The 144,179-nt window shown below is 42.2% G+C and overlaps 1 protein-coding gene across 3 annotated transcripts; it reads left to right on the top strand.

Moving 5' to 3' along the window:
• Nucleotides 1-46,788: 46,788 nt before the first annotated feature.
• Rfx8 (regulatory factor X8) lies at nucleotides 46,789-137,393 on the top strand. 3 transcript variants are annotated; one of them, XM_069988419.1, is made up of 15 exons: nucleotides 46,789-46,863; nucleotides 59,534-59,657; nucleotides 72,270-72,331; nucleotides 74,604-74,690; nucleotides 101,097-101,160; nucleotides 106,410-106,517; nucleotides 107,995-108,076; nucleotides 110,259-110,368; nucleotides 111,830-111,980; nucleotides 114,742-114,800; nucleotides 115,933-116,089; nucleotides 118,597-118,691; nucleotides 126,554-126,668; nucleotides 129,992-130,317; nucleotides 137,090-137,393. In XM_069988419.1, exons 1-15 carry the CDS (start codon nucleotides 46,790-46,792, stop codon nucleotides 137,282-137,284), a joined length of 1,809 nt encoding a protein of 602 aa, XP_069844520.1. In that variant the 5' UTR covers nucleotide 46,789; the 3' UTR covers nucleotides 137,285-137,393. The 3 variants fall into 3 exon arrangements, with proteins under 3 accessions (XP_069844520.1, XP_069844521.1, XP_069844519.1); XM_069988420.1 differs by having other exon boundaries at nucleotides 106,410-106,520; nucleotides 130,166-130,317; XM_069988418.1 differs by having other exon boundaries at nucleotides 106,410-106,520.
• Nucleotides 137,394-144,179: the final 6,786 nt, after the last annotated feature.

The raw sequence follows: 144,179 nt of genomic DNA, 5'->3' as shown, positions 1-144,179 counted from the left end.
TGGCCAAGACTTGGGTAGGATCTGGCTTTGAATAAGGACAGATTTGCAGGTACAAAAGCAGAATGTCCTTAGGAGACATAACAGCTGATTGAGAGGGACTATGTGGGACTCATGCACACAGATAGAGCTGCCAGGACCTCCCAGGGTTCCATTAACAGTGAGGCTTTCTCTCCATGCCCTGTCTGCTCATTCATGCCTTGTCCTGGAACCCAAGCTATATCTGGATCCCCTAAATCCCACTGCAGTACTCAACCTGGCTCAGCCTCTATTGGCCATGCTCCCTGATCAGAAATAGTTTAAATGAATATATAAAGAAAGGACATGTGAATTTATCATATGCTGACTCTATTGGAGCCTGGCAGTAGTGAGTTTCAAAGCCTTAGAAGTGAGCAAGCAGAGGAGGCAGCCATAATTCAGAAGCCAGGCAGCCCCTTTGTGGCAAATTGATGGGGAAGATTGGAGCCGGGTTAAGAGAACCTGCAATTCATTGTTAGGGCAGTGTTTGGTTCCCTAATTTGCTTCTGCACCTGGTGGAAGGGAGCTAAAAGGAGGAGATAATTAATACTCCTACCCGTTTTTTAGACAAGGAAAGCATTGTTTGCATGCTACTGACCTCAAGAAGTTCATTCTCTTCTCAGGCATTGAAAACATTTGGGGACCTGCCCACTTTGCTACACGACAGAAGTTTGACACTGGCAGAGACTTTCTGAAAATTAGGAATCTGGCTTAGGGAGAACTTTGGGAATTTGGAAAACAAACAAGACCTATGTATTAAGCCAGATAGGTTCACAGTAAATTTCCTTTTCTCTTTTATTTGGATTCCCACTAATATTTTTTTGTGTGTGTGAAGTTCTTTACAAGTTCCTTTGGAGATTTCGGGGGGGGGGGGAATGAATAAATAACGCCATTTCTCTGAACTTAAAGGGCATTTCCCAACTCATGATGCTTGTTCCTAAATTCATCTTATTTTTGTCTTTGGTGGCTATGACAACTTGACTGAAGGCTTTTGGTCCATACATCGCTGGCCTGTGGTTTCTTCATTTGCAGATTTGACCGATGGTGGGTAAAATTTATTTATTTATTAAATCTCACCAGCACTATACTAAAAAAAAAAAAAAATCACCATTTTCCCCTCTTGCTATTGTTATACCGTCTTGTCATTGTATTGTTTGATGTGGTATAACAAGGTTAAGGAGGGACATTGGTTCAGGGCACTTAAAATAGAGTTGAGAAACATGCTCTGAGTGTGTGTGTGTGTGTGTGTGTGTGTGTGTGTGTGTGTGTGTGTGTGTGTGTGTACTGGGGTTGAACTCAGGGCCTTGCACATACGTCCAGCTATGGTTTTTTACTAGTTATTTTCTATATAGGATCCTGGGAACTTTTCTGATCAGGCTGCCCTCTAATCCTTCTGCTCTCAGCCTCCAGAGTAACTAGAATTACAGGCAAGAGCCCTGTTGCCCACTAGGAGGCCATTGTTAAATCAAGTATGAGAAAACAAGACTATAACTTAACCTTTGAACTGGAGGGCAATGTGTGTTATGAGCTGACAGTCCAAAGGTTTCTTAAAACATTGTTTGTTGACCTTCTATACAAAGGTTCCTTTTCCCTAAGCTACCCCAAAACAAACCAAATTCAATCCCATTCGCAGAAGACATCTTGACTTTTGCCAGCACCAATCATAATTCCGGACCAGCAAATGGTATAATTGTAAACTACAAATACAATACCATCTTGTGAAACCTTAGTGCACATTTTCAGGACTGCTTGAGTATGTCTTTTCCCAGATTGCAATTCTAATTAGCCCCTAATCAATGTAATTTTGTTGGTTCTCAACTAGTTTAATTTGATTCTCTATGTGCAATGACTTACATGGCCTGAAATATTGTCAGTAATCTAGAAAGGATTTAAAGTGAAAAATGTAGCAGAGAAATAAAAATATTCTTGTCATATCCCTCTAGGTGAGTCAGGAGGCCAGGACAAAAGGCTAGATCCCAGTGATTATTTCAGAAATGCCTCACCAGACCATACAGAAAACTGTCCCCTTCCCCTATTCCCATCTACAAGACTATTTTCCCCCTAGCCACTGGCCACAAAACTGCCAACCACAAACTGAAGGCTAGGTTTACATAGTAACCACCAGGCCTGCTAGTCAGAGCTTGCTAGATCCCCCACACCAATAAGAAACAGGAGCAACTTTAGGGCTCGGGATAATATTCAAGTGGAAGAGAGTCTGCCTAACAAACACAAATCCATGAGTTCAAACTCCTGTACAGCCAAAAGGAGGAACTTTATTTTTTATTTCATTATTATTATTCTTAATCTTTAAGTAGTTGTACAAAGGGGTTTCCATTCCACATATCAATTTATGAGTGAATACTCTTAATGTCACTCCAAAAAGAGCAACCCTACTTTCTTTGTTCTCATAAATTCCCCTTTCCTTGCTTCTCCAGGCATACCAGAGTCCACTCCAGCTGATGCATGTGTCCCATATTGCAATTCCATTCTTTATTTCCAAGTAAAAGTTCCATTACTGGAGATTCTTCTCTACGTTTTTACTTGACTTTGGCAAAGCGTGCAGGAGGTGTTCATAGGTTATACGCAAAGACTGCATCGTTTTACATAAGTAACTTGAGCATCTTCAAATTTTGGATACTGAAATTGGGAGTGAGTAACCAACCAGTCCTCCAAAATTGTCTGTAATTCCGAACATATGCTGCCAGAGTTCCGGACTCTTATTGCCATGTGTGAGTGGTCATTGTTTTGGTTGGTTTGGTTTGACACAGATGGACACGTTTGTTTGGGGTATCCATATATAAACAGCAGTAGAGGGGACAAGACAGGGTGGGACCTTTGTCCTTCCAAAAGCCAAATGTACATTAATAACAGGCCAGTATCAGACTCAACATCATTTCTGGACTTAGAAGTGGATTGAATACCTACCCTGAAATCCTTCCTTGCTCTTGTAACAAGAGGAGCAACAAAGCTTTAGAAGCAAGAAAGCCAAATTTGGTCACATAGGCCAGGTGCCAGTGGCTTGTGCCTGTAACCCTAGCTACTCAGGAGGCTAAGATCTGATCATGATTCCAAGCGAGCCCAGGCAGGAAAGTCCATGAGACTCTTTCCTCCAGCTAACTCCTTCCCCCCTCTCCTCCCCAAAAAAGCCAGAAGTGGAGTTGTAGCTCAGGTGGGAGAACGCTAGTCTTGAGTGAGAAAAGCTCAGGAACAGCGTCCAAGCCCTGAGTTCAAGCCCCAGGACTGGCAAGAGAAAAGGAAAAAAGAAAAAAAGTAACACAGAAATCTGAATTTCAAAGCAATTTGTATCACAGCAACCCAAAAGGATCAGGAAATGTTGCCCTGGCACCTCTGGGAGTGAGGATACTGGAGAGGACCTGAAAAGTGCTGAAGAGGCAGTTGTCTGTCTTGCCCAACACTCTCAGGAGACTGGAGATTCAATCTGTGGAGAAGCAAATGTGGTGTAAGGGCTGAGACCACAAGTCACAGCCCTCCTGAAACAGGGAGAGTGAAACACACTATGCTCTGAGGGTAGGGTCTGAAAGTCTGTTCGTTCATCTCCTACAGTGTAGGAAGGCAGATCATCACCCTCTAGGCTAGATGCTGGAAGCTTCTCAGGATAAACAGATGGCAAGGGAAGTGATCTAAGGGCACCGTGTCAGGGTTACCCCAACATATGCCTAGCCAGATCACCCTGCTAAGAAGCTTATAATCAAGAACTCCCAGCCTCCCCCCTTCCCCCTCTGCAGAATGTTCAGCTTTCTCCTCCTTCACTACTTTGGCAAGCCAAGAGCTCAGACAGGTACTCCCTCTAGGCGACATACCCATCCCCTTTTGGTTCTCCCAGGATGGTGATCTTGAACCTGCTCTTGTTAAGTAGTATATCTTTCTCACTAGCAAAGAAACCCTATCTCTTCCACTTTTAGGATTCATCCCTCAATTCCACACACTGCCACCAGTCCCACACCTCACTTTTTTTCACCATCACCTTCCACTTACTTCCCAACACACTGCATACTGTCTTCTGCCCCACAACACCACAAAATCTGTCTTAGTCATGGAAGAACATGAAAATTTGCTTAAAAAAATAGAATCAGCCAGGTGCTGGTGGCTCCAACCTATAATCCTAGCTACTCAGGAAGCTGAGATCTGAGGATCACGGTTCAAAGCCAGCTGGGACAGGAAAGTCTGTGAGACCCTTATCTCCAATAAACCACCAGAAAATCAGAAGTGGTACTATGGCTCAAGTGGTAGAGCACTTGCCTTGCTTGAGCTGAAGAGCTGAGGGACAGCACCCAGGCCCAGAGTTCAAGCCCCACAACTGACCAAAAAGAAAAGGGCTGGGATGTAGCTCATTGGCAAAGTGCTTGCCTAGCAAGTGCAACATCCTGGGTTCGATCCCCAGTACCAAAAATAAAAGACACACACACACAAAATCATCTCAATCCTTCTCTCCTGACCTTCTTGTAACACTCCTGTTATGATTTGGATCTCAAATGTCATTTAAAAAAACACATGCTAAAGGCTACTCTGAGGTAGTGGAGCCTTTAAGAGGTAGGGCTGAGCGGAAGGAAGTTAGGTCATTGGACGCATGGCCTTGAAGTAAATACTGGGACTCTGATCTCTCTCTCTCTCTCTCTCTCTCTCTCTCTCTCTCTCTCTCTCTCTCTCTCTCTCTCTCTCTCTCTCTCTCTCTGTCTGTCTGTCTCTGTTCTGTCTCTGTTTCTGTCTCTCTCTTTCTCTTCCAGCCACCATGAGGTCAGCAGCGTTGATCTGTCTTGCACTTTCCACCATGATTTTCTGCCTTGCCACAGACCCAAAGCCAACAGAGCCAGGCAGCCACAGACTGGAACCTTGAAAGTCTTATTTCTTACAAGTTGTTGATCTCAGGTTACTTTGCCATAGCAAAGGAAGCTGACCAACACAGCTCTCGTCACCATTCTCCACAGTATCCTATTCTACTTCACCAGCCACTTCTCAGGTCCCATTTACTGCACCATCTTTTCCTTCTCAACCCAATACCAGCATTCTTCAGAATTCCCCAGTTGACATTCTCTTCCAGGCAGATCCTATTCCCTTGCTTCTCATATGTGAACCTTCATTTTAGACCTCTCCTCTTTGACCAATGTCATCTTTAGCCATCACAGAGGTACCTCCCACTGAACACATCCAAAACTGAACCTACCATTCTTCCGCCAAAACATATGCCCCTCCACCAAAGCCTTCCCAGTAAATGGCCAACAGCTGAAGCCCCTCAAGTGAAACACTGAAAGTAAAACACCTTCTTCTTTACTTTCCATGCCCAAGACTTCCATGCCTAAGCCTTGTTGAGTCTAAATTCAAAACATATCACAGGTCAGTAGCATTCTCTAGCTCCACAACTACCATCTGCGGTATAAACCCCTTTTATCCCCTGCCTCCTATTTGCCCTCATTTATTCTTGTCCCTACCTGGGTCACTTCCCCACTTCAGATCCTCTAGTGATTTTTCATTACTTCTAGCATAGAGTAAAATCCTTAACTTGGCCTCCAAAATCTCTCTCTCCAGCTTCTATTCTTACCATTCAATTGGGTGTTTCCTCAGTCCTGCCCCTGGACCTTTGTACTTGTTGCCTCTTCTTTTTACCTACCCTCTTCTCAGTACACCACCCATACACATTCAGATGGCCACTTTTGATCCTTCAGGCCTTCCTGCAAATCGCAGTTATATCTGCATCAATAACTTCTGATTCCTCAGTCCCACACCACATTCCTATTTGGATGTTCAAGCTATACTCTCCTTCCTAGCTGTTATCACAACAACATGAATTGTACACGTGTGGGTCTTTACCACTAGGCTATGCAGAATGAAAATGGATGATTAATGATGTTACCTATAATTAGTGCCAGCCTATGGTTGAGGAATGGTTTGAGTGTGTCCCTGAAAGCTTTGCATGCTGGGAAATTTGGTCACCTGTCTTAGTAGACAGGGCCTAGTGGGAGGGAAACTGGGAAAATCCCTCTTTGTGAGACCTGAGCATCTAGTTAAATGCTCCCTGATCACATGACTTGTTTCCTTTGGTCACTAGACCATCCCTTAAATGGGTTCAACTCAATAGGAGGTTGTAATTTATAGAAAAGATGGCACAACATATAATAGTGGGGTGGTTTCATTTTAAATTGAAATGCTAGGTCTGAGCTGACAGTGTATGATTGACTGTTAGTGATGCAATCTGAGTAGATGGTAATTTAGATGTGCATGTGTGGGCCAGCCGCTAAGTGCCTAGTCTTCTCCATCAAATGGAGACTACACCCAGGTGGGAAAGCAGCTCTTTCTTGGCCTTTATCCTGACTTAAGCTATTTTTATGCACTGCCCCACATCTGTTGTTGGCAATGTCCCCTTGAGTGCTTGCATTGCCCCCTCTACTTGTATGTTGAAACCTTAATCCTTAATGAGATAGTGTCTTAGTCTGTTTTGTGCTGCTGTAGCGGAATACCTGAGACTATATCGTTGATCAAAGCAGAGATTCCTTACCCAGGTGCAGTGGCTCATACCTATCATTCGAGCTATTCAGAAGGCTGAAATTGGAAGGATCAAGGTTGAAGGCCAACCCTAGCAAAAAGTTTATGATACTTCATATCAACCAATTAAAAAAAAAACTAGAAACAGTGGCATCTGTCTGTCAATCTTTCTTTGTGCGAAGTATAAATTTGATGATTGTGATTTAGGCCAACCAGAGGGGAAAAAATGACACCCTATTGAAAAATAACAAAAGCTAAACAATAATAATAAAAAATAAAGTAGTGGGGGTGTGAACTAATTCACTCTGAGCACACAGCCCTTGTGACCTTGGCACTTCTTTATAGGTCCCTTAGGTCACATTGGGGATGACGTTTCCACTATATGACTTTTCTAATCATAGCAGATGATTATAAAGGGCTTTGGGGAAAACAATTAGGTTTGGATGAAGTCATGAGGGTACAGTGAAGTCTATGAAAGAGAAAAAGAGATTAGAACCCATCCCGCCCCTTCACCACAAGAGAACACATTGAGATGCCTGTCTAGATGCGCGGATAAAATCTTCACCAGGAATCAAATTGACCAGAACCTTGAACATTCTCAGCGTTAAGAATTGTGAGAGAGAAAATTTCTCTTATCCAAGCTACCCCATGTATAATATTTTGCCCCAGCAACCCAAGCAGACTAAGATATCCCTCTCGGATCTCCTCCCAACAAATCTGCACTGTATTTGCCCTGGCCTAGCCTCTGTCCACTTCCTCCGTGGGGATTAGTGGAAGGCAGATAGTGAATTTACATGTAACTGCTCTCTACTGACTCTTTATTGTCGTTTAGGAACTCACTTGGACAAAAATAACCTGCTCTTAACCTCAACCTCAGGTAGCAAATTAGTGTTTAACCAGACATAGCATCCATTTCATGTGATTTCCTGTGTCCAGATACACACGGTGTCCATCATTTCTAATGCCCCCATTTATACCAATGTGCTAAATCCTTCCCCTATAGTCACTGGGTTCTTGAAGTTTTTTCCAAGTTTCCATGATTACATGTGGTACCAGTGAGTGTTTTATCACTGATTGCTTTTTCTTGCTTTTAGAATTTTCTTCAGTTTCTTGGTTAACAAGTGTGAGTTACTTTATAGCTTTTATAAGGAAAGCCACAATACTTTGCAAAAACTATACACAGGGCCATGCCATGCTTGCTGCCAGCCATGTACCAATGAGCTTGCTCTTTTTCAGGACTTATCAGTTCTCCTTATTTAAACTGCTTTAATAGATACATGGTAGGCCCTTAGATTAATTCTTTCTACATTGCTGTTTATGCAATAATGAGCAAAATGCCACTCCTCAGATTCTGCCATTGATAGAAATGATTCTGCCATTGATAGAAATCTCTGCCTGAAGGCCACAATTTCAATACTGACATAGGATCTTTTCCATTCTTTCCTGGGACTGTTTTGAATGTCAATGATACTTTAAGGGACTTCCAGGGATGAATGGTGAAGGAGAAACAAACAGTAGAAGAAACAGCAAGGGAGCATTCCCTTTTCCAACAAGCATCCTGGAAGTCACTGTGTTCGTCGCAGGCCATCTAGTGGGCCCACATGGGAAAAGGGCCTGTTCCCAGGCACATACAGATGGACAGGCTTTCAGAAGTCCAGTGTCTCTATTGGAAGAAGAGCTGCAGATTCTCCAACTCCTAGGTGTGCTATCAAGTCACATTTCCTGGAAATGCAGACTTAGTTAAAGCCACAGAAGGTTACTTCAACTCCTGTATCTCCTGTAAGTTGACATGTCAATATTAGAGGCTGTTTTTTTATTCACCAACTATTAGCTGACTCTGTAGTTGTAGGAGACATACAAGCAACTATATGCTTACTCCACAGATGATTCTTCTACATACTATAGTTAGGACCCAGAGTCCAAAGGAAGGGAAAGACTGAGCTAGGAAGAGTTTGTTATGGTAGCAGTTGAAAGACTTGAGAAGTATGTCACTGCACGACAGAGAATCAGAGAAGGCTTAATGGAAGAGGTGGAATTTGTTGTTCCTCATGGGCTTATTTTTTGTCTTATTTAAATAAGATAATACGTGCTTATAAAAACAGAAAGAACAAAAAGTGCATAGTCTGCTCACGATCACCACCCCTTGGACTCCTATGGCTGACAGGTTACCATTGTGTTGAATTTGCTTGGTAGTAATTCCAGGAGATGAGTATCAATTAGGCCTTCAAGGGTGGGCAGATTGAGCCAATGGAAGATTGGGTAAGATCCTTTAGAAAGGTAAGAGTTGACTTCAGATGGTCACCAGCACCATTATCACTGTAAAATGCTGACATCCTCATACAGCCTTCCCTCAGGACCTAGAGGAAAGCAGTCCAGAATTCACCCCCCAGATACAGGATCCATGATATGCAAATATGCTATTTTATGTATATTCTCTTAAATGCTTTAAGTCATCTCTATGAATATCTCATACAATGTAAATACCCTGTAAGTATTAATTATTCTGCATAGGGTCAAGAAAAAAAATCTTTACATGTTCAATACAGATATTAGCAAATATTTTTTATTTTTTGTCATGGGGCTTGAAATCAAGGCCTGGACACTGTCCCTGAGCTTTTCTCCTCAAGACTAGTACTCTACCACTTTGAGCCTTGCTCCACTTCTGGTTTTCTAGTGGTTAATTGGTGACAAGAGTCTCACAGACTTTCCTGCCTGGGATGGTTTCAAACCATGATCCTCAGATCTCAGCCTCCTGAATAGCTAGGATTACGGGCACTTAGTTTTTGTTTTTTTGTTTTGTTTTTTGTTTTTTTTTGGGTCTGGTCGTGGGGCCTGAACTCTGGGCCTGGGCACTGTCCCTCAGCTCTTCAGTTCAAGGCTAGCGCTCTACCACTTGAGCCACAGCGCCACTTCCAGTTTTTCTTTTTGCTTATGTGGTGCTGAGGAATCGAACCCAGGGCCTCGAGCATGCAAGGCAAGTGCTCTACCACTGAGCCACCTTCCCAGCCCCGGCACTTAGTTTTTTTTAAACATCTTTTATCCCTACGTGGTTGAATCTATGGAAGTAGATTCTACACATATGAAGGGCTGATTACATTCTCTTGATTTCTAGTCCTCATAATTCAAAACAAAAGGAAAAGGAGGGGGTAGGAGTTAGTTAATTCATTCCAGATACCTGGCTTCTTCTTAACACCCCCCCCAACTTTGGTTTGACCACAAAATGAACTCAAAACTATGAATCATAAGGCTCAATTTCACAAACATTCTATTCCAAGACTTTTAACTTTCAGAACTTTTTATATTGAATTCAGATCCTTGAGAAATTTTATATTGCCCTGCACTTGTTGGCCCTTGTCAGGAAGGGTGGTGTTTATCTGTAATTGTGGGGGATGTCTGCCATACAGAAGCAAATACTTAAATCCCAATTCAGTTACAATCAGACCCATTCTCTGCAGACCTCATGGGCTAGTTTGTATGCCCTTCTCCTGGACAACCTGTACTTATATGTGTCAGCAAACATAATAATCCAGATTGTAAATGGCTATTAATGATTTTGTTATGTGCGGCCATATGTTCAGGAAACTCTCCTACGTACTATGATAGGCTCAGGGCCTAGGATCTCAAATATTTGTAGAATGAATGCATGAATAGTCATCGCTATCCTGACTGAAACTCTGTGGTAGCAATGGCTTGGGAGCCAGTGCCTAGATCTCAAGACAGGAATGATCAGAGGATAGCTCACTGACAGCACAGTCCCTCTCCTCTCACAGGAAATCTGTTGGAGGGATAACTCATACATCCGGGAGGTGAGTTAGCACTCTCTGGGGTCAAACTGCCCCCAGTGAATGACACACATCCTTTCTGATCCTTTTCCTGTTACCTTTCTGTCTGCCAGACATGAGTGACAGCATATGCCACAAAATCATCTTTAGCTTAGAGTCACTCAAAGTCTGTGATTGCCACCATTTGTCCTGGGCACTCAGAGGAGCGAGCCTGGTCTGCTGTAATGTGGCAGATCCAAGCACACCTCCCCCTTCCCACCTGACCTTTTGCTTCATGTTTTCTATCTAACTCTCCAGCTTCCTTAAATCTATGATAGGAGAGGCTAAGTGCTGCAACAGTAACACACAACCCCCAAATGAGTGTCTTATCATAGGAAGAGGTTATGTCTTAGTTGTTCAATATAGGTTGGTACAGGAATTTCTACAAACATTGAGGAACTCAGATCGATAGAATTTCCTTCTCTACCCATAACTGCATGATCACTGAGACAGAGAAAGCAACATGGAAAATTGCATCCCAATTCCCAAAGCTTTGGCTCATATCCCATTGGCCAAAGCAAGTTACGCAGCCATTTCAGTGGGTACAGAGAAATACAATCCATTTCAATGGTACAGAGAAATACAATCCATCATGTCCTAAAAGGAAAGGATAACTAAAATATTCAGGGATGCCTTTCATGGCTACCAGCCCCTCCTTCAATGGACAACACATTTAGACCTGTTAGTCAGCCAAGCTGACCTTGGCTGTCCTTTCTGACTCCCTACTTTGCTTCCCACTTCCTTGTTAATCCGCCCACAGTTGCAGGAGAAAAGATTCTCTCTGGCTGAGGAAACCGACCACTACTTCCTGCCAGAGGAAGGAACTGATCATCATTCATGGGACATCAGAGGCATATTGTTAAACAAGAGGCCCAGAGAATTCCCAAACACTCTCTTAAGCCAGCAATTTCCATATAGCAAGCCAGGTAAGTTCCACAAACATTTCTTCAACTTACATCATGTGCCAGTGACCCTGAGAGATGCTGTTTACAATAACTATACATAGTCCATGCTGGGAAAGAATTCTGGTGGGAGCCTTAGGCCTGCATATTTAAAAACATTCAAAGCAAGTTTTGCCTACTCTATAATCCCAGTCCCTCTGGGCTATGGATGCTCCAGGGAAAAGGCAGTCATAGGGAGATAGTAAGGAAACTGAACATCCATCTGAACATCCATAGATCAGCCTTAACTTTGGAACAGAGCTTCCAATAAGGACAAAGTGTCTGTGCATTGTTGTCATTGGCTGAAGAGTTGTATCTGGGACTCTTGACACTGCTTGCCCTGGGACAGGACCAATAGAAAAAAAATTACATTGCAAACATGGCCTTTCTATGAGATACTGATTCATGATGTGGCTAATGGTTTTGTGAGGATGAAATGAGACAATGTCTAGGAAGTACCAAACATAGTCCCTTGAGTTATTCCTCTCGATTCCATTTAGATAAAAGTATTGTCTTTTGTAAACATTGTAATAGTCCCTCCTTATCCATGAGGATTATGTCCCAATATACTAGGAGGAGGCCTAAAACTACAGGTAATATTAAACTCTATATCTAAGCACTAAAGTACTGCAACAATTCTGAGCATTGATGACTACTAAGGGACTAACAGGAAGGTGCTATATACAGTGCAGATATGGTGGACAACATGCTGGTCACATCCTAGGGGGGATGGAGCAGCAACTTGACAGATTTCTTCATGCTCATTAGAACAGCAGACAATTTGAAATTCATTGGATGTTGACTTCTTGAATTGTCCATTAATTTTTTTTACTGTGGGTGATCATGGGTACTAGACCACAGGGAACAAAACCATGAATGAGGACAGACTATATATCCAAATTATGGTTGATGCCTAGTATATTTGGTATCCAGAATGGACCCACTATTGGGGTCCACTATTGACTCTCACCCCATGTAAACAAGAAGTTTTTCAGTTCCTGAAACAAATGATGATGATAGCCCAAAAATATAGTGAAATTTCCTTTTATTAAACATGGTATAATCATAACAGGAAAGCATAAAATATAAAATAAATACCTAGTACAGTAAAAGAAATAAATTTCCAGTACAACAGAGGAAAAAGGTGCTCTGTGTGTGTGTGTGTGTGTGTGTGTGTGTGTGTGTGTGTGTGTGTGTGTGTGTTACAGTACTAGGGCTTGAACTTAGACATCCTGAGAACTCTCACTTGGCTTTCTTGCTCAGGTTGGTACTCTAGGGAAGATCAAGCAGATGAAAGGAGAGAAAGGAGACAGAGACCTCATTGAGTGGGTGGCCTTTTATTAGAGTCAGTCTGCAAGTGTGCAGGGAAAAATCGTGTCAAATCTTCTACAAGGTTTCTGGTAAAACTTAGGCAACCAGCAAGAAACCAATCCTCAGCAAAGGCTGCCAAGTCTTGTCTGAATCAATCATCTAATTGACCTAATAGCACTTCTACCAAAACAGCTGCCTAAGTTGCCACGTGCCTGAATCTGCTCTCACATAATTACACAGACCAAATGTCTAAGCTTTTGTTTTACAGTTTTAGAGGCTGGAAGTCCAAGATCAAGGTGCTGCTGATTTGGTTCCTATGAAGTTTCTCTTCCTGCCTCTGAGACAGATGTCTTCCTACTGTGTCCTACCTGGAGGAGAAAGTGAGTCTCTTCCTCTTCTACTGAGGACACTGACCCCATGGCCTAATAATACCATGCAGTTGGGGACTAGGGCTTCAACGTGTGAGCTGTAGGTTGTGGAGGAACATTAAACCATAGCGCCTTCCCATGGGAAGACTGTTGACCTTTTGAAGGATGTGCCATTTTAGTTAGTACTGTGCATCTGGAGAGGACTTTGGCAATCTCATACTACATGTTTCCAGTTCTGAGTTCATTCTTCCTTGACGGGTTTCCCTTTAAGTAAATCACCAGCCATACTGTCATACTTGCTTCAGGGGCCACAGACAAACTCCAGAGTGACATAAGGGTCTGGAGCCAGCTGGTCAAGCCTCACACAGCACATGGCCACAGTGATAGTGACCACATTAGGGGTCACTCTTCAGGTTACAATTCATGACCACGTTATGGGTCACTCTTCATGTCACAATTCATCTTCAAGGGACTGTAGTGGGTTTTTTTTGTCCTTTTTAAAAAAATTTTATTTTATTTTATTTGTGATACTGTAGTGGTTTGTTAGTTGTATGTAACTTAAGAGATAACCAATTCAGTATACAACTGTATTTCTCAGATCTATAAACCTGTGAGTCTGTGAGACTTGTGAGGAAAAACTGTCTTTTCTATCTGTGTGTATTGCTTAAAAGTTCCTGCTTTGGTTGGCTGGCAGTGCGGCTCTTGTTAAGGAAAAGAGGAACTACTTTGATATAAGAAAGGATTTGTAAAATGGAAGGTTGTCTTAAACTGGTTTCTTTTCAAGATGCCCCAGACTGTTCAAGAAGTAGTAGAGTATATGGATATATTTTGAAATTTCTTATGAACTGTTCATCTTATTTCAAAAATCACCTTATACAAATACATTTTACCCTATTCAAACTAGCCAATCACTAGCAGATTGTGAACCTGAGTCCAACCAATCAGAGCAGAGAAGTAGGGACTGCTGCATTAGGAATAAATACTGAAGCAGCCTGCTTACTCTGTGTGTTTGCTTGCCAGACTTTTGGCTGATGGGGCACCCTTCTGCTCAGAAGTTAATTTTACCTTGCTGGGACAGTCCAGTGGTTCTTGGAGAGCATATTTATAAAACCAATTATATTCTAGGACTTCTATTTTGAAAAAAAAAACTTTGTTAAAATTTAACTGATAGGGGCTGGGAAGGTAGCTCAGTGGTAGAGTGCTTGTCTTGCATGCATGAGGCTCTGGGTTCGATTCCTCAGTACCACATAAGCAGAAAAAACCAAAAGTGGTGCTGTGACTCAAAAGGTAGAGCACTAGCCCTGAGCTGAAGAGCTGAGGGACAATGCCCAGGCCCAGAATTCAGACCCCACAACTGACAAAAAATTTAATAGTCAATGTGTTTGTGTATATATGTATATTACCCTGTATATGATGCTAGATCTATGAAAGGAAACACATGCTCTTTGTCTCTGAGCCTTTGAACAACAGACTTGTAGTTTAACAAAATGAAAATTAAGAAGCTGGAATGTGTGTTGATGAGGAGGACAAATGCATAGAGAGAAAAAAGGCAGATGAATACAGTCATAAATAATACTTGATGTACACATGTTAAAATGGAAACATTAACTTGAGGGAATGAGTAGGGTTGGGAAAGACACGAGAGAATGAAGGAAGGAGTGACATAAACTGACATGCTGAATTGAAACCTCTTTGGATGTAAAGATAATTTTTTAAATTATACACCTTTTAAAAAGACAAATTTAAGTAATAGGCTAGGTGCCAGTGGCTTCTCTCTGTAATCCCAGAGACTTAGAAGGTAGAAATGGGAGGAATGAGATTTGAGGCCAGCCTGGGGCGGAGTGGGGGTAGGGCAGAGATGTACATAAGATCCCATCTCAATTGAAGAAGCTGGGCATGGTAGCACATGCCTTTCATTTCTGCTATGTTGGGAAGCAAAAAGTGAGAGAGGATCGGTCTAGTCCAGCCCAGGCAAAAAGTGAGAGCCCAACCTCAAAATAACTAGAGCAATAAGGACTGGAGGTATCACAGAAGTCAGAGAGCACCTATCTAGCAAGCAGGGAGCCCTGAGTTCAAACCTCAATACTGCTCAAAAACAAAACAAAAAGCGCGGTGCTGGTGGCTCATACCTGTAATCCTAGCTACTCAGGAGGCTGAGATCTGAGGATCGTGATTCAAAGCCAGCCCAGGGAAGGAAAGCCTGTGAGACTCCTATCTCCAATAAACCACCAGAAAACCGGAAGTGGCACTGTAGCTCAAGTGGTAGAGCGCTCGCCTTGAGCTGAAGATGGGACAGCGCCCAGGCCCAGAGTTCAAGCCCCATGACCAACCAAAAAAACAACAACGAAACAACAAAACAAAAGAGTTAAGTTCTAGGTCTTCTAGAAACAATGGTAGCAACCTGTTCTAGTAACATATAAAAATGTGAATGGTAACTGAAACCTTTGCTTTTCCAGGATAAGCATAGTTTTCTCTGGGATCAATGTTCTAATACCAGTAGGAATCCAATCAGTTCATTGTGTTCACAAGCTCCACCTGTGCAAAGTCAACCAAACAAACATAAAGAAGAATGTGGAAAAACTGCATTAGTACTGAACATGTACAGACATCTTCTTCGTCTTTAGTCCATAAGAAGTACAATATAACTTACCTAGCATTTACATTGTACAGTAAGATAAATATATTCTAGAGATGTGTTAATGTATAAGAGAGAATGACACAGATTATTTGTGATTAATACACCATTTTATATAAAGATTTGCACCTTTTGATATCCTTGGGCATCCTGGAACCTGTATACCTCCAAATGCTATCATCTGAATCTATAATGATCGAAAGGCCAATCTGTTAAAGGCCTGGTCCCCAGCTTGGTGTTATTAGGAGATGGTAGAAACCTGAAGAGGTGGGGTCTAATGAGAGGTCTTCTGGTCATTGGGGGCCAGGGGACTCTAGCACCTCTCCTTGTCTTTCACTCCCTGGCTATGAAGGAAGTAGTTTTGCTCTTCTACATCCTTCCGCCATGACATGCTGCCACAGGCTGAAAGCAATGTGCTCAGCCCAGTCATGGACTAAAACCTATGAAGCTATGAGCCAAAATAACAACTTCCTCTTCATTAGTTGGTTATCTCAATAATGGCAGAAAATGCTCAGAAAAAAATGGCAGTAATAATAATAAATAATACTATATCTACGCTCCCTCTCCCCAGCCACACACATTTTGGAGTTTGAAGTTCCCATGGCTGATCCCAAAGAATTAAGAATTCATTTGGCCTAGTTTTTATGTGGATCATTCAAAATGTATGAAAAAGTTATGAACCCGTTTGGTCATGATCCCTATTGATATTTTTGTACATTCTACCTATTGCTATTTCGTCCTTTAGAACTGAGGATTTTTAAAAATTATCTTTGCTAATTCGTGTTAATACTAAATCTATCCATTGAGATTAGGGACATGCTTTTATGAGTTGAGGGCCGGGGAAAGCTGTATTAAAAAGACAATTGGAATTGTAGAATTGTTTTACACATTGGCAAATCTGTTCAGGGCCTGGCTTAATGGAAGACAGCTGGATTCTCATAGCTGCTTCTGTGCTGAGCCAGAGTCACAGAACCCATTTCATGGCTTTCAGAGCACTTCACCAGACAGACAGCTGGGAGGGAATGAAGGTGAGAGACATAGGGACCAGCTCCACATTTCTGTGAAAATACTTGGGCTCTCAGAGACATTCACACCCCAACACAGCCGCTGGCCAACACACTCTCTCTTCACATGACTTCTATCCGCTCTGATTCCCTCCCATCCCAAATCTGCTCTGGGATTTTTCACTGTGAGACCCATCAAGCTTCCACCACCAACACCATCAGACAGCTTGGTGGTGTTTCTGGGTCTCTTTGCTCTCCACACCCCTCTATCATTTTTTAAGGGGTAGTGGTAATGCTTTCCTCACTCAATGGCCACCCATAAAGGGAATCCTGCGTCTTCCCCATTTTCTCCCTTACCTGTCTTCTCACTTGTGCTGCAGAAATCCTGGACACTGGCAGGAAAAGGTTAGTCCTCTCCTTAAAGCAGAAGGGACAAACACTCCTTTCCCAAAGCACTCCTGCCATGGTTACTCCATCCTTACATCCACCTAAGCTTCTTGTCTCCTGTTCCCACTCCACCAGGGCTGTGGATCACACAGTGCCTGTGGTCTCTTGTGAACATGGCCTAAGTCCTGAATAATGAATAAATCATAAACAAAGGTGAGGCCAATGGAGGTTCTTTTCTATAATTCTTACTCTCTTTCCTTCCTTATTTAGACCTCACTCTCAATAATGATCCACGTCCCTAGTACATGGTGGGTAATTGAAAGATTTATCCCATGGCTAATGATTGTAATCCTAGCTACTACAGAGTCTGCAATCTGAGGATCACATTCAAAGCCAGCCCAGGCAGAAAAGTCTGTGAGATTCTCATCTCCAATTAACCAGCAGAAAGATGGAAATAGAACTGTGGGTCAAGTGGTAGAACACTAGTCTTGAGTGATAAAAGCTAAAGGGCAGGGCCAGGCCCCAAGTTCAACCCCTGGTACCAGCATTCAAAAACAGTTTGATTTTTCCATAAAGTGTGTACATTTTCATTTCATCACTTGCAGGTGCATGGGAATGGTTTGCAGCAATCTGGCACCCATAGATCACAAAATGCCTGTAAGCAGGAGTGGTTTTTGGTTTGGTAATAAATTGTGGTCTCTGTGGCCTGCTCGTTTACAGAGGCTAATTCAAGACTGAAGAGACATACTTTAGCATTTCATAGGCTGTTAAACAACAGCTGCAAAAAGCTCCATGAATCTTGGGCTAGAGAAGCATCATCATAAAAATGGGAGCAACGGAATTTTTGAAGATTAAGGAACAGCAATAATAAAATAGAAGCCAGACTAATTTCTGCTATACACTGGCCTGCCTGAGTTTCAGTTCAACTCCAGAAAATGTGACAATCTATTATGTGCCAGTGATGGAAACAGACTAATAAATATAAATCGGAGTCCTACGCTTACACCATGGAAAACACTTTTCTATGAGAATCATAGTCCAAGGAACAGCTGGTTTTCACCAAGGGTTGAGAAAGGCCTTCAGAAAAAAAGATCATCTCTCCATCGTTTGGATACAAGACAAAGAAAGATGAGAAATCCAAGATAACTCCAAGTTTTCTAGCTTGAATTTCTGAGCTGGAAAGGATGGAAAGGAGTTGGAGACAGCACTAGAAGCCTTGTCATCTGAGATGCCAGCAGCTCTTGGAAAATATGACAATGTTAATGACTGTGTGGGGTTTTTTTTAAATATCTTCTGTTTTTTTTAATTTTAATTTGTTTCATGCAGGTATTGGGGCTTGAACTCAGGGAAAGAGAATTCTCCCTTAGCTGTTTCACTCCAGGCTGACACTCTTACTTGAATCACAGCTCCATTTCCAGCTTTTCAGTAGTTAATTGGATATAAGAATCTCACAGACTTTTCTGCCTAGGCTGGTTTTGAACGTCAGTCCTCAGATTTCAGCCTTGTGACTTAGCTAGGATTATAGATGTGAGCCACTGGTAACCGGCTTGAATTTCTTTTTAATGAGACTACCAACTAACCTCCATTTCACACTCTTTTTAGAGCTGGATTGCTAAACTTTAACAGCTGAAGTATCTCTTCAATTATTCTTGGCTATAAAGTTGGATTTACGTGAACTCAGAGATGGCCTTTGTCTCTCCATCTCATGCTAAAGGAGCTCATATCCTTTCTGGTCACAGCTGCAGACCTATGGTTGTAAGTGATCTCTTGGAAAATAGTGGATAAGTTGCTGAAATGATCCCTTGAAAGTCTTTATTTCTCTTCCTGACAAAATATTTTAGCTTTCTTCTTCTGGTTGGATCTCACGTCCTGGAATTCCCCCAAGCATGCCACATTAGCAAAGAGCTTCATGCATTTTTTAAACAAAATTAACCTACTTTCTAAAACCTTTCTTTTTCCAAGAACTTCTTCCTCATCTCCCCCACACCCCCCCTCCCCCACCTCCTCCTCCTTCTTCTCCTCTGTTCTGTGGCTTGAACTCAGTGGCTGGGTGCTGTCCTTGAGCCTTTTTGTTCAAGGCTAGTACCTTACCACTTGAGCCACATCTCCACTTCTGCCTTTTTGGTAATTAATTAGAGATAAGAGTCTCATGGACTTTCCTTCCTGGGCTGGCTTTGAACTGCAATCCTCAAATCTCAGTCTCTTGAGAAGCTAGAGTTTTAAGCATATGCCACTGACACCCAGCAGAATTTTTTTTTAAAGATTAGTAACATTTGCAGAAAATTCTACAATGAACTAAGGTTACTTTCATTAACCACTGCATCATATAGAGATTTTTTTTTTTTGCCAGTCCTAGGGTCTAGGCACTGTCCCTGAGCTTCTTTTGCTCAAGGTTAGCACTCTACCACTTGAGCCAAAGCGCCACTTCTGGCCTTTTCTGTTTATGTAGTACTGAGGAGTCGAACCCAGGGCTTCATGCTTGGCATGCAATCACTCTATCACTAAGCCACATTCCCAGCCCAAGAGATTTTTTTTTTTAAACTTTTCCTTGAAGTATCTCTTTGGAAATTATTCAGTCTTTTGTTTCTCTGCTAAAAAAAATTCTTACTAGACATTATTACTATGTAACTGATTTTCTTTAATACACCTAAATTTATTACTGTTGAATAATTGTTCAACTTCCAGAATATAAATAAGGATGAAACATTGGTTCCTATTTTATACTTATTTTAAAATAATTTAGCCTGATTTTAGGATCAGAAAGTTTATGTGAAATGATAACTGTATATAAAATATGAGACTTGTATGTAGCAAAAATTCAGCCAAATAATAAAGTAAAACAATCAATCAAAAATAAAGCAAGGGGAAATAGCTATAAAATATCTAACTGAAATGGCTAATGTACAAATTATAGTCTATACTATAGAAAGAGCTGTTATGAATGAATAAGGGAAAAACATGTTAATGGAAAATGATAAAAAAAAATAACTAACAAAAAGAAAATTTGAAAGCCATGAAGCATGTAAAAAAGATCACTTTACTTGGAATCCTAAAAATAAAAGCTGAAACAGAAAGAAAATGTCACTGATTAGCAACATCCAATATGTTTTTTAAGAACAAACTCAAGTCAGACTCTGGAAGCTCACACCTATAATCCTAGCTACTCTGGAGAGATCTGAGGGTTACAGTTTGAAGCCAGCTCTGGCAGATAAATATTTGAGACTGTGGTCTCCAATCGACCAGCAAAAAGCTGGAAGGGAAGGGGAGGATAAAATGGTAGAGCACTAGTCTTAAACAAAAAAACCAAGTGAGCAAATGAGGCCCTGAGTTCAAGTCCCAATACCTGTATAAACACAGGCACGCACACATACATACAGAAAACAAAAAAACTCAAATGACCTAATGTTGTGGGCAGACATTTGAAAACTATGCTGCAGAGAAAGTTGGAATAGCCTTTGAATGGAACAATTTGACAATATCTGTTAAAAATTGAAATGTGCGAGAATGGCTCCAGGCTGGGCGCTGTGAGCTTTATCACAAAATAGCCCCAGGGAAAAGCTACTGTTTGTTGAAAGGCCTCAACTCTACCCAGAACCTAGCCCCATCACCACATCCCCCTCTTTTGTGACTCTCAAAGCAGATCACCCTCCCAGAAAACTAACCTGGGAGGGGGATCTCAAAATCTTGGGTAAAGCAGAGCATTTTTCTGCCTCTTCCAACCAACCGACTTAAGAAACCAATCAAGCCACAGGACCTCAAGCTGACCAGAGACTCCAACAAGAGACTGGTTAGAGACAAAAGGGAGATACAGGATTCTTCCCACTCCTCCCCCCCCCCAAAAAAAATCAAAAGACTTTTTTTTTCTTTTTTCTTTTTTTTTTCTCTTCTTCTTCTTTTCTTTTTTTGCTTGTTTTTTGTTTTTTGCTACCTTATTTTTTTTCCTTCTAAAACTTTTATTAATCTTTAATTTTTGCCTCTTCTGAAAAAATAATTGTTTTCCAGTAACTTTTTTTTTTTCTCTCATCTTATAATTTTTTAGGAATATGTGAATGAGCGTTTTCCTTTCTTTTCTTGTCTTCTTTCTCTTTTTCTTTCTTTCTTAATTATCTTTTTGTTTTTTGTCTAGCTCTACTGACCTTCTGATCTTTTCTTCTCCCTTTCCCATCCTTAAAGTTTTTCACATCTCCTCTATGTCCCTCCCCTTCTCGGAACATATTCACATTCCTCTCTAAATAGACGGTCTTTTAACTTCTATAATAACATTAATTTTTACGTTTCTATTTTTTTTCTGGTCTCTCTCTCTCTCTACTTGCATCCTACTCAACCCATTTCCTGCAATGTGATTAGGACATAGTTAACTCTCCCTGTGCCTCCCCACACCAATCTATTCCTATTTTTTACCCACATCTCTCCCTAATCCTAATAATTTCTGGTTTTCCAAATTCTTTTCTGCGGTTCGAAGTACTTTAACATATAGTTGTTTGATGTTGAATAGATGTATCTGTTGAACTAGATTGTGTCTGTAGACTATTGACTGTACAAACGCAAACTTTGGTTGATGGTTGCCTTAAGATAGTGTTCTAGCATAAAACTGGTGCAATCTTCATCTCAAATGGGCCGAGTAAGCCGGAAAAGCACAAGAAAAATGGCAAATTCGGGTATCTCAATTCCCAATCTTGATAATCAGGGATTAGAACAGATAAAGAATAATCCAGAGGAGAGTTCCCAAATAGCTCTACAAACACTAATAGCAAACATGATAAATGAGAAGTTTGACAATGTACAAAGGACTCTGTATGAGCGTGATAGGGAGAGAGAGGAGGCATCCCAGAAGTTTATACAGGAATATCATAAGCGTGAGGAAGCTACTCAAAAACTGATACAGGATTTGCGTGAACAACTTGAGAATGCTCAAAGAGAAAGGGAGGAATGGCGTGAGCAGGCAGAGAACACTCAAAGAGAACTGCAGGATTCCCACGAACGGGAAGAAAGAGAATTGCAGGAATCCCACAGACGGGAGGAAGCTAATCAAAGAGTAATTCAGGAATTGAGAGACCAAGTAGAGAATACACAAAGATCACTAAAGGCATTCATGGAATCCATTAACAAAGAGCTGAAGGAAGTCAGGGAGACCACAAAGGGAATGCTGAATGGAACCCAACAGAAGGAATGGGAGTCCAAAGAAACCATAACCAATCAACTAAGTGATTTGAGAACAAACACTGAACACCAAATTAAGGAAGTAAAGAAATTCATACAAGACCTAAAACAGAGCTTCAACAAAGAACTTGAAGCCATCAAAGCTGACCAATTAGAAGGAAAAGAGATAAAAAACAAAGTAGAGAGTCTTGACAGCAGGTTAGACCATGCAGAAGATCGAATCTCAGGGATTGGAGAGAGCCTAGATATTATAGAGAAAGAACATACAACCATCCAAGACAAGTCCAAGAAATATGATAGGTCTATCCAACACCTGGAAGACACCATCAGAAGGCCCAATCTAAGGATAATGGGTGTAGAGGAGCACCTAGAAACAGAAGTTAATGGTCTAGGAAATTTGTTTAACAGGATCCTAGCAGAGAACTTCCCAAACATACAAAAAGATAGGCCTATTCAGATACAAGAAGCTTTTAGAACCCCAAATAGACCAGACCAGAATAGGACATCCCACCGTCACATTATAATCCACACAGGATCAACCCAGACCAAGGAAAAGATCCTTAAAGCTGTCAGGGAGAAAAGGGTAATCACCTACAAAGGGAAACCAATTAGAATTACCTCAGATTTCTCAGCAGAGACAATCAAAGCAAGAAGAGCCTGGAATGACGTATGCCATGCCCTAAAAACAAATAATTATCAACCAAGAATACTGTACCCAGCTAAACTCTCCTTCATAACTGAAGGCCAAATAAAAACCTTCTATAGCAAAGAAAAATTGAAACAATACATCTCCACCAAACCAGCCCTACAAAAGATTCTTAAAGATGTCCTACACATAGAAAACCAACAAGACCGCAACAAAGGCCAAGAAACTGCACCCAAACTGAGAATCCAAGAACCTTAGGAAGAACCCAGTTTTCGCAGCCCCCAAGAAGGTGGATAACATGGCAGGAACTCCCAAATACCTCTCAGTACTATCTCTTAACGTTAACGGACTGAACTCTCCAATTAAGCGACATAGACTGTCTAGTTGGATTAAAAAACAAGACCCTTCTATCTGCTGCCTGCAGGAGTCACATCTTGCCCGTAAAAACAAACACATTTTCAATGTTAAAGGCTGGAACAAAATCTACCAAGCAAACGGCCCTCATAAACAGGCGGGAGTTGCAATCCTAATATCAGATAAAATAGACTTCAAACTAAAATTCGTGAGAAGAGATAAAGAAGGTCGCTACATACTAATTAAAGGATCTCTCCTTCAGGAGGATATTACAATTCTAAATATCTATTCGCCAAACAATGGAGCACCCAAATTTATCAAAGAAACACTACTTTCCCTCAAATCCCATATAGATCCAAAGACATTAATTGTTGGGGATTTTAACACACCACTCTCCCCACTAGATAGATCAACTCGGCAAAAACTCAACAGAGAAACCGCAGATCTAAACAGCTGCATAGATCAACTAGACTTAACAGACATTTACCGAACATTTCACCCAGCAGCATCAGAATACACATTCTTCTCAGCAGCACATGGAACGTTTTCTAAAATAGACCACATTTTAGGCCACAAAGCAAACTTGTCTAAATTCAGAAACATTGAAGTTATACCTTGCATTCTCTCTGACCACAAGGGAATAAAATTAGAACTCAACACCAAAAGCCACCAAAGAAAGTCCGGTATCACATGGAGGCTGAACAACACACTGCTGAATCATGAGTGGGTCATGGAAGAGATTAGAAAGGAAATTCAAATGTTCATGCTATTCAACAAAAATGAACACACAAATTACCAGCTCCTCTGGGACACAGCAAAGGCAGTACTCAGAGGCAAGTTTATAGCTCTGAGCTCCTACATCAATAAATTGGAGAGATCGGAAACTAACAATTTAATGACACATCTAAACCTCCTTGAAAAAGAGCAGCAAGATAAACCCCAATCCAGTAGACGGAAAGAAATAATCAAAATTAAATCAGAATTAAATGAATTAGAATCCAAAAAAACTATAGAAAAAATCAACAAAACAAAGAGTTGGTTCTTCGAAAAACTTAACAAAATTGACAGACCCTTAGCAAATCTAATCAGAAAAAGGAGAGAACACACCCAAATTAATAAACTCAGAGATGAGAATGGAAACATCACCACAGAAACAACCAAGATTCAGAACATTATAAGGGAATACTTCTCAAAACTTTATGCTAATGAGTTTGAGATCTTGACAGAAATGGACCTTTTCCTAGCAAATATTGGCATGCCAAAACTAAACCAAGATGAGTTAAACCAGCTTAACAGGCCCATATCAAGCATTGAAATAGAAACAGCAATAAGAGACCTCCCAGCTAAGAAAAGTCCAGGACCAGATGGTTTTACAGCGGAATTTTACAAGGCCTTCAAAGCAGAGCTCACACCAATACTCCTCCAACTCTTCAATGAAATTGAAAGAGAAACCTCACTACCGAACACATTCTATGACGCCATCATAACCCTCATCCCAAAACCAGGCAAGGACTCATCAAAGAAAGAGAACTATAGACCCATTTCTTTGATGAACATTGATGCAAAACTTCTCAACAAAATTTTGGCCAATCGACTTCAACAATTCATCCAAAAAATCATACACCATGATCAAACAGGATTCATTTCAGGGATGCAAAGCTGGTTCAATATACGCAAATCAATTAATATTATTCATCACATCAACAGGAGCAAGAATAAGAACCACATGGTTATCTCAATAGATGCAGAAAAAGCATTTGACAAGATCCAACACCCCTTTATGATGAAGGTTCTGGAAAAATTAGGAATCCATGGAACATTCCTCAATACAATAATGGCTGTATATGACAAACCTACAGCCAGCATTATACTCAATGGTGAAAAACTAAAGCCATTTCCTCTTAACTCAGGAATGAGACAAGGATGCCCACTCTCTCCACTTCTCTTCAATCTAGTATTAGAGTGCCTAGCTACAGCAATAAGACAAGATGCAGACATAAAGGGGATCCAAATAGGGAAAGAAGAAATAAAACTCTCCCTCTTTGCAGATGACATGATCTTGTATTTAAAGAATCCCATGGACTCCACTCCCAAATTACTCAAGCTGATTCAAAACTTTGGCAAAGTAGCAGGTTATAAAATTAACCCCCAAAAATCAATGGCTTTTCTATATGCCAACAATGAGAAAAGTGTGGCTGAAATTAGGAAAGCAACTCCATTTGTAATAGCCCCACAAAAAATAAAATACCTAGGAATTAACTTAACCAAAGAAGTGAAGGACCTCTATGATGAAAACTTTAAAATCTTGAAAAAGGAAATCAACACAGAACTTAAAAAATGGCAAAACCTCCCATGCTCCTGGATTGGCAAGATTAACATCGTGAAAATGGCAATACTTCCCAAGGCTATCTACAAATTCAACACAATACCTATCAAAATTCCACCCTCATTCTTCAAGGAAATAGAGGAGGCAATCCAAAAATTCATATGGAACAATAAAAGACCCCGAATAGCAAAAACGCGCCTCAACGGAAAGAACACTGCTGGAGGAATATCAATACCAAATTTCAAACTCTACTATAAAGCCATAGTAATCAAAACAGCTTGGTATTGGCATAAGAACAGACCTCAGGACCAATGGAATAGAATTGAAAACCCAGAAATGGACCTACAGACCTATAGCCATCTAATCTTCGATAAGGAAGCTAAAACAATAGAATGGAAGAAAGACAGCCTCTTCAGTAAATGGTGCTGGCAAAATTGGTTAACTACATGTAGAAAACTAAAGCTAGATCCTTATATATCACCCTGCACCACAATCAACTCCAAATGGATCAAAGACCTTGAAGTCAAAGCAGACACTCTGAAAACATTACAGGATGGAATAGGAGAAACCTTAGGTCTCCTTGGCTCAGGCCGAAATTTTCTGAATAGAGACCCGGAAGCACAACAAATCAAAGAAAGGTTGGACAAATGGGATTGCATACGGTTGCAGAGCTTCTGCAGGGCAAATGACATAGCTAGCAAGATCAATAGAAAGCCCACCGATTGGGAGAAGATCTTTACTAGCCATACAATGGACAAGGGTCTCATATCTAAAATATACTTGGAACTCAAAAAATTAAACCACCTGGATTGCATAAGATTGCAGAGCTTCTGCAGGGCAAATGACATAGCTGGCAAGATCAATAGAAAGCCCACCGATTGGGAGAAGATCTTTACTAGCCATACAACGGACAAGGGTCTCATATCTAAAATATACTTGGAACTCAAAAAATTAAACCACCCAACAACAAATCCTCAAAGAAACAACTGCCCAATAAATAAGTGGGCGAAAGACTTAAAGAGAAGCTTCTCTGAAGAAGAAAGAAGGATGGCCAATAGACACATGAAGAAATGTTCAACATCCCTAGCCATAAAAGAAATGCAAATCAAAACAACATTGAGATATCACCTCACTCCAGTTAGAACAGCAAAAATCAAGAACTCTAACAACAACAGATGCTGGAGGGGATGTGGACAGAAAGGAACCTTACTTCATTGTTGGTGGGAATGTAAACTTGTTCAACCACTTTGGAAAGCAGTATGGAGGTTCCTCAGAAGACTTCACATAGATCTCCCCTATGATCCAGCAATCCCACTTTTGGGCATTTACCCAAATGTTTACAAACAAGACCACACTAAAGCTACCAGCACAACTATGTTTATTGCAGCATTATTTACCATAGCTAAGACATGGAACCAACCCAGATGCCCCTCAGTAGATGAATGGATCAAGAAAATGTGGTATATATACACAATGGAATTCTATGCCTCCATCAGAAAGAATGACATTTCCCCATTTGTTACGAAATGGAAAGGCTTGGAAAAAATTATATTAAGTGAAGTAAGCCAGGCCCAAAGAAGCATAGGTCCCATGGTTTCCCTTATTTGCAATATCTAGTATAGGTATGAGTCAAGCAGAAAAGGTCAGATAATGTGATGTTAGGAAAATGAACCCTTAAATATGTATTTTAATGTTTTCGTTTCTTTCATGCATGTGTTTCTAACGCATTTATAAGATTATTTCTTTGTTGCTTTGTATGTCCCTCCCCTACAGTGTAACCCCCGCTTTCACTATATTTGATGTCAGTATAACATGTGGAGGAGATGGGGGCAAACAAGTCGTTCAAGGATTCAGGTGGACCTGTTGCAACAATGAGAAGTACAAAATGTCATGTCAAAACCAGCTTTACAATGTCGGTGTGGGGGGGGGAGGGGGGTATAATTGGGTGGGGGGAAGGGGGTAAAATTGGGTGGGGGGAGGGGGGAGGCGGGGAAGGGAAGTGAAGGGTAAACAAAGGAGGAGGCTGCAATGCTTGGTAAGAAATGTATGCATTATCCTGCCCATGTAATTGTAGCCCCCCTGTACAGTATGTTCTTAAATAAAATAAAATACAATTAAAAAAAAATTAAACCACCCAACAACAAATCCTCAAAGAAACAACTGCCCAATAAATAAGTGGGCGAAAGACTTAAAGAGAAGCTTCTCTGAAGAAGAAAGAAGGATGGCCAATAGACACATGAAGAAATGTTCAACATCCCTAGCCATAAAAGAAATGCAAATCAAAACAACATTGAGATATCACCTCACTCCAGTTAGAACAGCAAAAATCAAGAACTCTAACAACAACAGATGCTGGAGGGGATGTGGACAGAAAGGAACCTTACTTCATTGTTGGTGGGAATGTAAACTTGTTCAACCACTTTGGAAAGCAGTATGGAGGTTCCTCAAAAGACTTCACATAGATCTCCCCTATGATCCAGCAATCCCACTTTTGGGCATTTACCCAAATGTTTACAAACAAGACCACACTAAAGCTACCAGCACAACTATGTTTATTGCAGCATTATTTACCATAGCTAAGACATGGAACCAACCCAGATGCCCCTCAGTAGATGAATGGATCAAGAAAATGTGGTATATATACACAATGGAATTCTATGCCTCCATCAGAAAGAATGACATTTCCCCATTTGTTACGAAATGGAAAGGCTTGGAAAAAATTATATTAAGTGAAGTAAGCCAGGCCCAAAGAAGCATAGGTCCCATGGTTTCCCTTATTTGCAATATCTAGTATAGGTATGAGTCAAGCAGAAAAGGTCAGATAATGTGATGTTAGGAAAATGAACCCTTAAATATGTATTTTAATGTTTTCGTTTCTTTCATGCATGTGTTTCTAACGCATTTATAAGATTATTTCTTTGTTGCTTTGTATGTCCCTCCCCTACAGTGTAACCCCCGCTTTCACTATATTTGATGTCAGTATAACATGTGGAGGAGATGGGGGCAAACAAGTCGTTCAAGGATTCAGGTGGACCTGTTGCAACAATGAGAAGTACAAAATGTCATGTCAAAACCAGCTTTACAATGTCGGTGGGGGGGGGGGAGGGGGTATAATTGGGTGGGGGGAGGGGGAAGGCTGGGAAGGGAGGTGAAAGGTAAACAAAGGAGGAGGCTGCAATGCTTGGTAAGAAATGTATGCATTATCCTGCCCATGTAATTGTAGCCCCTCTGTACAGTATGTTCTCAAATAAAATAAAATAATATTAAAAAAAAATTGAAATGTGCTCTTTAACTCAGTGATTTCACTTCTAGCAAATCATACTCAGAAAACTCATGTAGTGAACTTTGTAGAATTTTATTTATTGTTCTCTGGTAGAATATTTTCCCTTTACATAGAAGGGATGAACTTGCTCAAAGTACATGTTATACATTTTTTCTTTTTGTTTTTGTTGGTTATGGGATTTGAACTCTGGGCTTGGGTGCTGTCCCTGCACTCTTCAGCTCAAGGCGAGCACTCTACCGCTTGCGCCACAGCGCCACTTCTGGTTTTCTAGTGGTTTATTGGAGATAAGAGTCTCAAGGACTTTCCTGCCTGGGCTGGCTTTGAACCTCGATCCTCAGATCTCAGCCTCCTGAGTAGCTAAGATTACAGGTGTGAGCCACCAGCGCCCGGCTTACATGGTACACTTCTATAGAATTATTGCAATGAAACAAACCCCTTGTACTATTCCTGTAAGCTATTTTTTAAAAAGAATATTTTCCTTTTGTATACCACCAAGAAAAGTAAGAATACTTCATGCATTTGACATAATTGGCTGAGCTCTGGAGGACTTCTGCCAAACTTTCAGGTCACATGAAAATGATTTTAAAAGGTAAAGACGAACTGTTTGTATTATACCTATGACCCTTACATATCTGAATACAACATCACACATCCCATCAAATGCTGTTTGAAAAGAGATGGAGGAGGAAAGAAGGGAGAAATGGTAGAGGGAATGAATTTGTTCAAAGTACACTATGTGCATGTGTAGAAATAGCACAATGAAATCCTCTCATATTAGAAATGAATGTTAACGAAAAATAATTTTTTAAGAAGACCAAAATAAGCCAGCACAATGTTAGTAGCTAAGAAAGTGGTAAGGAGCCAGGTTGAGCTGAATCTACTGGCATAAAAGATAGAATTATTTATAATAAATGTGTTCATTTTTGCATGAAAAGAGCTCTTGTTAAGGTAAATGTATCTACCTATGGAGACCATTATTAGTAGTTCTCAAATCCACTTTTATACAATTTGAACCTGTGATTCTTTATAATTTGTTGGGAGAGGTGTGTGTGTGAGTGTGTGTGTGTGTGTGTGTGTGTGTGTGTGTGTGTGTGTGTGTGTGTGTGTGTGTGTGTGTGTGGTATACTCTTACCTTGTTCTTGTGCTGACTCAGCTTGCTTACTTAGCTGGCACTCTACTACTTAAATCACACCTTCAGCCAGCTTTTGTCTAGTTGTTTTGGAGATAGAATCTCTTGGACTTTTCTGCCTGTGTGGGCTTCAAACCTTGATCCTCCGTTATCAGTCTCCTGAGTAGTTAGTATTAATAGGTGTGAACTACTGACACCCAATTGACTAAATACATTCTCTTTTTTTTCCAGTGCTAGTTTTAACCCATGTTCTCACACATGCTACTTCCAGCACACCAGAAATGGAGGCAGAAAGATTACCAGTTGGAAGCCAGCCTGGCTACATAGTGAGACTCTGTCTCCAATAAGCAAAAACACAGCTCAAACAATCCAAATAAAAACACCCAATGAGCTTATCTCCCTAAGTCTTTCCTGTTTGATACATATGACACTTGAAAGCTAATTTCCAAATGTTCTATTGTTAATTCTTTTGTTATCTGGGATTATCCATGAAAAGGGTTGTGAGTCAATATTTTTATCATTACCTTTGATTCCCTTTTATTTTTTAATCTTGATGCCAGTTAGAGTGCCCTATGGCACCTGGTCCACACAGGTAAGTCTCCTTTCTTCTTGGTGTGTTATCTTAGATCAAAGGGAGATACGAGATTTCTACCACTGAGAGGCCAAATGCTGGCAGGCTTTTCAGACTAAATGGGGATAGACAGCAGAAGAAACAGAGGTGCTTCTAGGCTGATGAAGCTTTTGGAGAGGAGCTAGTCTGCCATACCACTGGGGGAGGCTTGGCAGGAAAGTGTGACATTGAATATTCTGGATAAGCATCATTCAATGTTGTTAGCAAACTGAAACTAGCATAACCTCTTTGCAATGCATCTGCAAACACATCTTAATCTCACCACTGAGAATCTCACACTTCTTCCCAGCAAGGCTGGGCCTACTCGTGGTAATGAAACAACTATTCAGTTCCAGAAATTACTATTTACTTTCTTTAATTTCCAAGAGGAAAACAGCAATAAGTACAAGGCGGACCCTGGTAGTCACACCTGTAATCACAGCTGTAATCCCAGACACTCAGAGGCTGAGATCTGAGGATCGTGGTTCAAAGATGACCCAAGCAGGAAAGTCCATGAGATTCTTTCTCTCCAATTAGCTAGCAAAAAGTTATAACTGGAGGTGTGGCTCAAATGATAGAACATCAGCCTTGAGTGAAAAAGCCAAGAAAAGTGGGAGGTTTGAGTTCAAGCTGCAGTACTAGCATACATTTAAAAAAAATTAGGGGCTGGGAAGGTGGCCTAGTGGTAGAGTGCTTGCCTAGCATGCATGAAACCCTGGGTTCTATTTCTCAGTACCACATAAACAGAAAAATGCAGAAGTGGAGTTGTAGCCCAAGTGGTAGAGTGCTATCCTTGAGCAAATGAAGCTCAGGGACAGTGCCCAGGCCCTGAGTTCAAGCCCTAGGACCAGTTTAAGAAAAAAGCTAAAAAAAAAATTAAGCTGGGCTACTACTCAAGAAGCTGAGAGCTGAGGAACACCATTTAAAGCCAGCTCAGGCAGGAAAGCCTGTGAGACTTTTGTCTCCAATTAACCATCAAAAGAGTCAGAAGTTAATCTGTTGGTCAAATAGTAAGAGCATGAGCCTTGAGCAAAAAAGTTCAGGGACAGCATCCAGACCTGAGCTCAAGGCCCAGGACACTCAATCTCTCTCTCTCTCTCTCTCTCTCTCTCTCTCTCTCTCTCTCTCTCTCTCTCTCTCTCTCTCTCTCTCTCTCTCTCTCTCTCTCTCTCTCTCTCTCTCTCTGTCTCTGTCTCTGTCTCTCTGTCTCTCTCTCTCTCTCTCTCTCTCTCTCTCTCTCTCTCTGGGCTATCTGCTATCTGAGACAGGTGGAGCCTGCTACTTTGTATTTGAACTTATTGCTTTGGACCTCATGCATTGAGCACCTGTGTATGATAGATATCTATTACTACCTCATTGCGTGTCACCTATACACTGCCCAGATGAGGGGCTGTCCTCATTTCCTCCATAAGGGAGGCTATGAAACTCACAGTTAAGAACTGTGCCCAACTTGAATTTATAGGCACAGGAAGGAACTTCCTGAACAGAGTCCCAGGGTCACAACAAATTGGAGAGAGACTCGACAAATGGGACTACCTTAAAATAAAAAGCTTCTGCACAGCTAAAGACATAGCAACCAAACCAAAAGACATAGCCAACTAACTGGGAAAAAATATTTACCAGCAATATATCAGACAAGGGGTTAATATCTAGTATATACAGGGAACTCAATAAACGAATCCCTCCCAAACCCAACAAACCAATTACTAAATGGGCAAGGGAACTAAAGAGAGACTTCTCAGAAGAAGAGATAAAAATGGCAAAGAAACACATGAGGAAGTGTTCACCCTCCCTGGTTGTGAAGGAAATGCAAATAAAGATAACCCTGAGATATCACCTTACCTCAGTCAGAATGGCCCACATCCTAAAGTCAGCCAATGACAAATGCTGGAGGGGATGCGGAGAAAAAGGAACCCTATTACACTGCTGGTGGGAATGTACACTTATACAACCACTCTGGAAGGTCCTCAGAAAGCTAAATATAGACCTCCCCTATGACCCAGCCATACCACTCCTAGGCATCTATCCTGAACAACAGGAACCAGGATACAAGAACACATGCACCTCCATGTTTATTGCAGCACTGTTCACAATAGTGAGGAAATGGAAACAACCCAGATGCCCCACTACAGATGAATGGATCCAAAAATTGGGGTACCCATATACAATAGAATATTATGCATCCATTAGAAAGGACAAAATAATGGCACTCACAGGGAAATGGATGGAACTAGAAGAAATCATGTTGAGTGAGGTAAGCCAAGGGCAAAGAGACAAATGGCACATGGTCTCCCTGATAAGTGGATGTTAAATCCAAAATGTAAGGAGATAAGACAAAGTAAACAAGACTGGAGAAACAAAGGACCTCCACTCATCTGGTCATATCATTACTAAATGACCCTATACTGGTGACCACATATATAGTATATATGTGCACATTGGAGGGAAACTAGGAGGAGGACACAGACACAGAGGGAAACAGGGGAAAACATACAACAGTGGGACCCATCAGCTGCACTGGTCATTGATCAAAACAAACTAAGCAACTCAATGGCAGCGCTGGGAGGGAGGGAATGAGCAGGAAAGAGGGAACAGCTGACACTAAGCAAAAGGAAAGAAATGTACATATCACCCAATATGGAAGAAATAACTATTGTCAAAGCTCATAGAACTTATAAACTTTATAGACCATGATAAAAACAATTTGCCCCATGGAGGTTAGAATGTGTTTGTGACTTTAACTATCACTATCCCACAATACTGTGAAATTTCTAAAATTTATGTAATCACTTAATCACAATAAAAAAATTGCTATTAAAAAAAGAACTGTGTCCACCATCACCTTGTGACCAAGTGCCAAATTCTGACCTCTGTTCTCAATTATTTCTGAAGGCCAATACCTTTATGAATGTAATATAGTTCATCCAGTGACTATTACATCACCTGGAATCAATAGTATTTTTTCTGAACTCTTATTTATCTCACAAGTAATATTGTAATGATGATTATAACAATGATTACATAACACTTGTAAAAGAAAAATAAATAGCAAAATCCCGTTTACTGACATTTGAAGTATAAACTGCTATTACTACCTTCTTTCCTATTTGCTTGTTTTTTTTTTTCATTTGCCTGCCATTTGTTTTAATAAATAAAGTTTTATTAGAACACAACTACATTCATTTGTTTACATAGCATCTACTATGGCTTCCTTTATATTACTGTGACAGAGTTCTTTTTTTTTTTTGTCGGTCATGGGGCTTGAACTCTGGGTCTGGGCGCTGGCGAGCACTCTACCACTTGAGCTACAGCGCCACTTCTGGTTTTCTGGTGGTTTATTGGAGATAGGAGGCTCACGGTCTTTCCTACCCAGGCTGGCTTTGAACCGCGATCCTCAGATCTCAGCCTCCTGAGTAGCTAGGATTACAGGCGTTAGCCACCAGCGCCCGGCTTGTGACAGAATTCTTTAGAATACCAGAGACTGGATAGTCACAAAGCCTGTAACAGTTACCGTGCTTTAGAAAAAGTTTGCCAACTCTTGTTTTACACTCATTTGTTAAAAATCTATATTTTATGTGCAACGTACCTTTTGGAGCTGCATAATATTTCATAGGAAAACAAAAAGTGATTAGAAAAGAATGTCTTAAGTCCAATGATGGCACATGCCTTGCTTTGACTAGCTTTGGTGGCACTATGGGCAGCTCTTGGGGACCATGTATGCAGGACTTGGAAGTGCACATAGGAAAGGCTGGCATCATCAGGAAATACTCTGTGACAGTTGATATGTCTGAATGTATGTTCCTGTGTAAGTAAGAATCTGCTTTGGAAAATGAAAGAGTCACTTCAATTTCTGGTAATACAGCAGGTGATGTTACTCAAATGGCACTCTTGATGAAAAATAATGTAGTATATATTTTTTCAAAATGTATTAAAAGTATCACAGAAATGACAAAACAATAAAGAACTAGCAAGCTAAAATTCTACATAGAAACCTAAATAGTGGAGTTCTGATTCTTGTATCCTGGAGGCATCTGTCAATGAGTCCAAGATTAAGCTTTGCATTATTCTTTTCTCATGGAAAATGGCAAAAACATCAACCTGGTCATAATCCTAGATTATGACCAGAGTGGAGTTGGTTTTATGGGAAACTCTCCCTCCCTAAGATGGGACCAAAGAAAGGCTAGTCCTGAACTAAATTTTCATCAAAAAGACCTTAAGGAAAATTGAATCAATGCTGAGTGGTACATGGGAAATTAAATCTCCCACACAGGACCACAAGCATAAGTCATCATTTATGTGGATTTTCATACTAAAACCAGATCTCTTGAGTGGTCAAAAAAGCCCTCAAGCCTAAAAATTAGTTCAAACTTCCCTAAAATTAATAATATTTTAAGGCTGCTGGAGAAAATAAGCACAAATTCCTCCTAGCAGAAAATATCTTTATTGTAAGATAAATGTAACTCCAAAGATAATTTTTTAAGGACAATGGCCACCAAAATAGACATTCAAAGGTAACTAGACACCTTTCAAGATCCAGTGAAATGGTAGATTAGGGAAACTGGACTATAATCACTTTAGGTAATTAGTTAAATGATACAGAATATAAAACAACAATAGTTTGTATGTTTTAATAAAAAGGAAAAACCCAAGATGGTATAAAACTCTTGTCTGTAGGAAATAAAGAATAAACAATAAAATGTGACATAGCAGATATGAATAATAACCAAGTAGAACTTGTAGAAATGAAAAAATAGAATGACTAAAATGGATTAAACAGAAGAAAAAATACATGGAGAGAAATTTCAAAACTTGAAAGGTAGAGTGACAATCTAATATCTATGTAATAACATTTCTAAAAGTTGAGTAGAGAGAAGATGAGATATTTGATAATAATGGCTGAGAATTTTTAATAAGAGATGTAAGATTGTAAACTCTGTGTTCAAGAAATCATGGCTCAAGTGGTAGAACATCTGCCTAGCAAGCCCAAGAGATTATCTTTAAAGGAACAACTGGCTTGACAACTGACTATTCAGTAGCAACAATGGAAAACAGAAGACAGTGGTATAAGGTTGTCAATGTGCTGAAGGCAACAAATGCCGCTAAGAATTTTTAAACTCACATCCAGATATTTCAAGAAAATGGACAAACTAAAGCCACGCTTAGAAACAAAAAGTGAGTTTTTTGAGAGCAGATTGTCAAGCAGAAAATTCTAATTTTCAGGCCAAAGAATTATGTGACATGGAATATGATAAAAGAACAATAACAAAAATTGAAAGCAAATGGAGAATTTATGTCAAATGTAATATGGATTTTGTTGACACTGGAACTGGAATAAAAAGATGGATCAAAGCTGGGCACTGATGTCTCATGACTATAATCTTAGCTACTCAGGAGGTTAAGATATGAAAATCGCAGTTTGAAGCCAGCCTAGGAAGAAAAGTCCATGAGACTCTTATCTTCAGTTAACTACCAGAAAACCAGAAGTGGAGCTATGGTTCAAAGTGGGAGAGCAGTATTCTTGAGCAAAAGAGCTCAGGGACAATGTCCAGGCCCTGAGTTCAAACTCCAGAACCAAGCAAAATGATGGGATCAAAATAAATGACACAGGGCTGGCAATGTGGCTTAGTAGTAGAGTACTTGCCTAACATGTATGAAGCCCTGAGTTCAATTCCTCAGAACCACATAAACAGAAAAAGCCAGAAGTGGTGCTGTGGCTCAAGAGGTAGCCTTGAGCAAAAGAAGCTCAGTGACAGTGCCCAATCCCTGAGTTCAAGCCTCAGGACTGGCAAAAAAAAAAAAAAAAAAAAAAAATCAAATAAAAAACCAAATGTGAATAAATGACATATATAAATGAGTAGAAAGGTAAGTTGAATGCAGCATTTCTAAGGGTCTTGACTGTCTAAGAATAAGCTAAATAAACTGATTAAGTTAGACTTTGAGACAATAAACATTTATAATCTCTAGAATAATTCTTACCATAGAAGCATGGATATTGCTTCCATACTACTAAGGGATTTTTTTAATTGAATGAAATAATATTCATATAAAAGCAGGCAAAAGAGAGAGCCAAGCTTTCCAAGTCTCTCATGAGTCAGAGGCTAGCCAAGAACTACTATGACTAGCAGACAGCATGGAGGTGGTTGCTGTAAATGGAGTTAAGGCAGGAGCTCCATACTGGCAGTTATCAGAGGAAGGCAAGAGATGAAAATGGGGCACATGTTCCATTTGATGGTCTGTGGGACTCACACTCCCAGCTTCCTCCAAAACATGGGATGACTTCACAGTGTGTTTTCAAATAGATGTATTGTTTCAACAATGCTGTGAGTCACAGTTATTGTCTCATCCCGTGTCCCAAAAGCAATGGATTCACCCTCTCAGTGGGACCCTCCCAGTCCTTTTTCCCCTGGTGAGCCTGTGGGTCCACAAAAGCCAACTCCACTTGACTTAGTGGAGATACTCATTCCTTTACTACTGACAAAGCTGATCTCTTCAGCATGAAGAAAGGCTTTTGTTGGATTTGAGGAACTGTCCTCCTCATGTAAAACAAATAGTTTTTAGCAACAGGAGAGCTGAGTTTGGGAGCCATTGTTTAAGTTTTCCTGTGCTGGGTATTGTGATAAATTGAGGCTTTTGTTTTGTTTTGTTTTTCTTCCTTACACAGGAAATCAAGTGCCACTGGCCTCTTTATAAGGGGCTGGACAGAGTCAACAAAGTCAGGAAGTTCAAGCAATGGTTCCTAAGTGGATCCAAACACCATCCCCACCCCCGTCTCTCAAAACAGAACCAATATGCTAAAGCAAAAGGTACAAGAAATTACCCCTTTGAAAAACACAATACTCCAGTTTCTGTTACCCCTTTATCCATGAGTTTTCTAATTTTTTTCAGTCATTCAACAAACCTTAATTGATGCATTTATTTATTTATTTAGGCAGCACTATGCTAGGTATTGTCACCAGTGATGAACTCACTTTGTGGAGGAAGGATGATCAAGTACAAGCTTGAGCAATGCTGTGGCAGATGTGAGCCCCAGGTTGGGGAAGGAAGAGCACTGGGAACCTCCACTAACACAGGCTGAGAAAGAGAGAGCTCAGGGATACAGAGTGGTTAGAATAATGTAGGCTGGACAGCAGTTGTCCAGGACAAGATGAAAAGCCTGGAAGATTCCAGACAGAAAGGAAAGCTGTGTGTTTTGAGGTCAGAGAAGAGGAAGCAGAGGCTAGAGAAGCAGTTGTTGAGACCTAAATAATTTCTGTATGAATTCTTGAAATTATAAACCCATACCTGAGAGAAAAGAACCTTTCAGGCCCATGGGGTGGCCACGTCCATTTTTATTTTTGGTAAACTAAACATCTAAATGTATGGAAAATGCCAGAAATTGAAATGGGCAGTCACATATTTAGTTGCAATAAAATGCAATTACAGAATCTTCAGAGAAATGCTAAAATGTGTGTGTGTGTGTGCGTGCGTGTGTGTGTGTGTGTGCATGTGTGTGTGTGCGTGTGTGTGTGCGTGTGTGTGTGTGTGTGTGTGTGTGAGTGTGTGTACAATTATGGGGCTTGAACTCAGGTCCTTGCGCTCTTGCTTAACTTTTTTGCTCAAAGCTGGTGCTCTACCACTTGAGTCATAATTCCATTCCCAGCTTTTTGCTAGTTCATTGGAATCTTTTGAATGTTTCTACCCAGACTGGATTTGAACTAGGGTCTTCAGATCTTGGTCTCCTGAGTAGTTAGGATTACAGATGTGAGCCACTGGCACCCAGCCATGCTGAAATTCTGCAGGATTCTGTTTATAAAACAAGATATTTCAAGTCAGATATGGTAGTGCACAATCCCAGCAGGAGAAATAAAACCAGCTAGAGCTACATAGTAAAACTCTGTCTCAAAACCACCAACATCAACAAAATATATCTACTTCATGGAGTAGTAGACATGAAACTGTTGGATTGGCTCCTGTTGGTTTGTCTGTCTGCTTGAGTTTTTTGTTGTTTTTTTGGGTTGGTGTGTACTGGGAATGGAACCCAGGGCCTCACACCTGCTGAGTGACCATGGTTGATGGGTTTTATGAGTAAAGCTGATATAATGGTAAAGAAACACCAGTGTTTGCATTAACATCCTACTTATTCTCATCATTATCCCAAAGCTTAAGAAGTTCCTTCCAACCTCTGAATGATGAAGGATAGAAGCAAAGATTAGACGAGTAGAGAAAAATGAAAGTAAGGCAGGGGAAAGAGGACTCCAGAATCTCAGTGCCTCTGGGGACCACTGGCCCAGGAAAGCTGTCCTGAGAGGTGAGGAGGAAGATGAGATCTTTTGCTGAGCTTCACAAGGGTCAAGAGACAGGAGCAGCTGGTTGTGTAATGGGTGGCTAAATAAAAACAGGAGTCTGTGAGCCAACATTTTATGACTCAGTATGTTTCCTGAGCAGTTTCATTCATCTTTATTGCAAGGTTATCATCATGCTTTTGATTCTTTGTTTAAAAAAGAAATAAAAACTCGCGGAGCAAGGAAATCCTGCATAGCCAATCATGTACCAACTTCACTACATTTTTCAGTGCCCTGACCATCCAAGGAAAACCATCATGTCAGAATTCCCCATGTGTAAACCCATCGACAAATAATGTGTTTTTAACTTTATACATGACCCCTCCCTGGAGAGTACCAATCTGTATCTGATAATTGTGGAAAAGGAGGTTGGGCCAAGTGCCACAATGTTTCTGCAGTCATAGCCAGAGACAGGACGACTCCTGTGGGGGAGTGGCAAATGGGGTGACATGGAGGGATAGAGAAATAGACAAGGGGAAAGATAAGTAGCCAAAGGAAGCATGAGACAACTAAGTCTACTATTGCTGCTATAACAAATGACCCAAGATTGGGTAAGTTATAAACAATATCTATTTGTTTCTCAAAGTTCTGAGGCTGGTAAATCCAACATCAAGGCATTAGTTAGCAGGCTTTGTGTCTGGGGAGAGCCTGGTCTCTGCTTCTAGTATAGCAGCTTGAAGGCAGAAGGGACAGAAGGTGGCATAGTGTTAAAAGCTTTATTGAGGAGCTGGGAAGGTGGCTCAGTGGTAGAGCGCTTGCCTTACGTGCACGAGGCCCTGGGTTCGATTCCTCAACACTACATAAGCCGGAAAGAAAAAGGAAAAAAGCCGGAAGTGGTGCTGTGGCTCATGTGGTAGAGTGCTAGCCTTGAGCTGAAGAGTTGAGGGACAGCGCCCAGGCCTAGAGTTCAGGCCCAACAACTGGACTCCCCCCCCCAAAAAAAAAGCTTTATTGACTCTCTTTTCACCCTCAGAGCTAGGAGCCACAGGTAGAAGGGGCCTCTTAGTTTCTCCGGTCCTTTATAAGATACTAATTTACATTCAGGTGTCTTTCCCTCTTCCCCAAAGGCCTCATTTCTTAATACAACCACAGTAGGGGCATGTTGGAGTGGATACCTTTAAGCCATATCAGGCACTAAGTGTCCTTCTTCTTTAATGACAACCTACATGCCCAAGACAGCCCACAAAATCTGATTTTTCCTGTGATACAGCTCATACCAATGGATCCTAAACTAGGATCCACGGAATTGCAGTACCCTTCAGCATACTTATAAGTGATCATTAGTGCTATGCAAAAATACATGGTGAGGGATCCTAGAGACAATTAAACTTGGAAACACTAAGCAAAATAAACAGACTTCTCAGATCCTTTAAGGTAATTATGCATTGTGAATCACCAAGCCAGAGATAAAATATTTGGGAATTTCTGAGGGTATGTAGAAGGCAGAACACCGAATTGCCATAGTCCTAAAAGTGTTACGTTGTAAAACACTGGTGGTAATTATACTGTTTGTTACATGCCATTTGGGATATTCTACATGTTTAAGAGGGAGGTCTTTGCTCATGTAACTGTAACCCCTATGTACAGTATGTTTACAATAAAAAATATATAAAAAATAAAAAAGAGGGAGGTCTTAGGCCAGCCTGAGACGATAGTGAACTAGTATAGTGAGCACACGGGTGTGCCCTGCCTCTTAGGCAATATGACTTCTTACAAAATCTCTTCAAGTGTCTTCCATTCTCCTGAAGTCTCCTTGTCCTCCCTGTAAAATGAGTCTAATTTAGTGGATTCACAAACTCACAGGAGATATTTTAGGCGGTGCTGGTTTGTTATGTGTCTGCACATGTGCTGTGTTCTGGGGTGGGGGTGGGGGTAAGAAGAGCTAAATTTAATTCTGATCTACTCATTAGCCCAATACCATGATCCACTCAGTCCTCTGGAGCATGCCCAGCCTGCTTGGTAAGCAAGCTCTATCAGTTTGATTTCCCTCCATGGGCTAGATGGCCCCAGAGTGTATGAGAGAGTAGAGAGGCTTCCTATTCAGGAAGACAATTCCAGGAACCCTGTATACACCATCATCCACAGATGCCCATGACCATTTACATAGAACCTCTTTATGTACTTCATATCATCTCAGCCTGAATTATCTTTCTTAATACAATGTAAATGCTACATGAATAGTAGTTTTTCTGTATTTTTGGCTGATTTTATTTGGTTTATTGTTTCATTCATTTGTCTGTTTATTCATTCATTTGTTTACTTATTTATTGTTTTTATTTATCAGATCCTGGGGCCTGAACTCAGGGCCTGAGTTCACTCTCCCTGAGCTTTATCACTCAAGACTAGTGCTCGACCACTTGAACCAGAGCTCCACTTCTGGCTTTGAATTGAAGAGAGAACTTTCCTGCTCTCTCTGGCTTCAAACCATGATCCTCAGATCTCAGCCTCCTGAGTAGCTAGGATTACAGCTATGAGCCACCGGAGACCAACTTGTTTTATTATTATTTTGATACAAGTAGTTTTCAATGTGAAGTTGATGGAATCTATAGTAGCTGGAGATTCCTTAGATATAGCTGATTAATGTGTAACTTGTGGTTAAGCCAGAGACTGTTAGGGTGGGAAAGAGATCTAGCGAGAATAGCAGGAGAGTATAAGCATACCTTGCACTGTTCTAGACAATTCCCCAACCCTGTATGACTTCTTTTTCAGGTCTTGTCCTCTCTTCCTACCAAAGATATCCCCTTGTTCTTGTGAGTGCTGTTTACTCTAGTGGCAGGGCGTGATTGGACCTCAGTCCTCTTCAGACCCACTGCAGGACTTATTTCTGCTTACTCCTGTGGCTTCATGGACCCCTGGGGTCTGTCTATATACTCTCATCTGGTCCTCAGTCATGAGACCCCTTTAACCCGTAGCTATTATTGGATGTGTCTATTCTTCAGGAGCTTTGGAGATAGACCTATTTTCATTCTTGTGTCTTTGTGACAGACGATTAGCATGGATATGAGGAGAGGGACCATAGCAACATGTCTGTACTGAGGTCGCCCCCCCCACCCCGGGCATGTATTTTGGTAAGTGATTTCTGCTCCCCACCACACTGCTTAGCCATGATACACCAAGTGTCCTTCAACAGGGTCAGCTCCAAGTCAGCCTGGAAGCAGCCTCCTTCTCCCAGAATCCCCACTGAGAAGAGAAACCAAAAGCATTGGAAATGTAAGCGTCTGTGATAAGGAAAGGTCAGTTGCTCAAATGGCCCGGATGAAAAACAAAAGTAGTTTGTCAGTAGGTAAAGATCCCATTGACCTCAACTCAGGAGGAACAGCAGAGCCCCTCCTGGGCTCTCAGGCACCCATCCTTCCCATTCTCCCCATCTGGGTTCCTCATGGCTTCTCACCAGCTTTTCTGGGTTCTGCTTCTTGTACAAGGTTCAGAGATCTGTGCCCAACCTGTTTCCACCAGAGGCTGGTGAAGAGAAAGAATCCAGCTGCCCAGCTGTATGTGTGTTAGAAATGCCCTGGGCACAGCCAGAAAACTGCAAAAACAATCTTGGCAATATATGTCAAGATTCTTAATACAAAATTCTGAAATCTCAATCACCTCAAAATCCAAACTTGCTAGGTGCTGGTGACTCTCGCCTATAATCCTACCTACTCTCCGGATCACTGCTTGAAGCTAGCCCAAGCAGGAAAGTCCCTGTGACTCTTATCTCCAAATAACCACCAGGAAACTAGAAGTGGAGCTGTGGCTCAAAGTGGTAAAGTCCTAGCCTGAAGCAAAAAGCATAGGGACAGCACCCAGGCCCTGAGCTCAAGCCTCACAACCAAAAAATAAAAATAAAAAAATTTTAAATTAAAAAAAAAATCCAAACTTTTAGTAGATTTTTGTGACACTGAGCCACAAAATTTCACACCTTGACATCTTGCTCCATTCATAAAATATGTATTGTATAAATTAACTTCAAGTTGTGTGAATTCATTTATGTATTTGAAACATGAATGAATTTTGTGTTTAGATTTACTCCTAGCCCCAAGATATTTCATAATATCTTTGAAATTTCCCAAATCTCAAGCATGGTTCTAAGCATTTAAGTTAATGGATGCTCAACCTGTATTTTCATCTTTGACTGGCTTTGTTGGGTCTTCATGTTTGGGGGCTTAACTGGGGCTTCTTTTTTTTTTTTTTTTCTGTCGGTCATGGGGCTTGAACTCTGGACCTAGGCGCTGTCCCTGAACTCTTTAGCTCAAGGTGGGCGCTCTGCCGCATGAGCCACAGCGTCACTTCCAGTTTTCTAGTGGTTTATTGGAGATAAGAGTCTCACAGATGTTCCTGCCCCGGCTGGCTTTGAACTGGGATCCTCAGATCTCAGCCTCCTGAGTAGCTAGGATTACAGGCGTGAGCCACGGGCGCCGGGCAACTAGGGCTTCTTATAAAGCAAGCTTTGTCTTTAGACATTGGGTTGTGTTTGTTTAGATATTGGATTGTGTTTATGTTTTATCTCCAGCAAAACTCACAGGCAGACAACTTCCTGCTTGTTTTTCTCAGCTGGGGAATTCCAACTGCAATTAGCAATAGAGTCACATGACTGTTGGAAAGACAGAAAGGTGGGCTATTGTCCTTTAGATGCTAGTGGCTCTTGCCTGTAATCCTAGCTACTCAGGAGGCTGGAATCCAGCCAGACAGGAAAGTCCGTGAGACTTGTACATCCAATTATCCACTAAAACACAGAAGTGGAGCTGTGGCTCAAGTAGTAGAGCACCAGTCTTGAGCAAATAAGCTCAGGGAGAGTGTCCAGGTCATGAGCTTCAACCCTAGTACTGGTACAAAACACTAATTAAAAAGCCCTGTACTTTAGTGAAACACATTTCATGGTGGGTAGGCTATCAGAAAGTAATTCCATGCAGAACTGCAGGAAATAGCAGCTGTTTGACTATGTTTTTAGCCAAAAAATAATATAAAGCATAAAGAATGAGGACGATTCGTCATACCCAAAAGGCAGTTAATGCTACCATTTAAAAACTACGTAAAAAATTCCTTCCTTCATGTAAGAAGCTTTCAAATAACATTTCTACAAACCCAAAGATGTCACGTTAGTGTGTCTTTTTCTATTCTTTTGAAAAATTGTTTAATGAGGTTGAGAAAGATGTGTGATTTTGCATGTAATTATGATTTGGAAATGTGCCCAATAGTCTGCCTTCTGAGCACGACAGCTAACTTGCTACTAACCCAATGTTGGGGGGGAAAACACTTCCCTTTGTTTTTGCTTAGTTTTCTATCTGACTTCCAGAAAAAAAATCTCACTACTAACAATAGAGTCCAAATGTCTGTCTGCATTGTAATTTGCAAGTACTTTGTAACCAGAGAAGTCTGTTCCTTTCATTCCACACATTCTCCCAGTTCCTCTGAAAATAATGCTGTTACTGCAGTGTGAACAGCTTCCCATGTGACCTCTGCAGACTGGAAGTGGGAGGGGATAGCTGGGGCAGGGAAACAGGTGCTACTGCAGGGCAGTATCTCTGTGGTGCCCAAATCATAGATGTCAGATCTAGAAGTCTGAGATGGGAAGATCACTTCAGTCCAAAAGTTCAAGACCAACCTAGGCAACCTAAGCAAACCTCTGAGTCCAAAAGGGAAAGAAGAAGAAAGAGGAGAAAGGGAGAGGGGAAGAAAATAGGGGAGGGACGGAGGAAGGAAAAAAAGAAAATAAATGACAGAAAGATGCTTTATATGCAGTTAGGATTTCCTATTGCATACCTTCCATAAATGCTGTGTTCCTATTGATTTCAACTAGGGCATGACTGAGATACTCCAAGTTGAATGCAAACCAAAGCAAACTACAACACAGAGTAGGGATTTACAATCTCTTCATTGAGATTATTTTGCTTGAAAATAATTTGAAAGTCTCCACAGCTTGGCGGTGTAGAGCTGAAGTCTCTTCCTGGGTCAGGTGGATCCCACAGTTGATTGATCTTTGCCCAGCCCTGCCTGAGCACCTGCCAGCTATGCATTTCTGACCTAATGCATTGCCTATGCTCATTAGCTTTATTTAAAAACACAATGATTGCCTGAAGACACCTGGGTCCATCCACAGAATATGAATAACTGTAAGAATTGAGTGAAATTAAGCTGCTCAGATCATCATGCAATGGTTTTGTGCAATGATAAGACACAGCTGGTGCCCTCTTAGAAGGTGAATTGAGACTAATTGGATAATCTAGAAACCAATTAGATAGAGGAAGGCAAAAGAAGTCACTGTTTAGCTAAAAGAGAAGATTTTTCAGCTGAGAGAAAAAAGGCTTTGTGTGCATGCATAAGACATAAAATAAGGTACTGGAATTCTATTTGATATAAATATTAAGGTTTATTGTCTTTGTAATGGTATTTAATATTAGAGTAAGGACTCTCAACCTGGAATTAGATGGAAACTGGTCTTTTTCAGGTACCCATACACATAGGTCAGGATGCTTAATACTTCAAAGTTTGGTTGTGAGCGGTGATTACACATCTTTTGAAATAAAAAAAATGGATTTTATACTTGATTCTACTTATGATCTGTGTGCTTCTATGCTCACCTCAAATGAAAGCTATAATTATGATGCCATTAAAAGAGTCACGTGCAGAGGTAAATGTCCTTTGTACAGCTAGCAAATTAGGAAGGCAGAAGCTGCAGATAAATCTGCTATGAGTGTCATTGTATTAGCACTTAACTACTCAGAGTCTGAATTGATAAAATAGCCGGTTAAATTAGGGACATCAGCAGCACCTGCAGCAGATGGAATTAACAGGTCCTTCAGTGGAAGGTGTGAAATCCACACATGGCCTTGATTTTTTAGAGCCCTCTAACCAGCAGGCCAAAGTATAGTGATGTTTGTTTCTAACATTTAATGCAGGAACTAGCAAAGCTACTAGTGAAGGAGAGGGTCACGTTGTCCCAGGGTAAATGCCACCAAACATGGTTAAAATGCCAACACATTCTGCCCGTGGTGAGACATGAGTGGGGTATTCTCTGGGTGGAAGGGAGCAGGACCAGAGCCCTAAGAAATGGGGAGAAGCCACATCTGGCTCCCACAGATCCCTGAGCAGGACTCCGCTACCCACTTTAGGAGGCTCAGAACAGCACTGCGGGCAAAAGCACACACCCAGCGCCTATTAGCGCTTGCAGATACAGCCAGAGAAGAAGCAGGCTTGGTGAGGCCTTCCTGGCCCTTCATCTCCTCTTTCTTCTCCCTTCGGGCTGGTTCTTCCTTGCAGCTGTGGTTCAGCGGACTGCAATCCAGCAACCTCCCCGCTCTGCTTGAGACCAGCTCCCCAACTTGGTGCTTACCCACATCCTTGGCCTCCTGTCCCAGAGGGAGTCGGGGGAAGACTCTCCTGGAGGTCTCTGTCAACCCCTGGTCTCTGAGTAGATGAGGTGAGATCACTTAGGATGCGCCATATGACTTGTTTAAGGCAGAGAGGCCTGAATACTCTGCTGAGAAGACAAGAAAAGAGCAGCAGAGCAGAGGCTGCTGGCCCTGAGTGGTGTGCCATTTTCCTTTCTGTTCGTTTTAGACTAGAGCTTGAACCCTCAAAGCCTGCGTTCTGCCACTTGAACCAAGCTCCACTACGGGTTGTTTGGTGATGAACGGAAGAGTCTCATGGATGTTGCTGCCCAGGGTTGGCTTCGACCCTTGATCCACAGCTCTCAGTCTCTTGAGTAGATAGCATGACAGGCATGAGCCACCAGCTCCAGCTTCTTTCCGTCTTCGGTGCAGGGGTATACTCTAACCCGTGCCCAGGGTCCAGGGTGCAGGCGTCCCCCCAAGGCTTGGGGCTGGCGGGCTGCAGGGCAGCCCTGGCTTCCCGCGCCCCCGCGCCCCATCCGCACGTGCCCACCCTCCCCGCGAGTCCCACTCTAAAGTAAACACGGAGGAGCGGCTGCGGGAGGACGGGTGCGGCCCCCGCCCGCGCTGCCCGCTGCCCAGTGCTGCGGGCCGGGTCCCTGCCATGGCCGAGGGGGTGTCGGCCTCCCCATCAGGCGGTGGTGGCAGCCAGGGCGTGCACAGAGACATCATCCAGTGGTGAGTGGCCGGGTGGGGCAGGGGCAGGGGTGGGAGGCGGGGCACCTGCAGCTGCTGACCCCAGCAGCTCTCAGGCTCCAGCCCAGGGCGAGGAAGGACCAGCTGGTTTCCACGGAGACAGGAGTCAAAGAAAACAGCTCCCCATACCGCCATCGCCCCAAGACTAGGGCCTTTAATGCTGGTCTGACTTATTGGGATGGGAACACACACACACACACACACACACACACACACACTGTTGAAGGGTACATCTATGGTTTTCTTGTGGATCACACTTCCCACAGGAAACCATCAGGGCAATCAGGACTTGCTCCACCAGGCCTTGGAGATGGGGCTGCAGCTTCTGTCCACATCCCAACTCCCCTGGGCCATGACCAGGCAAGGGAACGTTTTCTCTTAGTATGAGATACAGAATGAGATGTTTAATTGAAAGCAAAGTGATTTTTAGCTTCCACCATGCAGTTCCAAGTTGTTTGTGAACTTCATGTCTGGCTACTTAGAGACAGGAAAGGAAGAAAGGAAGCAAGGAAGGAAGAAGGAAGGAAGGAAGGAAGGAAGGAAGGAAGGAAGGAAGGAAGGAAGGAAGGAAGGAAGGAAGGAAGGAAGGAAGGAAAAGGAAAGGAAGGAAGAGGAATGGGAACAGAAGAGAGAAAAGTACAGCAAAGCAAAGAACTGGAAAGACAAATACTCCTATGAGATGAGGCTAGGGAACTCATGTACTTGCAGTTGTTCATAAAGAGGAAAATAATTGAAGCCAGCCCTAGGACCTGGATTCTATAAGATGAATAGCTAGGATATACCACATGATGTTTTTCCAGGAATATTTCTCAGGGAAGGGTTTCTAAAAAAGTCATCCAAAGGAATCGAAAAAGGGGGTAAGGTATGTTTGTGATTATCACCCAGAAAGATGTAATGGCAACCACTTTCTAAAGGAAAACTTTTGGTGTGTCTTATCTTGCATGAAAAAAACGCAATCGAAGTTGTTAGGCTTTTAAAGAAGAGATACCGAGTAAGACCCACACCATGCACGTGGTATTTAGGTAAGGGGTAGGTTTATTCATGGTTCTGGCTGGCACCAGGCCATATTGACACTCCACGTGGCTGGGAGAGAGAGTGTCTGGCCCTGGGCTAGGCCTTATCACGGGTAGGGGCGGGGAAAGGTGTGGCCACATCGAATCTAGCTGTGACCTCACTGGATGCAGATGTGACCTCTTGGTGTGCCAGTTGCCTAGGTAACACAGGTACTGGGTGGAGACTTGGCTGTGAGGAGGGTGGAGCCTGCATGCCATCCAGGAGCAGACCTTACAGAAGTGGTATGGAAACTCTATGGTTTTCAGTGATAGACAACATCAGGGGCTTGTTGCACTCAATGAGCCAGACCTTGCACATGGTCCTTCTTAAGAGAAAGGACACGGACTATACATTCCTCATCTATTTCACATCACTACTTGATAAATTCAAATTTCTGAGGTTAGAATTCTACTTTATAGAGACTGAGAAGAAAGATTAGAGAGTAAAAAAATACCTCGACAAGCTGGGTACCCGTGGCTTATGCTTGTAATCCTAGCTAGTCAGGAGGCTGAGATCTGCAGGAGGTTCAAAGTCAGCCTGAGCAGAAAATTCTGAGAGACAACAACTCTAAAGTAACCAGTAAGAAGTAAGGCCAGTGTTTGGCTCAAGTGGTAGAGTGCCAGCTGAGCAAGTGTTGAGATGAGCAGTTGTTCAAAACCTAGTACCAGCAATAGAAAGGGTGGCGGGGAGAGAAGAAGGGAAGTAGGGGAACAGGAAGAAGAGGAAAAAAATACAACTGAACATCCTCCTCAGGTGGCTTCTGAACTATAAGGCAGTTATCCTAACTTCCTGAGGTGATTCAGCACGTGGGCCTTGTTAGTAATAAGCTTAATTCAGGTCCCAGGATGTGAATTCCTAACCCAACAGGACTCTGAGCCCTGGATTCCTGGCAGATAGGTAGAGGGTGATGGGAGGAGGGAGGGGCTCCCTTTAGTCTGTGAGATGGGTATTTCACAGATCATTAGCACTGGTAGTGTTAACACTGGCATTCAAAACACAGTTCCTATGCTTTGTAGCCCAGAACATTGTAATCCTGAGGGATATTACAGGATGTCTGTTAAGACCAGCTGCCCTGAGGGAGGAAGAATAGTGGACAAAGTAAATTGAGGCCTCAGGACCCATGGAGACAGCTCAGGAGTATACCTGGGGCCTCCCACAGAGGGCTCTCATCAGTTGCCATGTGGATGTGGACAGAGTACCCGTTAGTTAGTGTTACTTCATTGTTTTGTCTTCTGTCAATGATCTATTAGGTCTCCACCTGTCTAGACACATCAGTGCCATTGTCATGCATACACATGATAGATTCTCCCAGGAGAGCCTTCTGGGGAGCTGGCCAGGGTAGGAATGGAATTGATAGAAAGCTCTCACAGGCCGGAAATTCTGCAGAGCTGGGAGGGAAGCAGCTAGACCTCAGGAAACAGAACATTGGAAAACAACAATCCGAGGGCAGACTCCATAGGCCCACTGCGGGAGGCTTGGCTTCCAATCTTGGGTGAAATCCTAATGGCATTGTATAAAAGCCTTAACCAATATCACCTGCAGCAGCTCTCCCTGCACACTTCCCACTCAACTCTTCCTGGGAGCCCCATGAAGTGGATGCCAAACTCACGTACAGTGCATGCTCAGAGAGGTCACCCTGCCAACATCTACAACATGCTGGCTTCTGGCTTCCATGTTGGTGGGAGACATAAAACCTATAGTACTAATAAGAGCTTCTATGTGCCAGCTAGGGGATTAGCTGGGCGTTTCCTATTGCGTTCTGATCTCACTACTCCAGGGAAGCACAGAGGCAGAATTTATACCTTTCTCAGGACTGATTTCTCCAGCTTATAGACACTAATGCCTGAAGCATTGTTTAGGCTAAAGTCAAAGCAGGACCCCTAGTGGGATCCTCTTATAGGAAAATCTTGGATACACACACACACACACACACACACACACACACACACACACACACACACACACACACACACACACACACACACACACACACACACACACACACACACACACACACACACACACACACACACACACACACACACACACACACACACACACACACCCCACTCTGGCTGCTGACTACAAGCCAGTCTTTGAGATTTGGCTGAGACCTTTAGGGAAATGAAGTATAATATCCTGGATCCAAAAGAGACTCCAAGACACCCAATTAAAGGAGCTAGGAACTTTATTACCACCACAAGGGGACCACTGTCTACCACTGAGAAAGTAGGAGAATGGCATTGAGCTTACGGTAGGATGGGTTTTTATAGGGGTAGGTTAGATAGAGTTACATAGAATGAGCTATGCAAGGCAGGTTTGGTACATTTTCATTGGTTATAGTTATATGGCCTTTAAATTCATTTGTCCATTATGGTAAATATCATATGTAATAATTTTCAATAGGCCGCCCATAGTGAGACCACTTGGTGGTGGTCTTTAATTGGTGGGCTTAAGGCCTTGTTACTGAGGCAAGACAGCAAGGTTACAGAAGCAAAACATGGCAGAAACATAGCCTTGAGTCACAGGAGCATAGGCAAAACAATCTTGACTTGGTGAGCATGACCGGTACTATCAATGCTATTGACACTATTACAGAAATGATTTTTATTATAAGCTCCTTATTAACACAGCAATTCAGTGCAGCTGGTGATAAGCCTCAAGGTTGTCTGTAGCCTTCCGCAAAGCTGCCAGCTTAGTAAACTTGAGTGAGGGAGAGATGTTCTTTTGCTTTTTAGTAAGGATGGAGAAGGGACAAAGGCTGACTACAGCCTTTGTCTGGGGTTTTCTTTACCAAGAGGTTTTGATTTTTATCAATAACCTTGTTCTGTTTTCTGATTTCACTTTTTTGTTCCCATGAATATTCTTTTCCTAGGGAAAAGGGGGTTCAGGGAGAGAGTACATTTCCAACAGCAGGAGGGACTGAGGCCAGAAATAGGAGGAACTTTCTGCCAGTGAATAGCAACTCAGATATTACATGAACCAAAGGGACTTGGGTATAGTAGGGATAACTTGGAGCAGCCAGGTTCCAAGCAGCAACACAGGACTTGGGAAAAAATAATAAAGACTGATTGTCTTTCCTGTGCACTCACATTAAAAGCAGAGATTTTTTTTCTTCTCTCATGCCAGATAGGACCTTTATTCTCTGTGTGTGGGGGGCGAGGTGGGGGTGGGGGTGCACAAAAGAGTTTATCATACCTATAATCCTAGCTACACAGGAGGCTGAGATGTGAGGATTGCAGTTCAAAGCCAGCCTGGGTAGAAAGTCCATGAGACTCTTATCTCTAATTAACCACCATAAAACTGGAAGTAGAGCTGTTACTCAAAGTGGTAGAGTGCTACCCTTGAGCACAAAAGCTCAGAGACAGCACCCAGGCCCTGAGTTCAAGCCCCACAACCTACAGAAAGGAAGAAAGGAAAAAACGGGGCCTGGGAAGGTGGCTCAGTGGTAGAGCACTTGCCTTGTATGCATGAGGCCCTGGGTTCGATTCCTCAGCACCACATAAGCAAAAAGAAAAAAGCCGGAAGTGGTGCTGTGGCTCAAGTGGTAGAGCGTTATCCTTGAGCTGAAGAGCTGAGGGACAGCGCCCAGGCCCAGAGTTCAGGCCCCACGACCGGACCCCACTCACTCCCCAAAAAAAAGGAAGGAAGGAAGGAAGGAGGGAAGCAAGGAAAGGAAAGAGAAAAGATACTTGGTCACAGACTTTTGTTTTGTTTTCCTTTTGAGGTGCTGGAAATGGAAGCCAGGGTAGGCCATAGAACCCTGGCCAGCTTGAGATTTCTATAGGTTAATACAAGTCAGATTTCCCTTATTCAGAAATGTACCAGAAGTGCTTTAGAATTTGAATTTTTTAAAATTTTTGCATAAAAAGGCTGTATATGATAACCCTACAGCCAGCATTATACTTAATGGTAAAAAGTTAAAAACATTTCCTCTAGAATCAGGAATGAGAAAAGGAGGTCTACTCTCTCCACTCCTCTTCAATATAGTATTAGAATTCTTAGCTAGAGCAATAAGGCAAGAGACAAACATAAAGGGGATCTAAATAGGGAAAGAAGAAACTTCTCCCTCTTTGCAGATGACATAATCCTGTGTTTAAAGAACCCCCATAGACTTCTCCCCCAAGTTACTTGCATGATCCTAAACTTTGGCAAAGTAGCAGGGTATAAAATTAACCCACAAAAATCACTAGCTTTTTTGTATGCCAACCATGATAAGAGTGAGGCTGAAATTAGGGAAGCAACTCCTTCTGGATTAGGCTCAGAAAAACAAGCTAGGAATTAACCAAAGATGTGAAGGACCTCTATAATGAAAACTTTTAAAGCCTGAAAAAATTTTAAAGCAGACTTAAGAAAGTGGGGGAAAAAAATCCCATGCTCCTGGATTGAGAGGATTAACATCGTGAAAATGGCAACACTGCCGAAAGCTATCTACAAATTCAATGCAATACCCATCAAAATCCCAACATCATTCTGTAATGAAATAGAAGAAGCAATTCAAAAATTCAGATGAAATAATAGAAGACCCCAAATAGCAAAAACAGTCCTTAGCAGGAGGAACAGTACTGGAGGAATATCAATACCAAACTTCAAACTCTATTATATAGCCATAGTTATAAAAACAGCTTAGTATAGGCACAAGAACAGGCCTGAGGACCAATTGAATAGAACTGAAGACCTATAAATGAACCCACAGACCTATAGTTATATAATATTGGATAAGGGAGCCAAATTACAGGATAGAAGGAAGACAGCCTGTTCAACAAATGCTGGCAGAATATACATGTGTAGAAAACTGAAGTTAGATCCTTATATATCACCCTTCATCAGAATCAATTCAAAATGGATCAAAGACCTCAATGTAAGATCAGATACCTAAAAATATTACAGAAGGCATAGGGGAAACACTAGGGCTCCTTGGCACAGGTTGAAACTTCCTAAATTAAGATCCAGAAACACAACAAATCCAAGAAAGTCTGGATGCATGTAATTGCATTAAACTGCAGAGTTTCTGCATGGCAAAAGACATAGCTAGCAAGATCAATAGAAAGTCCATGGATTGGGAGAAGATCTTCACCAGCCACACAAGGGTCTCATATCTAAAATATACTTAGAGCTCAAAAAAATAAATCCCCCAACAACAAATCCCAAAGAAAGAACTGCCGGATTAGTAAGTAGGCTAAAGACTTAAAACTTCTCTGAAGAGGAAATAAGAATGGCTAATAGACACATGAAGAAATACTCAACTTCTCTAGCCATAAAAGAAATGCAAATCAATACAACATTGAGATTCCACCTCACCCCAGTTAGAATGGCTATAATCAAAAACTCTAATAACAACAGATGCTGGAGGGGATGTGGCCAGAAGGGAACCCTACTGCATTGTTGGTGGGAGTGTAAACTTGTTCAACCACTTTGGAAAGCATTTTGGAGGTTCCTCAAAAGACTCCACATAGAGCTCCCCCATGACCCAGCAATCCCACTTTTGGGCATTTACCCAAACCATCACAAACAAGGCTCTACTAAAGCTACCAGCACAGCTATGTTTATCTCAACATTATTTACCATAGCTAAGATATGGAACCAACCCAGATGCCCCTCAGTAGATGAATGGATCAAGAAAATGTGGTATATATACATAGTGGAATTCTATGCCTCCATCAGAAAGAATGGCATTGCCCCATTTGTTAGGAAATGGAAAGACTTGGAAAAAATTATATTAAGTAAGCCAGGCCCAAAGAAACATAGGTCCCATGGTTTCCCTTATTTGCAATAACTAGTATGTGTCTAGGACAAGCAGAAAAGGTCAAAAGTTATGTACATATGACCATATAAGATGATGCTAAGTGACATGAACCCCAAGATAGGGACACAAGTGGTTTTTTCTTTCTTGCTGTGTTTTAAATGTATTTATAATGTTCTGTATGATTTTTTGTTTCTTTGTATGTTCTTCCCCCACAGTATAACCCCTGTTTTGACTGCATTTGATTAGGGTCCTGCTTCTTGTATATACATTTTTCTAATTTGGGGAGGGGAAGGGAAATAACAAAAATCTGAAATAAGGATACAGGTTGATCCATTGTAACAATGAGATGTACAAGACACTATGTTGAAAATGAACTTTACAACGTTGGGGGGGGGGAAGGGAGGAGTTGGGGAGGTCTGGAAATGGATGGTAGGAGAAAAACAAAGGAGGAGGTAACAATGCTCTGTAGGAAATGTATTCATTACCTTACTCATGTAACTGTAACCCCTCTGTACAGTATTTTTATCAAAAAATTTACATAAATAAATAAAAATTAAGAAAAGTAAATTCAGGGCTGGAAAGTTGGCTCAGTGGTAGAGTGCTTGCCTTGCATGCCTGAGGCCCTGGGTTCAATTCCTCAGCACCACATAAGCAAAAAGAAAAAAGCCGGAAGTGGCGCTGTGGCTCAAGTGGTAGAGCGCTAGCCTTGAGCTGAAGAGCTGAGGGACAGTGCTCAGGCCCAGAGTTCAGGCCCCACAACCGGACCAAAAAAAAAAGTAAATTCAAAATCTGTATTTGTTAAATCACAAAAAAGGAAGTCCACAGATTGGAAAAAGATATTTACTAGCTGTACAACAGACAAGGGCTTTATATCTAAAATATACTTAGAGCTCAAAAAATTAAACCCTCAAACACAAATCCTCAAAGAAACAACTACCCCATTAATAAGTGGGCTAAAGACTTAAAGAGAGACTTCTTCAAAAAAGAAATAAGTAGGGCCAACAGATACCTGAAGAAATGTTGAACATCTCTGCAAATCAAGCCGGGCACCAGTGGCTCATTGCCTATAATTCTAGCTACTAAGGAGGCTGAGACCTGAGGATCATGGTTCAAAGCCAGCCCAGGCAGGAAAGACCTTGAGACTCTTATCTCCAATTAACTACCAGAAAACCAAAAGTGGTACTATGGCTCAAGTGGTAGAGCACTAGCCTTGAGCTGAAGAGCTGAGGGAAAGCGCCTAGGCCTAGAGTTCAGGCCCAGGGTTCAAGCACCATGTCTGACAAGAAAGAAAAAGAAAGAAATACAAATCAAAACAACATTGAGATTCCACCTTATCCCAGTTAGAATGGCCGTTATAAAAAAAACTAACAATAACAGATGCTGGTAGGGATATGGCCAAAAGGGAACAAGACCACACTGTTGGTGGGAGTGTAAACTTGTTTATCCACTCTGGAAAGCAGTATGAAGGTTCCTCAAAAGACTAAACACAGAGCTTCCTTATGACCCAGCAATCCCACTCCTGGGCAGTTACCCAAAAGACTACAAACAAAACCACACTACAGCTACTAGCACAACCATGTTCATTGCAGCATTACTTGCCATAGCTAAGATATGGAACCAACCCAGATGTCCCTCAGTAGATGAATGAATCAAGAAAATGTGGAATATATACACAATGGAATTCTATGCTTCCTTCAGAAAGAATAACATTGTCACATTCATAAGGAAATGAAAAGACTTGGAAAAAATTATGTTAAGCAAAGCAAGCCAAGCCCAAAGAAACAGGCTGCATGGTTTCCCTCATTTGTAATAACTAGAATTTGTCTAGGATATTCTTAGCAAAGGATCACACTCAATATCTATGTGCATATGACCTTATAAAATGATGCTTATCAAAATGAACTCTAGAAATGGAAACAAGTTTTTGTTGTTGTTGTTGTTTTTGTTGGTTGTGGGGCTTGAACTCTGGGCCTGGGTGCTGTCCCTGTGCTCTTCAGCTCAAGGCAAGTGCTTGAGCAAGTGCTCAAGGCAAGTGCTCAAGTGCTGCTTGAGCCACAGCACCACTTCTGTTTTCTAGTAGTTTATTGGAGATGAGTCCCATGGAGTTTCCTGCCCGGGCTGGCTTTGAACCGTGATGCTCAGATCTCAGCCTCCTAATAGCTAGGATTACAGGCGTGAGCCACCAGTGCCTGGCTCAAAACAAGGTTTTTTAGTGTAATGTTTTCTGTTCTCTCTTCTCTCTTTCTTTCTTTCTCTCTCTTTCTTTCTTTCTCTCTCTTTCTTTCTTTCTCTCTCTTTCTTTCTTTCTTTCTTTCTCTTTCTTTCTTTCTCTTTCTTTCTTTCTCTTTCTTTCTCTCTTCCTTTCTCTCTTCCTTTCTCTCTTCCTTTCTCTCTTCCTTTCTCTCTTCCTTTCTCTCTTCCTTTCTCTCTTTCTTTCTCTCTTTCTTTCTCTCTTTCTTTCTCTCTTTCTTTCTCTCTTTCTTTCTCTCTTTCTTTCTCTCTTTCTTTCTTTCTTTCTTTCTTTCTTTCTTTCTTTCTTTCTTTCTTTCTACTTTGGTTTATCCCTATTGTCACTGTTTTGACTTCTGTACTCTTTGTCTTTTATATGTTTATCTGATTTGGTAAAGAGAAGAGGAAACATAGTAACAGTCAACCAATGTAACAATGTTACTCACTAAACACTGTATTGGAAATGAACTTTACAACTTGTTAGGGAGGGGAGAGTTGGAGGAGGGATGTGGGAGAAAATGAGGGAGCGGGTAACACTGTTCAAAAAGAAATGTACTCATTGCCTTACTTATGTAACTATAACCCCTCTGTACATCACCTTTACAATATTTTTTTTTAAAAAAGAAAATATTAGACACATAGTAATTGCTTAGTAAATACCTGTGATTCCTCTGTGAGTATGCACATTAAAATCAGATAAATAAAAGTACTATAGATAAAAATAAGAAGTTTACATAAGCCAGGCAGGATTATAGGCTCCTGCCTATAATCCTAGCTTCTTAGAGGGCTGAGATCTGAAGATTATGATTCACAGCCACCTTAAGCAGGAAAGTCTGTGAGACTCTTATCTCCAACTAACCACCAGAAAACTAGCACTGGTGCTGTGGATCAAAGTCTTGAGCAAAAAGCTCAGGGATAGCACCAGGTTCCAAGTTCAAGCCTCACGACCAACAACAACAACAAAAATGTTTGCATATATGAAATGAGATGTCTTGGGGATGAGACCAAAGTCTAAAACACAAAATTCATCTATGTTAAACTGTGGTTCATGCTTGTAATTCTAGAGGAAATTGAGATCTTTGGATTGAGGTTCAAAGCCAGTCTAAGCGGAAAAGTGTGATATGATACTCTTATCTCCAATCATAGACCCAGAAATGGATCTGTGGCCCAAGCAATAGATTACCAGCCTTGAGCTAAAAAGCAAAGGGACAAAGCCCAGACCCTGAGTTCAAGTCCCAGTACTGGCACAAAAGAAATGAAAGAAAAATAACAAAAAAGAAAAGACACAGAGACACAGACACACAAGATCAGGGAAGATATGGAGAAGGAGTGATGTACCTACAAATCAGGGAACATGGAAAATTTCCAGCAGTCATTAGAAGCCAAAGAAGCAAGATCTGGGGCTGGGAAGGTGGCTCAGTGGTAGAATGCTTGCCTTGCCTGCATGAGGCCTGGGTTCGATTTCTCAGCACCCCATAAGCAAAAAGAAAAAAGCTGAAAGTGGCGCTGTGGCTCAAGTGGTAGAGCGCTAGCCTTGAGCTGAAGAGCTGAGGGACAGCACCCAGTCCCAGAGTTCAGGCCCCACTACCAGACCAAAAAAAAAAAAAAAAAAGCAGCAGCAAGATCTGATTTCCTCTGAGCCTCTGCATGGAACTACCTACTGACACAGATTTTAGACCTCTAGTGTCCAGACTGACTGTGAGAGGATAAATTGCTTTGTTTTAAGCCACCCAGCCTGTGTTAATTTGTTATCCTAGGAGACCAGTATTGGGCAAGAGATCATTCACGTTTTTATGTTCATTTTTCCTAGAAGCCAGTTAGGTTACAATTGTGATTGTGCTTTTGTAGTTTTTCAGGAAACTAAATGTGGGCCTTAATATGCCCCATCTCAGAAACTAAGCTCTATTTCACTAAAGAGAAAACAGATGATGTATTGTTTATAAGTGCCCTGTTTAAAATGTCCCTTTGCTTGAAGAAAGAAATATGCTGGACTTTTTTTTTTAGTGTGAACCCTGAGTATCCTCAAAGGATTGATTTTCTTTTTAATCTAGTGCCACAAAAATCTACAGTGTCCAAGTGTCTGCTATTAAAAGGTATTGTGTTTGCAGATCACTCACACATATCCGTCTGGGTACTTTACAACATCTCTAAAGGACTTACACAAACCTAGTAAGTGTAGCTTGGGATCAATTCAGTTGGTCTTTTTTTTAAAATATTGCCAGTCCTGGAGCTTGAACTCAGGGCCTGGGCACTATCTCTGAGCTTCTTTTGCTCAAGACTAGCACTCTACCACTTGAGCCACAGAACCACTTCTGGCTTTTTTTGTGTATGAGGTACTGAGGAATCAAACCCAAGGCTGCATGCATGCTAAGCAAGGGCTCTACCACTAAGCCACATTACCAGCCCTCTTCACTTGGTAATACATTTGTTTAACATGTCCAAGGCTCTGGGATGGATCTATAACACACACGCACACACACAAATAATTTTCCAGAGTTATGTAGAGCTTCACTATAGCTCATGTTTACTGAATTCAGTCACTTCAGTTTAGATAAGCAACTAAGCAAAACCTAAGCCCTACAATATCAATGGCTAAAAGCCAATAATAAACATTCTAATAATCAATATTCATTTTTGCTCAAGGCTGGCACTACTACCTAAGCCATACCCCACTTCTTTTTTTTTTTCTTGTATGGGTGTGCTGCTCTGGGGCTTGAACTTAGGCCCTGGGTACTGTCCTTGAACTTTTTTGCTTCATGTTAATGCTATACTGCTAGACCCACAGCTCTACTTCTGGCTTTTTTTCTATTTGATGATGATTAATTGGAGATAAGAGCCTCAAGAACTTTCCTGCCTGATTGGCTTCGAACCATGATCCTTAGATTTCAACCTCCCAAGTTGCTAGAATTACAGGTATGAGCCCCCAGTGCCTGGCCACTTCCAGATTTTTACTAGCTAATTAGTGATAAAAGTCTCTCCAATTTGTCTATTCTGCTGGCTTGGAACCAGGATCCTCAGTTCTCAGCCTTCTGAAGTTACTAGGTTTACAGGCATGAGCCACTTAATTTAGGAGGAATACCCAGCTTAACATGATGATTTTTGCATTTAGACTTAATCTCCAAGACATCTCATTACATTTATGTACTCTTTAAAAATCCAAAATCAGAAACACTTCTGGCTCAAGAACCAAAGGGGACAGGGGACATTATCAGTGCTGGTCATGAGCTGTTCTCTAGAGTTCCATTCAAAATTAATGTTATTCAATAAGAAAATTTCAGTTAGTTAGTTGGATGCTGATCATGAATTTTTCTTGGGACTAGTACTTAGGGCTTGAACTCAGGACCTTGCCCCCCTGCTTGGCTTTTTGGTTCAAGGCTGAAGGAACTCTACTACCTGACCCTCATCTCCACTTGGGCTTTTTGCTGACTTATTGGAGATAAAAGTCTCTTAGACTTAACTGCCCCAACTACCTTTGTCCTTTGGTTCTCCAATCTCAGCCTTCTGAGTAGCTAGGATTACAGGTGTGAGCCACTGGGCCAAATTCTGATTATTATTGCTATCAAAATACCTCAATTTAGAAAAATATATACCAACTGTCTCTTCTGGTCCTCTCTCTCTCTGAAGGTTGATGGACAATTTCTGTACTTGTGAAGGGTCCAGCGTGCCTCGCTGTCTCATGTATGAGATTTACATGGAGACCTGTGGGCAGAATGCTCAAGACCAGGTCAATCCAGCAACATTTGGGAAGGTACGTTAACACTATGAGCACTTTATTCTCACTATACCATGCATTGAGTAAGGAAAGCAAGGTGCTGTCCTGTGTCAGTCAGTGATGGAGATATGATCTTGTTAGGCAGTTTCATCATCTTTGAAGATCTTACAGTGCACACACACAGACTTAAGGATACAATCTCACAGGATCACTGTGAATATGCGGTCCATTGTTGACTGACAGAAGCATTATCATGTGGCGCCTGACTGATTGGGAAGTATTCGAAATGTACTGGAGTCTAATGGGGTATCAGTAAGTACAGTAACTTCACTGTGGGAAGCCAGCCCACTGGTCCACAGCCTTCATCTCCACTGAAAAGCCACTTTCCTTTGGCAGGGGCCAGGAAACATGAAGAACTATACCTAAGGAAGTGTTTCCATGACAACTCCAAACACTCCTTAAAGAGCCAGGTTGGATGGGCCACTCACTCCTGGTTAGAAACTCGAAACTCAGTGCAACACAAGCTCTGAGCCACTCTAGTGGTACTCAACAACAGATGTTTCCCACAATTCAGTTGTATTTAAAGAACTCACTGGCTCTTAACAATTTCCTTTGGAGGGAAATCATTGAGATTACCCAAAGTAATTCTATGTTTTGGGATATAGGCTTGGGACCTATATTCTAGAACTTCACTTAAGACCCCAGAAAACATTAGCACAGGGATAATCAGAGACACTCTGCATTCAACAGATGCTTACTTAGCAGTATCTCAGTGCCTGCTTTAGCTGCTAAAACGAGAGCAGTAATCAAGAGAGTTAAAAGTCTAGTCCTTATTGAACTTGCAGTCTAGTTGTTCACAGCCACAGAGCTCATTTGTGCTGTTTCCTGGTGAGGAAAACAAACCTAGGGTTCCCCAGCTAGTCACAGCTTGCAGATGGCAAGCCTACCGCTAGAATCAAGGCCCCAACCCCATGCCACTAAGTGTCCAATGTATGAAGACACCAGGTCTCTAACACACACACACACACACACACACACACACACACACACACACACACACACACACACACACACACACACACACACACTGTGAACTTTATATGCAAACAAGGTCCCATCTCTCCAGGCTGCAAAGACATAAAGTCAAGTGAGAAGCAGCACATTTATACAAAGGAGAGTGTGGTTTGTACTCCAGGTAAACAGTCCATACCAGAATTTGTCATTTGGCAGGAAGGGCATAGGTTTATGAAACTCTGTTCACCTTATCGGAAGCCTTGGTGACATTTTTACAACCTTCACATCTATATCGCTTTGGTGTCCATCTGGCATGGATGAAATAATTTGTGTTGCAAAGAGTTTGCTCACAAGGTCACAAAGCTGCCTGTTTGCTTTCCTCCCGTCTTCCCTCTTTTTCTTCCCTTATCTTTCACTTTTTCCTTCCATCCTTCTCTAATTTTTAGGCATCTTCAGTAGAAAGAATTGAGTTGGTTCACAGCACACTTTAATCAAATGTGCATGCATAGGCTCACAACTGTAATACTAGCTACTCAGTCCAGGATCACAACAAATGGGACTACCTTAAAATAAAAAGTTTCTGCACAGCTAAAGACATAGCAACCAAACCAAAAAACATAGCCAACTAACTGGGAAAAAATATTTACCAGCAATATATCAGACAAGGGGTTAATACCCAGTATATACAGGGAACTCAATAAACTAATCCCTCCCAAACCTAACAAACCAATTACTAAATGGGCAAGGGAACTAAAGAGAGACTTCTCAGAAGAAGAGATAAAAATGGCAAAGAAACACATGAGGAAGTGTTCACCATCCCTGGTTGTAAAGAAAATGCAAATAAAGATAACCCTGAGATACCACCTTACCTCAGTCAGAATAGCCCACATCCTAAAGTCAGCCAATGACAAATGCTGGAGGGGATGCGGAGAAAGAGGAACCCTATTACACTGCTGGTGGGAATGTACACTTATACAACCACTTTGGAAAGCAGTCTGGAAGGTCCTCAGAAAGCTAAATATTGACCTCCCCTGTGAGTCAGCCATACCACTCCCAGGCATCTATCCTGAACAACAGGAACCAATATACAAGGACACATGCACCTCCATGTTTATTGCAGCACTGTTCACAATAGCTAGGATATGGAAACAACCCAGATGCCCCACTACAGATGAATGGATCCAAAAATTGTGGTACATATATACAGTGGAATATTATGCAACCATTAGAAAGGAAAAACTAATGGCACTAATAAGGAAATGGATGGAACTAGAAGAAATTATGCTGAGTGAGGTAAGCCAAGAGCAAAGAGACAAATGGCACATGGTCTCCCTGATAAGCCGATGTTAAATCCAAAACGTAAGGGAACACGACAAAGTAAACAAGACTGGAGAAACAAAGGACATCCACTCATCTGGTTAAATCATTACTAAATGACCCCATGCGGCTGACCACATATATGGCATATATGTGCACATCTGAGGGAAACTAGGAGGAAAACACAGAAACAGAGGGAAACAGGAAAACATACAATAGCAGGACCCATCAGCTGCACTGGTCATTGATCAAAACAAACTAAGCAACTCAATGGCAGCGATGGGAGGGAGGGAACGAGTGGGAAAGAGGGAAGAGCTAACACTAAGCAAAAGGAAAGAAATGTACATATCACCCAATGTGGAAGAAATAACTGTCTTATCAAAGCTCATAGAACTCATAAACTTTATAGATAAATTGCCCCATGAAGGTTAGAATGTGTTTGTGACTAAGTATCACTATCCCACAATATTGTGAAATTTGTGAAATTTAAGTAATCACTTAATCACAATCAAAAAATTGCAAAAAAAAAAAGAATAATGAAGTAGTTTATCTTGGCATTGACAATCCCTTCATGAGTACTGTCTTAGGGACACGTTCCTCACTTAAGAAGGCTCTTGCATTTGTTGTGAAGGATCTTGGATTTTATGAATAATCATGCAGTTTGTATGTTGCTTTGCTAGATGATTTCCTTACTCAGTTTTCAAATAAAGAAAACTATGTCTAACATTTCTATCAGTCCTTAGTTCATGCTCACCCCAAATATATTTAGTAGGTTGTTTGTATACATTTGGCGAAAGAATCATTTCAAGTGTGGACTACAGGAAGCGAAACCATCCTGAGGTTGTAGATTGGGAATGTGTAGTGGCATTTAAGCAAACAAGACAGACTTAAATATGTTTTTGAGTCTTAACTGTTTTTTGCAAAATTCATACAATGGTGCGTTCAACTCCATGGTTTATTGTAGCCTGGTGTTTTCATCAATGAAAGCATTTTCTCCAAGTAAGCTCAATAAAACTAACAGATCAACGGAAAAAAAAATACTAGCTACTCAGAAAGCTACTCAGGAGGATTGAGGTTCAAGACAGAATAGTTTAATAGACTCCATCTTCAATTACCTAGCCCAACTCCACTCCCCCCGAAAAATCAACTAGGCTGTAGATATGGCTCAAAAAGGTAGGATGTTGGTTTCCCTTATTTGCAATAACTAGTATTCATCTAGGACAAGCAGAAAAGGTCAAAAGCTGTGTACATATGACCATATAAAATGATGCTAAGGAGGGGGGGGTGGAGATGGGAAGGCATGGGAAGAGGAGACAAAGGAGGAGGCAACAATGCTTGATAAGAAATGTACTTCCTCTGTACAGTATTTTCACAATTAAAAAAAAAGTGATGCTAAGCAAAATGAACCCCAAGATAGGGACACAAGTGGTTTTATCTTTGTTGCTGTTGTTTTTAATGTACTTATAATGTACTCTGTGTTTTTTTTGTTTCTTTTGTATGTTCTTCCCCCACAGTATAACCCCTGTTTTGACTATATTTGATTATGGTACCCTGTATCTTGCATATACATTTTTCTAATTTGGGGAGGGGAAGGGAAATAACAAAATGCTGAAATAAGGATACAGGTGGACTCATTGTAACAATGAGATGTTCAAGACACTGTGTTAAAAATGAACTTTATAACTTGGGTGAGGGGAGGGAGGAGTTGGGGAGGTGAGGAGGGAAGGGACTGTGGGGAAAAATAAAGGAGGGGATAACAATGCTCAATAGGAAGTGTGTTCATTACCTCGCTCACATCACTGTAACCCCTCTGTACAGTATCTTTAATATATATATATATATATATATATATATATATTTTTTTTTTTTAAGGTAGGATGGCAGCTTAGCAAACAGTTCAAACCCAGTACTACCAAATATAAATAAATAAATATATTTCTTATCCAGGAACTAGTTAGAAACATAAGTGGTTAGATAAGCTCTTTTTTTTTTTTTTTTTTGGTCGGTCGTGGGGCTTGAACTCTGGGCCTGGGCGCTGTCCCTCAGCTCTTCAGCTCAAGGCGAGCGCTCTACCGCTTGAGCTACAGCACCACTTCCGGTTTTCTGGTGGTTTATTGGAGATAGGAGTCTCACGGTCTCTCCTGCCCGGGCTGGCTTTGAACCTCGATCCTCAGATCTCAGCCTCCAGAGTAGCTAGGATTACAGGCATGAGCCACCAGCACCCGGCTAGATAAGCTCTTTTTAATGTGATAACATCACACCTCCTAAAATGAACCCCATCCTATCATCCTGGCCTCCTGACTGGCAAGAGCTGTGTCCTGGTCATCATCATTGTCCTTGCCTTATGAAGACAGTTGAGCGAGCCGAGGGCTCGTGAGCTTAGTGGCAGGGTCCTCAGCATATTTGAGGCCCTGGCTTCAATTCTAAGCACAAAACCTAAAAATAAGTTTTAGTGCATTTGCAGGTGTGAGGACCTATTTTAAATTTTTGTTTTTTTTACCTCTACTTCAACGAGTTTTGTATTGTCCACAATCTTTGGAGCAACGTTGACTTACTATTATATTCTGAGTGTGCTAATGTCACTTGACTGTTATGTGATATCTCACAGTTTATGCATCCCATGCCTGGGTATTTGGGCTATTTCCTCATATTACCACCACGAGCCCTCGTTGACTTACTATTATATTCTGAGTGTGCTAATGTCACTTGACTGTTATGTGATATCTCACAGTTTATGCATCCCATGCCTGGGTATTTGGGCTATTTCCTCATATTACCACCACGAGCCCTCGTGTACCTGGGTTCAGGTATGCATATGGCAGCTTTCTCTTGGATGTCTACATCAGTGAACTAGCAGAATCAGAGGGTATGTGGCCAGCAATGCCAAGACCAAACCCTTCCCAAGATTGTTGCTCCAAGTTACCTCCCACCAGCAATCTGTGGGCTCCAAACTTACTTCAAAATATTGAAAGCGTAGAAACATTCTTCCAATCAAAATCCTCATTCTTCAAACTTTTAATCATGGGTGGAAGTTCTGTGCTTATGATAGCCATAGGATATGCAGTGGATACTAGAAGTATCAGTGTCAGCTGGCCAAAGACTTGAAACAACTCCTCTCTCTGTCTTCCCATAAACACTCTTGGCTCTGGAAACTTCACCTTCCTGCCTGCTCACTTCCTTAACATTTCAATTCATTGATTTTTCCCCTTGAACTCCAGGGACCAGCCCAGTGCTTCAGGTATGCTCAAAGGATAAGGATTAATTTTTCTCTCCCTTCCTTTCTTTCTTTCTTCCTTCCTTCCTTTCTTTCTTTCCTTTCTTTCTTTCTTTCCTTTCTTTCTTTCCTTTCCTTTTTTTCTTTCTCTATCTTCCCTCCCTCCTTCCCTCCCTCCTTCCTTCCTTCCTTCCATTGGCTTTTATCCTTCGCTGTCATCCTATTGGTTTCACTTTAAGCTTGTGGTCAACAAAAACAGCTCAAATACTTTCTCATAGAAACTTTAATTAAAGCAGGTCTTTGCTATAAACGACTCTATAAGCTGTGAAAGCTGTATAAATAGAAAAGAATGTTGTTGTCATTAACTATTCTTAAGCCAGTAGTAGCTAGTTCTTTGAATTTGACCCGTAGTTGTACTTGTCACCATCTCTTGAAATCCCAGGTACGTCATCTGGTCTCAGCCTGGTGATCTCACAGCTGTATGAGCAGATGTCTATATCTCTTCATCTTGCAAGGTGACTCTCAGTAAGGTTTTCCAGCCAGCAGGGAATTCCCCATCCCCACTCTTCACTCTGCCCTCTTGCCCACGTGTGGCTATTTCATCATCCTGGAATCTTAGAAAACTTCATCAAAGGTTTTGCTGAGCTCTGGGTAGCCTGAAACAACAGCCTTTTCTTATCCACCCACCTGCTAGCCTTATGGGGGAAGTGGATGATTTCAGAGGGACTTGTTTTGGCTCCAAGATGATCCTTTAACTTCCTTTTCTAATGTTGCAAAAGGTTTTCCTCCCATATCTTTTCAAGATCTCATTATAAGGTGATCTCACTCCTGAAGCCCATATCTGAGGGCTGGGAGGAGGGCAGGGAGTGGAGGGTAGAGTATGTACTAAGCACAGGGAATACATGTGTTTAATACCTACACTAAAAGAAAATCTTGCATGAAGTTGTTTCAAATTGCAGAGTATTCCTAAGGGGGAAAAATCAGAGAGACACTCTAGTATGAAACGCCAACATTTATTTCATAGCTCATCTAAATTCTTTCCTTGGAATCCACTCCCAAAATACAGAGGTCCAAACTTGAAGCTCTGTCTGGAAGTTTTGCCTAGACAACAGACCAATTGGTGGAACTCATCCTGGGAAGGTGCCCTGGGCTAGATTTGTGACTAGGGTGGATAAGGGAAGGGGGAACGGTTGGTGGAGATCCTAAAGCATGTTTACAAGAGAAACAACAAAATGCACCCAATTCGCACTTCCTACCTCCTCCCCCCCCCAATGGCACTGATTGGCTGGGAATTCCTGTGCAGATGGGGGGGGGAGGGGAAGCGGGGAGGGGGGGCGCTCTTTGTGACAGCACTGGGCATGCATGAGTGATGCTCAGTCCTTACAACAGTTGATAAGCTGCATGGGTTATGGAGTTTCCAGAGCGGATTTCCTCTGTTAAAATGACATTTACTAATGCTTTTCTAACTAGAAAAAGAGTACTTCTTTGTGCTAGGAAGAGGAGTGTTATGGAGAAAATTAATACTGGTTATGGTCTCCCTGGGGAAGATACAGCCATATGTGTGTGGTTCATTTACATATGTGTGTGCACATGCATGCATACACATGGGAGCTGTGGCAGCCAGGGAGTAAGCATAGACTTCACCTTCATTTCCCATGTTGCTTTGGACCTGCTGGTTATTCAAAGGGCTCTCTGTCCCCCACCTCCTACCCAAAGTCTAATTGGGTGATGTCACTCTGCTTGATCCAGTCCCAGATAACATCAAAACCGTGACCACCATTTATGGTGAACTCGTTTTCCAGCCAGGTGCATCATTTCTCTAATGGCCCTTGCCTGTAATCCTAGCTATGTGGGAGACAGAAGTAGGAGGATCAAGGTTCCATGCTGGCCCTGGGCAAACACAAAACACCCTACCTGGAAAGTAAGTAAGACCAAAAGGGCTGAGGGTGGGTTCAAGGGGTAGAAAATCTGCCTGGAAGCATGAGGCCTGAGGTCAAACCCCATTACTGCCAAATAAACAAAAAAGGTAGACATCTTCTCTGCATCTCTTCCAGCTTGGTGGCTTGGGAACTTGTTAGGGTTTGAGTATGAAATGTGGGGCTGGATGCTTAGTCCTCGTGTTGTGACACTATTTAACGTTAAGGTTCTAGAAAATTCAGGAGATGGGAGACTGGTTGGGGAAGTCATTTGGGGTGTGCCTTTGAAGGTCATACTAATTCCTAGTCCCCTCCTTGCTCTCTGCTTCCTATCTGCCATGAACTAAAGACGCTGCCTTCTCCTAGACTCTGCCACCCTGATGTACTGCTGGAGCTCCTAGAGCTAATAGTCCATGGACAGTTCCCTTTGAAGCCATGAGCCAAAATAACTCTCTCCCTTACATTGTTTCTTTGTTGCCGGTCGTGGGGCCTGAACTCTGGGCCTGGGTGCTGCCCCTTAGCTCTTCAGCTCAAGGCTAGCGCTCTACCACTTGAGTCACTTCTGGCTTTTTCTGTTTATGTGGCACTGAGGAATTAAACCCAGGGCCTCATGCATGCAAGGCCAGCACTCTACCACTGAGCCACCTTCCTAGCCCTCTCTTCCATTGTTTATGTCAGTGAGAGTCACAGTGAGAGAAAGCTAACTCACATGGAGAGATCATTCTTTGCTCCTTCCTCTTCTTGCACTGCAGGCCACATGTTGGTTGGACATTCTCCAGCCCCAAGCAAAAGGAGATGAGAGAGACTGCAGAGTTTTTTTTTTTACTAATGTTATATTCTTTCTTTTTTCCCTTTTATTTTTTGCCAGTACTGGGGCTTGAACTTAGGACCTGGGCACTTGCTGTCCCTTAGCATTTTTGCTCAAGACTGGCACATAACCACTCAAGTTACAGCTCCATTGCTGGCATTTTGATGGTTAACTGGAGATAAGAGTCAGATTTGGCTGTCCTGGCAGGCTTTGAACCTCAGTCCTCAGATCTCAGCCATTCTTAGCTAAAACAGACTGTGGGTATGCTAGTTCCATCCCAGTGGGAGCCTTCTTCTCAGCCCCCAAAGTCACTGGCCAGTACCCATAGGAGTCCCAGGCCATCCCTAGACTTTTCTTTCTAGTCTGCCCTTGAACCATGGTCTTCTGGGTCTCAGCATCCCAGGTAGCTATGATTATAAGCATGAGCCACCAGCTCCTGGAGTGGGTTTTTGTTTTAGTTAAAAACTATGATGTGCCTGCTCTTAAGATGAACTCAAAAAATATACAAGGACCTGAGTTAATTCAGGCAAAAGGGCCATACAGGAGCTACTCCTTTCAAAATAGCAGACCACTTCCAAGGCCTCCCCTGAGCCTGCTGCCTGATTTCTAGTCATCTCTGGAGGTTCTTATCATATGCATGTTGATTTTATTTTGCAAGTAGGTACAAAGGAAGACTTAAGTCAAAAGAGATGGTATTTAACAAGGCCTTGTTAAAAATAGTCGCTTTCTGGCTTTTAGTCAGGCATTGATCTCTGTCTGGCTCTGGCTTTTGTTTTCTGTCATTTATTTCTCACCTTTGGCTCTCTCTCACTGAAAGACACTGTTTTCACTCATGACTGCACAGTTAAATTGTGTGAAACTTGCCGGCCTGACTCTTTCAATCTGTTTCCTCTGCACATAAGTTTGTGTTGGCCTCCTTAAGGAAGAAGCCAGGACATTTCATATTTTGTCAAATCTGCTCTTGGGGGCTTCTAGGAAAATAAGGAAGGATGGAACATGAAATCAAATCAAAGCAGTGCTGAGTGGTAATGCAGAAAATGTAAAATCAGCCTGGTGCTAGTGGCTCACACCTATAATCCTAGCTACTGAGGAGGCTGAGATCTGAGAATTATCATTCAAGAGCCAGCCTGGGAGACAAATTCAACATTCTTATCTCCACAAAAATCTGGAAGTAGAGAGGTGGTTTAAGGGGTAAGCCTTGAGTGAAAAAGCCAAGCAAGAGCCCAAGGCCCTGAGTTTGATCACACATACCCACACAAAAGAAAAGAAGGAGAGAGAGAGAAAATAGAGGGAAAGAAGGAAGGTAGGGAGGGAAGGAGGGAAGGAGGAAAGAGGAAGGAAGGAAGGAAGGAAGGAAGGAAGGAAGGAAGGAAGGAAGGAAGGAAGGAAGGAAAGAAAGAAGGAAGGAAGGAAAGGAAGGAGGGAGGAAGGAAGGGAGGGAGGAAGGGAGGAAAGAAAGAAAATGTAAACTCATTTCTTGATACTGCTAACATGATGGCTTTCTTACTGTGCATTTTCCTTTTTATATTTTTTAAAATTATTTTTAGTCAGTTGTACAAAGGAGATAGCAAATAACAAAGCAGTTTATGAATACAATGCATTTTGATCAGTGTCATCCCCTTCAACATTCTCACCCCCCTTTGGCCCACCCTTTTTGTCTTCATTTTGTCTTCATATACAATGAATTATATATAATGAATATACAATGAATATACAATGTCTTCATATACAATGAATTCTTGACTACATTTCCCCCCTTTCTCCTCTTCATTCCTCTACCTCTTTCCCCTTGGCCCTACCCCCCTCTTGGATGTATCTATTTCTTGGCTTTTAGTTGGTTTTGTTGGGCTTTGACCTGGAATCTATTATACTTCAGTTAATTTGTTTATAACCACTTGTGTACAGTACAGCCTATCCCAACATGTTTACGTATAGATTTGTTGGTATCTTCTATCTACCAAAGTGAAAGAAACCATACAACCTTTGTTTTCCTGGGTTTGCCTTTATTTTAATATAATTTTTCCAAGTCTTTCCATTTCCTTAAAAACGGTACAAAAATTCTTTCTAATAGATGAGTAAAATTCCATTGTGTATATTGTCTTAATCCATTTGTCCATCCAGGGGCATCTAGGCTGATGCCATATCTTGGCTATGGTGAATAGTGCTGCAATAAACATGACTGTGCTGATGGCTTTACTGAAACCTTGTTTATGTGCTATTAGATAAATGCCCAGGGTTGGGAGTGCTGGGTCATTGGCATGCTCTACATTTATATATATATATATATATATATATATATATATATATATATATTATTGTGAAAATACCATACAGAGGGGTTATAATTACATAGGCAAGGTATTTAGTACATTTCTTATCAAGCATTATTGCCTCCTCCTTTGTTTCCCCTTCCCATCCCTTCCCATCTCCCACCCCACCCCACCCCATACGTTTATATTTTTGAGGAATCTCCATACTTCTTTCCAGAGTAGCTGAAAAAGTTTACATTCCCACCAACAGTGTATGAGTTCTCATTTGGCTACATCCTCAACAGCATTTGTTGTTGTTTGTTTTCTTGATGGCCAATCTAACTGAGGTGAGGTGAAATCTCAGTGTATAATGGATGAAGTGAAATATATTATGTATTTTTTTCTTTTTTTATTGTGAAAATACTGTACAGAGGGGTTACAATTACATGGGCAAGATAATGAGTACATTTCTTATCAAGCATTGTAGCCTCCTCCTTTGTTTCCCCTTCCCACCCCTTCCCATCCTCCCCCCACCTCCCCACCCAAACCTCCTCCCCCCACCAAAGTTGTAAAGTTTATTTTCAACATAACAACTTGTACGTCTCATTTTTACAATGGGTCCACCTGTATCCCTAGTTAAACAATTTGGTTTTTCCCTTCCCCTCCACAAATTATACCCACATCAAATACAGTGAAAGCAGGGGTTATACTGTGGGTGAGGAACATACAAAGCAACAAAGAAATAATCTTATAAATGCGTTAGAAACAATCGCATGAAAGAAAAAAACACATTTGAATACATATCTTAGGGTTAATTTCCCTAACATCACCTTATCTGAAGTGTATTTTCACTGTAATCCAGGGTTTCCACATCGAACAAGTGTGTGTCTGTATTCCATGCCTGCCATTAACGTCTTCTGACAAGTAAACAGGCAGAACTCTATGGCATAGTATCAGTCCCCTCCAATAAAAGGCATGTCAAAGTAACTGGGAGCTGAAATGCTGAATCAGAAGGAGCTGTGCATTTCAGCACCTTAATAGCACTTACTTATAAAACCTAAGTAGTAATAAGAATTAAGTCAGTAAGTAAATAAATAAATTATGACAACAAAAATGACCATCACCTCAAGGGAAAAAAGAAGACAACAGTAAAACTACAGCAGCTGATGGCATGGATTGTGATACAACTATTAATCTGCTTCCAGGGAGTTCCTAATGACAGAGGAAATAGCTATGGTACATTGCAGAGTGACAGGCATGCCAATTATATAATGCCACAGGATGCATATTATTGAGACATTAAAAAATACTAGAAGTGCTGGGTGCTGGTGGCTCATGCCTATAATCCTACCTACTGAGGAGGCTAAGATCTGAGGACTGAGGTTCAAAGCCAGCCCAAGCAGGAAAGTCTGTGACTCTTATCTCCAATTAACCACCAGAAAACCAGAAATTGTGCTGTGGCTCTGGTTCAAGTGATAGAGCCTTTAGCTGAAGGGCTGAGGGACAGTGCCCAGGCCCACAGTTCAAGCCCCATGACCCCCCCCCCCTCTCTCTCTCTCTCTCTCTCACACACACACACACACACACACACACACACACACACACACACTACTAGAAGAAATGATGTTGAGGTAATTGTATGTCCAGTACTGTGGTTCATTTGACTTGCTTTCTAGGCTGGTGCTCAGCCACTTGAGCCATATCTTCAGTATTTTGCTGATTGATTGAAGATGGTGTCGTGCAGCTTTCCTGTCAGGATTGACTTCAAAATTCAGTCCTCTAGATCTGGACCTCCTGAATAGTCAAAATAATAGCCAATTATAGACATGAGCCACCAGCACCCAACAATTTTTTAGTTTTATATTTGTTCTTAGGGATCAAACCTGGGCTTTGAGCACTGAAAATAGGGTCTTATCTCTGATGTTGAGATTTAAATGGCAGTTTTCTCTTTGTGGCATCTTTCATTTTGTAAAATGGTCTGATTTTTTTTTTTTTTACAAATTTTGCTTACATTTATTTGTCTTTACCATCTGTAGAGAGGAGATACAATTTACACATGGTAAGCTAAGAAACGGAACCTTTATTTCTTCCTTTTCCCGTTACATCTTTAAATTTGACTTCTTCTTTCAGCTGGTGCACTTGGTTTTTCCTGATCTTGGCACCCGGAGGCTGGGCACCAGGGGAAGTACCAGGTGAGCTCATTACCTTTATTTTAGGGGTTAAAAAATGAGGGTCTGGAAAGTCAGAAAATAAGTGACAAATTATGCAGCACAAGGCAAGCTACAAATAGCAACTTCTACTAAATAGAGCTCAGAATTCAAGTTAAGTCTTCATGCTGAAAACCAGTTAGGCACTACTAGATTCAAACACTGATCTCTGATTATTTAGGAATTTATATAATATGTGTATGTTTCATATATATAATTCATTTATATATGTATATTTGGGTTCAGTGCTTTAAATATTTGGACATGTGGCTATCTAATTATGGACATGTTTAAGTAAGTACACAGAATAACAGATTCCTTGAATGAAAATTTGTAAGGATCCACTCAGCAAGTCTGAAATACATTCAGGAGACTAGGGCCTATAGTTACAGTTTTCACAAGAAATAAAATTCCAGCGTTATCAGGCATATAGTTATCATCATTGTCACTCAGGTATTACTTTCATTGGTTGTTTATTTCAAATCAAGATGGAAAATCGGGGAAAATTAGAGAAAGGGCCAGCCACCTCAGAAGGAACCTGAGAAAAGATTGGTAAACTTTGTGAGTTTACCAAATGTAACCCAGGGCAGTTAAGGAGTTGAAAAATCACCATTCTATTGTGAGCCTGGACAGGTTCCTGCAGTCTTCCAGTGTCTGCAGAGACCTGGGCTGCAGGAAAGAGAGAATCACAGATTCAAGTGGTGGTAGCCCTGCTAAGGTGACAGTGCAGAGACTAAGAAAGCTAGAGAGGGGACCTCCAAGCTGATGCTGCCAGCTATGTAGGAAGTCCTTTGGCTGGGGTATGACCTGAGAAACAGCAAGCAGAAAATGCACTGGATACTCTTACACCAACTCTTGTTTCTGGAGGTAGAGCATCCTGTTTCCTTTCACTCCATCATAGGCTGCCTTGGAGCTCCAGCCCATAGCTGGTCCCTAGCATGGCAAGAGTGATGAATCCCACATTGTTAGTTTGGTAATAGACTCTGATTTACAATCCACAGTGTGTACAGTCAAGACACTTGCACAACCACATTCATTTCTGCACTATTCACCATTATCAAATTATGGAAACAGCCCAGATGTCCTTCAGTGGACAAATGGATCAAGAAAATGTCACACACACACACACACACACACACACACACACACACACACACACACACACACACACACACACACTGGAATTTCACTCATTCATTAGGCAAAACATTGTTATGAGAAACAGATGGATCTGGAAAATAATATGTCAAGTGTAGTAAGGCAGGTACAGAGAAACAAAAGTCACCTGTTTTCTCTAATTTATAAATATATGTGTGTAAACATTTACAGTGTGATATGTATACACACAAATGTGTTAACAAAAATATGGCATACACATGGAGAATTCTGATGGTGTAACTTTTTTGACCAACTTATTTACAATCTAACAAAATGAAATACTGGAAAGTTGGAACTTGAGATGTCAGTGGAGGATGGACAAATGGAGGTCAAGGGAAAGGGGGATAGACAAATGGAGAGAAGAAGGCACAAGAGAATACAATCCTTGCATTCAATGTATGTATGTGAAAATTAAACCAGGAAAATTGAGGGAAGGGTATGACTAGGAGAGATGGGGGAGAATGATGGAAGAGGGTGGCATGGATTAAAATACATTGTATTCATAAACACAGGTTGGCATAAAACCCTTTCCTACAGCTACTCAAAGATGATAAAATAACAAGGCGCTGGTGGCTCATTCCTGTAATCCTAGCTATTCAGGAGGTGGCTCATTCCTGTAATCCTAGCTATTCAGGAGGCTGAGATCTGAGGATCATGGCAGGAACTCCATGAGATTCATCTCCAATTAACCACTAGAAAACCGGAAGTAGTGCTATAGATCAAATAGGTAAAGTGCTAGCCTTGAGCAAAATTGTTCAGGGACAGTGCCCCAGGTCCCAAGTTCAAGCCCCATGACTGACTAAATAAATAAATGAACAAATTCACAGCATAGTTTCCTCTGAGTACATACCACTTTCATAACATCATGAAATTGAAACATGGTAAGTCAAACCATTACAAAGAGGAGAAATTCTAAGTTGAGCCATCACAAGTTGTGGGTAGTCTGTACCAGGAAACTGTTCACCTAACTCATCATGGTCAGGCTTTCTTAACAACTTGGGTCAATGATGAAAGCTGGGTCTTCATCCATTGGCTTCTCATCTCCCACATGGCATGCTAGTAGTTGAACAAAATTTCAAAGTATACTTTCCATCTTCAGGTATCATTATGATGGACTCTACATCAAGAAAAGTTCTTTCTTCTACACCCAGTACTGTTATCTACTGGGTAAAAAAGGCTGTCACAGGTGAGTGTCTGTCACTTGGGTACAAAGTTAGTTACCATGAGAGTCCTTCATATTTTATCGTATCCATCTGGCTGCAGGTGTTTTTTTTAATGGCTTTAATTAATTAATTATTTAATTAAACTGTTACTGGGACTTGAACTCAGGGCCTGGGTGCTGTCCCTTATCTTTTTCATTCAAAGCTGGTGCTCTACCATTTGAGCCACATCTGTACTTCTGGCATTTTGGTGGTTAATTGGAGATAAGAGTCTCACAGACTTTGCTGCCTAGACTGGCTTTGAACTGTGATCCTCAGCTCTCATACTCCTGTGTAGCTAGGATTACAGGTGTGAGTCACTGGTGCCCTACTTCAAGCCCTTCTTAAGGATGAAAACACACCCATCACATTAGTGCACCATTGATCAACCCATTCTGTCAGTCTATGGCCATGTTATTGGCCAGAAAAGTCCATTTCCAATTCATTTCTATGGATGTTTTTCTGTTTTTCTTTTTAATTTTAGATTTTCAGGGCCATGTCCCTGCAAGATGTGATGGCACACTGCCACTTGAGCCACATCTCCAGGCCTGCTTTTTTCTGGTTATTTTTTGACAAGGAATCATGCCTGAACTACAGTTCACCTACTTTTAGGCTTCTCGTTGTTACTAGGATAATAGGTGTGCAACATAATATCGCCTTGTGGCTTCCCATCTTCCTTTCCCATTAGTGCAGGCATTTCCCAAGGTCTGTCCTGGTGATTCACGTTACTGCCTACCTCTTGGCTCTAGCACCCTCCTGCTTTCTGTCTATCACCATTGCCTCCCGCACTGGTCCTCTCCCCTCCCACTCCCTAGGAATACCTCTCTGACTCTTCACAGGACATTCCATTTACATGACCCACTGAACCTCACCCTAAGTTTGGGGAAATCTCAACTTATAAATTATAACCTCCTCCAAACTGCCTCTGCCTCTTGACTTACTTCTACTTAGGATGCTGGCAGATAGAATCCATATGAAGCGAGCTGGGCACAAGTGGCACATGCAGATAATCTTAGCATCCCAGGAGGCTGAGATCTTAGGATCCCTGTTTGAAGTCAGATTGAGCAGAAAAGTGGAGCTGTGGCTCAAGAGGTAGAGCTCCAGCTTTGAGAGAAAAAGCAAAATGAGAACATGAGGCCCTGTTCATGTCCCAGTACCAGCACACACACACACGCACACACACACACACACACACACACACGCACACGCGCACGCGCACACACACACACACACACACACACACACACACATGAATCTGTACAAAGTATTATCTAAAGCTACCTTTGATTCCCTTAGGTGACACAGCCTTATTGATTCTTTTGGTTCTCCAGCCATGTAGTTTGGGTTCCTGGCATTTTCTTTAAGCGTTCATCATATGACACTGAGATTAGAGTTGGCTAAATGTATTAGAGGGTTTTATGTCCACAGATTGAACAACCTCAGATGGTGTGCTTGGTAGTTAGACCTACAATCACCGCATTTCTACTAGCATGATTATTATTATTTTATCGTAAAGGTGATGTACAGAGGGGTTAGAGTTACATAAGTAATGAGTACATTTCTTTTTGAACAATGTTACCCCCTCCCTCATTTCCTCCTGCCTTTCCCTCCCCCAATTTCCATCCCTCCAAGCTGTATAGTTCATTTCCAACATAGTGTTTAGTGAGTATCACTGTTGCATTGCTTCACCCATGGTTTCTGTGGTTCCCTTTCCCTTTCCCAAATCAGATAAACTTATATACAAGACAATGGGTACTGAAATCAAAGACAGAAAAATCCATTTCCAGTTCATTTCTATGGATGCTTTTTTTTTGTTTTTAATTTTAGATGTTAGTTCAGGGCCATGTCCCCAAAGAAATAACTAAAAACAGTACACTAAGAACAAAACAAAACAAATACCTCTTGTTTCCATATCTTGGAGTAATTTTTGATTAGCATCATTTTATATGGTCACATGTACATAGTTATTGAGCTATTATGATCCTCTGCTAGGAATGTCCTAGGTATATAGTGATTATTATAAATGAGAGAAACCTATGCTATTAGCCTATGCTAATCAGTGTAGTTATTATTAGGCAGTATAAAGTTATCTAGAATTGACTTATAATATATGGGAAGGTTGGGCATGGTGGCTCACATTTGTAATCCTAGCTACTCAGGAGGCTGAGATCCAGAAGATTCTGCCAGCTCAGGCAGAAAATTCCACAAGACTCCATCTCCAGCTTATCTGCAAAATGCTAGGCCGGAGGCATGGTTCAAATGTAGAGTGTCATTTGTAAGCAAGATGGCTTACATGGCTCTAGAAGACCCAGAATTCAAACCCCAGTACGCATACACAATATAATAAAATAGCATATTGATGCGTTTAGGTTCTATGCAAATACAACTTTAAATGAAACTTGGACTCATTGGTCTTGGATCCTATCCCCTGTCGGTACTGAGAGACCACAGTACTCATAGATCCTCCATGGCCTCCCTCTCCTCAGCTCCTCCCGACTCAAAACATGGCCACCAAACTAATGCTCCTAAAATTCCACATTTGCTCTGCCTCTCCCCTGTTTCTCTTACCTCTGGGATAAAACCCATACCCCCGGATTAGTGTTCAAAGCCAGTTCCTTCCTATCCACATTCAACCATTTTGCCTGAGAGATCTTCTGGAGCCCCATTCATTCCTTGGGATCCTGAATGGAACTGTCCCCAGCCATGCCAGCTCCGGGAAAACCCTCGTTGGCTTACTTTTTCACACACTTCACTGTCGATCCCCAACCAGCATCTCTGCATAACTCACAAGCTGTATGGCTGGAGACGACAGTAAAGGAAGTCTCTGGAAGGCAGGCTCAGAGAGCTGACCGCCATGCTACAGGTGGGGTTGTCTTCAAGCCCTGTGGAACCTTGCTTTGCAAAACAGCGTAGTGACCTTAAAATCCTCCATGGATTTTAAGAAACCATGGAGCTTTGCTTGTTTTGCTTCAGCTGTGGTTTGAATGTTTAGATCTCAAATACAACACTGTTAAAAGATGGAACTTTATGAATTCCATAAGAGCAGATCTACTGAACAGTGTTAAAGCCCTTAATAGCCATGCACCGTGGCTCACACCTGGAATCTTACCTACTTTGGAAGCTGAAATTAGGAAGATGGCAGTTCAAGACCAGACCAGGCAGAGAAGTTCATAAGACCCCCCCCCTTCCCCCTTCTCAATGGAGAGTTGGATTCAGTGAAACATGCCTGTTATTCTGGCTATATATGAGGCATCACATAGGTGGATTACACACAGGTGTGTGTGTGTGTAGTCAGAACACAAGACTTTACCTCAAAAGTAACCAGCAAAAATCAGGACTGGGGGCATGACTCGGGAGTAAGAGCACTTGCCTAGAAAATGTGAAGCACTGACTTCAAATCCTAGGACCACAAATTAAGCAAGCAAGCAAGCAAATGAATGAATAGATAAAACAGGCTTCACAGAGCCCTGGAGCTCTCCCATCTGAAGCCCTTCCCATGTGAAGACACAGTATTTGTCCTTTTGCTCTTTTGCCTTACGCCATGGAAAGACCTAACAGTCAAGGTATCCTCTCTGAAGCAGACACAGTCCTCACCAGACACCAAAATTGTCTTCCACGACTGTCTTGTATCTCTCAGCCTCCAGAACTGTGAGAAATAAAAATGTTTTGTTACGAATGACTCTGTCTTAGGAGCCTTGTCATCTCTATGGGGACTGGTAAGGATATCATCCCCCCCTAAGAGCAGGTACTAAAATGGCGGCTGAAAAGCTGAACATGAGGAGTTGGAGTTTCAGAGGAATCGATGAGGGAGGAGAAGGCACTAGGTGCAGGGTTCCTGCGGTCATTCAACAGAGTGAGGGCAGCAGGCCTGGGACAGGCAAGCTCCTGATTCTCTGATTCAACCAAACTTTCAGAACTTCAAACGCAACCTCAAAGTCTTAGATCAGCTATTCCTCTTAGGCCCTTTATTTATCTCTTAGTCACAAAGATGAAAAAAGTTACATTAAAAAAGAGGGGGGAGTTGGGAAAGGAGCAGTTAGGAAGCTTTATTTCAGTTCCTCTTGTAATTGTCTTACTGAGTAGTCACTCCTGAAAAGCTGAGCTTAGGTCCAGTCAGCTCTGACATTCTGGGGAATCCTGAAGTCTCTGTGATATAGGCCATCAAATGCACGAGGACTCTGTATTGCTTTCAGATGTCATGGAGATGAGTTAGGGGCAGGTCTTTGTGGAGGAACAAAAATGAGCTTTATCATCAGTGAGGGAGTAGGGCTACTAAAGGGCAAGGGAGAAGGACAGCAGAGACATCTGTCCAGCAGCAGGTCCTACTCATGTGCTCAAAACACAACCAACACTTAAGAATGGACAAGCTTTAAAGTCTTGGCCGAATAAGAGATTGTGTTAAATATGTTAATATTGAGGGGCTATTCTCCATCAAACTCATATATTTTAAGAAAGAGTAAGGTATAGTTTAGAAGGTAGAAATATATAAAATAGTGCACTGTTGTTGGTAATCAATGATGAACCATATTGAGGTTTTCATCAATATGTTGTCTGTTTTATTGGGGGAGGGGGTTGTCAGTTGTGGGGCTTGAACTCTGGGCCTGGGCGCTGTCCCTCAGCTCTTCAGCTCAAGGTGAACACTCTACCACTTGAGCCACAGTGCCACTTCTGGTTTTCTGGTGGTTTACTGGAGATAAGAGTCTCATGGACTTTTCTGCCCTGGCTGGCTTTGAACTGTGATCCTCAGATCTCAGCCTCCTGAGTAGCTAGGATTACAGGCATGAGCCACTGGCACCTGCCATCTGTTTTATTATATTTCATTTAAGGATCCATTTGACAAATTCCTCTTAAAAATTATATCTCAAAATGAAAAGGTCATCTCTGTGGTTTTCAAGGATCAAAAACTCTAATTCATCCTCTCATTCAGTTGTTCATTCAACTAATATTTGAGTTCCTACAGTAAATCAGGCTTGTTGTAGCTACCTGTGGCAAAGCTTTGAAAAGGATAAACAAGGCCTCTTATCCAAGAAACCTTTAGCTATGAGGAAAGATAATAAGAAAGGAACACAGCAGGATTAGAGCTGACAACAATTCAGTGGAATCATGCAAAGGCTTCCATTCACGAGATAATGTCAGGTAAGCAGAAATGTGAATTAAAGTCAACCAGGTTGAGATCTGTAGACAAGCATTCCAGGCAGCAGAAAGAATGTGCAAAGGGCCTGAGGCAGAAATAAGTTTAAACAATAGCAAGAAAGGTAAGGATGGAGCTTGGTGGATAAGCCAGAGAGTGGGAGAGACTAGAATTGAAAAATGAAGTAGGCAATAAAAACAAGAGAATTAGGGGGAATTTGCTGAAGCTCTGGAAGAGATGGCCTGTTGGACTTCTTAATAAAATACTTCCGTTCTCACAGAGAGGTAGCCATACTACATGTGGATCAGATCAGAAACAACTGTGTGTGTTTGTCAGTCGCCTGGTTTTACCATTAAAAAGCCACACAGTCTTAGTAAGCCACATCTTGTGGCACCAACAACTGTGAAGAATGAAGGGAGAACAGCAGCATTCTCAGGTGCAGGCAAAGGTAAAGACTGTGACCCTTAAAGATGGTCTAACAGAAGTCCTTCAAAGAGAAAGGAAATGATAAAGAAGGGATCCTGGAGCATTAGAAAAGGACAGACAACAAAAAGAACAGAAATATGGAAATGTACCATAGACTCCTTTTTCCTCATGAACTTTATCAATCATATTTCATGATTGAAACAAAAATCATAATATCCCATACTCAAGACAATCATGTTTTAAGATGAGAGAAGTAAAGGGATCTAAATTCCAAAAGATTTCCACCTTTCCCAAAGGTGGAAAAGTGAGACTCCAGTAACAACAGGCTGTAATAAGTTATGTGTGATGATTATAATAGTCAACCACTACAAAAATTAGAGAGAAAAACACTGTAATTAAATCAAAATGGAATCCCAGAAGCTATGTAACTCTCAAGAGGCAAGAACAAAAACAAAAACAGATAAGAACTCATGGAAATGGCTCAATTACCAACAATGGTCTTAATTGTGAATTATGTATGTATATACAACTTATCTAAATGGAATATTAGCAGAGCAGATTTAAGAAGAAAGAAAAATTACTCAAGTATGTACTGTTGACCAGAAACTCACTTTGAAGTTGATAACATAGGCAGATGAAAAATAAAGGAATGAAAATATAGGCAATTATTATTCCAGAAAGGCAGAGATGGTTGCATTCACATCTAATCAAATAGACTTCAGAAGAAAGGAAGGTACCAGGGACAAATGGAAACATTACATTATTGTTAAAAAAATAAAATCCAAGAGCTGATGGCTCATGCCTGTAATCCTAAGTATTCAGGAGGCTGAGATCTGACGACCATGGCTTGAAGCCAGTCCGGGAAGGAATATCTGTGAGACTCTAATTTCCAGTTAACTACCAAAAAATGAAAAAAGCCAAAAGTGGAGCTGTGGTAGAAAACTAGCCTTGAGCATAAAAGCTCAAGGACAGCACCCAGGCCACACACACACACACACACACACACACACACACACACACACAATCAGTACCAAAAAAAAAGACATACACAAAAGGCCACATATTCCAAAGGCTTGATTAACCACCTGTGCAGCTATTGGGAGCTAATGGAACCTTTAGGGGCAGGGCCTAGTGGGGGTAAGTTAGGTCATTGGGGGCGTGGCCTTGAAGGGGCTAATAGGAAACTAGACCCTTCCTTTCTCTCTGTTTCTTGCACAACTGTTTCTAACCCACCTGTGAGATGAATAGGCATCTTCCACGTGCTTCTGCCATAATGTACTGAGCTTCCACAGACCCAAAGCAACCCGAAAGGGACCAAGTTACCAGGGATTGAAAATTCTGAAACCATGAGCAGAAGTAAACGTTACCTCCTTTAAAATTGGAATAATAAAAGACTACTCTGCATTCTAAATGCATACAGACCTAACAACCTACTTCCTTCTCCTTTTTCCTTCCAAATAATGTTCCAGCCTTATTTTAATAAATTGGAGGCTACTGTAGCAAATCTTATCACTGCTACCACTAGACCACTTGGGGATACCACTTGGGTATCCTCAAGACCACATCTAGCTTTGGAGATCCAGTAGGAAACCCCCCCCCCAACCACAGGATTTGGCATATACTGGTCCTTATGGCTGAGATTTATGACTGTGTCACATTAAAAGGGGAAAGAGGAGTTGAGGGAGACTCTAAAAGAGCCGTGTAAGACTTCCCTGTGCTCTCTCCTTCACATATGGGTCCCCAAGAGAGTGCAGTGGCATGTGAGTGACAGTTCTCCCAGGGAAACCCTTTAGAGAGAGGCCAGCCAGAGTTCTTATCCGGAGCCTGTCATATAGCACCTCTGCCTACCACATGCTGAAATGATAGACACCAAAAGGAAAACACATGCCAGCACAAACTGATTCCACAGAGTCTAGGCACATTGTACCACTTGGAAAACCTCCAGAAGCTAACTGAGACACCAGCCAAGAGATAAACTTGCAGGAGGCCTTTCTGACAACAACTGTCTCAGGCCTGCTGCCTTATCTCTTTCCTGCATGGTTTGCATAAGCCTGTAAATGTACTTAAAGCACTGAATCATCTCCTTAAATCAATGAATTATATGGCATCTCAATTCTTTCTTACTGAGGTTGTTTAAAAAAATATCTCAAGGGACAGAAAAGCTTATTCTAAAAGCTATATGGGTCTAAGCATGGTGGCTCATACCTATAATCCCAGCTTTCAAGAGGTGGAGATCAGGAGGATATAGTTCAAGGCTAGCTGGGCAAAAAGGAAGACTTCCATCTCTCAACAGAACAATCTGAGTGTGGTCCTAGCTATGTAGGAAGCATAAATTGGAAGATCACAGTTTAGGGTCAACCCAAAAAGTCTTTGAATCATAAATTGGAGGATTGCAGTTTAAGGCTAGCATACACACACGCACACGCACACACACACACACACACACACACACACACACACACACACACACACACACACAAATTTGAGAACTTTTCCAGAAAAAATAACGATAGTAAAAGAGGGCTGAGAAAGTAGCAAACAATATTAACAAAGAAGAATAAAATGGCAGGAAGTGCACTGGCTGGCATTAAGGTACACTGTGCAGCTACAGCTGTCAAGACCATATGGTGTCAGTGTCAGCATGGGCTCACAGGTCAATGAAACAGAGAAGAGAATCTAGAAATGGATCCCATTAAACACACTCAAGGTACCAAAGATGACGTATTAACAAAGAACACTGGACCAATTACAGACCTATGCAAAACAAAACAAAAACATACACAAAAAACTTCACTTTAACTCAAACTAATATGAAAATTATCTCACAGTCCAGAATCTTCCACTGAAGATAAATGAAGTCATTTGGGACTAAAGTGCAGCTCACCTGTAGTCCAGCTGCTTGAGAAGCTACGATGGGAGGATTGATTAAGTCCCAGAGTTGAGGAACAACCTGAAAAACATAGCAAGACCTTGACAAATAAATGATAGAGAGATACTTGATAGATACATGAGAGAGAGACAGAGAGACAGAGAGACTTAATAAAATAGATTCAAATTATCAGGCCCTAGGGCTAGGCACAAATTTCTTAGACTTGACACCAAATGAAAAATCTATAAAAGGAAAAACTATTTCAGATAGGTTAGGTAAACAAATACTGGTATATCCATGCCACAGAATACTATCAGCAATAAAAAATAACTTCAATCCCAAAAGATTATTCACCATATGATTCCATCTATGAAACAGTATGTTTTTATGAAACAGTATTAAATGACAAAACCAATTAAGGGTGAGGCGGGGTTTTGTTTGTTTTATGAGATTAGGGTCTTAGTATGTAGCTCAGGCTGACCAGGTTGGCACTGGACTCTCAAAGTTCCACTCCCCATGTGCTAGAATTACAGGCATGAACCACCATGAATAGTAATAAAACATTTGAAGTGAGGGATCGATGAGTGACTGCTGGAAGCAGTGGGAGAATCTGGAGGTGGGCATGGTGAAAAAAAGAACTATACAAAGGATGCTTGTGCATCCTGAGGGATCCCCATGTTTGTATTGCTGAATTGAAAGCATTGTCTCATCTATATGCTTCCCACTCGTCCTTTGATGGCTGAGTGGTTTGCACACGTTTTCCTTGCACTTGTTGCTCATCTTCCATCCTCATCCTACGAGTTTCCCTGGAGCAGGGCTTCATCTATAGTGTGGAAGCAGAGAGTATAAAATTGCATAAAAGGGCTGGGAAGGTGGCTCAGTGGTAGAGTGCTTATCTCACATTCATGAGGCCCTGGGTTCGATTCCTCAGCACCACAGATGCAGAAAAAAGCTAGCAGTGGCTAGAGTGGTAGAGCGCTAGCCTTGAGCTGAAGCGCTGAGGGACATCGCCCAGGCCCAGAGTTCAGGCCCTACAACCAACAAAAATAAAATAAAATAAAATAAAATTGCATAAAAATAGTCAGGTGCCAGTGGCTCACACCTGTGATCCTAGCTACTCAGGAAGCTGAGATGTGAGAATCAGGGTTCAAAACGAGGCAGAAAAGCCCTTGAGACACTTTTTTTTTTTTCAGTTGTGGGGCTTGAACTCGGGGCCTGAGCACTGTCCCTGAACTCTTTTGCTTAAGGCTAGTACTTTTATCACTTCAAGCCATGCAACCACTTCCAGTTTTCTGGTGGCTAATTGGAGATAAGAGTCTACAGCAGGGCTGATTTTGAACCTCGATCCTCAGATCTCAGCCTCCTGAGTATCTAGGATTACAGACGTGAGCCACAATGCTACCAAATAGCCACAATTCTACCAAAATAGAAATCAAGCTGTGGCTCAAGTGGTAGAGTGTTAAATACGCACTAAAGCTCAAGGACAGTGCCCAGGCCCTGAGTTCAAGCCCCAGGACTGGTACAAAAATAAAATGAAATAAAATGGAATAAAAATAAACACACAGAGAGAGACATATGTAAATGCAAATTTAAAGCTTAGGAATTTGAGTAAGATCATGGATTGTATCCACATCTTAATGTTTGTGATAGTGCACAGCCTGCCCTGTGCACCCACAGGTTCTGAACCCTTTGATTCAACCCACCATTAGTGGGAAATAGTTGGGGGAAAATAATTCTGTCTGTACTAAACATAATCATTTTTCTGAGGCTGGGAAGGTGGCTAAGTGGTAGAGTGCTTGCCTTGCATGCATGAGACCCTGGGTTTGATTCTTCAGCACCACATAATTTGCAGAACAAGCCAGAAGTGGTGCTGTGGCTCAAGTGGTAGAGCACTAGCCTTGAGCTGAAGAGCTGAGGGACAGCGCCCAGGCCCAGAGTTCAGATCCCACGATCACTATTTCTCATCACTATTCCCTAAAAGTTTGGCCCAGCAACATTTCACATAGCATTACATTGTATTAGACATTTCAAGTCATCTAGAGATCACTTAAGTCTGTAAGAGATACATGTGGTTTCTATGCAAAGATGATGGCATTTTCTATCAGGAACTTGGAGTTCTGGGTAGGGAGAATCTTGGAGCAAGCCATTACACTGTGGACACCAAGGGGTGACTCGATTTTGTTGTTGTTGTTGTTTTAAGTTTTTTTAATTGTGAAAATACCATATAGAGGGGTTACAATTACATGAGCAAGGTAATGAGTACATTTCTTATCAAGCATTGTTGCCTCCTCCTTTGTTTTTCCCCTACCATCCCTCCCATCTCCACAACTACTCCCCCCCCCACACCCTCCCACCGAAGTTGTAAAGTTCGTTTTTTGACATAGCATCTTGTACATCTCATTGTTGCAATGGGCAACCTGTATCCTTATTTAAATAATTTGTTTTTCCCTTCCCCTCCCCAAATTATACAAACATCAAATACAGTGAAAACAGGGATTATACTGTGGGGGAGAGATATACAAAGCAACAACAAAAAAAATCACCTTATTAAAACGTTAGAAACAATAGTAAGAAAGAAAAAAACACTTGTGTCCTTATCTTGGGGTTCATTTCACCTAACATCATCTTATCTGGCCTTTTCTGCTTGTCTCAGACATATACTAGTTATTGCAAATAAGGGAAACCATGGGACCTATGTTTCTTTGGGCCTGGCTTACTTCACTTAATATAATTTTTTCCAAGTCTTTCCATTTCCTAACAAATGGAGCAATGTCATTCTTTCTGATGGAGGCATAGAATTCGATTTCGTTTTTTACAACCTGTTACCACTGGGGGAAACTGAGTAGAGTGTAAAGGGATTGACTGCTCTCAATTATTTCTTACAACAGTGTATAAATCTATAATGACCTCAGTAAAATACTTCAATTAAGAAGAATATGGAGCCTAACTCTATAACCTAGGGAAAAAATCATGGTAGACCCCGTGGTGTATTATAGCCCATTTCTCACTTTTCATGGCTGTCCAGGAGGCTTCGTGTTTTCTATGAACACCTGCAAGCCTAGGCCTGCTCCCTCTCCTCACAGCTGGAGTTCCATCTTCCTTTCCCTTGGTGGCCTCTGCATACTTATGGGTGAGAGGTGAAATGGCTGTACAGTTGCTCTCCTCCATCTTCAGCAGACCCACAGCAGGGCTCCATGGAGGAGCCACTGAGAGGCCAGAACTGCATATTTGGAAGTCATCATCTCTCTATAAAATGGCTCTTAAGCGTTTCCCTCTCCCTAACTCTTTCTTTTTCCCTCCCTCTCCTCTCCCCCCTCTTTCCTCTCCTTTCTCTGTGTCTGTCTGTCTTTGTGTATGTGTGTCTCTGTGTGTGTGTCTCTGTTTCTCTGTCTCTGACTGTCTCTGTCTGTCTCTCTGTCTCTGTCTCTCTCTCTGTCTCTCAGTCTCTCTCTATTTCTCTGTCTTTCTCCCACCCCCACCCCCCACCCCCGCTGGTGAAGAGAGGGATTTTTCTGGCCAAGGCTTGGCACATCCACTTTGGAACATTTTGGAGATGCCCCAAAGTTGTTCACCTTGCTGGCACAGGAGTTTCTCTATGTGTGCAGCAATGAACATACACTTACATAAACCCTTTTGCTAATAGTTACCTAAGGGAGGAATAGGACTTTGATTGCTAATGGTTACCTAAGGGGGGAATAGGACTTTTGAATGTAGGAGGATTACAAACAAAATGTCTTGGGCTGGGGTACATCTCACTCTTAGAACATTCAAGGCCATGGGCCAGGAATCAGGACTGGTTGTTGCCATCTGCTTAACCTCAGGAAGTGGCTATCCCTAGGGGGACATACACATACACACACACACACACACACACACACACACACACACACACACACACACACACACACACACACACATTCCCAGTGTCACTGGCAGGGCATGGTGAGTCTTACTGTACACTGCTAAGGGCAGCATCTGCTCTAGATAGAGGAGGGGCTCAGGTTTTATTGTCAAACGTCAAACAAATGAAAGTTAAGCATATCATGGGGGGCGGGGTTAGTGAGAATGACTGTAAATGTGCAGGGTGCATGGTACAAGAAAGACCCCTCACCAAGTCCAGATTGCATTGCCACTACCCCTGTCAGATTGAGCATGACTTTCCAAGGACCCAGCCTCCCAGATCCCCTCCTCTTTCACTGGCATTCAGATGGAGACTGGGACCTAGAAGTCACTGAGAAGCTGAGGCCAAGTTATAAAATCCTTTGTTTGTGTGTGTGTGTGTGTGTGTGTGTGTGTGTGTGTGTGTGTGTGTGTGTGTGTGTGTGTGTGTGTGTGTGTGTGTGTGTGTGTGTGTGTGTGTGTGTGTGAGACATGAATATAAACAGCTCTACTCATTTGTGTTCTTTACCCTTTTCTACCATAAAAATCTCCGGTTAATGCATTTAAGGAAAACTTCTTTTAATCAGTTTGCAGCTAGATGAATCCCTATCCTACTTAACATAAATTCTGATATCATTTATACAGTCTCAAGTCTCCTTCAGGATATATAGAAACTAACTCTTGCTCTCCCCCTATTTTCCTCCCCCATACACACACACACACACACACACACACACACACACACACACAGCCTAGCACATTAAAGGCCTTTACAAAGCATCTAACACTGTGCTTCCACATCCAGTCTTTGTTCTTCTGTCTCTTTGTTCTTTTGCCAGCCCATGATCTCGGGCCGCATCTGTTCCTATGGGCCTGAGCCTGTGGAATGCAGACAGGTCCCCAGCTGGCGCAGTGCACCAAACAGGAAAGGCAAAGGAATCTTCCAGCACCACTCTTGGGAAAAGTGGGTTCCTGGAGAGCCAGCCAGCAATCTGACACTTTGAGCACCACAACCTGAGGGTGCCAGGCCCCAGGGGTTCCTCCAGAGCATCCCTTGCCCCTTCCTCTGTTTGAGCAGCCAGCCTAGCAGAAGGGGCTGGGAGTGGCCTGAGAACCTGCCTGGGACCTGCGGCCCCAGGGCCTCTAGGCCAGGCCTGGATTGCGCCTCTGAGGCCTAGCTCTTCTGTACTAATGAGGTGTCCAAGTTGCAACCCGCTTTTGGCCTTGTCCACCCTATGGTTTTTAAGGCTGGTTAGAACTTGTTGCAGGACATATATACATGCATCACTTGTTTGTTCTCTAGCAGCTTGAAAAAATCATACATGTTGCAAATTATTCCCCAGCTATGCCCTTGTTGTACAAAGGCTTTGAAGGCAGGCACCACTCCTAGGCCCCGGCAGGGTCCCAAGCTCAAAAAGCATTGCTCTGAGCAGGCTCACTTGCCTCTTGCCAATGCAATGTATCATTTACTGTCTTCCAGGGAAACTTTACTGCCACCACCACCACCCACCCACCCCTGGAAGCTGAGTTTCTCCTTAACATGCACAGAGATTCCCCCCTAGATCATCATTTTGCAATTAAGTTGTTCATAACATCAAATGGGTCAGGAAACAGTTAAGGGACAGATGAACAACACCTCCCCACCCCCAATACAGAAATGACTCAGTCATGAGGCTCAGCATGCCAGATTTTAAAATAACACTGTCCTTGTCTGTTTTGAGTTTTAAAATCTGTATGTCTTATTGTGTGCTGTGTGTATGTGTGTGTGCATGCACATGAGCACATGCACACAGACAAGTATATGTGCACTGCTGGGGCATCCTGCAAGCTCCATCAGTGCTCTACCACTGAACTCCCTCCCAGTCCCTGTATGATTTTTTTTTTGCCTGCCAGATGCAGGAAAGGATGCCAGGTGCATCTTAAGGAATAAGGGTAGGTACTACTGAACTCTAAAGTGAGATCTGGGTCTCTGACTCTGTTCTCATGTTTAAAATGGGATAAGAGATCATCGGGCTGGGAAGGTGGCTCAGTGGTAGAGTGCTTGCCTTGCATGCCTGAGGCCCTGGGTTCAATTCCTCAGCACCACATAAGCAAAAAAAAAGAAAAAAGGCAGAAGTGGCGCTGTGGCTCAAGTGGTAGAGCGCTAGCCTTGAGCTGAAGAGCTGAGGGACAGCGCCCAGGCCCAGAGTTCAGTCCCCACGACCGGACCCCAAACAAACAAACAAACAAAAAGAGATCTTATCTGCCTTCCATACAGGTTGCTTGGAGGATTCCAGTAAATGAAGCACCATACTCAGCGATAAGTTGCTTGATATATTTTAGAGATTCATATTATTAGTATAATCAAGATCACATAAAAATTTGTAATCATGGTATCGTATCATGTGTCTTTGTAATGAATTATATATGTTTACCTTTATATATTACAATATTTATGAAGATGTCAGGCACCAGTAGCTCACATCTGTAATCCTGGCTACTCAGGAGGCTGAGATCTGAGGATCCAGGTTGGAAACCAGTTCATGCAGGAAAGTCCATGAGTCTATTGTCTCCAATTAACCAGCAAAAAGCTGAAAGAGGAATTGTGTATCAAGTGGTAGAACACCTACCTTGAGTGAAAAGGCTAAGGGATAGAACCCAGACTCTGAGTTAAAGCCCCAACATGCATGCACACACACATCCGAGTGCGCTCACGCACACGCACACACACATTCACTTATGTTCTAATCAAAATGTAAGCAGCTATTTCCTATGCTCAGAAAAGGCTGTGTGGATAGACCCTCTTGGATGGGGAGACAAACGCCTCTGCTTTGGAAGCCCGCACTGGACAAGTATGGTACATGAATTAGGGTTTATTACATTTTTCTCCTCTTACCTTTGTAATTGCTTCAAGTTGTTTCCCTGCCTGCCGTTAGAGTGATTTGTGAGAGTAGATTACCATGCCAGAATGATGTAAATGAAAGTCTGGATTAATGGCCAGTGATGTCAAAACCTGAGAATGTGAATTGTACTTAGACCACAGCAAAAGGCCGAAAAGAGTGTTTAGCTAACACTATACTGAAGAGACTTGGTGGGAATTATTTTTTAAGATTAGTTGTATGTGATAGAATGTGTCTCGGTCTTCTTTATGACCCGTTCTAGCCACATTGTTTTTGAATAAAGTAACATGGTTCTCACACAGGCTGCACAGTGGCAAAAAAGCCAGGTTTTCCTGGGCACTCCTGTGGGGGCTCAGACAGAGTTATACATGGCTGAGCCCTGTATTAATGAAGGTTCTGGAAAGGATCTTCAGGTCATTCGATCCCATTCCTTCCCTTTACAGGGGGTGGAAAATGGAGGCTCTTAGTTGGGCATGCTGGTGGCTCATGCCTGTGATCTTAGCTAACCTACTCAGGAAGCTGAGCACCTAAGGACTGCAGCCCAGGCAGGAAAGTTATCTCCAATTAACCACAAATAAATAAATATAAATGAATAAATCTGGAGATGAAGCAGTGGCTCGAGTAGTAGAGGTCAGCCTTGAATGAAAAAGCTAAGGGACTGAGTTCAAGTCCCAGTACCAGAACAAAAAATAAATAAAACGGACCTCCCTACCCTACCCCCAGCTCAAGGAGCTAGACAACGACATGGCTTTGTTACTCTGGGGAATTCTCAGCCTTCTGTCCTCACTGTCTCTGTCTCCTCCCTCCGCCCCCAGCTGACCTCCCTAACCCCCCAGTGCTTACTGAATCCTAAACTCCCACACAACCACTGCAGGCTTGCTGCGCACCCCACAGGACCACAGTCTACCTCACAGAACACATCTGCCTTGGGGTCCCTCTCATGCCATGGGCTTTGGTTTTCTTGTTTTTTGTTTTTGTTTTTTTTACTTTAGTGACTGGAAACCAGGAAATGCTCAGAGGGGCCTCAGCATGCAGGAAGGAGAAGACTTCTTCTGGGACTGGAGCTTTTCCTTCCCAGCAACGCCAGGTCTGGCATTGTGTGTGGTTTCATTGCAATGACTATGCTTCTGATCACAGCCCAGTAAGAGTCCTGAATCAGGCCTGAATCAGAACCACTCTGAGACAGTGAGCCCAGAGACATGCCACTGTCCTGGCTGGCAGACTGGAGGTTTGCTTTTCAGGCCTGCTCTGCCCTCTCTCTTGCTAGGCCTCTCCCTGGGTAACACACCCCAATGTGGGGGAAAACGTGTGTAGTCAGCACAGCTTTACTTTCTAGCCCATCCTAGCCTTGTCTGCAAGGTTCAAACACAATATCTGTAGTGTTCACTTGGCCAAATCCACTCTGTGAGTGTGTGTGTGTGTGTGTGTGTGTGTGTGTGTGTATGTGTGTGTGTGTGTGTGTGTGTGTGTGTGTGTGTGTATGTGTACAAGTATGCATGCGCGCACAGGTACATGCTGGTACTGGGGTTTGAACTCAAGGTCCAGAGCGCTCTCCCTTAGCTTTTTTGCTTAGAAGGTTGGCATCTACCATATCTCCATCTGACTTCTGCTGGTTAATTTGAGATAAGAGTTTCACAGACGTTTCTGCCTGGGCTGGCTTTGAACAATGATGATCAGATTTCAGCCTCCTCCTGAGTAGTTAGGGTGTGAGCTACTGGCACCAAGCTTGAGCTAGTCTCTTGAAGTAGGGAAGTAGGAAGAGATAACAGCCATTCCTTTGGACAAACAAGCTGTCTGCTGGTCAGGTAGAGAGGTGGACTTTGCAATTAATGATGGAATCTCTTCATGTGATTGAAATGTTGTTCCCTTTCCCATTGTCATTATTTCAATGAATAAAATACCCTAGTTATTATTAAAAGGTAGTGTAGGTCCCCAGTAAGGGTTTCTTTCACACATGGACCTCTATATAGCAAGTAGTACCTTCAGTCTTCCTTATAAAGCCATGGAAGGTAATATTCCACCCCCCCCCAAGTGTTGATGGATTAAACACATATATATTACTATTAATCACATGGCAGGAATTTGGGGATTTCATATAAAAACTCAGAATACTTGAGACCATTACTCAGCCATACCAACATTGGCTCATCATTCTAGAGCTATGAGAGACGGGGGAGGGAGGGGCGTGGGGGAAGGAGGGGTAAGTGATAGGGCTGAAGGCTCTTTAGTCTGAATCAGACTTCTAAAATTCAGGATTCTTGTTCTGAGTATCCAGAGGAATGTCTCATGAAGATTACTGTTATTATCAAAAGAGTTTCATAAGTTCTATCCAAGTATGTAGTGCTGATAAACACAATCATATCAGGCTAACACAAAGGAAGGTAAATGACTGAGAAATTGGTAGGCAAAAACGTAAATTGATTACATATGGATGCATAGATGGATGCATAGATGAATGGTTAGGTGGATAGGTGGGTGGATGGATGGACGGATAGATGGATGGATGTTTGGATAGATGGCTAGATGAATGGATTAACAGATAAAAGGCACTGAGTGTATTCCTACTATGGTCTTGCATTCATTTTTCATGAAATACATGTTAAGAATAGCATGTTGACACAATGGAATTGTAGAGAAATGGCACTTTTTCCAATTTAGCTGAAGAAAATCTCATAAGTGAGTTTTAAGGCATCTCTAAAGGCAGATGAGCATTTTTTTCTGGTTAAGTTCCTTTTTAGTCTTTTGTTTAATGGATTTTCATTTCTGATATATTCTTCTGTCTTATTTTATTCTAGGCATAATTCCTCATCTATTCATTTATGGTTTGTTGTTTGTGTTCATATAATGTTCCAGAACCTATAGAAGTGGCTACATATAAAATCTGCCTTCCTTGCCTTCTTTTTTGCAGCTTGAACTTAGGGGCTAGTGCTGTCCTTGAGCTTGTATTTCTCAAGGCTAGTGCCCTATTATTTGAACCACAGCTCTGCATCCAACTTTTTGGTGGTTAATTGGAGATAGCAGTCACAGAATTTTCTGTCTGGACTGACTTTGAACCTTAATCCTCAGAGCTCAGCCTCCTGAAGCTAGGATTACAAGCATGAGCCACCAACACCTGACCTGTGACTTCACATGGCTTTTCTCTGTGCATGCATTGCAGGGTGATCCTGTTGGATTAAAGCACCCCCTTGCTCTTTTTGAACAGCAAAGGACACTTTCATTTTTCAGTTAAGAATAACAGAAATAGGCTGGGCACTAGGATTATAGGATTACTCTTATAATCCTAACTGCCAGGAGGCTGAATCCTAGATGTTCAAAGTTTGTAGCCAGCCTGGGCAGGAAAGAATACCTGTAAATAACCAGCAAAAATTGGGGCTAAAAGTATGGCTTAAGTGGTAGAGCACCCGCCCTGAACAAGCCAGAGCTCCAGGCCCTATGTTCAAAGCCTGCTTCAAGGAAAAAAAAATATGGAATAAGAGAAACTGGGGATTGACTCAAATCAATTTCTTGACTCATTGGGAGTTGGAAGGTCATAGATGTAGGGTTTAAAAAAATAAGAGGCAAGATAGGAACATTTATGTCTTTCGTGGGAATGAGTTGAGATTTTTCTGAAATTCAGGTGTCGCTTTCTAGAGATTATCATAATAATAGCTAACTGGTAGGGCACTGGTAGGTGTGTCCTTCCGCAAATGGGGTCCTAAGGCTGTTTGACAGTCTTAAATCCAACCAGTCTCAACAAGTCCTCCACCCCAGGGACTCCTAGCCTTCAGACTAGAAATTATGCCCTCACCTATTTTAATTATCTCCTTAGAAATTCTGTCTCCAAACAGTCATATTAGAAAGAGGGTTTTAACATATGAACTGGGATAGGAAGGAATGAATCAGTCCACCACACATGACATCACAGAATTTCCAGAACATTTCAAATTTGTTTCCTTCAAGTATTGTCCATCATCCTATATGCAGGATTTTTGCAGCCGTCCCTTGGGGTGAGTCCCTTTACATTGCCTGAATGTAAAATTCAGGCAAATGAATGGACAGAGGAAGGGTGGGTGAATACAGTCATAATACTAAATGTACATAGATAGCTTGAGGGGATAGATAGGGTTGAGAGAAATTGAGGAGAATGATGAAAGGGGTGACATTGATCAAGATGGATTGTATTCATAAACTGATATGTTGAATTGAAACCCCTATGTACAGACTACACATAGAGCTCTCCTATAACCCAGCAATCCCACTTCTGAGCATGTACCCAAATGATCACAAATAAGGCCATACTAAAGCTGTCAGCACAAGTATATTTATTGCAGCATTATTCACCATAACTAAGATATGGAACCAACCCAGATGCCCCTCAGTAGATGAATGGATCAAGAAAATGTGATATATATATATATATATATATATATATATATATATATATATATATATAATGGAATTCTATGCTTCCATCAGAAAGTAGACACACCCCATTTGTTAGGAAATGGAAATACTTGGAGCAAATCTTATTAAGTGAAGTAAGCCAGATCCAAAGAAATATAGGTCCCATGGTTTCTCTTATTTGCAGTAACTTGTATATGTCTAGGATAATCTTATCAGATGCACAGAAAAGCTCAAAAGCTATGTACATATGACCATATAAGATGATGCTAAGTGAAATGAACTTCAAGATATGGATATAAGAGGTTTTTCTTTGTTGTTGTTGTTTTTAATGTACTATGTGATTTTTTTAAATTGTGAAAATATCATACAGAGGGGTTATAATTACATGGGCAAGATAATGAGTACATTTCTTATCAAGCATTGTTGCCTCATCCTTGGTTTCCCCATACCATCCCTTCCCCTCTTTACCCCCCACCCCCCACTCCCCACCCCCTCCCTCCCCCGCCAAATTTGTAAAGTTCGTTTTTCAACATAAAAGTCTTGTACATCTCATTGTTGCAATGGGTCCACCTGTAACCCTATTTAAACAATTTATTTTTCCCTTCCCCTCCACAAATTATATCAACATCAAATACAGTGAAAGCAGGGCTTATACCAGGGGGAGGTACATACAAAGCAACAAAGAAATCATCTTATAAATATGTTGGAAACAATCGAAAAAAAAAGAAAAAAATCATTTGAATCCTTATCTTGGGATTCATTTTGCCTAACATCAGCTTGTCTGACAGTTTCTGTTTGTCTCAGACATATACTAGTTATTGCAAATAAGGGAATTTTTGTTTCTTTTGTATGTTCTTCCCCCTATGGTATATCCCATGTTGTCACTGTATTTGATTTTGGTACCCTGCAGCTTGTATATACATTTATCTAATTTGGGGAGGGGAAGGAGAATAACAAAATGCTGAAACAAGGGCACAGGATGACCCATTGCAACAATGATACTCATAAGACACTGTGTTGGAAATGATCTTTACAACTTTGGCGGGGGGCGGGGGGAGATGGGAAGAGGAGAGGTGGGTGAGGGAAGGAATAGTAGGAGAAAAAAAAAACAAAGAAGGGAGTAACAATGTTTGGCAAGAAATGTACTCATTACCGGGCTGGGAAGGTGGCTCAGTGGTAGAGCGCTTGCCTTGCATGCCTGAGGCCCTGGGTTCAATTCCTCAGCACCACATAAGCAAAAAGAAAAAAACTGGAAGTGGCGCTGTGGCTCAAGTGGTAGAGCACTAGCCTTGAGCTGAAGAGCTGAGGGACAGCACCCAGGCCCAGAGTTCAGGCCCCACGACCGGACCAAAAAAGAAAAACAAACAAACAAACAAACAAATGTACTCATTACCTTACTCATGTAACTGTAACCCCTCTGTACAGCATATTTACAATAAAATTTTAAAAAAGAAACCCCTTTGTACCACCACTTAAAGATAAAGAAAGTAAAATTTATGTTTTGATAACAAGTTGTATCAAAAGATAAAGAAGCCACAGGGCACTGGCAGTTCATGCCTGTAATTAGCTACTTAAGAGGCTGAGATCTGAACAATGTAGTTCAAGCCAGCTTGGTCAGGAATGTCCATGACACTATTAATTCTAATTAACCGCCAAAAGCCAGAAATAGAGCTATGGTACAAGTGGTAGAGTGCTAACCTTAAGTGAAAAAGCTCAGGGATAGCACCCAGTTTCAGAATTCAAGCTCCAGGACTGGCACATGTGTGCAAACGCATGCCTATACACACATATGTGTGTGTGTGTGTGTGTGTGTGTGTGTGTGTGTGTGTGTGTGTGTGTGTGTACATGCTGGGTGCCAGTGGTTCACATCTGTAATCCTATATACTTAGATCTGAGGATCACTGTTCAGAGCCAGGCCAGGCAGGAAAGTCCAGGAGACTTATCTTCAATTAACCAGAAAGTGAGAAGGTGAAACTGTCACTCAAGGGTAGACATCCAGCCCTGAGCAAACCCTAAGGGACAACACCCAAGCCCAGAATTCAAGTCTTAGTATGGGCACACACACAAAAACAGTGATAAAGAGAGCTGTGTATGGTATAGTGTGTACTAGTGGGCAGGGATACAGGATCTTCCTGTGTGGAACAAAGGCTGCTATCATCCATGTTTCCTCTTATTTCCCTCCTCTCATAGGCCTTTTGTCCTGAAAATAGATGCCCAGTGTCCAGGGCAGAGTGTCAGTTGCTGTTTTCTTCTCTCTGTGCTCAGGTAGAGCTCGCATGTCCAGTTGTAAGGACATGTGTTGATTTGGGATGAACACAAATACACTGTCCTTAGCTCAACCATAGCCCCAGGCTATTGAGAAACTGGAAAGAAATACACCCACCTGTCTTGTACCCAGAGAAGATGTGGCCCCTAGTGTGAGTGGGAGGCCTTGGGTTCTCATCTGCCTTAATTAAAGGAAAAAATGTACCATACTACATGAACGGGATTGGACCTATTCTCTCCTACATATGTTTCCATTATAACAAGTGCATTTCCATGTCTATTATTAATTACCAATTTCTTTTTTTTTTGTATTGGTCGATTGTGAGGCTTGAACTCTGGGCCTGGGAACTGCCCCTCAGCTCCAGGCGAGTGTTCTACGACTTGAGCCACAGCGCCACTTCTGGTTTTCTGGTGGTTAATTGGAGAAAAGAATCTCATGGACTTTTCTGCCTGGGCTGGCTTTGAACTGTAATCCTCAGATCTCAGCCTCCTGAGTAGCTAGAATTACAGGTGTGACCCACTGGTACCCAGCTAAATTACCACTTTCTTGCTCTGTGAAGAAGCTCTTCCACACCCATTGACTCAGAGAGTATTTTTATTTCTGGATTGATATTTGAAAAGTTCTAAAATCAAGAAGCAGTAAGTTTTCACTTTCATGACAATTTTTCTTTTCTCACTGGAACATATTGTACCCACGATACATGATACCCATCAAGCAAATACAGGGCTGTCCCAGTTATAAAAATTGTTTGTTAAAAAGCAAAAAAAAAAAAAAAAAAACACATTCCAGGGATGGGAAGGTAGCTCAGTGGTAGAGTGTTTGCCTTGCATGCAGGAGGGCCTGGGTTTGATTCCTCAGCACCAGAAGTGGGGCTATGGCTCAAGTGGTAGAGTGCTAGTCTTGAGCTTATGAGCTGAGGGACAGCACTCAGACCCAGAGTTCAAGCCCCATGACCAACAACAACAACAAAAAAGGAAAACATTCCAAATACAAATAGGAAAAGAGGAAGTAAAACTCTCCTTCTTTGCAGATGACATGATCCTGTATTTAAAGAACCCTATAGATTCCTCTCCCAACTTATTTGAGCTGATCCTAAACTTTGGTAAAGCAGCAGGGTATAAAATTAACCCACAAAAATTAGTAGCTTTTCTGTATGCCAACAATGACAAGACTGACTGAAATCAAGAAAACAACTCCATTTGTAGTAGCCTTTAAAAAATACCTAGGAAATAACCAAAGATGTAAAGGACCTCTATGATTAAAAAAAAAATTTTTTTTTTGAAAATCTGTGAAAAGAAACTAAAGTAGATTTAAGGAAGTGGAAAAACCTTCCATGCTCCTGCATTAGAAGGATTAACATCATGAAAATGACAATGCTGGAGCTGGGAAGGTGGCTCAGTGGTAGAGCACTTGCCTTGCATGCATGAGGCCCTGGGTTCAATTCCTCAGCACCACATAAGCAGAAAAAAAAAAAAGCCAGAAGTGATGCTGTGGCTCAAGTGGTAGAGCGCTAGCCTTGAGCTGAAAAGCTGAGGACCAGGGCCAGGCCCAGAGTTCAGGCCTCATGACCAGACCCCCCCACACACACAAAAAAGAAAAGAAAATGACAATGCTGCCTAAAGCTATTTACAAATTCAATGTGATACCCATCAAAATCCCAACATCTTCAATGATATCGAGGAAACAATCCAAAAATTCATATGGAATAATAGAAGACCCCAAATAGCAAAAACAGTCCTTAGCAGAAAGAACAGTACTAGAGGAATGTCAATACCAAACTTCAAACTCTATTACAAAGCTATAGTAATTTAAAAAATACAAAAAACAGCTTGGTACTGGCACAAGAATAAGCCTGAGGACCAGTGGAATAGAAGACCCAGAAATGAACCTGCAGACCTATAGGCACCTAATATTTGATAAGGGAGCCAAAAACACAGGATGGAAGAAAGCAGCCATTTCAACAATGGTGCTGGCAGAATTGACTATACACATACAGAAAACTGAATCTAGATCCTATATATCACTCTGCACCAGACTCAATTCCAAATGCATCAGACCTCAAGGTAAGGCTAAACACCATGAAAATATTATAGGAAGGGATAGGGGAAACACTAAGACTCCTAGGCTCGGGCTGATACTTCCTAAGAATCAAAATTTATCAAAGAAAGACTGAGTAAATGTGATTGTAGCAAACTGAAGAGTTTCTACATGGCAAAGAACATGGCTAGTAAGATAACTAGCACCCAGAATGAGAAATTTTTGCTGGCTATGCATCAGACAAGGGCCTTATATCTAAAATGTTCTCAAAAAATTAAACCTCCCAAAAAACAAATCCTTAAAGAAATAGTAACCCAGCCAGGCACCAGTGCCTCACACTTAGAATCCTAGCTACTCAGGAGGCTGAGATCTGAGGATCATGGTTCAAAGCCAGGCCAGGCAGGAAAGTCCATGTGACTCTCAGCTCCAATTAACCATCAGAAAACCAGAAGTGGCCCCATGAGCTGAAGAGCTGAAGAGCTGGGACAGCACCCAGGCTCAGAGTTCAAGCCCCAAGACTGACAGAAGAAAGAAAGAAAGAAGGAAAGAAAGAAGGAAAGAAAGAAAGAAAGAAAGAAAGAAAGAAAGAAAGAAAGAAAGAAAGAAAGAAAGAAAGAAAGAAAGAAAGAAAGAAAGAAAGAAAGAAAGAAAGAAAGAAAGGAAAGAAAGAAAGAAAGAAAGAAAGAAAGAAAGAAAGAAAGAAAGAAAGAAAGAAAGAAAGAAAGAAAGAAAGAAAGGAAAGAAAGAAAGAAAGGAAAGAAAGAGTAACCCAATTCATAAATGGGCTAAAGACATAAAGAGAGACTTCTCAGAAGAAGAAATAAGAATGGCTAATAGACATATGAAGAAATGTTCAACATCTCTGGCCATAAAAGCAATGCAAATCAAAACAACATTGAGATTCCACTTCGTCCTAGTTAGAATGCCATTGTCAAGAAAACTAAACAGTAACAGATTATGGTGGGGATGTGACCAAAAACAGAACCCTGCTACACTGTTGGTGGGAATGTAAACTTGATCAACCACTCTGGAAAGCAGTATGGAGGTTTCTCATAAAGCTTCCCTATGATCCAGCAATTCCACTCCTGGGCATTTATCCAATAGACCACAAACAAGGCCACACTAAAGCTACCAGCACACCATGTTCATTGCGCAGTATTGTTTACCATAGCCAAGATATGGAATCAATCCAGATTCCCCTCAGTGGACAAATGAATCAAGAAAATGTGGCATATATACACAATGGAATTCTATTCATCCATCATAAAGAATGATGTGTCCCCATTTGTAAAGAAATGGAAAGATTTGAGAAAAAATATATTAAGTGAAGTAAGCCAGACCCAAAGAAACATAGGTCCCATGATTTCTCTCACTTGTAGTAACTAGAATGTGCCTATAAATCTACAAGTAAACACGATGGACAGCAAAAGATAAAAAATTACACTTGGTGGGGCTGGGAAGGTGGGTCAGTGGTAGAGTGCTTGCCTTGCATGCCTGAGGCCCTGGGTTCAATTCCTCAGCATCACATAAGCAAAAAGAAAAAAGCCGGAAGTGGCGCTGTGGCTCAAGTGGTAGAGCGCTAGCCTTGAGCTGAAGAGCTGAGGGACAGCGCCCAGGCCCAGAGTTTAGGCCCCACAACCAGACCCCCCCCAAAAAAAAATTACACTTGGACATGATAAATTAAACAGGACTCTAAACATTCACACAGTGAGACCAAGGGAGGATATTCTTAGGAGAGGATCACAAAGGCTCAGTAGCTATGTGCATATGATCATATAAAATGCTGCTTATCAAAATGAACTCCAAGAAAAGAAATGATGCTTTTGTTATTTCACTTTTTGTTTTTTAGTTGTTTTTTCTCCTTTGTTGCTGTTTTTTTTTTTTATTTCTGTACCTTTTGTCTTGTATGTAAGATTATCTGTTCGGGAAAGGGTAAGAGGGAGCACAGAAATGGTGGGACAAAGGGTAAATAAATGCAGCAATGATAATCACTAGACAGCTGGGAAGGTGGCTCAGTGGTAGAATGCTTGCATGCATGAGGCCCTGGGTTCGATTCCTCAGCACCACATAAATAGAAAATGATGGAAGTGGTGCTGTGGCTCAAGTGGTAGAGTGCTAATCTTGAGCTGAAGCGCTGAGGGACAGCACCCAGGCCCAGAGTTCAGGCCCCATGTCCGTCCAAAAAAAGATAATCACTAGACACTATGTTGAAAATAAACTATATAACATGGGGGGGGGGCAGGGAGTTGGGAGGGAAAAAACTTGGAGAAAATGGCGGAGGGGGGGGACACTATTCAAAAAGAAATGTGCTCATTGCCTGACATGTAACTGTAACCCCTCTGTACATCACCTTTATATTAAAAGATTAATTAATGTTTTAAAATAGAAAATAACCCAAGCATATGATAATGAAGCATATGATAATTACACCCCAAATAGTCTTGCTGCAGAAGTATTTTCATACTTATGTTCAGAGATAGGTGCCTTGTTAAAATGACTGCTCTCCTATTTGTTTTTCCACAGCAGAGACATGGTTCCCTTTGAAAATTTTTCTGATTATAACAGTATTATCCAACAAGAAGAAACAGTGAGTATTGAGTAAAACAGAGCTATTATTAGCCTAGCAATATTCCATCATTCCTTAAGTAGATGCCACTATTTTTCTATGTGTGTCTTGTTGAATTTCCACTATGGCCAACCACTGTGCAGGGACAGATTATTTCCCCTTTCCTTGGGAACATCTTGCTTAGCTGCACAATTGCTGCTTAACTGTATTTTTTTGAGCTATAATGAAAAAGAAAGCCAGTGCAGGTAGCTTACACCTGTAAACCTAGCTACTCGGGAAGCTGAGATTTGGGAATCATGGTTCAAAACTAGCCAGGGCAGGAAAGTTGAAGTGACTCATCTCCAACACCCAAAAGCTGGAAGGAAGTAGAGCTATAGCTCAAGTAAGTAGAGCATTAGCCTCGAGTAAAACAACTCAGGGACAGTGCCCAGGTCCTGAGTCCAAGACCTGGGTCTGGCACATACATAAAAAAAAGATGTGCAGGTTGTTAGCAATAAATTTGCCTAAAAGTGTCTCTATATTACAATATGTTACCCACATATAGTAAGAGTAATATAAATGTAATCTTTTATGTTTATTATATATGTTGTACTACCCTTAGAATCAGGATATTAGGGTGATTAATAGCTAATCTATGGATTTTACTTTATTGACCAAGACAGTATGACAGTACTGAGACACTGTCTTAGTTCAGGATTCTATGACAAATATTATAACAAAATGCTATATGACCAATTACTATAAGCTTACACAACGGATTTGTTCCTCGTGGCTCTAGGGGCTGGAGCTCAAGGCCAGGAAGTCAGCCTGGCCAGGTTCTGTTGAGATCCTCTTCTGGGTGGCAGATGGCTAACCTGGTGTTGTGTCCTTAGGTGGCAGCATGTGGGTTTGCCTCCTAGCTTCCTCTGGTCTCTGCTGCCCCTTTACAAGGGCACTGATCCCACTCACAAGGACTCCACCCTCCTGACCTTTTACAGATACCATGGTGCCAGGATTGATGGGTGATTTGGGAAATACAGAAGCAGTGGGGAGGCTGTGGTGGGCCAGTCATTAGTGAGAACTTGACAGAAGAGGCAGCCTGAATTCATTTCCTCCTACTGCTATAACAATTAGTACAAATTCAGTGGCTTAAAATAACACAAACTGCTGGGCACCAGTGGCTCCTGACTGTAATTCTAGCTATTCAGGAGGCTAAGATCGAGGACTGAGGCTGAAGCCAACCTTGACCAGCAAAAAGCTTGAAGTGGAGATATGGCTCAATTGGTAAAGCACCAGTTTTGAGCAAAAAAAGCTAAGCAAAAGTACAAGGCCTTGAGTTCAAGCCCCATTACTGGCACACAAACAGGCCCATGCGTATGTGTGCGCGTGCGCATGCGCACACACACACACACACACACACACACACACACACACACACACACACACACACACACAAATTCAAATTGATTTCTGGCAGTTCTGTGAGCTCTGAGTCCCACATCAGTTCTTGAAGCTCAAGGTGTCTTCAGGCTGTAGAGGTGAGTCTATTTCTTGCTCTTCCCAGCTTCTAGAAGCCACTCACACTCTTTGGCTCATGGCATCCATTTTCAAAGCCAGCAAAGGCAGAGGGAGTCCTTTATATGTTGCCTTCCTTCTGGTTCTCTTTAGCTGAGAAAGATCACATGCTTTTCATGACCTCTGTCTCTCTATCCCAAGGGCCTTAACTCGCTCCCTTCTGCAAAGTCCCTTAGGCCATGTAAGATAACATAGTTCCAGGCTGGAAGGATTCCTTGGTAGATGCCTTTGGGGGCCATTAATCTGCCTGTTGTACTGTCCTTGAGATGATCCGGGAAGGCACCACTGGGCTTCTTTCATCTGGGGTGGGGGTGTAACTTCTGTTCAAGCTGAGGTGGAGGCAGGACAGAGCCAGGTGTGAGGATGTGGGAAGCTTCAGACTCTGAGGGGAGAGAAGAGGTTGAGGTGCAGATGGTGGAGGGTTATTGACACCAGACTGAGGAATTTGGATTTCAGCCAAAAGAACTGTTGGACACCATCAAGGTATTTTGCAAAGGACAATGGCTGGGTATATTTGCTTTAGGGGATATAATTCTAGAAGCAGTGTGTTGTAGGAGAGAGAGAGGAGGAAAAAAAGAAAGAAAGACAAAAACAGGACATCCAGGATAATTGATGGAGTAACACTGGAGAGACAGATGGTAGCTAGAGGAGCAGAGACTGTAGGAAGCTGTCTCCCAAGCTATCCTCAGGAGCTGATATATAATGTCTTGTGCTAGTCAGGATTTGAGTTTCTTTTTAACTGTATCAAAATGGTTACCATAAGCCGGATGCTGGTGGCTTATGAATCTGCTACTCAAGAGGCTGAGATCTGAGGATTGGGTTCAAAGCCAGCCCAAACATCCATGCAGCTCCTATCTCCAATTAACCACCAGAAAACTGGAAGTGGAGCTGTGGCTCCAAGTGGTAGAGTGCTAACCTTGAGCAGAAAAGCTCAGGGGTAGCACCCAGGCCCTGAGTTCAAGCCCCAGGACCAACCAAAAACAAACAAACAAACAAAAAAAGTTCATAAGGAGGAAAGGCTTGTTTGGGAATCACCATTTGAGAGGATTTAGTCCATGATCCATTGGTTTTGTTGCTTTGGTGCCTGTGATTGAGCCAAATAGCATGGTGGGGAGTGTGTGGTGGAGCATGTTCACTTTATAACTTCAACATGAATAAAGAGAGAGGAAGAGGAAGAGACCAGTGTCCTCCCCTTAGTAGTATGGCCTCCAGTGACCTAAAGATCTCCCACTGAGCTCCTCCTCTTCAAATTCTACCACTCCCAACCGTGCCACAGATGGGGAATCAAGCCTTTAATAGCTGAGTTTTGCGGTCCGGTCGTGGGGCCTGAACTCTGGGCCTGGGTGCTGTCCCTCAGCTCTTCAGCTCAAGGCTAGCACTCTACCACTTGAGCCACAGCGCCACTTCTGGCTTTTTTTTTTCTTTTTGCTTATGTGGTGCTGAGGAATCGAACCCAGGGCCTCAGGCATGCAAGGCAAATGCTCTACCACTGAGCCACCTTCCCAGCCCCAATAGCTGGGTTTTGTAAGACATTAACACCCAATCTATAGCACACAAGCTCACTAACGATTGAATAAATGATAATTTTTTTTAAAAATACATTTTTTGACCTATTGACCCAAACTCCAGTATCCCCGGAACCTCTAAACAGAATTTCTCACTTCTTTCTTTGCCCCTTTGCTGAATTATTTCTCTAGCACAGGAAGCACTCCAATTGCTTCCAGAATACCCTCTCCTGCTGAGCACCGCCTGCAGGAACTCTGTACCATCTGACTATTTGTGTCCTTAAGAAACTATTGAAGCATGAAGAGACATGGCTTTGGGAACACAGAGCAGCAGGCAGAGAACACTGATAACCAGGAGTCATGGTAGCACCTACCCTCCACTTCCCCAGATGGCAGCAGTGGGGTTGGTAGTTTATGACAGAAGCACTTAGGGACAGGCCAATGAACTCTGGGGAACAAGCCCCTCCTTCCTGATGATCAGCCCATGTGTAGTCTGCACCCTGTACCAGAGAGAAGAACCATCACCAGACAACACCCAATGAAGCCAGTGTGCCACGCTGTCTTTGAAGATGGCACAGGTGGCATCCTTGTCAAGAGCCCTTGAACCGTCCATGCTCTATGCTTCTACCCAAGTGTGTATTTAGACTGGACATCCCTGCTTTACTCCAAAATTAGCCTCTGGAGAGGTTTCAGTGTGCCATTGCTATGATACTATGTGTAATGTGCATTTTTCCAGTGAGAGGATCAGTTGCTTGCAACACACTCTCAGTAGGGTTCAGGACCCTAAAGTGTTCAGAAGTATAGATTGGTGGGCATGATCCCCAGGACCCCTGAGTAGTGTAATACAGTTGATCGTAAGAGGCCATTGTAAGACTGGTATGGGGTATAGTGTGGTGGTGACCAACATGGCTCTTTTCCCCAAGGGCGGTGAGCACAGCTGTGAGAGCAGCTGCCTTGCCCTCTAGAGTCCTGCAGACAGGACACATGGAAACCCAAAAGCAGAGTGCGTCTAGGAAAGAGTAGCTAAGTTTCACTGAGTGTGTGAGAATTGGGAAAGCCAGGGATGTGGTTCTTACCTTGGAACTGTCAGAAGAGTTCTCACATCAGAACAGAGCAGACTAGCTAGTTGGAGAACCAGCAGTCACACTTCATTATGGTGGGCTTTGCATCTCAATGTCCAATTTGTAGGAATTATTTCATCCCACTCTATTGTAAAAGCAACTATTCCATAGCCCAGGAATATATCAAAGAAATCATTCGTTCTTATTTTCCTCTGTGTGTGTGTGTGTGTGTGTGTGTGTGTGTGTGTGTGTGTGTGTATGTGTGTGTGTGCACATGCACACTGATACTAAGTGGACTTGAACTTAGGGCCTGGGTACTGTCCTTGAGCTATCTCCCTCAAGGCTAGCACTCTACCACTTGAGCCACAGTTCCACTTCAGCTTAATGCTGGTTAATTTGAAATAAGAATCCCCTGTAGTTTTCTGTTCAAGATTCTCAGCCTCCTAAGTAGTTAGGATTACAGGTGCAAGACACGGGTGCCTGGATAAATCATTTCAAGTCAAACTGATGTCCTTTCTTCAAATCAGGAGCTGCCCTGCCTCCCCCTTGCTCAGAGGACACTATGAGGATGCACAGGAAGGAATGTTGTGTGTGTGTTCTCTGCAGAATCTCTTTTTCCTTCCTTGCCATCCTGTAATTTGTTTCTGTAAAGGAAAACATGTCCCCCTTGTTTTCCTTGCTAGCTATGTCCCTGGAGTTTCTGAAATAACCAACCATCTTTATATCAATGCATGATGATCCCAATAGGATACAGTTTTATTTTAAGGGGCAACAATCATATGGATAATGTACAAATATATCTGGGACATTAGGTTAGCCATAGATAATATTCTTAGACATTGCTATATATCACTTGATCCCAATGTGTGACTCCTAGAGTGATATGTTTGGGTACTATATTAAACCCTGTCTCTCTCTTGTAGCCATAGCTTATAGAATTATACAAAAGGTTAGCATCCTTTGGAATGGAATGAGGGAACGCTTCAAGAACCAATAACGCCTTCAGAACTGTGGTTAAAAGAGAAGGTTCTTTTGTAGTAGCCACATGGTTATGGCTTAGTTTAGAAAATGCAGTTTAAGTAAGTAATAATTAATTGAGTAATAAATAATTAAGTAAGTAATAATCATCCATTGTGTAAATGATTTCTAGTGTGAAAATCATACTCCAATAAAGACAAGTCCAGTTGAGCCTCCTCAGCTGGAATTCAGAAGATGTCCGTTTTGGGAACAAGAACTGGCAAAGAAATACTCCTATACAGTGGTAGGCGCGTCCCTCAGAGGCAGGGTGGGGTGGGGGAACAGCTCTCTGTCCCTTGCTAGGTGTATACACAGAAGGCTTGTTTTGCCCGTGGTCATTTTGAGTCTCCTGGGGGTAATATTTGCATCTTCTCAGAGCTGCAAGAGCCATGGTTCCTTCTGGAACTTGGTGAATATCAGGAACTTTGGGTCTGCTCCACATCTCTGGTGTGGATTTTCTAGAATCTGGGACTGGGAAATAAATAATAGTGAGGTGAATTAGGTTTAGGAAGATAGGTATCAAAAGTTGATGGCCTTGGTAAGTTTACAAGTTAAGACATCAAAATTAGAGCCACATGAACTATACATCAATGTGCTGTGCCTTCCTGAGTGGAACTAAAACCCAACGAGGCCCAAGTATCAAAACTGCCAAGAGCTAGTGGCTCATGCTTATAATCCTAACTACTCAAGGCCCTGAGTTCTGGGGACTGCAGTCAAAGCCAACCTAGGCATGAGAATTTTTTTTTTTCCTGTGGGTTGGGAGGCTTGAACTCTGGGCTTGGGTGCTGTCCCTACGCTCTTCAGCTCAAGGCAAGAGCTCTACTGCTTGAGCAACAGTGGCACTTCCAGTTTTCTAGTGGTTTATTGGAGATGAGAGTCTCATGGACTTTCCTGCCAGGGCTGGTATTGAACTGTGATCCTCAGATCTCAGCCTCCTGAGTAGCTAGGATTATAGGCGTGAGCCACTGGTGCCCAGCCCATGAGACTCTTACCTCCAGTTAACTAGCAAAAAAAGCTGGAAGTAGATTGTGGCTCAAGTGGTAGAAGGCCAGCACTGAGCAAAAAGGCCAGAGGAAAATGTAAGGCCCTGAGTTTAAACCCCAGTACCAGCACAAAAAATTAAATAAAATAGCCAGTGGGTCACACCAGTAATCCTAGCAACTCAGGAGGCTGAGACTTGGGGATTATGGTTCAAAGCCAGCCTGGGCAAGAAAGCCCATGAGACTTTTATCTCCAATTAATTACCAAAAAAGCTGGAAGTGGAGCTCTAGTGGTAGAATGCTAGCCTTGAGTGAAAAAGTTCAAGAACAGATTCCAGGCCCTTAGTTCAAGCCCCAGGACTGGCACAAATAATAAAATAATTGTAGAAAAATTGCAACACAGGGGCTGGGAAGGTGGCTCAGTGGTAGAGCACTTGCCTTGCATGCATGAGGCCCTGGGTTCAATTCCTCAGCACCACATAAGCAAAAAGAAAAAAGCCGGATGTGGTGCTGTGGTTCAAGTGGTAGAGTGCTAGCCTTGAGCTGAAGAGCTGAGGGACAGCGCCCAGGCCCAGAGTTCAGGGCCCACGACCAGACCCCCCCCCAAAAAAAAAGAAAGAAAGAAAAAGAAAAATTGCAACACAAATGGTCTCTGAATAGCTTGTAGCAAGGTCTTAGAGGATGAATACATTCTTGGTCGTTGCTAAAAGCAGACCTAATTTCCCATATCTTTCGTAGATGCTCTTGCTTGCGGATGAGTATTGTAACTACTGTCAAGACATCTTGCACAATGTGAGGAATCAAGAACTGGAGAGGGTAGGTTTCCATCTACAGATCACAAGCCTCTGTGACTGATTACTCACCATCACACTCAGTTAAACCACTTTAAGGGACATGTTAATCCATTGCACAGAAGTGCAACTAGATGGTAGTTAGCAAGTTCTTTAAGGTGGTGATGATACTCAATTTAATCCCTTGCAAAGTCTCCAATGTACTAATATGGTTGACCTGTTATTTTAAATACAAATTTGGCCCATTTGTTTTACACCCTACTTCCAGCTGAGTTTGCATAGCTTGTGGGTAGTACTATTCATTTCAGGATTTCATTGTTGCCAAAGAGGCGTTTTATAGATGTGCACCAAGTGAGACAGAATCAAGGCTTTGAGGCAGCTGGTCTGACACATGCGGGGGGGGGGGGGGGGGGGGGGGAGGGGAGGTTCTGCCCTGCAGGGGGCTGGGAGCACTGTGGGTAATGGGGATTCTAGCAGAGCTGAGCCTGTGGTTGCTGTCCCTGCTCCTATCCGTCACCCACCTGTAAGTAAGAGAATGAATATGCCCTGTGTTGTGTTTTTGGAGAAATCTGGAATGAATATCCCAGCACAGAAACCCAAACCAGGGGCTTTCACAAGACTCAGGAGTTGATGTAACTTCCTCATTATGCTAAGCACAGGATCGGCCCTGGCCCGGCACCACTGGTGGGTCTGGTGATGCTTGCAGAAGTCCCCAAAAGACTGCAGTCTATTCACTGGTATCTCAGATTGGCCACCTGGTTCAAGAGCACAGTCTGGCAGAAAACAAAGGAAGGAAAGGAAGGAAGCGGCTACTTGGCTCTCTGCCAAGGCATACACTGGCCTCTCACCTGAACATCACAGTGTCACCTCCACCCCGTTTGGTTCTACAGTCCTAAGGGCTTTCAACCTGATGTCCAGTGGAGGGCATGACATGAAATGCAGTTATACATCTTCCTGAGGTATCCTATGTTCAAGGTGGTCAGGCAGTCAGTCAATGAACATTCACTCTCAACTCTTGATTAGGCCCCTGTGGGCTAATTTTTATCCTTATTATAATCAACTAGAGCCCCCCTGTGGTCAGAAATAGAAAATGGCCTGAAGAAAATATGTTCTATGTTCTCTCACGGGACTAACTGGCAGGTGGGCTTTGATGAGTTATTAGAAAAAAATTGATGTTCAAAAAACCAGCCCAGGCATGAAAGTCCATGAGACTCACATGAATCAGACACAGTTTAAGTGGTAGAGTGGCAGCCTTGTATGAAAAACTAAGGGGGCTGGGAATGTGGCTTAGTGGTAGAGTGCTTACCTAGCATGCATGAAGCCCTGGGATCGATTCCTCAGTACCACATAAACAGAAAAAGCCAGAAGTGGTGCTGTGGTCAAGTGTTAGAGTGCTAGCCTTGAGCAAAAGAAGTTAGAGACAGTGCCCAGGTCCTGAGTTCAAGCCCCAGGACTGGAAAAAATTATAAAAAAAAAAGGAAAGAAAAGAAAAAGCTAAGGAACAGTGTCCAGCCCCTGGATTTAAGCCCCTGTACTGACAGAAAGAATGGAAGAGGAAAGAAATAAAGACAGAAAGACAGGAAGGAAGGAAGGAAGGAAGGAAGGAAGGAAGGAAGGAAGGAAGGCAGGCAGGCAGGCAGGCAGGCACAGGTGGGTTCCTGCCTGTAATTCTAGCTACTCAGGAGGCTGAGATCTGAGGATCACAATTAAATGACAGCCTGGGCAGGAAAGTCCATGAGACTCTTACCTACAGTTAGCCACCAAAAATTGGAAGGGGTAGAGCACTAGCTTTGAAAAAAAAAAAAAGAGTTCAAAGACAGCACTCAGACCCTGAATTTAAGCCTAAGGGCTGGCATAAAAGGAAGGAATGGAGGGAGGGGGGAGAGAGGGATAGAGGGAGGAAGACAAGGAAGGAGGGAGAAAGGATATTTTACTTACCTTGGAAAAGCTAAAACAAAGCTTCTTATTTTTCCCATTAGTCTTTGGAAGAATAAGAAATTGATCCATTAGGCTGGGAATTGGCTTAGTGGTAGAGTGCTTGCCTAGCATGCACAAGGCCCTGGCTTATATTCTTTAGTACCACATAAACAAAATAAAAAATTTTAAATAAATTGATCCATTATCCTTTGGGACTAATGAAGTCAATATGGGGAAGTGGTCTTACAAGATACAAAGTGAGCCTCAGGTGTTATATTCTTTGGCATTAGGTAGAGAGCTTGCTTACATCCTTCTGGAAATCTCTGCGGCCAGACACAATCATGCTGATGACACTGCCTGATGTGCGCCAGCTCTTGAGATGTTATGATGTGCAGTTGTACAAGGTAGGAAGAGATATAAGACACTGCCTTGCATCCTTGGTGGAAAGTGGTAGGTGTGTTTGTGTTAGAACTGTAACCCCCACCTCTGAAGTTCAGAGCCTCTTCATCTCTGCCTAGCTCAGAATTTCCTCCTGTAAAGAAAAAGCCAAGCTGGGTGCTGAGGGCTCACACCTGTAATTCTAGCTACAGGAGATCTGAGGATCTCGGTTTGAAGCTAGCCCAGGCAGAAAGGTCCATGATACTCTGATCACCAATTATCCACTCAAAAACTAGAAGTGGAGCTGTGCTTCAAAGTGGTAGAGCACTAGCCTCGAGAGAAAGAGGGCAGGGATAGCATCCAGGCCCTGAATTCAAGCCCCATGACTGACAAAGAAAAGGGAAAAGAAAAAGGCAAGGCAGGTGTGGTGGCCCACACCTGTAATAGCTCACCTTAGTATTCTCAAAGTTGAGATCAAGAGGATTCTATTTAGAGGCCACACCAGTTAAAAGGTTTGTGAGACACTTTCTCCACCAATACCTGGACATCATGGCACATGCCTGTCAACCCAGCATAAAATAGAAGACCCACCGTTCAGGTGCATGCCCAGGAAAAAAGTGAGACCCTATGCCAAAAATAACCAGTACAAAACAAGGGATAGACAAGTAGCTCAGCCATAGAACACCTGACTAAAGAGCATAAGGCCCTGAGTTCAAACCTTAGGACCACCACAATAACATCACTTCTAGGCACCAGATTTCAGGCTGACCCAGAACTGTGATCCTCCTGATCAGAGGATTACCAATGTGAACTGCTGCACCTGGCTAGTGCTTCTAAGTTTTTAACACAGAAGTGGAAAATGAGGGTGGTGTCTGTGGTGAAATGTCTGGTTCGATCCACCTAGTACTGGCCAGCATGGAGTTGTTGTTTTCCTAATTAGATCAGGGAATTGAGATATACCTTGCAGTGGTAGAGTGTCAGGCCCAGCACTTCACTCCAAAAGAATCGGTTATCAATACTCCAACTGAAATAAGTTCTGTCCACAGCAGCCTGACTTGGCATCCTGTCCAGGAGGTAATGACCACCCCCTCAGGTAGGGTGGGGTGGGCCCTGAGAGCCTCTCAGGATCTTCCCTGTTTCTAGGGGTCCAGGTGACTTCAGTCCCTGGTAAAGGCCTCTGCACTGGAGGAAGCCACAAGGTTTTTTGTTTTGTTTTGTTGGGGTGTTTTTTTTTTTCAGTCGTGGGGCTTGAACTCTGGGCTTAGGCGCTGTCCCTGCGCTCTCCAGCTCAAGGCAAGTGCTCTACCACTTGAGCCACAGCGCCACTTCCAGTGTTCTAGTGATTTATTGGAGATAAGAGTCTCACAGACTTTCCTGCTTGGACTGGCTTTGAACCTCAGTCCTCAGATCTCAGCCTCCTGAGCTAGGATTATAGGCATGAGCCACCGACGCCCGGCAGTCACAAAGTTTTGACACTATCATTGCAGGGAATTGAAAACATTCTCCTTCATGACTTTCTGGAAGATGTTTCTATTCAGTACCTGAAATCTGTGCGGTTATTTAGTAAGAAATTAAAGCTATGGCTTCTTGATGCGTTGCAAGGTTTTCCAGCCCTCTTACAGATCTGCAAACTCAAAGGTAGGCATCCAAGTAAAACAAAAGCAAATTCAGTAAGGTGAAGAATAGCAGTGGCAGTTAGCTGTGTTGTATAGATGATGATCCTTTTGCCTCTTGTGCACAAAATCAGCCTGGAAGTCAGGGTTCTGACTTTCCTGTCATACTGTGGTGACTCTTGGTCCCTGAATGACCTTCTACCTGGTCTCCAATGAGTAACCCATGATGTTTGGGCTGGTTCCTGGGGTCAGAGATAAGGGAGAGGGGCTATGGTAGAAAAGAGCCACCAAGGCCCCAGCCTTCATCATCCCAGGCCAGAGCTCAAGCATGTGGGTACCACTAGCTCCTGCATTCTCTCCACCTCTTGCTGGGAAACAAAGAATGTGGCTTCCTCCCCAGAATTCTCCACCCTTACCTTCCTTCTCACCTTGGGGGCCACCGCTGCTGCTCTGCCTTGGCGTCTTACAACCTCTCACACCTGAGATCATTTGTCTCCTGTTGACGTTTTAGAAAGTTCTTGATCTCCTTCTGGCTTCTTTCTGAATACAGGGATGAGCAGCATTAGTCAGAAAACCTGAAATCTGAAAAGCACCCAGATCCAAAACTCTCTGCGTGCCTACATAATGGAGAAGTAGAAAATTCCACCCTGACCTCACATGAGCGATCACGATGGACATGCAGATTTATAAAAAAATAAATAAATAAAATAAATTTAAAGGCAGCAAAAAATGATCTTCAGGTCAGGTGCCAGTGGTTGACTCTTGTAATCTTAGCTATTCAAGAGTCTGAGATGCAGAGGATTGAGGTTCCAGGCTAGCCTTGGCAGAAAAGTCCAAGAGAGTCCATCTCCCACATGTCTAGCAAAAAGTTTGGCTGGAGGCTTGGCTCAAGTAGTAGAGCACCAGCCATGAGCAAGCAAGCAGAGCCAGAGTCTAAGGTGTACATAAAACATACATGAACTTCATAGTTATTCCTGGATTACATGCTCAACATATCCCAGGATGTATGTGCAAATATTCCAAAATCTGAAGATATGAGATTCTGAAACATACTTGGTACCAAGCCTCTTGGATAAGGAAAAACACCTGTTCAGCTCCCACAAGGCCACCTCTCTACTCCCCCATAGGCCTGTCCCTCTTCACTCCATAGCCCATTACTGCCTTCAAGTACAGCTGATGAGAAGTACCCACTTTCTCCCTGGCGCCTTTCCTCGACACTGCCTGTGGTCCTTCCCACTGCCTGCTCGCTCTTCTTAGGCTAGTTCTGGCTGACCCTCTCCTCACATTTCTGAGCCCTACTTTCTTTGCCATTGTTTCCTAAGGTCCTGTCTTTTGGGAGTGTGTACAGAATGGGATCCTGGGTCATTTCCCTCAACACACTTCACCCATGAGGGAAGTCTGGGCCTTTGTCCGCTATCACAGTGGAGGAAAAGCAAGAGAGACAAGAGGCTGAGCAAAAGCCCTGTCCTGTCTTCCTATGTCTTCTCACACCTAGTTGAGGCCCTCTCTCCCACCTTCCCTCCCTCCCTTTTTCTCTCCCTCTCTTCCCCTCTCCCTCTCCTTCTCTCTTACCTCCTACTTAATTATCTTGCCTCCAGTCTCCCAAGCCGCTCAGCCATATTCCCCTCCTTTCCTAGTGGTTATCCTAAAAGTATAATTTGATCATGGCCCTATGCCCAACTGAGCTGATCTACTCTTTCATTTTCAGTCAAACTTTCTTACTGTTTATCCTCTGCCTCCATCTCCCTAGGCATCCTCATTATCCAGGGGGGCTCCCCAACACCAACACCCAAACCAGCAGTCCCCCAAAAGGTCCTTGTTCTGTTACTTTTTGTACTGCTCTGCTTCTCCCTTCTCCCATTTTCTTGAATAATTCCTATCAAGACCCAGATTAAATATCACCACCTCAGTGAAGCCTTCCCTGATGGATACCTTCTAAAACCAGGAAAATCTCCTTTTCTTAGACCCCTACTTCTTCCCCCCTCCCCCCCGCCATGCTCCCATGTTTCAAGGGGAGCCTTTTGGTTAGGAAAACCCATCTTCCAAATGCTGAAGGTATTGAAGATAGTGGCTATCCTTTAATCATCAAATCAGTGAACATTTATTAAACAAACACCACGTGAGAGTCCTAAGGAATAAATGAATGCATTCCAGAGGAATGGCCCTGCCTCTTGATGGTTTCTCTTTTTACCCTTTCCTTTGATCATTTTCTGAAGAGATGGGCAAATTCTTAATCTTCTGGGAGCCCCAGGTTTTTTTTATCTTAGGGTGCTATAACAAAAGTACCATGTGCTAGCTGTCTTATAAACAAGACACTTGCTTCTCACAGTTCTGGAGACTGAAACTCAACATCAAGGCCCTGGCTGCTTCCAAGTGCATTGATAGCTGTCTTTATGCTTTGCCCTCACACAGTGGAGAAGACAAGAGGGCACTAATCCCTGCAGGAGGGACCCACTCTCATGACCTAATTACCCCACTAAGGCCTCACCTCCTAAGGCCATCATTGCTCGATGCCTGGCAGGAGTGAGGGAGACACAAACTTTGCTGGTGCAGGGGTTGCATTCTTCCTGGCACATGGGGATACATAAGTTGCTACTGGAAAAAATGCCATCCCTGTGGGAGGAAGGCAGCAGAGGGGAAGATGGAGGCAGAGCTCAGGTAGTGTGAGTCCTGCTCAACCCTGGACTTCTCTCCTCCCCTCCTCTCCTCTCTCTTCCCCTTCCCCTCTATGCTATGGAGGATCCCATGCACCTGACATCAATAATGGCCCTGTATGTTCTTAACAGAAGTCACTGTGTTTGTGAAAAGACTACGAAGAAAGACCTACCTGTCCAACATGGCCAAGGTAGGTTGAAAGAAAGAAGTTTACTAGAGTGTAGAGTAAAAGCCACAGGTCTCCCTGAGAGCAGTGGTTGCTACCTGAAGGTAGCAGTTTCTACCGTGCATGGCAGAGGGCAGACAGGTAGGCGATATAGCCACTGGCACTTAGGAGCCCCATGATGCTCAGTGAGAAACCTACCCCTTTTCCCTGGATGTAAAGGCTCCAACTTCCTTGGCTCTCTTTGCACAGGAGAGGAAACTAGTCTCTCCTACTTTTAAAGATGCAGGAGGAGTCCTATGAGGCCATGGGCTAACCTGGGCCAGCCAGTGTCAGAGGTGAAAGACCCGCAGAAGACCTAGGAAAGAGAGAAGCACTCTTCCCCCCACACCCCCAAATGTGACCCTGTGGATTCACTGAACTTGGGCTGCCAAGTTTTCTCAGCTCTGACCTTCTCATGCCTTAGTGCTAAGGAGTAGGTAGAGAAGAGCCAGAGATGGGTTCCAAGGGCCCTGCACGCTTATAGCTAGTCCTTCTTGGGTTTAAAATATTCAAAGGCCTATGATAAACTGGGCACTGGTGGTTTACACCTTGTAATCTTAGCTACTCATGAGGCTGAGACCTGGAGAATTGGGATTCAAAGCCAACCCAGGCAGACAAGTCTGAGAGATTTCACCTCCAATTAACTAGCAAAAAAAGGTTAGGTTGGTGGCATGGCTCAAGTAGTAGAGCACTAGCTATGAGCTAGGAAGTCAAATGAGAGCATGACCCCCTGGGACCCCCCCGCCCCGCACATATAAAGGCCTGTCAAAGTTGTGTTCCTTCTGAGCATGTGCAGACATTTTCCTGATAATATTGTATAACTATACACATAGTGCTTACATTGTAGTAGGTGTTACAAGTCATCTAAGTATGTTTTAAAGTATATGGAAGGATGCACAGCCTATATACAAGTACTTGTTGAGTACAGGAGGGGGGAGGCAAACAGGAAGATTCCATGTAAAATAGTATGCATGATTCAGAGTTCACAAGATAATATACAAGTTCCTGGGGTTTTTTTCCCCTCCACAACAACAAAACCTTGGTTATGTGGAGGGAGGCTTGGTGAACGTAAAATGTCACAATCTAATGAAGGTTCTTGCCTTCTCTTTATCTTTAGACCATGAGTATGGTGTTGAAAAATAACAGAAGGATCAGGATCTTGAAATCAGATCTGTACACTGTCATCAGTCAAGGTGCTTTGGATATTTCTAAGAAAGTCCTGGCAGATGACCAGAACGATGTGGGAGACCTGGAGAGCTACACAGAGATGAAATGTAACCTTCTTGTAGAGTGTGCTTTATGGGAGTGTTGAGTGATTTTTAATTTTGAGCTCGTGTGTTGATGTACATGTTCTTTCATATGTTTTCCTGAAGGGAGCACTAGACATTCTAGGGAACACCCTGTGGCTGTGTATTTCCATGTCATCCCAAGTGTCAGAGTGGGCATTAGGGCCAATATACATTTGCTGAGCAAATACATAGGCAGGTGAGTGTTCAGTACTGAGTGTTCAGTATTGCAGTTTGCCAGTATTTCTTTACGGGCTATCTCCCTTAGGAAGAAATTTAATTTCTGTATCTGTTCTGTACAAGCATGGTTCAAAGAGTCTCGTCCGACATGACCAAATTTGAATGTGTCAGCTCCACTCCTTCATTGTAACCTCTGTTAGCAGCATCAAGTATCATTTTCTTTTCTTTTTCTTTCTTTCTTCTTCTTCTTCTTCTTCTTTTTTTTTTTTTTTTGTCGGTCATGGGGCTTGAACACTGGGCCTGGGCGCTGTCCCTCAGCTCTTCAGCTTAAGGCTAGCGCTCTACCACTTGCGCCATAGCTCCACTTCTGACTTTTTCTGCTTATGTGGTGCTGAGGAATCGAACCCAGGGCCTCATGCATGGAAGGCAAGCATTCTACCACTAAGCCACCTTCCCAGCCCTCATTTTCAACAACATATAGCCTAGCCATGGGGCTTTTTAGCACTTTGCACTACTTTAAAAGCAAACCTGGTAAAGCACATGGACATTCTTGTCATTTCCTATCTGATGATGATATTTATTGTGCAAGAAAATCCCTTCTATAAAGAGCTTGCATTACTGGGTGACACATTGCTGTCAGCCAGTGTGTTGTTTCTCATATACTGGTAGAAGAGTGGTGCTAGGAACTCTTCAGATTCAGGTGTGTTTGGGGCAGAGGGGAGGGGTGTCCTGAGACATTATAGAAGCTGTAAATGGTTCTGACTCCTCCCCATATTTTGTTATTATGGACCAAGCTCAAGGTTCTCTGAAGACAGTTATAGGAAGTGTTGGGTGTTAGTCTATTTGTGTCTGCCGACTACTCCCCGCCAGGATACCTAGTAGCTTTTCTCTCCATGAGTGTAACCCTTTCCCAGCCCATTCCATGTGTGCAATGCTGCCTGCCCAGTCCCTGTGAGCTCCCTTAGTCTGTCTGCTGTGTTCATTTTGAGCCACCCAGCACATGAATCTTTCACAACCAGATGCATTCTGTGTGGGCACAGCATCACACAGAAGCATCACCCTAGCATAACTCATTCTCTTCTATCGTGAAGCTGGGTTGACTATGGTAACAGTGTATCAGTGATTCAAAATACTAAAGCTAGATTCCCATGGCTTGTAATCATGGACAGTCAGGAGATTGAAATCCAAACCTAGCCCAGGGAGTCTATAAGACTCTATCCCCAGCAAAAAGCAGAGCTGGAACCACGGTGCAAGTGATAGTATGCCAACAGAGTAGAAAAGTGTGAGGGAGCTCAAAGGCCTGAGTTCAAACCCCAATACTATCAGAAAAAAAAACTACTGAACTGAATCTGTACTTTTGGGTTCCCTACCAACTACCTTTCAATTTACATGCTTTGTTTATGTCTCCTGCCTCAATTTAGATCCACCCTTACAGTGCTCCTCTTCCTTCCATCTCTGAAACAAAAGATAACACTAACCCAACAGGCTTCAGAGCTCCAGGAAGCAGTTTTGAGTCACAGATGCCCAGAAGATGCCCTTTCCAGGGCACTGGCTCCCCCAGAAATCCTAGGATGCCCCCAAATTGTCAGGACGTCCCCCCAGTCTGCTCAGAGACCGGCAGCCTGTGTCTCTCAGAGATGACACAGAATCCAGCTGGGAGGGCACACATAGATAGCAGTCACTGCTAGCACCAGGCAGACACCTGCCAACAAGGTCCAGTGAACCTTGTTAGAGCCACAGCTGCCTACTGCTTTTCTGAACTGTTTGATTTGCAGGGGCACTTAGAAAGGTAGGAATGCCAAAGGCATTCTGCTCTTGCTCCATGCTACCTATGCAGGTGGAGGACCCTAGACCTGACGTCACCCACAATGACTGGGCCCCACCTGGCTTGGGTGTACAACCCCAGGCAAGGGGCCCTTACTGCTTTGATGTCCACATCACTCTATGGCATTAATAAACCAGCCCTTTTGTGAAAAATGTCAAGGATAGGTGAAGTCACGTCTGAGTTTTGCGATGAGCTCATCTGAAGACAAGATCTGTGTAATTACAAGGTGGACTTAGGTTTCAAACCATTTCTTCCCATTTCAACAAGTGGCAGAGGCAAGACCAAATGACTCAAAGCTCAATGACTGCAGAGTGACACATGCAGTCTGACAGCTCGTCTCTTGTCTTCCAAATGAGTGGGAGGCCCTGAAGAACCCTTTGAACTATTGTGCGGGTGTCACCCCGAGGTTATGCAGGACAGGGGTTTCTCTGCAGAAATTCTGCAAGGGTGCGCACAATCTGCTTTTCTTTGTTTGTTTTTTTGCCTGTAGGTTTGAACTGTTTAATTTCTTTGCTGGGAACATCGACAGACCTCAGTGTATTCCTGAATTGTGTGTCTTCAAGTCTCCAGACATTTGTCTTCCAGGTATAAAACTGTGGTGTGTTTGGTTTGGTTTTTTTTAACAAGAAAAAATAAGTAGACATCTATCATTCCAAATTATAGTTCTGAATAATAGCCTCAGGTGTCTATGACCTGACTCAAGTGCCCATGACTCTGAACCAGATGACCGCAGAGGTGGCAAACTCAGCCTTGGTGCTCACTCTATGTGTGTGCCATGAGTGCCAGGCCTGAGGAGCCCCTCCGAGCTATTGCTCATATTGGGGGCCATGGGAAAGACGTTCTTAAGATCCATCAGCAGCAGTGTGTTGAGGCTGGTGTGGGTTTGAGGACAGGAAAGTGGCCTCACTTCTTTGACAAGGCAGAGAACAGGGGAGGGGTACATCTTACCTCTGTGTGTGTATATGTGTGTACCATATTGGTATATGATATACATATATATAATATACACCATCGCGTGGTATATAGTGTGCATATTGTGGTGAAGGTATGGGACAATGAGAAAGGAGGGAGCTGTTTGTTGTTTGGAAGAATAACATCCATCTGGGTATTTTACAAACATGTCCCAATAAAGAAGAGTTCAAAAACTCAAATTTGGGCTGGGGCTGTATAGATCAGTGGTAGAAATAATTTGCCTAACGTGTGAGACCCTGTATCTGATCTCTGGGACTGGAAAAAAAAATGAAACAGAACCCTCAAAGATGACTTGGTTGTGGATGTGCATGTGTTTGACTGGCTGTTCACCATCTGCATGACAGTCAACCTTGACTTGCTGTGACTGCCTTGAGAGAACCTGCTCCAGTGCGCCCCTAGTGGCTTGGAACCTCAGGACTATGAACAAAAGCTTAGGTGGAAGCAAGGCGGCTTGCACACACAGGGATGCACACACACCACAGGCTCTTGGGCTTCCTGTGATAGTATTCTCCCTAAGGCCAAGGAAAGCCTTGAACTGGAATGAGTAGGACTAACATGAGCTGAGAGAGGGAGCGCAGCATTCAGGAGAGACTCATACACAGAAGTCAGCACACAAGAAATGGAGTGTCTATTTAGGAAAGGAGGAATACACACTCAGTGCCGAGACCCAGGGCACACTTCTGGGTTTCTGTCCCATACAGCCTAACCTCATCCAGATCCCCAACCTCTCAATCAAGGAGAGAGGGTGAAATAACATCTGTATTCCCAAATTCTTCAGAGGACTTTGGGGTCTTCAGTCTCCTGGAAATGGACCAGAAAATTCCTCAGGAAGGGGCTAGAAAATATTTTCTTTTTATGCATTTTAATTACAGTCACATAAGTCAGAGAAAGAGTACATTTCTTTTTTTAATAATATCACCCCTTCCCTCCCTCTCTCCCAGTTTTTCCCTCCTGTCCCCAAGTTGTATAGTTAATTTTCAACATAGTGTCTAGCAAGTACCACTGCTGCATTTGTTCACCCTTTTTCCCTCCATTTCCCTCCCTTACCCCCACCCAAAACAGAAAAATGAGCAAACAAAAGTAAGAGAAAACAAAAACAGCAACAAAGAAAAAAAAACATCTTGTTTCTATTTCCTGGAGTTTATCTCGATAAATATCATTTTTTTATAATCAGATGCACATAGGTATTGTGCCTTTGTGTTCTTCTTATAAGACTATCATCCTTTGGTATTATTATGTATGAATGCTTAGACACCTGTGTAATGTATCATGTCCCCAGTGTATTTTTTTTTACCATCCAGTGTGTTTACTTATAGATTTATAGGCACATTCTAGCTACCACAAGTGAGAGAAAACATGCAACCTATGTTTCTTTGAGTCTGGCTTAATTTGCTTAATATAATTTTTCCATTTCCTTACAAATGGTACAATATCATTTTTTCTGATGGATGATTAGAATTTCAATATATATATATATATATATATATATATATATATATATATATATATATATATATATACCACATTTTCTCTATCCGTTCATCCACTGAGGGGCATCTGGATTAATTCCATATCTTAGCTATGGTAAAGAATACTGCTGCAATGAACATGGCTGTGTTGGTAGCTTTAGTGTGGCCTTGTTTGTGGTCTACTGGATAAATGCCCAGGAGTGGAATTGCTGGATCATAGGGGAGCTTTATGTTTGCTCTTTTGAGAAACCTCCATACTGCTTTCCAGAATGGTTGATCATTACTGGTTTACATTCCTACCAACAGTGTATCAGGGTTCCCTTTTGGTCACATCCCTGCCATCATTTGTAACTGTTATTTTTCTTGATAATGGCCATTCTAACTGGGATGAAGTGGAATCTCCGTGTTGTTTTGATTTGCATTTCTTTTATGGTCAGAGATGCTAAGTATTTATTCATGTAGCTATTGGCCATTCTTATTTCTTCTTCTGAAAAGTCTCTCTTTAAGTCTTTAGCCCATTTATTAATTGGGTTATTATTTAATTGAAGTTTTATTTGGGGGGGTTAGTTTTTGAGCTTTAAGTATATTTCCAATATGAGGCCCTTGTCCGATGATGTGTCTTCTCCCATTCTGTGGGTTATCTACTTATCTTGCTAGCTATGTCCTTTTCCATTCAGAAACTCTTCAGTTTGATGCAATGCCATTTATCCAGTTTTTCTCTGATTTGTTGTGATTTTTAGATCTTTATTTAGGAAGTTTTAACATGTGCCTAGGAGCCTTAGTATTTCCTCTACCCCTTCCTGTAATATTTTCATGGTATCTTACCTTACATTGAGTTCTTTTTTAAAAAAAATTTACAAATTTTCCCTATTTATTGCATGTTTGTCTTTTCTTTTTTATTTTTTTTGTAAAAATAGTGTACAGAGGGGTTACAGCTACATGAGTAAGGTAATAAGTACATTTCCTATCAAGCATTGTTACCTCCTCCTTTGTTTTTCCCTGCTACAATGAGTTCTTTTATACATTTTGAATTGATCAGGTGCAAGGTGATATATCAGGATCTAGCTTAACTCTCTGTTCATTTCTAGCTCTCTCTGTGTGCTTTTCTTGCTCTCTCTGCTCTTTTCTAGCTCTTTTCTCTCTTTCCTTTCCTTTCCTTTCCTTTCCTTTCCTTTCCTTTCCTTTCCCAGCCACGTGGAGTGCCAACCTTGCCTGGTCCCAGCAGGTCTACTGAATAAACCTACTCCTTACCTGAAAAAAAAAAAAAAAAAAAGGATCTAGCTTAAGTTTTCTGCATTTGAATAGCCAATATTTTAGCACCATTGGTTGAAGAGGCTGTCCTTCTTCCAATCTGTTTGGTTCTCTTAGCAAATATTAGGTGGCTATAGATCTATGGGTTCACTTCTAGGTCTTCTGTTCTGTTCCATTAGTCCTCAGGCCTATTTTTATGCCAGTACCAAGCTGTTTTGATTACTATGGTTTTGTAATCGAGTTTGAAGTTTGGTATTGATATTCCTCCAACACAATCTTCTACTGATTGTTTTGCTATACGAAGTCTTTTATTATTCCATATGAATTCCATATGAATTAGAAAGCCATTTCTAATCCTTGCAAGTGTCTCGTTCCATCCTTTTCTTCTTTAAAGGTAATCATTCCAGATGCTATACAGTGCTTTTTCCTCCTTGATAATCTTGGGAAATGCTTATTTAAAACAACAGCAGTGATATGTCTGAAGGTGCATTCACTTAGTAGCAGAAGGCTTGGACCTCATCCCTGAAGGAAGCTTTCAATGGTGTGTTCTTTATTTTGGATATTCACTCACATTCCACCTTTAACCAGGATAAACACATTGAAATCATGAATAGCAATTCAGTCTCTAGTCAGCTTTACAGGCTCATCCTGTGTTATTAACTATGACTCTATGTATTTCCCAAGTCTCCCTTGTATCTGCAGCCTTCCCTCCTAAAACAAGTTAGAAAAATGGTGCTTTTCAATGTGATTCCTTTGAAGGGCTTGTTTTTATAACAATAGCTTTTCTGATAAACACACACACACACACACACAATCTATTGTCAACAAAACACCTAGACTGTTACAATGCCTTGACTCACAGCTTTAGTTCTTAGTACCTGGCAGTTTCTTAGCAGAGGGAAGTGTCCAAATTGGTTGTCTCACAGTTCTGACCTCATACCATTTGCATCCAAGAATAATTTATCAGAGGATGAACAAGTGCCATGCAATGGTAGAACCGGGTTTGGAGAATTTGCAATGATTTATATGATCAATTTTCAAACATATGTGCAGACAATTCTCATTGCTCTGAATTCTATCCCTGAGTGCTGTGGTTTTTGTAGTCTTGTTGTCCCTCAGCCCAACCCCTACCTCAGTCAATTGATCATCAATGGGGATAGTTTCTCCCAAGCACCTCAGTTCTGGTAGTAAGAAATGTGGTAGCACTGGAGGAGTTCACATCTTTCCAGAATTTAGGGCAGCCCTTTGGTATGTTAGGAGCTTTCAGTTGAAGCAAAGAGAATAAAAGCAATAACTAGAAAGGTATGTCATCCTTTCTATCCAGCCTCTCCATCACTTCCTCAAAGACATGAGGTAGCCGGACAATGTACTCATATAGCATATGATTGGGACTTGAAAGAGGCCCTGGGGGGACTTATGGACATATGCATGTGTAATTTACATGACTCTGTTTAGATCACTTCAAGTGTGGCTCTCCATCAAACAGAATTTCTTTTTTCTTTTTTTTTTTTTTTTGTCAGTCATGGGGTTTGAACCCTGGGCCTGGGCGCTGTCCCTGAGCTCTTCAGCTCAAGGCGAGCTCTCTACCACTTGAGCCACAGTGGCACTTCTGGTTTTCTGGTGGTTAATTGGAGATAAGAGCATCACGGACTTTCCTGCCCAAGATGGCTTTGAACCGTGATCCTCAGATCTCATCTTCTTGTCTTCTCAGTGTTATGGATTCTATTCCCTTTTCCCCTTTGTCTAAAATGCCTCTGACCCACACTGCCAATTCGCAGTGGAGCTGCTCCCATGGTGTCTCGGTGGCACTTGATAACCTGCTAGGAAAATAAATTTAACCTTGTTTCTTTGAGTAAAGAACAATGAATGAACTGGTCACCCTCAGAACACATTGTGTATGCTGGGTAGAAGGTGAGTGTTGGAGCTTGAACTCAGATCCCTTAGCTTGTTCTCTCAAGACTGGTACTTTACTACTGGCGCCACATCTGGCTTTTTGTTGGTTAATTAGAGATCAGAATCTCACAGACTTTTCTGTGGGGGCTGAGTTTGGCTTGCAATACTCAGCCTCAGCCTCCTGAATAGCTAGGATTACAGAATTATGAGCCACCATTGGTGCCTAGCTGAACCATAGTTCAGAGATAAATGAAGAAGGCAGAAATAGGAAATATTGGTCATTTCAAAGTTCCTTTATGACAGCCTTTCTCCTTATTGTAATAAAATATCTGGGAAACACACACACATACACCTTAAGGGAGGAGCTGGACACTATAATCCTAGCTGCTCAGGAGGCTGAGATCTAAGGATCTGCCTGGGCAGACAGAAAAAAAAAAGCTGAAACTGGATGCAGGGTTCAAGTGGTGGAATGCCATCCCAGCAACTTCAAACAAACTTCAAACTCCAAGTAGCACTACGGGCCAAAAAGCAAGCCTCCCTCTTTGACGCCAGAGCCCCCCTTGTCCACAACTTTAAACGTGTTTCTTTTCTGATCAGCAATTTTTCACATCTTTCGGCTCTGCTTTTTGCTGTCAGTTCTTCGTATATTCTTGGTAAAAGGAGATCATCATAATGGTGCCACAGCCTGAATGCTAAGCTGCCTTATTCTGGAACAGATTGCATAGAGGGAGGAAGGATCATGATGCTTCATGTTTCAGAGGTTTCCGTCCATAGTCCTTGGTTCCATTGATTCTGAGTCCAGAGTGAGGCAGAACAACCTGGTGGCAAGAACAGGCGGCTGAGATTACTTCTCTCATGGCAGACAGGAAACCATGAAAAGGGATAGAAAGTAGCATGGGACAAGATACAACCTGCAAGGACTATAGTTTCCAGAACCTTCCAAAATAGCACCACATGCTGTGACCAACCCTTCAATACATAAGCCTTTGGAGGTGGGAGAGACACTGTTTATAAAGACTGAATCAGAGAGGGCTTTTATATCATCCTATCATAAGCTGGCCAGCCTGGGGAAGGGGCTATTCATTCTGTCTCTTTATCTCTGTCTGTCTGTCTGTCTGTCTTTGCATGTATGTCTCTGTTTGTATGCCTCTCTGTGTGCCTTTTTCTCTTTTTCTTTGTCTCTCTTTCTGTCTTTCTGTATTTGTTTCTTGTCTCTGTCTCAGTCTCTCTGTCTATACCTCTCTCTCTCTCTCTCTCTCTCTCTCTCTCTCTCTCTCTCTCTCTCTCTCTCTCTCTCTCTCTCTCTCTCTCTCTCTCTCTCTCTCTCTCTCTCTCTCTCTCTCTTTCTCTTTCTCCTGAAAAAAAAAAGGCCAGTTAAACAACGTGGTTTCAGTTTGTCTACATAAAATTTTAGCATGAGTGGCTCTATTTTGTTTTGGTCTGTTAGAATCCCATACAGGAAATCAATCCAAATCAATAGCCTCTTACAGATTGTATTAAATACAATGAGGTCACTTTACAAGTTGTGTGGGGATTGGAGGGGGGAAAAAAAGGTAGGCCAATTTCTCATCTTCCTGCTTGTCTCTACATACTTCAAGTCTTTGTACTGAAACCATCTCCACAGGAGGATGAGCACATTGCCTGAGTCACAAGGGACTAGGGCACCCAAAAAACCATGTATGAACAATTGCTCCAAAAGCTAAATAGAAAAGGTAATGGTGAAAAGCAGGTTAGGAGCTGAATCAGTGCAGCCATACTAGAAAAGCAAGGGGACTAGCCTCCTCAGCTCTGTCTTTTAGGTAATGATTATAATAGAGAAGGAACACAGGGGCTGGGAGTAGGGGAACATACAGAATTATTCAGCCTTCTTCAATTCATGGTCTGGGTGATCACTGTGTCAGAACTGGTCAGGCAGGACCCTGACAGTGATATGAAAGTTGTACTTGGGGGCAGTCTCTACTTTAAAAAAAAATTAGTGAGTTTTTTTAATTGTGAAAATACCATACAGAGGGGTTACAATTACATGAGCAAGGAAATGAGTACATTTCTTATCAAGCATTGTTGCCTCCTCCTTTGTTTCCCCTTCCCACAGCTGCCCTCCCCCCTGAACCCCCTGCCAAAGTTGTAAAGTTCATTTTTTGACATAACGACTTGTACATCTCATTGTTGCAATGGGTCCACCTGTATCCCTATTAAAACAATTTGTTTTTCCCTTCCCCTCCACAAATTATACCAACATCAAATACAGTGAAAACAGGGGTTATACCATGGGGTAGGGACTTACAAAGTAACAAAGAAATCATCTTATAAATATGTTAGAAACAATAGCATGTTAGAAACAATAGCAAGAAAGAAAAACCACTTGTGTTCTTATCTTGGGGGTCATTTTGCCTAACATCAACTTATCTGACCATTTCTGCTTGTCTCAGACATATACTAGCTATTGCAAATAAGGGAAACCATCAGACCTATGTTTCTTTGGGCCTGGCTTACTTCACTTAATATAATTTTTCCAAGTTTTTCCATTTCCTAACAAATGTCATTCTTTCTGACGGAAGCATAGAATTCCATTGTGTATATATACCACATTTTCTTGATCCATTCATCTACTGAGGGGCATCTGGGTTGGTTCCATATCTTAGCTATGGTAAATAATGCTGCAATAAACATAGTTGTGCTGGTAGCTTTAGTATAGCCTTGTTTGTTATCATTCGGGTAAATGCCCAAAAGTGGGATTGCTGGGTCATAGGGGAGCTCTATGTGGAGTCTTTTGAGGAACCTCCAGACTGCTTTCCAAAGTGGTGAAACACACTATTCTTATAATAAACCCTAGTATTTTTTTCCTCACAAAAAAAATAATAGCCGAGCAGAAGCAAAGAGGAGTTTATCAAACTGGCTGCAGGCTTCCAGCTAAGATGGAACTTCATTCTCACTGCTGTGAGCAAAGCCATGACCCTCTGTCACAGAGATAGTTTTGGTAAGTCAAACAATACCAAGATTTTTAAATGTTCTACCTTTTCAATCTGTTACTACAGGGCAGAGGAGGGAGATGTCACACAGGGGTAGGATGCTTGCCTAGAATGTACAAGGCCCTGAATTCCACCCCTAACACCCTTAAATAAGTAAATAAATAATAAATAAACTTAGTATAGCATAAGTATTGGGGATATTGCTTTGAAGATTTGTTTTTAATCTTTTTTTTTATCAGTACTATGATTTGAACTCAGGGCCTAGGCACTGTGCCTTAGCTTTTTCACTAAAGACCAGTGCTCTATCACTTTCTCCACAGCTTGACTTCTGACTTTTTTGGGCGTGATTAATTGGAAATAAGAGTCTTACAGACTTTCCAGCCCAGGCTGGCTTTGAACCACAATTCCTCATATCACAGCTTCCTGAATAGGTAGTTAAAGGTGTGAACCACCCATGTCCAGCCTCTTTTAATCTTTTTTATGTAAGGTGCAACTTAGATACAGAATACTGTAGTCATCTTTATATTAATGGCAAGGAGATGGTCCCCAACAAATGGACTATGTGGTACTTTCTCATCCCAGTGGAGTTGGACCTATAGGAAGCCTGCCCTTGTGAAATTATAAGCATGGTGTCCTTTCCAAAGAAGCACCAAGACAGACAACAGAAGTGGAGAGGAAAAAAATGTATTCTTTGGAGGATTCATATTTAACTTCCCAAGATAAGTTGCCTTTGCTTGCAGCTGATGGAAAGTACCACCACCTTTTGCATTTCACAAATGTTGTGGTCAACAATGGATCCTCTTCTACGGGGGAAAGTCATGTCTTTGCCAAAGGTATGGCATAAAAAGGGTTCCAGGAAGGGAAACATTTACAACTTCCTGAGATAAACCTTGCATTCAGAAGATAGTTTTCTTTTTCCCTATGATGTCCCAGGACCTTCCTGGGCACTAGATAGATAGCAGCAGAAAGACATTCTCCCCTCTCATGTTTATACACTAGTCAGAACCAGTCATCCTCGCCCCAGGGGGCTGCCAGATGCCCTCACTCCTATTAAACAGAACAAGAAGAAGGCAAGACTTGTTGGAGCTCTTTTGAGGGTTGCCACTGGAAGTAACCACATAAATGACACAATTTGTAATGATGTCCTCCCCTTTAACTCAGTCCAAACCGAGTCTGCTTGATGCTGATGCCCTTCCAGAGCGTAGCGTCAAGTTCACAAGGAATCACAGAAGAAAATCCAGCCCTGTTGCTGTCTATGCCTTTCCCATTTTCCCTTCTGTGGTCAAAGGTTGCACAATGATATACCTCTTCCTCAAGACTGTGGTTTTCACAAGGTTAAATAGGCTAGGCACTGTTAATCAGATTATTCCAGACCAGGCCATTCATCATGCAATAATAAACATTGCCTAGGAGAAAATCATGAAAGCTTTCAAATGGACAGAAAGATTACTTGAAATAGATAAAAATCTGTTGAAGCTGCATTGGTGTCTCATGCCTGAAATCCTAGCTACTCAGGAGGCTGAGATGTGAGGATCGCAGTTTGAAGCCCGCCTAGGCAGGAAAGTCCAATACACCACTCAGAAAAAATTGGGACGTGGCACTGTGGCTTAAGTGGTAGAGTGCTAGCCTTGAGCAAAATCAACTCAGGGATAGCACTCAGGTCCTAAGTTCAAGCCCAGCAAAATAATAATAATAATATAATTATTATATAATATATAATAATTATATTATTATTATTATTATAAATCTCCATTGAAAAGGTTTGAGTACATGTTCTGGATATGCTCTACCTTTCTTGGTCTGTGTTATCTTACTACTGTAAATTAGAGCAAGCTAGTAATAACACAAATGATTCTCATTTACAAAAATGCAAATTACTTATGTCCAGTAGATACAATTGTTTACTGCCCAAAGGACAGATGCAACTGGCATGTTTGTAAGGTACTATCACCCTTATTCATTGCCTCTGTGTTTAGCATCTTGATTTTTTCCTTTGGTCCTTTTTTTTTTTTTTTTTTTTTTGGTGCCTGTCCTGGAGCTTTAACTTAGGACCTGGGCACTATCTCTGAGCTTTTTTGCCCAGGACAAATGAACAGACAGTCTCTCTCTCTCTCTCTCTCTCTCTCTCTCTCTCTCTCTCTCTCCCTCTGTCTCTCTCTCTCTGTGTCTCTCTCTGTCTCTCTCTGTCTCTCTCTCTCTCTCTCTTTCTCTCTCTGTCTGTCTCTCTCTCTCTGTCTCTGTCTCTGTCTCTGTCTCTGTCTCTGTCTCTGTCTCTCTCTCTCTCTCTCTCTCTCTCTCTGTCTCTCTCTCTCTCTCTCTGCCTAAATCTATTCCTGTTTCTCAGGCAAACATTAAGGATGATCTTGTTTCTACAAGAGCTCTCTGTAGGTTTTCTTTTCCTCCATTTTCCACTGGGTGGAATGTAAATTCTCTGTTGAGATGCAGGCTATTAGCTCTCTGTCATCTCTGTTCACATAACCAGGAGTTCCAAGTGTGTGGACATCTGCTGGAGCAATGGTCACCCAGCATTCAGCCATCTCACTCCTTAGGTCTGGTGCAAAGGAGTTTTTTAAAATCCCAGAAAAGTTAGTTTTACAGTGATTTACATATTGGTGCAACTGGAGTTTTAGGTCTTAGCTCCACACTCTAGGATTCTACATGTGAAGTCTGGCCATTTGGTCAACACCACAAGTAAAGAGGTAGATAGTGATGAAGGACAGAGGAAGGAGATTTATTACATGGTACATCCATCCCAGAGGAAGAAACAAAGAAGCACTTAATCGAGTCTTCAGTCATCTTCATGATATAGACATGAGCTTTAGGTTTAAATAGACATAGAATTTGGGCAGAGAGCATGAGGTATGCATAATGATTCAACAGACTTGGTCAAAATATGGCTTGGTTGATCATTATTTTCATCCTTGTTTTAAGAAGGTTCCAGAAAAGTTGTAAATAATCCCTGACATCACTGGTCAGGATAAACAAATCTTGGTTGCCTGACTGGTGGATGCTCTGTCTTGAGAAAGTTTGATGTTCCTTTCCTTAGGAGCAGTTTCCTCCATCCCTCCTTGTTCTAGGTAAATCCTGACCTCCTAGTATTTGAAGGTGATTGCAAAAAAATTTTTTTTAAAAAGTGACTGTAGAGAAAATGGCTTAGAGAAAAGATAAGTACAAACTAAGGCTGAGATGCAAAGCCTTCATTCTACTTTTTAGTTAATTGGTAGGCCAAAGGTATCAGTGCTCTTTCAGCAAAAAAAAAAAGCAAGTACCTTTTATATTGCCTTCTTGTCTGCTTCACATGTACTCACTTCTGGTTGTTGTTGAAACACAGGATCCTGGCATCTGTTTCACTTGCTGTTTTTGGAATATGTGATTCACATCATCCAGTCCTGCATGGAGGAGGATGAAGAAGAGGAGGAAGAGGAGGAATTGGGGAGTCTGAAGGACTTTCTGTCAGATGACCCATCTCTTGTCCAGCCAGACCAATCCTTTTTTCACCTTCTAGATCCTCCACCGACTCAGGAGTATACAAGCCTAAATGTGGAGTCACCCAGGGTGACACTGAAATGCATGAGCCCTAGCCACAGTCCTGTGGGTATGAGCAGCATGGTTCTCCAAGTCCTGGGCTTCCTGGTGGACACTGCCACAGGAAATAAGGTAGAGACACCAGGGCCCGCTGTTCCTTTTTGTCCCCCACAATGCACACAGAGATGTTTCAAGGGGAATAAGAAAACTACAGAAAGGATTGAAAACCCAGAAAGATCCTGTGGCCCAAACTACAATGGATTCTAGCATCCTCTTTACCTGAGGCCATTTTGCTAGAGGTGTTTATGACAGCTAATCTGTCCATCGCTAGTCAACACAGTATGTACTACAATGATACATGGACAGAAGCTGGTTGGTGAGTCACCTTCCCAGAGTTTACCTGGTAAGACCAGACTAATTGAGCAGTAGAATGCCACTTACTCCTAAACTGAGTGTTGTATACTGGACATGCTACTATCATTCAACAAAAGAAACATTAAATAGCAGGAATTTTGAAGAAATTGAAGTGGGGTACCCTGTAAAAGATATAAAAATACAAGAGTTGCTATTTCTCTGACACCTCCTCGATGCCCTCTATAAATCTGCCCCGTAGATACCTGTTCTTATCACAGTCATGTGACAGAGGAGAAAACTGGGGCTCAGAGAACTTAAGTGATTTGTATAAAGTAACACACAAGCCAATGCAAGGAAGTGGGCTCAGAGAATAGATCTGTATGATCTCAAGTCCATTCTTAGCACACAATGCTGGATTGGAGGCGAGCAGTTTATGCTCTGAGAAGAGCAGGATATGAGTTACAGTCAGAGATAGACCCTCAATTGCCAGCAAGAAATGCTATACTGGCATGGAAACAACTGAATCCTCTCCAGTAAGGGGTAGAGACGTAGGCTGTTTTTATAAACTGGAGACATGTGGGTGCCAGTGGCTTATGCCTGTAATTGTAGCTTTTGAGGAGGCTGAGATCTGAGGATCACAGTTTGAAACCAGCCTGGGAAGGAAAATCAATGAGATTCTTTTTTTTTTTTTTAATTTATTTTTTGGGTCCAGTCGTGGGGCCTGAACTCTGGGCCTGGGCGCTGTCCCTCAGCTCTTCAGCTCAAGGCTAGCGCTCTACCACTTGAGCCACAGCACCACTTCTGGCTTTTTTCTTTTTGCTTATGTGGTGCTGAGGAATCGAACCCAGGGCCTCGAGCATGCAAGGCAAGTGCTCTACCACTGAGCCACCTTCCCAGCCCTTCAATGAGATTCTTATCTCCAATTAATCACCAAAGCGCAAGAAGTAGAGTTGTGGCTCAAGTGGTAGAGCACTAGCCTTGAACAACAACAACAAAATCTCAGGGCCAATGTCCAGGCCCTGAGTTCAAGCCCCAGGACTGGCAAAAAAAAAATGGTGACAGTAATTTACTTGGTATAATTTCTCAAACTTCTATACCCATTTAGCTGTTCAGCCACTAAATATCCTCTTCCTTTAACCCTCACAGATGAGTTGCGCAAGTGCATTGCTCAGTGGTCTTGGCCATGGAAATGCATCTCAGATTAAAACAGTTCACACCCTACAGCCTCTTTTCTTCCCAAACAAACCCTCATCTCGAGTTCCCCAGAGCACAGAGATCTTGTGCAAAATGTTGAACACTGCTCAGAGGACACAGCCTGCTATATAAAAACAGTATATGGAAATACTACTGGGTTAGCAAATTGTCTTCTGTCTGCCTGTATTTTTCCATCTTGGAATGGCCTCTGTGCAGTAGATTTCGAGGTTACTGGAAGGAGTCTGGCTCTTCACTGTGTGAAGGGCCAGTATTCAGGAAATGAGAGTTGATGGTAAGGGATCAAGATGTATTCATCTTGAGAAGACAGAGGGCTATTGCCCTCAAAGCTCCATCTTGGAGGACCTGAGGGCATTTTATAGGAAGGAAAGGGGGATTTTGTCAGGAAGTCCGTGCTGAGTGGTGGGGTCTTTATCATCCAGAGTATATGCTTTCTTTCATCTTTGTCAGAATATTGCCGTAGCCCTCAGCTTCCTGTGGCCAGCTCCTGTGTTGCTTTTTCAACATACATTGCTTTTCTTCACGTTAAAGCTTTTATCAGTGTTGTTGATGCAAAGAATGAAAGATGAGGGAGTGTTTTTATATCTCCTGATGTTCACCAGCTGCTCTGGGTTCTGTGAATCTGTTCTACCTGAAGACAAATTTAACAGCTAACATCTGCCCCATTTAGGCGGGGCTTCTTTTTAGAATTACAATGCCAAGACCAAAAAATAGATGGAATTAGACTGAGGAGGGATAAAAACCCTTGTGAAAGGGAAAAGGTAGTAATATTGCCAAGGAATAACCAAAGGAGCATCCTGTTGCCCTGTGCATTTGTAAAGGAGATCTCACTCCTTCTGTAGGTATGTGAGGCAGACATGAAAAATCAACTACTGAAATATTCATGGAAGTCAGGGACTGCATGTACAGGTGGGACTTGATTCTCCAGTGGGGAAATCGCTGGGGAGACTCAGGGAACCAGTACTCAGAGCTGTGGGCAGGAAAGATGTTCAATGTTGTTAGAAGAAGGAACTCTTGTCCAGACTGGGCTGGGAGAACAACTGTCCTTTCTTCCTGTCACACTGGAGAATGGACTCAGGCCTGGCACAGAGCCCTTCAAGAGCTGGCTAGGGGCAGCTCACCCGAGTCTTCAGGTGAGAGAAATGAAGAGGACTTGCTTTTGCTTTAGTGCTTGGCCATCATGCTCAGCTCCCCATGAACAGTTTCCTCAGCTCACTGGCAGGGGCAGGAGTATAGACTACCACATAACAATTTGTTAAAGAAAAAGAATCATTCAATGACATCTGTTAAAGTGCAATGAGGGAACCAGTGGCTCACACCTGTACTCCTACCAACTCAGGAGGCTGAGATCTGAAATGATGGTTCAAAGCCAACCCAAGGAAGAAAAGTCTGTAAGACTATTATCTTCTAAAAACAAAATAAAAGAGAAAAGAGCAGAGAGAAAGCGAGAGGGAGAGGGAAAGGGAAAGGGAGAGAGAGAGAGAGAGAGAGAGAGAGAGAGAGAGAGAGAGAGAGAGAGAGAGAGAGAGAGAGAGAGAGAGAGAGAGCCAGAAGTAGAACTGTGGTTTAAATAGTAGAGCACAGACTTGGTATGCTAAAAAAAATAGTTAAGGGAGACTTTATATAAGACCAAGAGTGGGGTCAAAGAGTTAAAGTCAGGAGAATTCTGGCTAAACCAGCCTGACAAGACTCTCACCAAAATCAAGCCAGGGTAACATCTCCTGGAGATGGTGGGCTATACTGGGGGACTGAGGAACTGGTTATTAGCTATGGTGACTAGACATCCAACATAGGGGGTTCTTACTGAACTCATCAGGGATCTTTGCTAATACCAGATTTTATAAGAAAGTGCACAGAGGGGCCTAGAAGGTTCCAAAGCCTGACTCAAGTTTGGTTAAGCAGAGAATCTTTGTCAATGTTTGTGCACTCCTTCAGCCAGGAGTGAACCTTGATCTTTTCAGCCATAGTTGGAAGAGGGGTAGAGAGCAGGTATAGTCTACTTAAATGCACCATTTACCTCAGAGAGAGAAAGGGGTTGTCATCACCGGTGGCAGAACTGAGGCTTACAGTGGGATTATGAGGATTTTCCAAGGTCTCCTTCATAACTAGAAGATCATTGATTCACACCCCATAAATCTTTCAAGTCTGTCTTCTCTCTTTCCAGAGAATATTCTACTATGTGCTTTAATTCCAAAGCCAGTGACTGAAGAGTCAATTAAAACTATCTCTGAGGGCTGGGAAGGTGGCTCAGTGGTAGAACACTTGCCTTGCATGCTCAAGGCCCTGGGTTCGATTCCTCAGCACCACATAAGCAAAAAGAAAAAAGCCAGAAGTGGCACTGTGGCTCAAGTGGTAGAGCGCTAGCCTTGAGCTGAAGAGCTGAGAGACAGTGCCCAGGCCATTAGTTCAGGCCCCACGACCGGACCCCCCCCCCCCCAAAAAAAAATTTATCTTTGAGTTTGGTTCAAATTTCAGCTCTTCCACTTAAGTTGCTTAAGTCATAGGAATAATGCTACCTAATTCTATAGGACTGGAGGTTAAAGTCAATTAATTGAGCTGGCTCTGGTACTCATGCCTATTCAGGAGGTTGGGATATAAGGATTTAGGTTCTAAGCCAGCCCTGAGAGGAAAGTCCATGAACTTTCAAAAAAGTCAGAAATGGAGCTGTGGCTCAAGAGGTAGAGTACTGGCCTTGAGCAAAAAAAGCTAAGGGACAGCTTCCTGAGTTCAAGCCCCAGAACCAGCACACACACACACACACACACACACACACACACACACACACACACACACACACACACACACACACACACACACACACACACACACACACACCACACACAAATTGTTGTAAAATGCACAGAAAATTTCTTACCAGGCATCAGTGGTGCATGCCTATAATCCTAGCTACTCAGGAGGCTGAGATCTGAGGATCACAGTTCAAAGCCAGCCTGGGCAGAAAAGTCCTCATGAGACTCTTTATCTCCAATTAACTACCAGAAAACCAGAAGTGGTGCTGTAGCTCACGTGGTAGAGTGCTAGCTTTCAGGACAAAGAAGTTCAGGGAAAGCACCCAGGCCCTGAGTTCAAGCCCCGCAACCAACCAAAAAGAAAATCTCCAAAAACCATTAGTCATGGTTATTTTTCTCCAACAAAAGCTCCCAATCTCAGCATTTTCCCTTACCACTCTCCACTCAGTTCCTTTGAAGTGCATTACAACAAGGGCTGCCCTATATTTAATTGGTGAAAACAATAGAGGAAATATTAAATGCTTAATTGAACTACATAATAAAGCAATATACGCAGAGGAGTGACAGATTATCCAAGGTAATATGCATTAGAGATTAATTAAGCCCACTTCTGTTCCTTCCTGCCTGCTGAATTAGCTATAATGGCTTAAACAAGCTAACACCAAAAAGTTCTGCTTGTCTAATTTTCATTGCCTTCATTATTGCACATGTGTGCTCAGCAGCAGCAGCAACAAAACCACACCCTCTGTGTCCCATCTGCATTTGTCTGCCATGAGTCAACGCCCCATGCACTGCACATCTGTACCAGCCTCACTCTGGAAACAATTTCGCATTACCCTGCACCTAGAAAAACAATCACATTCAGCATCCAGACTGTCACTTCCATCTGTCACTTGTGCAATGTTCAAAATAAAAAGCTGCCAAGACACATCTAAGGCTAAATTAATTTTTAATTTTTTTAAAAAATTGTGTTGTCAGTCCTGGGGCTTGAACTCAAGGCCTGAGTGCTGTAGCACTCTACCACTTGAACCACAGCTCCACTTCCAACTCTTTGGTAGTTTATTGGAGATACAGGTCTCTCAGACTTCCCTGCCTGGGCTGGCTTTGAACTGTAATTCTCAGATTATAGTAGCTAGGATTACAGGCCTGAGCCACCAATGCCCAGCTGACTAAAATAACTTTTTAATGATATTAAATAATGAATATTCCCTTAAAATGATGGCAGCATGTCTTTTACTTTAGGCCATGTGCTCAGGGTTAAGGCAAAGAAAGGTGGTTAGAGCAAAGAAAGGAGATGGTAGGAAAAAAAGAGGGGAAAAGGAAGGGAGAGACAGACAATGAGAGACAGATACAGAGACAGAGAAACATTGAGAGACATTCCATCCCTTAGGTTAACGTGAAGACCATGGGTTTTTAAATTTTTATTATTATCTTTAAGTTGTTACACAAAGGGGTTTCGATTCAACACATCAGTTTAAATGCTGAGTGCATCTTGATCAATGTCATCCCATCTATCATTCTCCTCCAGAAATAAGAGAAAACAGCTTTGTTTGGTTGTTGTTGGATTTGGAGAAAGACAACCATATATTTTAAGTGAATCTTGCATCCAAATATTATTCACATCTTGGTCAGAATATGTTAGCAGAAAATTCATTTCTGTCGGCTCTAAAGTAATCATGTGCAAAACTTTGCACATCTTCCAGATTCCCCCGGAACTAAGGGAAGCATGACACAGTATCCCTGCCCCTCTGATGGGAGGCCATGTTCATGCAGGCTAAGTGACATGGGGCTCCTGAGCTAAATCAGAACTGGCAAAACTCTGGACTCTATTAGGATCTAGCCTAGTGTTCATTCAACTGGTATCAGGTGACTGTTTTCAAGGCCTGTCTCATGTAAGGGTCTATGGGATGGGTGGTAGAGGGAGGGTCTTGAGTGGACCATGTTCCTCCAAAGACTAACAAGAGTGCAGGGACTGGTGTCCTTCTAGAAGGAAGCCAATCACAGGCATTGCAACCACACAAGACCACTGCATTCACAGGACAGCTCACAGGCTTTTCCTGATGCTCACAAATCTCTGTGCCCCGGCTGTGCCTGTAGGAGTGTTAGGGTTTACTCTATCATATAAAGACTGCCACAGCCCCCAGTTTCCTTTGTTAAAGGGATCCTATTATTCCCCTGACTCCCTCTCTTCTCACATAATCCCTGGATTGAGAGTCCTCCCATGAGATCCTCACTAGAACTGGAGCACTGCTCTGAGAAATTATGATCTCCCCTGATGGGGATTCATGGACAAACTTCCTGTTTAGGTCTCTGGGTGGCAGAAAGGATGCAGGAGGACTGGGAAGGTGGCTCCATGGTAGAGTGCTTACATCACATACAGGAGTCGCTGGGTTCGATTCCTCAGCACCACATAAACAGAAAAGGCTGGAAGTGGTGCTGTGGCTCAAGTGGTAGAATACTAGCCTTGAGCAAAAGCAGCTCAGGGCCAGCACCCAGGCCCCGAGTTCAAGCCCCAGGACCAGAAAAAAAAAGGATGTAGTGGTAATGTTTGTGTTTTTTTCTTTCTTTTAAACCTTTTCTCCTGGCAGCTTATCCAAGTATTGTTGAGAGACAGCACGACTGAGACCATAGCTAAGCTCAGCCTTCCGGTGGGGCAAGAAGCCCTCATCACCTTAAGAGATGGACAAAGATTTGTGATCCATATATCTGATGTTACTCCAAGCTCTGAAAATACCTATTTGCAAGGAAGCAATGCCAATATGCAAGATGGTTTATTGGAATAGACACAAGGAAACAGACTTATATTCTTAAAAACATATGAAATACTAACGCTTTTGTATCAATATGAAAGATTTTGTGTATATAATAGATATAATGAAGTGGGGTTTTTTGTTGAAGAGTTTGTTTTGATCAAACTATAAACTAATTTGGAAAACAATTGTTTTTTGCCTCTGTGACTTTACTTGTGAATCTTTCCAGGTATTTATTTCTATTTGGGGATGCAATTGAAGAGAACTTGAGAAATCTCTTTGGGGGGAAATAGTTGTCTTCAGATAAAATGTTTAAGGAATATAAGCTAATTTTTCTTCATCTTGACAATGACTGGGGGAAAATCACATTTGTAGAAAAATCTTCTGAAGCAGCGAGGAAGGAACTGAGAAATGTTCAATGTCCCTGTGATCCTTACCTGCCGGCACATTAAATATCTGTTGTTCACCACCTTGGTTTTAAAATGAAATAGAAGTTTAAATGGAAAAAAGACATCCACAAAAAATGTTGATGTCCTGCTTTGAATCTCTTCTGATTTCTATCTTTTAAAGCAAAACTCTAAAAATGTGGAAACTAAAAATAGATCATTATTACACCAGTTCCATTTTTAATGTAACTTATTATGGTATTTAAAAGAAATTTTAATTTTTTATGTTTAAGATCATCTTTTCTAGAGCTGGGAAGGTGGCTCAGTGGTAGAGTGCTTGCCTTGCATACATGAGGCCCTGGGTTCAATTCCTCAGCATCACATAAGCAGAAAAGCTGGAAGTGGTGTGTGGCTCAAGTGGTAGAGAGCTAGCCTTGAGCTGAGGAGCTGAAGAGCTGAGGAACAGCGCCCAGGCCCAGAGTTCAGACCCCATGACTGACTCCCCCCCCAAAAAAGATAATCTCTTCTATAAGTGGAAAGACTAGAGATTTATTGCCCTAACATTACATACGGAATGAGCTAAATTTCATTTAGTATCACATATAAAATGAGTTACTGTCACCTACAAAATGAATTTCCCTAGATGCTTAGAAATTTTACAGAAACTTAGGGACCAAATGCATCTATGATTTAAGAATTATTTGTCTTTAGTTGTGCATATCTTTAATCCAAGCACTCAGAAGCTGATACAGGAGGGTCATGAGTGCCAGGACACATAAGAGGACTACATAGAAAGACCCTGTCTTAAAATAAGAAAAAAGAACAAAAGGAAGGGGGGAGGAGGGGACACAGGAGAGAAGGGGAGGGGAGGGGAGAAAAGGAAGGAAGGAAGGAAGGAAGGAAGGAAGGAAGGAAGGAAGGAAGGAAGGAAGGAAGGGAGGGAGGGAGGGAGGGAGGGAGGGAGAAAGAAAGGGAGGGAGGGAGGGAGGGAGGGAGAAAGAAAGGGAGGGAGGGAGGGAGGGAGGGGAAGGAAGGGGAGAGAAAGAGCTCAAGTGAGAGACAAAATGGAGCCTGTGGTACTGAGCTGCCATTGAGGCCTACAGACAGCAGTCCATGTACTACTGCCTCACCGTGTTATGGACTGGCTAATTTAAGGAAAACATAAGCCATTCACATGACTCTGATGTTGACCAGCAGGTTTTTATAATGGTGGGCTGGGTTTGGGGTCACTGAGATGAGGTATAAGCAGGCTATATCATAAACATCATATGGAGGAAAGATGTTTTAACCAAGACAGACAATGGGATAAAATTTAATCAGGAGACCGGGGTTTCGCTCAGTGGTAGAATGCCTGGTTAGCACGTGCAAGGTGCTGGGGTCGAGCCTCAGCACCACAAAAATGAACACCCAATCAGCAACTCTATTAACTTTACAACAAGGATTCTCATGAGGTTCTAGTTCTTGGTCTGGGGGGTAGACAGTGTAGTATGTTCATGTTCGCTGATTTTACTATTTCTGCATATGTTATGTATAAAAATATCACTGGATAAAGGGTGGGGGGGTTCCTCAGGGTCCCAGTTTCCATATAAAATCCCAGGAATTTGAGAAGGAGAGAGGGAGGAGGGAGGGAGAGAGAGGGAGATGGAGAGGGAGAGGGAGGGAGAGAAAGTGTGCAGGAGCAGGTGCAAAGATTGTTTTCTGCTTGTACTGTAGATTGGTTTACTATCACACACAGTATCACAAAACAATCCTTAAGGACAAACAGCCCTTATTCATCACAGGTCCACAGGTGCTTGGATTTGCCAAATCTCAACCAGGCTTTCTCAGTCATAGAACTGACAGGTTACCTGAGGGCTAGCTTGTACAGCATTGCTTTGAGTGGAATAACTAAACTGCCCTTCACGTGGCTTCCACACCCTCCAGCAGGCTGGACTATGCATATTAGAGGGGCTTGAAGAAAGAGTAAACCATAAGCCCGAATAAGTCATTCTGGTGGGCTTGCAGTCTGTGATGTGGGAAGAACTAACAGGTTTAAGCAAAGGAGGTAGGCTGGAGGTGAGGGGACCACTGGGGCTGTTCAAGCCACACTACTACATGCCTTATTAAATTCAGCTAATGCAAAATAATGCCTCAATCATTTTCCCATTGTTCTGTGCTGGAGGAGAGTATCCAATAGAAATGACCTGCTCAAGGTCATCTGGCAGCAGGCCGTCCTTCACTACCTGGAGAACTTCCACACCCAGCATCACCAATTGACAGCACTGCCTTACTGACAAAGGACCTCAGCATAAAGCATACACTTTGGCTTTTCAGGCGTGCATACCCAAAAAAGAGGTTTTTTTTTTTTAAGTGATCATTTGAAACAGGAATAATAATGAGATCCTGTACAGACAAAAAATCTCCTCAGGGTCTATCACTGATCACCAATATGGTGCTTACACCAAGGAAGGCACGTGACATTTTTCCTCAGGGTAATAATAGCTACACCCACATGGATCTTAGAACATAAATCGTCACTCAGAATGATGAGTTGGAAGCCTGCTAGCATTCTGGCAGCAGAAAAAATTTTGCAAAAAAAGAGACATTTGGTCTAAAAATCTGGAGAGATGTTTTTCAAAATTAAGTGGTTGTCATCTATTTATTTTTTTCACCATGGATTCTAAATACCAGGGATTATCTAGGAGCAAAATAGCAAGTCCAAACTTTATGGAGTTCATGTTCCCAGTAGGAAAAGGCCAACAACAACAACAATAACAAAAGAAAGCAAAATGTCTTACAGGGTATTAAGTGTCAGAATGAAAACAGCATCTTGCTTCCTGCAAGGGAAGGGAATTACCCTCTAGCAAGGGTAATTTGAAGTAACATCTGAAGAAGGTAAAAGAAAGGAAAGGCATCAGAAATCTGCGGGTGTAGGTGAATGAATCAGAGAAGTGAGATGGCCCTACCAGGTATCCCAGAACCCCCTTTGAAGTCCATACGCAAGATTTAAAGTGATTGATGTCAGTATAACATGTGGAGGAGATGGGGACAAACAAGTCGTTTAAGGATTCAGGTGGACCTGTTGCAACAATGAGAAGTACAAAATGCCATGTCAAAACCAGCTTTACAATGTCGGTGGGGGGGAGGGGGGTATGATTGGGTGGGGGGGAGGGGGGAGGCTGGGAAGGGAGGTGAAGGGTAAACAAAGGAGGAGGCTGCAATGCTTGGTAAGAAATGTATGCATTATCCTGCCCATGTAATTGTAACCCCTCTGTACAGTATGTTCTCAAATAAAATAAAATAAAATAAAAAGATTTAAAGTGATTAAAGGATTTTTTAAAAAAAATATTATTCGGGGCTGGGAAGGTGGCTCAGTGGCAGAGTGCTTGCCTTGCATGCATGAGGTCCTGGGTTCGATTCCTCAGCACCACATAAGCAGAAAAAGCTGGAAGTGGCACTGTGGCTCAAGTGGTAGAGTGTTAGCCTTGAACTGAAGAGCTGAGGGACAGTGCCTAGGTCCAGAGTTCAGGTCCCACGTCCAGAAAAAAAAAAATTCGTTTCTAGGTACAGGACAAGCTAGTTTATTCAAACCAATTCATTAACTTCAAACAACTCAGTGCACTGTATCAAAACAGAAACACACACACACACACACACACACACACACACACACACAAACACACATACACGTCTTCTTTTTTCAATTATATTTTTATTATCTTTAAGTAGTTGTTCAGAGTTGTTAAAATTCAACATGTCAGTTTATTAGTGTGGTGCATCTTGATCAATGTCAACCCTCTTATCATTCTCCCCATCTCTTCCAACCCCACTCATTCCCTCAAGTTTCCTAGTTTCACAGGATACCCATTGAATATTCTCCCCTCTCCCCCCTCCACCCATTCATCTCTTCATTCATCTCTGCTCCTTTTGACTTCGTGCCACATAGTTCAAGTACCACTTTCCTAGTATTCATTTCGTTAGATTGGGAATTTGCTGTTCTAAGGAGTTACACCATTTGAATTCTTACCAGTATAAACCATACTCAGTTGATATATTTGTGTACATATGCATATGACCCTTCATGTTTATTTATATATTTATATGTTAGATCTTACTTCCACATATGAGAAGAACATGTGTCCTTTGTCTCTCTGGTCCTTAATACACTTACTATAATTTTTTTAAGAACCATCTATATAATTATATAATATCATTTTTTTCTAATGGGTGAGTAAACATAGAACTACCTCATGATCCAGTGATATCACTCTTAGGGATTTATCCAAAAGATTACAGGTCAGGGTACAGTAAAGTCACTTGTACAACCATGTTCATTTCTGCACTGTTCACCATAGGCAAGGTATGGAAACAGCCCAGATGCTCCTCAATGGATGAATGGAACAAGAAAATGTGCTCTATATACACACAATAGCGTCTTAAAGGCATCAGGAAATGGAGACAATAAAAAATAATGCAGATATCAATCTAAGAGAGAGGGGCTGTTGCAGGAACAGCTGAACACTGTTTTCTACAGTTCATACAAACTTGAGCTTTAATGTCGACCTTAGGGTAAATAGGGCAGTCTTGATATGCCACCTGGGGTGGGGAATTCGAGGATCTATCTTCCCCATCATTAATTGGAATGACCAAAGAGTTCCACATACTAGGAAAGAGCCAGAGGCAAAATTTCATTCCTCCCCAAGAAGGCAAAAAAAGCTTTTGAGGGAATTAGTATAGATAGAAAGCTGTCCTGAAAAATTGTGCACAAAGCTTACCCCAGAGCACACTTTTTAAAAATACTTTATTTTTTGTTATAACACTGGAGTTTGAACTCAAGAGTCTTGCATTTGCTCAGCTGGTACTCTACCATTTGAACCATACCTTCAGCCCAACTTTTTGCTGGTTATTTTGAAAAAAAAAGTATAGCAAATTTTTCTGCCCACACTGGCCACAAACCTTGATCCTCCAGATCTCACTCTCCTGAAAAGCTAGCATTACAGTGAAAGCCACCAGTGCCTAGCCTAAAACTGATTTTTTAACATACAAGATCCTTTTCATGACATCCCCTACATTTCACATATATAATCAGTGATTTTTAGAATATTTAAAATATTTTTAGAAGCCAGGTGCCAGTGGCTCATGCCTATAATCCTAGCTACTCATGAGGCTGAGATTTGAGGATCACAGTTCAAAGCAGTCCAGGCAGGAGAGTCCAGGAGATTCTTATCTCCAATTAACCACCAGAAAACCAGAAATGGCACTGTGGCTGAGCGGTAGAGGCCTAGCCTTGAGCAAAATAGCTCAGGGACAGAACCTAGGACCTAGGTTCAAGCCCCATCTCACACACACACACACACACACACACACACACACACACACACACACACACACACACACACACACACACACACACTTTTTATTGAATTATAAACAATCTTTGTATATTCTGGGATGTAAGTCCCTTTTCAGATCCATGACTTGCAATAATTACAATAGCAAATACTTTAGTATGTAAATACAACAGAAATTTTATCTAACTCAAACACTTTTGTACATATAATAGAAGAAACAATATTGTATAATACTTAACAATTTCCACAAAGAAATAGTAAGTACAAAAAATAGGCATTTGGAGCTGAAAAACATAACTAAATTGAAATTTTCACTAGAGCAGTTCAACAGCAGATTTGACCAAGTACAAGACAGAAGCATCAAACTTAAAAGGCAGATCGTATGAAATTAACTAGTCAAAGGAGAAAAAGAAAACTCCAGGAGATAAATGCAGCATGTGTGATGCACTATGGGAGTCCAGGAAGAAGAGAGAGGAAAGGCATAAAGCTTATTTGAAGAAATAATGGCTGGAAACTTCCCAAATCTGGGGAAGAAAATGTATATCTTGATACAAGAACTCAAATGACCTCCAACCATAAGGAACTTAAGGAATGCAATTCCAAGACATAATCAAACTGCCAAAAGTCAAAGAGAATGTTGAGAGCAGTAAAATTAATTAATTAGCTAACTAATTAAATAAAAAGTGACTCATCATTTCCAAGGGGGGGGGGGAGGTGTTCTACAGCAGATCCTCAGCAGAAGCTTTTCAAGCCAGTAGGGAGAGGGATTATATATTCAAAACTGAGAGGAAACGCTGCCAAAGGAAGACTATATCTGAAAAAACTGTCCTTGAAAAATGAAGAGGACAAACATTTCCCCAGATAAACAAAAGCTAAAATAAAAGGAGCTCTTTATCATTATGCTCACCTTTTAGCAATGCTGGAGAGTCTTCGGGCCAAACGAAAAGACTTCAGAGAGCTACAAGATGTCATAGGAAGGTATGAGGTTTGCTAGCAAAGGTGAACCTATAGATAAATGCAGATTAGTATGATACTGGTACAGTGCACAAATCACCTTCAATTTTTGTATCTAAGCTGAAAAACAATGGTATAATAAATCACCACAAAAATAAATAAAATAGAAGAATGGATATACAACACAAAAAAGCATCATTTATGATACCATTAACTTAAAATCAGAGGGAACAAAGGAGTAGGATTTGTGTATAAATT

This window comes from Dipodomys merriami, unplaced genomic scaffold, assembly GCF_024711535.1.
Source record: "Dipodomys merriami isolate MVZ:Mamm:240054 unplaced genomic scaffold, mDipMer1.0.p SCAF_36, whole genome shotgun sequence".
Classification (NCBI taxonomy): domain Eukaryota; kingdom Metazoa; phylum Chordata; class Mammalia; order Rodentia; family Heteromyidae; genus Dipodomys; species Dipodomys merriami.
The sequence above is the reverse complement of the archived record's forward strand: the minus strand, read 5'-3'. Positions and strand labels throughout refer to the sequence as shown.

Bases quoted from the DNA above. Each gene is read 5' to 3' on its own strand.
- Rfx8 (XM_069988418.1), top strand. From the start codon at position 46,790: ATGGCCGAGGGGGTGTCGGCCTCCCCATCAGGCGGTGGTGGCAGCCAG. The intron at 101,161-106,409 runs GTGAGTATTGAG...AATGATTTCTAG, and splicing joins TTATCCAACAAGAAGAAACA to TGTGAAAATCATACTCCAAT. The intron at 110,369-111,829 runs GTAGGAAGAGAT...CTATCATTGCAG, and splicing joins ATGATGTGCAGTTGTACAAG to GGAATTGAAAACATTCTCCT.